Source organism: Pleurodeles waltl, chromosome 3_1 (genome assembly GCF_031143425.1).
Source record: "Pleurodeles waltl isolate 20211129_DDA chromosome 3_1, aPleWal1.hap1.20221129, whole genome shotgun sequence".
Classification (NCBI taxonomy): domain Eukaryota; kingdom Metazoa; phylum Chordata; class Amphibia; order Caudata; family Salamandridae; genus Pleurodeles; species Pleurodeles waltl.
Window position 1 is genome coordinate 1,272,288,549 of NC_090440.1, and position 144,179 is coordinate 1,272,432,727.

At 46.4% G+C, this 144,179-nt stretch overlaps 1 long non-coding RNA gene across 1 annotated transcript; it reads left to right on the forward strand.

Moving 5' to 3' along the window:
• The first annotated feature begins 4,603 nt into the window (after positions 1 to 4,603).
• Positions 4,604 to 102,253, forward strand: LOC138285084 (uncharacterized). The gene is made up of 2 exons (XR_011201516.1): positions 4,604 to 4,691; positions 99,161 to 102,253. It is a non-coding gene; the product is annotated as an uncharacterized lncRNA (long non-coding RNA).
• Positions 102,254 to 144,179: the final 41,926 nt, after the last annotated feature.

Consider the following 144,179-nt stretch of genomic DNA (forward strand, 5'->3'; position numbering starts at 1 on the left):
GTTTCCCTAGGTGGCGGCTGAGCTACAGGCCAAAATCTACAGGTAGGCACTTTGCAAAAAACACCTCTGTTTTCCTTCACCAATTTGGCTCTGTCCACGTTGCGCTTTGGGGCATTTCCTGTCACGGGCGCTAGGCCTACCCACACAAGTGAGGTATCATTTTTATCGGGAGACGTGGGGGAACGCTGGGTGGAAGGAAATTCGTGGCTCCTCTCAGATTCCAGAACTTTCTGCCACAGAAATGTGAGGAACATGTGTTTTTTTAGCCAAATTTTGAGGTTTGCAAAGGATTCTGGGTAACAGAACCTGGTCCGAGCCACACAAGTCACCCCATCTTGGATTCCCCTAGGTCTCTAGTTTTCAGAAATGCACAGGTTTGGTAGGTTTCCCTAGGTGGCGGCTGAGCTACAGGCCAAAATTTACAGGTAGGCACTTTGCAAAAAACACCTCTGTTTTCCTTCACCAATTTGGCTCTGTCCACGTTGCGCTTTGGGGCATTTCCTGTCACGGGCGCTAGGCCTACCCACACAAGTGAGGTATCATTTTTATCGGGAGACGTGGGGGAACGCTGGGTGGAAGGAAATTCGTGCCGCCTCTCAGATTCCAGAACTTTCTGCCACAAAAATGTGAGGAACATGTGTTTTTTTAGCCAAATTTTGAGGTTTGCAAAGGATTCTGGGTAACAGAACCTGGTCCGAGCCACACAAGTCACCCCATCTTGGATTCCCCTAGGTCTCTAGTTTTCAGAAATGCACAGGTTTGGTAGGTTTCCCTAGGTGGCGGCTGAGCTACAAGCCAAAATCTACAGGTAGGCACTTTGCAAAATTTCCTTCACAAATTTGGATGTGTCCACGTTGCGCTTTGGGGCGTTTTCTGTCGCGGGCGCTAGGCCTACCCACACAAGTGAGGTATCATTTTTATCGGGAGACGTGGGGGAACGCTGGGTGGAAGGAAATACGTGGCTCCTCCCAGATTCCAGAACTTTCTGCCACAGAAATGTGAGGAACATGTGTTTTTTTTGCCAAATTTTGAGGTTTGCAAAGGATTCTGGGTAACAGAACCTGGTCCGAGCCACACAAGTCACCCCATCTTGGATTCCCCTAGGTCTCTAGTTTTCAGAAATGCACAGGTTTGGTAGGTTTCCCTAGGTGGCGGCTGAGCTAGGGCCAAAATCTACAGGTAGGCACTTTGCTAAAAACAGCTCTGTTTTCTGTGATGTGTCCACGTTGTGTTTTGGGGCATATCCTGTCGCGGGCGCTAGGCCTACCCACACAAGTGAGGTATCATTTTTATCGGGAGACTTGGGGGAACATAGAATAGCAAAACAAGTGTTATTGCCCCTTGTCTTTCTCTAAATTTTTTCCTTCCAAATGTAAGACAGTGTGTAAAAAAGACATCTATTTGAGAAATGCCCTGTAATTCACATGCTAGTATGGGCACCCCGGAATTCAGAGATGTGCAAATAACCACTGCTTCTCAACACCTTATCTTTTTTGGCTAATTTCTTGGCCTCCTTCTGGGGAACCCACAAAGTCTGGGTACCTCTAGAATCCCTAGGATGTTGGAAAAAAAGGATGCAAATTTGGCGTGGGTAGCTTATGTGAACAAAAAGTTATGAGGGCCTAAGCGCGAACTGCTCCAAATAGCCAAAAAAAGGCTCGGCACAGGAGGGGGAAAAGGCCTGGCAGCGAAGGGGTTAAAGATGTGCAACTTTTGCTATCTTTAGAGCATGACAAGAACAACAACCTTGCACCTACACTTACAGACATTCTTTTTGAACTAGATATTGACCCTTTTGGACACGTTGATAGTGGTTTAAAACCTTCTTCTAAGTTGATGTCACCGATACCATCTGGGAATGTTATAGATATTTTCTATAATAAAATGACTCTGGACTTATATAGATTAGAGGACTTGTACAACAAAAAAAGTAAAATTTTGAAACGCAACTTTACTAAACTAGAATCTGAGGCGATTTGTACCTTAACTAAAACACAGGACATTGTTATCCAGGAGGGGGGGAACATTGTGCTCATGAACAGAGATGATTATGTGAAGGAGATGGACAGACAATTGAGCAACACTACTGCTTATTGTAAATTGACTTATAACCCAATAAAATAAATAAATTGCCTAATACATGAGAAATTGTGTGTGTGGAAAGAAAGGGGTTTACTAACGGACGGAGAATACAGGTATATCTATAATGCCAACCCTAAATTCCCTCATACATACATTCTCCCTAAAATACATAAAACTGGGAGCTTTCCACCGGGGATACCCATAATATCAGGAATTGGCTCACCAACCGAGAACCTATCAGAATTTATTGATGTGTTTCTACAACCATATGTACAGAATTTACCATCCTACATTAGAGATACTAAAGACTTGCTTTCCAAGGTTAATGATTATGATTGGACCAGTGGTCATATCTTGGTCACCTTGGATGTAGTTTCCTTACCAGTATTCCAAGAGACAAAGGCATCAAAGCTATACAATTTTTTTTTTGAATTAAGAGATGTTACTCTACTTGAACACACTAATTTGTTGATAGATCTACTTGAAACAGTATTGGATAATAATGTTTTTACACTCAATGGTGCTTGGCACCTTCAGACACGAGGCGTTGCCATGGTGACAAGATTTTCTCCATCTTTTGCCAACCTATACATGGGCTATTTTGAAAAACAGCATCTTTGGCACGATTGCCCGCTGGAACTCACTGAACACATCTTATATTGGGGGAGGTACATAGATGATGTCTTAATGTTTTGGTCAGGTGATGTCAGATCCCTTGATTTGTTTACTCAATATCTAAATCTTAATTATTTTAATATTCAATTCACTAGTACCCATAGTGAGAAAGAGATTGACTTTTTGGACATAACTCTTTCTGTTATGGGCAACAAGATCTGTTCTAAAATCTACAGGAAACCAACTGCATGTAATTCCATTTTACAAGCTTCAAGTTCCCATGCCAGATCACAGATCAATGCAGTAGCATATGGTGAAGCAATTAGGATCAGACGCAATTGCAGTCAAGATGAGGTCTTTTTCACGTCAACTAAATCTTATGGAACAATGACTATTAGCATGGGGGTAGCCCAAGAAATTGCTTAAAAATACAAAAGCGAGAATTAATCTAGTGAATAGGCTTAACTTACTCTCGAATACCAATCGCACCGCTTTGTGGACTGGCAACAAGCATAAGAAAAAGAACACAGGGAAGGAAAAAATGAAATTATCTTTGATTTTCCTGTTCAGTGCAATATGTCCTGAGATTTATAAGATATGCTGCAAAAACTGACCATTACTTTTATCAGACAATACCTTGAGTAAGGGAATTAATAATAGACCATGTATTGTATATTGTAGGGGACGCACCCTTAGGAACCAGATATGTCATAGTTATCTACCACCCTCTCCAGTGAAGAAGATGTGGCTGCCTAATTTACCCAATGGTTTTTATAAGTGTGGGCGATGCAGCATTTGTAATTATGTGAAAGATAAAATCTCTACTTTTAGTTACCATACTAACAGAACGTATAAGATTACCAAATTTATGAATTGTAACACTAAATTCATTATATATTGCCTAATTTGTGTTTGTAATCATGTATATGTTGGCAGAACATTTAGGACATTTAGGGAGAGGATCCAGGAACATATCAGGGCCATACGACATAATGACACTAATTATCCCTTCGCACAGCACTATAATTTGGCACATGGGCAGAGAAAGGTATTGGACATATCCGTGCATGGCATGGACACTATAGGCACCTGCCCTAGAGGTGGGGACAAAAATCTGATGTTAAGACAGCTGGAGAGTAAATGGATAATTAGGTTGAGAGCTGTTGAGGTAGGGTTGAACACAGAGAAAGACCTACATGTATTTTTGGAATAATATGCTGTGTATGCTTTTGATGCTTTTCTAATTTGATTTTCTCAAGACTGTATTCTTCATAATAATTCTGCATAAGGATATGTAATATGTATTATTACTAGTATATGTTGCTACTTGTTTTTCTGATGAGTACTAACTGTATGGTTTTATTTCAGCTATGTATCATGATTTTATTGTACAGGCCCCCTTGTTTTTGGGTAGGGGTGGCATATATGATTCTAGTCTAATGTTATCCATACTGTATGATTCTTCTGACCCTAGAAAACTTGGCAATTCCTATCATGTTGTGGTTATTATTATTTTCTTACAACTATGTTAGTATTACTTTGGCGTTTATTGCTGTAATACACATATGGGTCTCTTCACATCACTGTCCTTTCTGGGTATTGACTCTTTGTCTTGCTAACAGTTTAAATACCGTGGGGCATGCTCTATTAATGACAACTGAGGGTATTTTTCACCTTTAAACCTCGGTTGTTAGTATAGTTCATCTTCCTATTTTATTGCTAGGTTGACCATGGTTCAATTGCTGTTCCTTTAAATGTGTGGCAGATAGGCTGGTTCGTGTTTTTTACTTTAATTTGCTTTCATTCTAGAACATTTTGCGCGGTTGAAGATGGCGACCAGAGGTTATTGGTATTTTCTACACCTGTTTCGCTTATTTAGTCCTTTTTCTATTTTGATTACTATGAGGCTGGGGTCCAGCCTTAAAAATGGCTGACACACGAGAGCGGTAGCTCCGCATTTCTCGCATAGATGAGTGCTGCACAGGATGATGACGGTAAGTTTAGCACACCTTCGGTGTGGTGGGCATGATTATTATAACTGTGTGCCCTTTTATGCCTTTACTCAGCATTACGAGCCGGCACCTTTGGGTTTGTCGGACATTTTTGTTATAAATGTGTGCTCTTGGATCCCTAGACCCAATATTACGCGCCGGCAGTGGCTATAAAATCATGTGACTTTTGCCACGCGCAAACTTTGTATTTCTTCAACTATTTATAGTGGGGGCCTGTTCCATGCTAATTAGGACTGCTGGGTTGTTTAGTAGTATTTTTCCGCTTCCCTTTGGGAGTTTATTTAATGGGTAGGTTTTGGAGGGTGACAGCACGCTTCTCTTTGTTCTATTCGATACTTAAAATAGCCCTTCTTGTGTACGGACGTAGCTGTGGAGTTTGGAATATTTTAGTTCACTTTATCGTTGCTCGTATCTAACATAACTGGCTGACTTATTCCTTCATTTAGAGAGCTCTGTTGTTCGACTCGTTTGTTTATTTGGTGTCTCTGATAAGACAAACTTATTCTTGTCTACCTTTAGTGTCATGTTTACTACTGCCCCTTTTTTCCAGGCTTATCAGGGTCGTTTCATTATTACATTCTTATGCTTTGAAGTTGATGTATTGCTGACATTATAAGACATTTGGAGGACATTTGAATCCATCTTTATATCGTTCTGATTAGGCGCTTTCGTGGCATTTCGGGTAGGTTTAGTGGTGTTCGCTTGGTTTGTGATTGCTCACTTAGTTGTGTGTTCATACCATTAGTTCACTCGGTTGTTGTTTACTTTTAACATGATGTGCCACCATTTGTATGTGTTTTGTACAAACTACTTTGGGCTATAAGGTTGCCATATATGCACTTCATATGTTTTGTTTCCCTCACAGGGTCTCAATAAGCACATTGTTATTTTCTCTTTCGTCACATTCACATGAAGGAGACCCCTTTGTGTTTTGGTTTTCATTTTAAGTCCAAGTATATACCTGCATGGTCCTAAAAGTAGTATGTCTACTTTTTTTTTTTTTTAATTGGTACTCATGTCAGACAACAGTGTTGACAATATGATATGCAATTTTGCTTCATATGTTTTTGTTTTACAGCCTTGAAAAAGTATTTTTGACGAAACACGTGTTGGCTGTATTTTCATTTGAAGGATGTCTTGCGCACATGGAACTCTTGTGGTCTACACTGGAGATGTACAATTTAACCAATTAATTAAAAAATATTCTTGATGAAGTATACTGCATTGAGATATGATTCTTGCAAAGGACTGACTTATGGACTTTTCAGTGGTGTGCTGTGATACTTGATGTTAATAGATTGGGTTGTTTCTCAACCTGGATTTTGCACCTTAAGTGGCTGGGTGAGGTATTGCTTGGCACCCACGTGATATAGCGTGGTGGAGAAGGCAGAAGGCAACCAGCTGATCCAGGGGCGGGGACCTCCAGGCCCCTTTAACGTTCAAAGTGCGCCACTTCGCGGGACGCGCCCGGGTCGAAGCCCGGGCCAAGGGCGGGCCCGTCCTGCACCTGTCAGCGCCTGGAAGAGACTGGGCTGCGCCACACTTCTTTATTTTTGCTTTTCGCTGGTGACTAGTGATGCCCGAGGAGTCCTGGTTTATCTGCTGTGCTTTCCGAACACTGACTGACTTGTTCTGTGACTGACAGGGACCATTCGAGGTTGGACTGGGCTCCCCCTCTGGGCCCCAAGGTACGGTTTGGGGCATTTTGATACATTTGTGCTTACCTTCCTTTCTAAATTGCCCCCATATTGGTGCTGAGTTTTTTTATTTGTTCAGAATGGGAAAACGCAAGGTGAGACCTAGTCCCGACTTGGGCCCTGGTAAATCCAAAATTTCTAAACCCAACAGAGTCACGTAACCCCATACCAATTGCGTGTCTAGAGAAATCTATAATCTAATAGAAGAAGTGGAGCTAATTCTTAACAAAAAAGAGAGCAATGTTCGGAAGAGGCTGAAATCAGGAACCTTATTGCCGTTTTTAACAACTGGAACTAATTCTTCTATTGATGCCCAGCCCCCGAGAGTTCCATCTCAAGCTCTTGCTCCTATAAGCCTGTCCCGTATTGCTAATTCTCCATCATTTCTTGCACCCAAGTCTAATTTGGAAGTTATAGCCACTGATTCTATTCTTCATGGGATTTCCTGTTCAAACCGTTTCTCTGTTTTGGATCATCTAGATTCGGTTAGCGCCCAACAGACCCCTTCAATCCCTGTGCCTTCCAATCGCGATTCTCCTAGAGAAGATCTTTCAGCACTAGTTTCTAGTTTAAAGCGTGAAGTAGGAGATTTGAAGTGCTTAATGCTTGAAGTTCTCAAGCTTCTCAAGAAACCAGAACCACCTCCTCCGTGTGTTTTGGAGCCAGCGTCATTGCTACGCAACTATCCCTCGGTTCCTGCGTCTTTGCCAGCAGATCTGTCGATGAACTTGGAGTTTGCTCAGGGCCCCATTCACAGGTCTCATTATGGTAGAAATGCTGTACCATCTTTGGCAAAACCTATATCTTTTCCTTTTAATATTGACCGGAATCAGGACATTATATCAGCATCTGGCCAGTCCACTTATATGACCAATCGAAACTGCATTTATATGTGTAATGTTCCTCCACTTACAGTACAATCGAGGGAAGACAAATTTTCCTTAATCAACAAGGTTTCGCATTGGATACGTCATGTCAGAGACTGTGGCTCAATTATCCATGCCGATATTGTATCGGCCATACAGCTGAGTGGCCGTTCTGGTGGGCGGGATATCATTAAACTCAACCTTGCAAGTCCTGTTTTAGTCACGGACCTTTTGCAGATGGAAGCACGTCACCACACAAGGAAGGAACTTGATATATTTTTCAGTGACACTAGTTTCACTTTGTCAAGCATGAGTTTGTCCACTTGATCAAACATGACTAAGCCGGTACCATCCAATGTAACAGGCCATGTTGTTTCCTCTGGCCTGACATCCAGTCCAGTTGTGGAGCCTGATACTGGCTTTGTTTCCAAACGTATTAGTGCATGCGATTCTGCGCTCCAGGGGTTGTACCTCAGACAATGATTGACTATGTGCTCCCAGTCTTTGCAATTTTAGTATTGGATTTGACTCACAGACTTTACCACATTCAAAAACTTTGACAAGTTTGGGCGTTCATACTTTACGGGATCCTCAAATTGTTTCTACTGTGAACTCTAATCCCGCACCGTATGTTGATTTTTGTGAAGCTACCTGTAGTGCTGCATATGTTACAGGGAAGTTCTTGTCCTGGAACGTGGCAGGCATTAAAAGTAAACTAGTTGACTCCGAATGGGGGGCTTATATTGAACCCTTTTGCATTTGTATGTTTTAGGAAACGTGGGCTACAGAAAGTGTGTACAGGCAAGGGTGTTGTTCCTTTACAAAAAATGCTATGCAGACTCCCATGGGTAGGGCAATAGGGGGATTATGTACCTGGGTTAAGACGACTGAGGGAGGGCGAAGTAAAGTAGATCTCTGTAGATTCCCTTGATATTTTGGTATTAGCAATACTGCCAAATTCAGGCACTCCAGTCTTATGTATTAATATCTACAATAGACCAGGTCCTCCTAATAATCGGTCTGCTACTATAGATCTCCTGCATAATCTTATATCTGATTTTCGTTCTAAACATCGTATTATCATTGCAGGTGACCTTAATGCGCAAATTGAATTCAACTCGGCGTTTGCCGAGTCAACGCAGGCTGAAGATGAAGTGTGGAATATTCCCCCTCTCTTAACCCAACCAGTGTTATTCACTGCCTGTTGTAGGGCGTCACAGATAATAGATCTTACAGTAACACATGGTCTTCACTTTGGTAATGGTCGTTTCCAGCTGATACTCCTGCCAGACCAACTTTTTTTAGGGGCCTATATAGTAGTACAATGGATTATGTTGCCATTCCATAATAGATGTGAAAGTGGGCCCACGGCATACTAGTGATCACCCGCCTTTACAAATTGTATATGACAGAACTCTTTTTGCAGGAGCTCCGTCTCTCTTTGTTTCTAATGCTCATGAAGCCTTGAAGTTGTCTAGCAACAGGCGCGTTGTGAGATGGGTTTCGTTTCAGAAGTCCAACATGTTAATTGACAAACTGCGTGCCCTAGTCTCTAGACACCAGCTTTTTTATAATCATTTTGCATTAACCTCACTGGAAGTTATGTCTTCTCACGTAGTCCTTTTTGTGGCCCTTAAGGAGCTCTTTACCAAAACTGTTACGAATCAAAGGAATTCCTCCCTTCCATCTAGCAGCAAGTGGTTTGACAAGAGGTGTCGTGAGGCCAAAAGTCTCTTGACTAAAGCGTTAAAGTCAAAGGATCGGGAAGCCATTGTGAGAGCAAGAAGAACTTATGTGTCCACATGTAAGATGTGCAAACTCAAGCATGAGGAAAGATTATGCGGTGATCTGGCCGAGGCGGCTAGGACGCACAATGTTAAACTTTTCTGGCTTCTGGTTTCACGTAGAGACCCAAATCTTTCATCTGTCCCAAAATGCCATGTTGCTACTGATATCTGGTTTACTCACTTCAAGGAGTTGTATGGCTCCACTCTGGAATCCGTTGCCACCAGCCCCGGAGAGATATTGCCATGCTGCCCTGCTGTGATCTCTCTGCCTCCCTTTACTTTAAAAGAAACTGAGCTGGCAATTCTTGCCCAAAAATCAGGGAAGGCTTCTGGGCCAGATGGCATTCCTTCAGATTTGTATAAATCAGATTTTCCCAAATGTACCCGGTACATTAACAGGATAGCGAATATTGCCTTGTCCACCAGGTCTTACCCGGATTCCTGGAAGGAGGCAATAATTGTGCCCATTTACAAGAAAGGAGAGAAAAATCTCCCAGGGAACTACAGACCTATCAGTTTACTAGACAATCTGCAAAAAATATTCTGCTATCAGCTGTTAAGTAGGCTGAAGCATTGGATAGTGGAAAATCCGGTATTAAGTCATCTTCAGGCAGGGTTCAGAGACAAGGTCAGTACCATCGATCAGGTATTCCGCTTTACTACTATAAAGTGGAAGATCATAGATGTGGGTTCAGGCCACCTTTTTGTGGCATTTGTTGACTTGAAATCTGCTTTTGACCTTGTCCCATGTCCCAAACTGTGGGAAGTTATGAGTAAAGCTGGAGTCCCCGGCTCCATGCTTAATATAATTAAAGATCTTTACTCTTGCAATTGTGCCAAAGTTAGATGGGGCCCGGCAGGTGATCTGACTCCAGCATTTTCCCACTATTCATGGTGTGACACAGGGTTATGTTCTTGCACCCACCCTCTTTCTCCTATTTATCAATGCTTGCATTCCCTACCTTTTGGATTGTCCTGGTGATGCCCCTAGCATGGGAGGGCAGAAGCTCCCATGTCTTTTATTTGCTGATGACACTTTGCTACTCTCTTGAACAGCCATGGGCCTTTCAAGCTTGCTTGCAAGGTTCATGGAGTTCTGCAAAGATCATGGCTTGGAAATCAGTTCATAAAAAATGAAATACATGGTGTTTGGGGACAAAAAGCAGAAAATGAAGAGACCTGTTTATTTAAAAGGTGCTTCTTTGGAAAGAGTGGGCACTTTTGATTACTTAGGTGCAAAATTAGAAGATTCACACCACTGGCATGCCCATCTCCAGAAATCACTAATGTGACTGAAGCAAAGGGCGGGTGGCATTGTGAGATTTGTAACCAGATCCCCCAGTTTTGCTATGACTCCTGCTCTTGAAATATACAAATCACAAGACGGGGTGGGGGGGCTTTGTACGGTGCTGAATTATGGGGTCACTGCGATTTGGAGAATCTGGTTAGGGTGGAAAATCAGTTTTTGAAGATGTTGTTAAAAGTTCCTTCTAGCACCCCATCTTTGCCTATCTGAATGGATTTAAATCTCTTTCCAACTAACCAGATTGCTGCTTTAAGGCCTCTCCTGTTTTGGATTCGGCTATGGTCATCAGACACCCTCATTCCATTCAGATGTGGGCTGCCCAATCTGGTGGGCCCTAACCTTAACACTAAAATTAATTGGTGTGCCTATGATGAACGGTCCTTATTGCATCTCGTTCTGGGGTACTACTGGAAGGATCCCTCTTCTATTCCTAAAAATGCTGTCCAGACATTGAAGGACGCTTTTTGGTTCAAAGTTCAAACTGTTCAATTGGCTGTAGTTGTGTCCTTCTCTATGTCTGATAGCATTTTGCTATTCAAATGTCATTATGAGCTCGAGCCCTTTATGTATGCAGCACTTTCTCCATCTGCGCGTGCCCTTTTCATTAGATTTAGACTAGGGTCCCTCTCTCTGTGTTCTTTAACTTATAAATGGTCTAATTCCACCAATAAGTCTAAGTTATGCCCGATGGGATGTACAGGGAGTGCAGAATTATTAGGCAAATTAGTATTTTGACCACATCATCCTCTTCATGCATGTTGTCTTACTCCAAGCTGTATAGGCTCGAAAGCCTACTACCAATTAAGCATATTAGGTGATGTGCATCTCTGTAATGAGAAGGGGTGTGGTCTAATGACATCAACACCCTATATCAGGTGTGCATAATTATTAGGCAACTTCCTTTCCTTTGGCAAAATGGGTCAAAAGAAGGACTTGACAGGCTCAGAAAAGTCAAAAATAGTGAGATATCTTGCAGAGGGATGCAGCACTCTTAAAATTGCAAAGCTTCTGAAGCGTGATCATCGAACAATCAAGCGTTTCATTCAAAATAGTCAACCGGGTCGCAAGAAGTGTGTGGAAAAACCAAGGCGCAAAATAACTGCCCATGAACTGAGAAAAGTCAAGCGTGCAGCTGCCACGATGCCACTTGCCACCAGTGTGGCCATATTTCAGAGCTGCAACATCACTGGAGTGCCCAAAAGCACAAGGTGTGCAATACTCAGAGACATGGCCAAGGTAAGAAAGGCTGAAAGACGACCACCACTGAACAAGACACACAAGCTGAAACGTCAAGACTGGGCCAAGAAATATCTCAAGACTGATTTTTCTAAGGTTTTATGGACTGATGAAATGAGAGTGAGTCTTGATGGGCCAGATGGATGGGCCCGTGGCTGGATTGGTAAAGGGCAGAGAGCTCCAGTCCGACTCAGACGCCAGCAAGGTGGAGGTGGAGTACTGGTTTGGGCTGGTATCATCAAAGATGAGCTTGTGGGGCCTTTTCGGGTTGAGGATGGAGTCAAGCTCAACTCCCAGTCCTACTGCCAGTTCCTGGAAGACACCTTCTTCAAGCAGTGGTACAGGAAGAAGTCTGCATCCTTCAAGAAAAACATGATTTTCATGCAGGACAATGCTCCATCACACGCGTCCAAGTACTCCACAGCGTGGCTGGCAAGAAAGGGTATAAAAGAAGGAAATCTAATGACATGGCCTCCTTGTTCACCTGATCTGAACCCCATTGAGAACCTGTGGTCCATCATCAAATGTGAGATTTACAAGGAGGGAAAACAGTACACCTCTCTGAACAGTGTCTGGGAGGCTGTGGTTGCTGCTGCACGCAATGTTGATGGTGAACAGATCAAAACACTGACAGAATCCATGGATGGCAGGCTTTTGAGTGTCCTTGCAAAGAAAGGTGGCTATATTGGTCACTGATTTGTTTTTGTTTTGTTTTTGAATGTCAGAAATGTATATTTGTGAATGTTGAGATGTTATATTGGTTTCACTGGTAATAATAAATAATTGAAATGGGTATATATTTTTTTTTTTGTTAAGTTGCCTAATAATGATGCACAGTAATAGTCACCTGCACACACAGATATCCCCCTAACATAGCTAAAACTAAAAACAAACTAAAAACTACTTCCAAAAATATTCAGCTTTGATATTAATGAGTTTTTTGGGTTCATTGAGAACATGGTTGTTGTTCAATAATAAAATTAATCCTCAAAAATACAACTTGCCTAATAATTCTGCACTCCCTGTAAGAACGAAGAGTCTGTTCTACATGTCCTTTTTCAATGTTGCGCATATGACAAACAGAGTGCCTTTTGGATCAGTCCCCTATGCAAACAAATGGGTTTTAGGAATTGTTTATTAGCCAAGAGAATTTTTAAATCTGATTCATCTGTACAAATAGTCTATCCTGTGGCAAAATTTCTTGAATCAATATGGCGTTTTAGATTAGCGATCTTAAAGAATAAGACTAGGTAGTTGTTCCTAGATTTAGGTATTACAGTGTATATTTATTGTATTTCGGTGTATGTTATTAGCTTGACATTTTCCTGGACTGGATGTTTTTTAAGTATTATATGATTGGAGATTTTTTTCTTTTCATATGTCTGTTTTATCTTGGTTTTAATATCTCTCTTCTTAGTGTTTGTTATTTATTTTATTGTCATTTCTTTTATAATCTCCTTTTCGGATCGTTATGTATTGTACTTTTATGGTATGTTTTTTTACCGAAATGAAGTAAAGTGATGATGATGATATAGCATTATAACTATAGCAGCTTAGCTGTTATTTCAAGGAAGTGCAAAGTTTTTTGCGCAGCCACTGTCATTTGTTTGTCAATACTGCTGATATGCACCATTGCAGAGAATCCTGCCATCACCGTGGCCAAATCTTCCACCTGGAGAAAACAATGTAGCTGCACATGTGTTTCACCAAGGCAGACAATATCCTTGCCAGCATGAATGAGAACGTTGGTTGTAACATTCTTGCTGCCAAGCCCACTGTCACTTGGAAAGAACCAGTTGCCAAGAAATGGAGCACTGATAGCACTTGCACAAGAGGGGGGACCCCAGTGGGATGACGGATAGCTGAAATCAGGTCAGGCTCCATTTGGGCACACAGCTCTGTGATTGTAGCTCTGTCCAGTCTATAGGTGAGTATAATGTGCCTGTCCTCCAGTGTGGCCAAGTCCACCAGGGGTCTGTACACGGGGTTGTCTCCTCCTCCTATTCATCTGCAGCTGTAGGTATCTAAGGGACACAATTTGAACAATGGAACCATCACCTCAGTGTACATACAGCATCAATATGATGGGGCAGTGGGAATGGCAATGTATTTGCAAATCTAGGCAATGACGCAGTTATGTATAATCTGATTGTTGTTGCGGTGGTGGAAGGTGGTCTTACACCGCCATGCAATTCCTCATTGGCTCATATGGGGCTCTATGGAGTACAATGGACAAAGGGGATCTGTGCTGGCGGGGACGGTGTACACCGCAGCGGACGTGACTGCCATTTTCTATCTAAATCCTCACTTATTTCCTGACTTTCCACAGGACAAGAACTACACTGTGTGTGCTGCTGTGACTAGTGCCTGGAACCTACCATGGCCTGTGTGACCGGGGAAAGGCCCCTGCCTTCACTTCAGAGGAGTTTGAGCAACTGGTGGTTGGGGACATACCTCAGTATGGACTGCTGTATGGGCCTTCAGACCACATTGAATGTGGGAAGGATGCATGGAGATGTGTGTGCAAGCATCATGTCATCGGGGGAATGTTTGATGGTGGTGTACATGGTGGGCACCGGTTGATGAGTGTGCCAATGGAGATGGAAACGGGATTGGTGGGCCATATGAGTGATAGGCTGGATTGTATGTGTAATTGTGTCCTCCTGTCTGTATCACCTCTGCAGGTCAGCACCCATCAAAAGAAGGGATTGTGGTGTGCCATCATCAAGGACATGCGGACCCTGGGGGTCTACAGCAGGCGGAACACCCACTGTCGGAAATGGGGGGAGGATCTGAGATGCTGGGCACAGAAGACTGTGGAGGCCCAGCTGGGGATGGCCTCCCAAAGAGGAAGGGGTGCCCATTGGAACCTGAACCCCCTGATTGCCCGCATACAGGCGGTGGCCTACCCAGAGCTGGATGGGCACTTGAGGTCATCAGAGCAGCCACAAGAGGGTGAGTACAGTGGGTGTTACAAAAATAATTGGTAGTTGGCATGGGATCAGGTGGTGGGTGTGAGTTAGTCGGTGCCCCTTAATGCTAGGTCAGAAATTGAAGAGTGATCCAGCTCAAGGGTAATGGGTGTACATCAAATCCAGGTAACCTAGCTAGGTTGACTTCCATGTCAGACATGGCTTAGTGGGTCCCAGGATGTGTGCAGTTGTCGGCGGTTGGCCCTCATCTTTCTGTGGCATCTAGCCAATTGAATGCCAGTGCAATGCATAGTGCTCAATCTTGATCCCTGTGTATGCCAACTGTGGTATTGGTGCTGTAATTGACCCAGTGCTCACTTTCTCTCCCTCCTACCCCCTTTCTCCTTCTGCCATCCTGTTCATGTGTGCATTAGCATCATCTGGCGGAAGAGCAGGGGCACTGGTGACGGAGGGAGCTGCATCCCATAGAACCCAGGAGGCATAGTCCACCAACGCCGAGGGAACCAGTGGGACGGACGTTGAGGGGAGTACCACTGCAGAGACAGGTGGTGACAACACTGACTCGGATACCTCCTCCGATGGACACTTCCTGGTGGTGGTAAACACCTCTGTGACCACCCCAGCTGCCGGTACAGCTGCCACCCCTGTACTAGCACTGCTCTCCGAATAGCCCCTCAACGAGTTGCCTGTGCCCGCTCACCCAGGAGGGTGGGCATCTCCTTTGCCCCAGGCACCTCAGTCCCCGCCCCAGTGAGCCCTGCTGCCCTAAGTGAGGAGGCTATTGACCTCCTGATATCCATCTCTGTAGGGCAGTCAACCAGTGTGAATGCCATCCGGTGCTTGCATCCCAGATGCAGCAATGCAATGCATTCTTGGAGGGCATCCACGGTGGATTGGCGGACCAACAGAGATCAATTCAGGCTCTGGCCTCCTCTCTGATTGCAGCCATTGTCACTGTTCCTACCGTCCTCCCTCCAACAACCACTTCCCAGTTCCAGTCTCCTCTACTCCAGCCCATCCCATGCACACATACAGACGAGCATGCACACAAAACATCACACAAGAGTTGCACAGTCGAACACAGGCACCACACTTCAGTCCAGAAGCACTCACGCAAACACCAGACAGTTGCACACACAACCACATCCACAGCCCCTACTGTGTCCCCCTCCTTCACCTCCCTCACGGTCACGTCCACACTCACACCTGCATGTTTCAACATCTACCACGAGCATCACCACACCAAGCATCACACACACCTCACTTGCAGACACCTCCAAAGCGTCCATCCACGTGTCCCCTATGTCCTCTCCCACCCTGTCTGCCCCCCTCCTAAAGAACACAAACACAGGCACTCAGACACCCAACAGCCTTCCACTTCACATCAGCACACTGCCCATGCACCTGCACCCAAATCCAGCAGATGTACTCCTCCAACAACCACTCCATCAACCTCCACTCCCATCCCTCCTTCCTCATCCTCATCCCGCCCCACTGTCCCTAAGAAGCTTTTCCATGCCATCCCTCCCTCTTCTTCTCCCGTCCTGCCAGTAAGAGCAGGGTGCCAATGACCCAGCCCAGCAACTCAGCCAAACAGTCCAGGGGGACAGTGGAGGCACCCACTCCACCTGCCAGGAAGGGGAAGGATCCTACTCCACCAGCCAGTAACGTTAAGGCTCCCACTCCACCTGCCAGGAAGGGGAAGGATCCCACTCCACCAGCCTGGAAGGGGAAGGAGCCCTCACCTCCTGCCATGAAAAGGAAGAAGCCTTCACCTCCTGACTGGAAAGGGAAGAAGCCCTCGCCTCCTGCCATGAAAAGGAAGCAACCCTTACCTCCAGCTGAGACACAGTAGCCCTCGCCTACAACAGAGGCTGCCCAGTAGGCCCCTTCCCCTGCTAGGACACAGCAGCCTTCTCCTCCTGCAGAGGCTGTCAGGGTACCACCACCACCATTGGGCACTGGGCCCTCATCCCCTGCTGTGACACAACAGCCCTCGCCTCCAGCAGAGGCTGCCAAGGAGGCATAATCCCCAGCTGAGACACAGTAGCCTTCACCTCCTGCAGATGCTGCCCAGGAGACACCTTCCCCAGCTGAGACACTGTAGCCCTCACCTCCAGCAGAGTCTGGCAGGGTACCAACACCACCACCACCACCATTGGTCATGGAGCCCTCACCTCCAGGTGAGACAATGCAGCCCTCACCTCCATCAGAGGGAATGTCGGCCACCCTCCAGGGACTGCTGTACAAGGAGCCCCCTCCAGAACCAGTGGGCAAGTACCCCACCTGTGAGTCTGTGACCTTGGACTCCCCAGCAAAGGATAACGGGCATGTTTCCCCCTCCAGAACCAGTAGGCAAGTACCCCACCTGAGAGACTATGACCTTGCACTCCCCAGCAAAGGATAATGGGCATTGAGCCCCTTCCAGCACCAGTGGGCAAGTATCCCATCTGTGTGGCTGTGACCTTGCACTCCCGAGCAAAGGATAATGGGCATGGAGCCCCCTCAAGAACCAGTGGGCAAGTTCCCGACTTCAGCTGAGGTGGCCCCCACCCCACTTCCTCCTGAGGTGCCTGCCCACTTCCAAAATGATGCCCCTGCACAGTTCTTTGTGGATGTTGTCAGGAAAACAGTTGGGCCTTTGACTTTCCCTGTGGCCATGTGGGCCCTTTGTACTTTGGATTGGGCATTGGCCCTTTGTGGACAATTGTACATATCTCTTTGTTATCCAATTGGTTCATTTGGTGGCTGTTTCCATTCAATACATTCTCAGTACTACCTTACTGTAGTCCTTGCATTATTATGACATGTGTCTTGTGCCATTGTTTTTCCTCCACAACTGGCTGTGTGTATGGTGTGTGTGTGTTGTGCGTGTGTTAGTCACTCTTCTTTTCCTCCCTCCCTCCCTTGTGTGCTAGGTGGCTGTACTCACTGTTGTCATCTTCATCAGCATTGGTGTTCCAAGTGGAGCATGGCGTAGAAGAGCATCAGGAAGACTTGCAGTTCCGGTTCCATGGTGGCATTGTTCTTCTCTGTGTCTCTGATGGTGAGTGTTTCATTTTCTGTGCATTGTTTCCGCCAGGCTTTTGATGGTGTTGGTACCACCCCAGAAATCATGGCGGATTGCAGTGTCATGATATGGTGGGCGGTACCCTGTCTTCCTCCTGGCTGTTAGTGGCCACTGCAGTGGCGCGTGGTGTTAACGCCCTGGTGTGGTAGATTGGCTGTCTATAGGAATTCTCACCACCATGGTCTTAATTTGGCTGTAATTACCACCAGCCTGGTGGCAGTATTACCGCTACTTTAACTGTCCCTGCCAATGTCATGATGACCACCATAATGCTTAGAGAAAGATTAAACAGAACATTTTACAGTCTTGCCATAATACATTTTATTTTCTTCATAGTTGGGATATTTACTATGCATAGGGGAGGAATGAACTTTATATTTGTTCATGTAATTTCTATAAGCATTAAAATAGGCCTATTACAATGCTTTGTAAAGTCTAGTGCCTAGTGAGCAGCCATAATCTATGACCTCGTTTGCTCACTTAACCTCCTTAATCCATACACACTTTTTCAAAATTTTCCCTGTGACCTACTTCCAAAACATATCAACTGTGCACTCACATTATTTGCAACATGATCAAATCATAATTAATCAGTTCAGAACTTTTATGCCCAACCAGAGGTATGACCATGAATATTATTAGGCCCACCTCTGAGCTCATTCGAAGCAAGTTCTATGTACTGTTCCTATTCTACTGGAATTGCTTGCAGCCTGACTAAGGTCTATAAAATGAAGTGGCAGTCCCGTGTAATAGCTCCATATATGTGTGACAGTGTAGGCCTCCTTCCATTTTATCAAGTTCAGGGCAACAGCCTAGAGTCTATTCTGTAAGGGAAAGAACAACACCTCTCAAGAAACACTTGATATTTGGGGCTCTTCTGTTAGCTATTTAAACAACTGACTACAGGTTTGTTCAGCTTCCAGGTGTCAGTTGTATTTTCTGCAAATGGGACTCAAGATGGGTTCAGTCGTGTCAAGGAATACATTTTCTCATTACCTTTATAATTTCAATGTTTTAATAATTTCCTTCAACATAAAATGTTTGTGTTGTAGTACTCTTCAAAAGACTGTTTGTTGCTGCTTTAAAATCTTTTAAAATTAAAAAAGAAAGGGTTTGAATTAGAATTTGATGGCTGGGGAACCATCCCCACCTTACGTGCATCTCCAATGTCTCCACAAATAAGGATTGTCTGAGGTTTTGTCATTTGTCCACTCATCCAATTTAAAGTAGGCGAGAAATGGCAAGTTTTTGCTTTCACTTAACTCCATTGACAGTGTGGTGGTAAGTGAAAGTAAAACCTTTTAAATGACCCCAACTCATGAGAGAAAACATACATGGTGAGGGGCTCATTGTTTTTTCTTTCATTTTCAAAAACAAAATCCTGCTTAGGGGTTTTGTTTTTGAAAATATAATTCAGAAATTAGAAAAATGCCATGCGGTACCGTCATATGGATGGACCTGCAAAGCATGATTTTGATGCATTTTCATGAACTGCTGTGACAGCATTTCCTTTAAGTGCAAGAGATGTCTTCTGGGCAGGTGGACATCTCTACATTCTCAGCACAAATTCTCTCGGAGTGATGGAGCACATTACTTTGTCACCCTGATGGAGTGTGACCCTGTTGGAGGATGAATCCAATCCTCCAAATTCAAAATCAGGTCTAAAGTATTTTAGACATGATTTGCATACCTAGAAGTCAGCCTTGCTGTAGTCAAACTATCATTTAGTCCTTCTTGAATGTAAGCCATGTGTAATTTTAAAAAATCTGGAAGTTTGTGGTCCATCCACCTTGCCTTACGTTCCAAAAAGGGTACTTGCTAACAAAAAAACAAACATTGACTACAATTGCAATTGTTACGTTTTAGTGAGATTGTACATCATCAAAGTGGATCAGTCATGGGTGCATGGTCTGCCGAGATGGCGAAAAGGACATCAACTCCTAGAGCTCGGCCCTCCCCATTATTTATCCTTAGGCATCCCATGCTAAAAGGATCCTAGCAGCACTAACTGGCTGCTGGATGTGGCATGGAATAGCAGACCCTTGGGGTGACTGGGTGTGGAGGACATAGGCACCTAGGCAATCTGCTGTGAGGCTGAAATTCTTGGGCATATTGAGTATGGCCTGAGCATAGCCGGGATCTCCTGGACTTCTGCCACTTGGTGGAAGCCCCAGGAGATGGTTGCATTAGGGGGTGGCAGGGATAGCACTCAATCTCGAGTGGGAGGTGGGCCTTGGTCTGACTGCAGCTGAACTGGTCAGCACTGTGAAAGTGGTGCCACTATGAGGCTGCAGCAGGAGCTGCTCAGCGTGTATCCCAGAGTGGCTGCTCCCAGAGATAGGGAAGCTGTAGGACAGATCCCAGGACTGAGTGGGCTCTTGGATTACAGAGTGAAATCCTAGTGGAAGAGTCTACATGAAGCAGGGTCCATCTGCGGGGGACCAGAGGCCTTTCCTGGGGCTTAGAATCAGTGACCTGCTCTAGAGATTGACGCAGCATGAGGCACTTGTGAACAGGAAAGATTTGTGGGGCCAGGTGCAACTGTGCCTGTGTTCTGAGTAGACTGTAGCACCTGTGGGACATTTTCACTTGTCTGAATGCCCCCTACAGGGACATTTTAGCTGTACTGCATTGAATGCTGTCTGTGGGAGCCTATAGGATGATAAGCATTGGATCCCCCATAGGTAGCCCCAGGGGATGTAAGAGCTATATGAGAGCAGCACATATAAGGAAATTAGACTACAGCTGACCACTGTCCCCATCTATCTAGGGTTACCATGGGTTGGATGAGGGCTGTGAAGAGTGTTGGTGTCAGGTAAGCATCCAGGACAGATAGCACCCATTAGCACATGGAGGAAAACAACAATCGGACTAGGTGTCCCCTAATGGTAAACACAGCAACCGAATCCGTAATTTCTTTTTGCCAAATACTTGAAGCTGTAAATAAAACCTATGAGGATCTGAAGTACAATATTGACAAGGTTGATATTGGCGTGGGTGTCCTGTGGGACAATCATTGCAAGTTGGCCTCAAGGATGGCGCCAAATGAAGGCCTCCACAGGGAAGTTCAACCAGCAGCAGCGACATTGCAGGAACAGACTAAAGAACTCACATTTAGAGTGGAAACACAGGATAAAAGGGCAGAAAATGCAGAGGGACACAGTTGCAGAAAATATCAACCGAGTCGTGGAGCTACCTCAGAATGTAAAAGGCAATGATAAGGGGGCTTTGCTCAAAAAGTGGCTTATAGTGAGATAGTGCCAGATTGGTTGTCTCCCTTCTTTGCTTGAAGAGGGCAGTGCCTGCCAGGTATCCATCCATGGACGGTTGCGACAAAATTGTTCCGCTACCAGGGTAGAGATGTTATATTGAATGATCCTGCATGCTAGGCCCAATGCAGGTTTAGGATGCTATCCTTCCGGACTACACATTGGATTTACCCTGGAAGTCAAAAGCACACTAAGGGAGGCAAATGTGCAGCATGCACTTTTATCCCCACTTGGCTCAAAATCATGATGGATGGGCCACTCCATTTTTTGAGGCTTCCGAGGCTGGCGAAAATAACACAGGGGTGGCCAGGACTCTGCTGACTGGACAAGGTCTCGACCTCAAAGAAACATAGATGGCATCGTGGTGATGACACAAGCTGTCGGAAACCAACTTGGGATCAAGTGGACAGAAAAAAGTGAGGCACTGGCCATGGCAAATTCCTTGGAGGATTTTTTTTCAAAGAACCTCTAGTGGACAAAATGATACCAAATGGGCCAATCTATTGAACTTGTGGGTTATGGCTAGGTTCCAGATGGGCAAGGGTATTTCTGAAGCTTTTTGAGTGCACTGGGACACATGTTAGAGATGCCCACTCCCCCGTTGCTTTTCACACTGGCAGTGGAACGGTTTGATCCAGTGTGATCAGAATGGAATGGAATGGGTGGGTAGTGGGATCCTGCTGGGACCCCCAGAATCTGTCATTTTATCATATGGAGATGATATGTTCCTGTATCTTATAGCGATGCAGAGATGAAGATCCCCTAGAGTTTTGAGTTCCTGTGAGAATTAGGGCGCACAATGGAAGCCCTGGTAGAAAATGAAGCTCTACCCTAGACACAATTCCTGATATATGCATCATTGTGATAATCACTACTTCAGGTGTGCGAACACCACCCTTCAGAAAATGCACATGCATGTCTTACTACAGACCCTGCTCACTTTTGGTGGGGGCGCTAGATTCATTGTGTGACTCTACAAAACAACCTTACTCATGACATTGTCTGACCTCGTGGCATTGCAAGAATTGTGAGAGGGGCTTTTGAAGAGGGAACAGTCCCTGGAGCACATACATAAGGTTTCCCAGATCACCAAATATAAATGCACACAAGTAAATTATTTACACATAACATTTCTTAACCCTCATAGAGTGAACGTCACGAAGCAGACTGATCCTATGCGATACACCCACTACACTGTACTGGATGCTGACTTTGTACTTGTGGAATATAGTTGCCCGTATATAAAGTGTTTTGGAGTTAGGGTGGTGGAGGACATGGAACACACTTCAGAGACAAAACATACTCACTGTGGAAGTCTGCATGTTGGGACTGTGTCCCCCCAGATCAGAAAAGAAGGTGGGTAACATGTATCTGGACTGGGCTCTAGCTGGCTCACAGGGGCGTGGCACTGCACTGGCGATCGATGATGGCCTGCCTTGTAAACAGAGGAACAGAGAAGGTTCAGCAGGAAGCAATAGCACAGCTTTTGCTGGAAGTGTTGTTGGTCTTTGTAGACAAGCATACTGGCATAGGGACATGAACTTACCAGATTTGCACATAAAGGAGTTGGAGAGTGCACCTGGGCCCTCAACCATGGATAGCCTTTGTAACCTTTGCCTTCTGTATAATGTAGCATTGGTCACACCCTGGACTGTTAGATGTGACCTGGAGTTCTAAGGTGCCAGTTGCGGATGATATGTGTGATTAGCAAAAGCTGAGTCAAGAGAGGGTGGGAGAAATGGTTTGAAATAGTTGTTGGCTTTATAACTTAAACTGAGCAATCATGTGGTCTCATATCAGTAGCCTGATGTGGTATATGCCTAACATGAGCACATACCTACAACTCGTGATGTGATTATAAACTATACTAGGCCATATCTTCGGACATACCGTGTCATTCCTTGTAAAAGCTCAATAAAAATGGTCTAAAAAATAAATAATAATGTGTGAGCTAGGGTACCTATAGAAGGTCTGGTTTGGAGTTTTCACTACCACTGTTTTGTGTGCCACAATGGGTGGTGCAGGCCACTGCCTTTCTTTTAAATGTTCCAAACATGTGCATGGTCTTCTGCTTATCCTATGCACTTACAAGTAAAATATGGTAATACTAGGTTGTTTGAGTGTATAGCTGTTTGGAGGTTGACCATACGCACTTTACCAATACTTTGCATGTGAAAAGTGCACAGAATTCAACATTAAGGTTAATCTTTAAAAAAAAATGTTTTGCCAAAAACACACACAATAAATTGTCTGATACAATGTGTGTGAATATACGAAGTTTTCCTTGAAGGCCAGAAACTAGTAACTGTCACGATTCACCCTTGGCTTACCGTCTGGATCAAAGAGGGATGGTGTGCAGCCCCGGTTCCTGCAAGTCCTACTCTGCCCGAGGTAGGGGCGACCCCTTCCGGTAGACACAGTGCTGTTGACAATAGTACACCACCACAGTCTGTGCCCTCCAGAAGGAGCCCCAGAGGAAAAACCCCAAGGGGAAAAAACCTCCAACAGGAACTCCCGGGATCAGAAGGAGGACACAAAGAATTAGCACTCAGAAGCCTGGAAAGCAGAGGAAAAAACAGGAACAACTGGAGTCAAAGCGAAGACCAGCCGGAGCGTGACCACCACAGCAGAAGTGTTGCAACGCAATGAAGGAAGAATTGATTCCCCTTATATACCCCTAGGCAGGAAGTGATAGACAGGAAGAAGTAACACCACCATTTTGGATTGGGAAGGGGCTATAGCAACAGATAGGAACAGACACCATAACAAAAAGGGAACAGATGCATGCAGGGAAAAAGAGAGGTGCATGGTGTGCTGGGAAGGAGAAGGCATGGCTCCATTAATCAGAAGGAGGAAAAGAAGGCCCTGAAATGGGGCACCCGGTAAGTGTGTGATGTGAGGGGGGGCGCAGACACCCCACAACAACACCCACGCCGTGCACTGTGCGCGGCGAGGACCGATGCCCAATCCCGGGCCCCAGGCCTCACTGCAGCAAAAAGAACAGCACACAGCCGGAGAAAAGGGCCGCGGCGGGCCCTGCGACCCTTAACACGGGCCACAGCTCCCAGGAGAGGTGCATGAACCGAAGATGCGTCTTCCCAGGAGCATTCACTCCTAGGGTAGCCCTTCCAATGAATGAAGTATTGGCGACGACCTCGGAAGACTCGAGAGTCACAGATTTCCTGGACCTCGTATTCAGGCATGTTGTTAACCAGTTGAGGAGGAGGACAGGTGAATTGTCTGCGAAAAGGATCAGGGACATAGGGTTTAAGCTGAGATACATGGAACACAGGATGTATTTGTCAAGTCTGAGGCAAACGAAGACAAACAGAAACGGGATTGATCTTTTGAAGAATCAGAAATGGACTATAATACCGAGGTTTGAACTTATTTTGGGATAATCGGAGAGGTAAGAATTTAGAGGAAAGCCAGACTTTATAGTTGATCTGATAAGGCGGGCCTCACAACGTTTCTTGTCAGCCATTATTTTCATGCGTGTTTTTGTAGCTAAAAGATTCAAATGTATGACACGTTGGATACCCCGTAGTTGCCGGATATATGAGGTTGAGAGTCGATGTTTCTTTAAGAGGAATAGGAAAGGCTTTCGGATGGAATCCATAAGAACAATAAAAAGGAGAGACTTTTGAGGCACTGTGTACCGAATAGTTGTATGAGAATTCGGCAAGTGGTAGGTACGTAGACCAATTGCTTTGCGTAGCATTGCAAAAACTATGTAGGTATTGTTCAAGGCCTTGATTCAGACGTTCTGTCTGTCCATTAGTTTGGGGATGGAAACCAGATGATAGAGCTACCTCTATTTTTAGTGTCTTACAAAATTGTCTCAGAAAATGTGAGATGTATAGGGGACCCCGGTCTGAGATAATGACTTGCGGCTGGCCATGAAGCTGAAAGATCTCCCGAATCAAGATTGGACTTAGTTCTTTTGCCGTAGGTAGTTTCCTTAATGCCGTGAAATGGGCCATTTTCGTGAAGGAGTCAATCGTTAACATTATTACCTAATTCCCAACTGAAGGAGGCAAAAAGTGCATAAAATCAGTGGATATAGTGTGCCGCAGACCTGGTGGAACAGGTAAAAGAAGGAGTAATCCTGCTGGTTTATTACGAGGTGTTTTTGCTTGTGCACAGATGGGACAAGAAGTCACATAGTTTGCAGTGTCTGTTTTAAGTGTGGGCCACCAAAAAGAGCGAAGCAGGAGGTCTTAGGTAGCTTTCATACCACGATGACCTGCAATGGGGGAATCGTGGCACATTTGCAGGGCCTCTATTTGGACTATTTTAGTAGGTAGGAACAATGCCTTTTTATGATGGTAGTAATCCTGATCTTTACGGAGCTGTGGTCGTAAATTGTTCATCTCCGTTGTTTCAAGGTTGGAATACTCAGTTTTCACTTTGTCAAGGTACGATTGTACCAATCCAATGATCCTATTATTTTCAAATAGGTTTTGCACAGGAGAATCACTACACTCAGGATAGCGGCGTGACAGGGCATCTGCCAAAATATTTTGGGAACCAGGGATTTATGTGATGTAGAAGTCGTATTGACTAAAAAAGAAAGCCCATCGATCCTGCCGACTATTTTGTCATTGAAAGTTTCTCAAACACTGTAAATTCCGATGATCTGTCCGTGCCTCAAAAGGTTCTTTCGATCCCATTAGAAAGTGTCTCCATTCAGTGCAAGCTGTCTTCAAGGCGAGTAGCTCTCGTTCTAAAACCGAATAGTTAAGTTCGGAGTCAGATAGTATGTGTGAAAGGTAGAATACGGGGTGCTCTAACCCATCATCATCTTGTTTTTGCAGCAAGGCAGCCCGATTGCTCTTTCTGAGGCGTCTGTAACAACAATGAACTGTTTGGTGGTGTCTGGATGCCGTAGAATGGGAGCTTGAATTAAGGCATGTTTTAACTCTTGAAATGCGGATTCTGCATCTTTGGTCCAACAAAAACCCTTCCGTAGACTTTCCTTCTTAAGGGTTTGCATAATATAACTGGTTCGCTGGGCAAAGTCGGCTATAAACTGACTATAGAAATTGGCCAATCCTAGAAAACACTGAGTTTCCTTGAAGGAGGAGGGGGATGGCCAATCCAGAATGGCTTGGATCTTGTCTGAATCCATAGCAACACCTACTTGATTGATGCAATACCCAAAGTATTTTACTTCAGTCTGATCAAATTCGCATTTTTCTGGCTTGCAGAATAGATGATGTTGTCTAAGCCTTTCTAATACTTGGAGTACATGTTTAGTGTGTTGTTCTGGGTGAACAGAGAATATCAGAATGTCATCCAGGTAGACGACCACTGTATGGTGTAGGAGATCAGAAAAAATAGCGTCCATAAATCTCTGAAAGATGGAGGGAGCATTGGTTAGTCCAAAGGGCATTACCCGATACTCATAATGGTCGAAAGGTGTTCTGAAGGAGGTCTTCCATTCATCACCTTCTTTTATCCTTAAAAGACGGTATGCTCCCCTAAGATCTAACTTGGTGATTTTCTTAGCCCCTCTGACGGCTTCTAAAATATCCTTAATGAGAGGCAGAAGGTAGCGGTCCTTAGTAGTGATTTTATTCAATCCGCGAAAGTCTATGCAAGGACGTAAATCTTTCGTCTTTATTGGTACAAAAAAGAGGGGAGCCACTGCAGATGAAGAGGAAGGGGCAATCAGACCACTTTGTACGTTTTCCTCTAGGTATTCCTTGAGGATCTTTTTCTCAGGCTCGGTTAGAGAATACATTCGCCCAAAAGGAACCACGGCATCTGGTTCCAGAGGAATGGCACAATCATATTCTCTATGAGGTGGCATTACAGGCTTTTCTGGTTTCTGGAATACATCTGCATATTCCAGATAATGTCTGGGTACTCCTTGCAGAAAGTTGATAGAACATCCTACTTTGGGTGGTGTTAGTAACATATTCTTTGGGGACCAATAAGTTCCTGCCAAATAACAATGCTGTTGGCAAAAGTGGGAGGAAAGAGAAATGGTTCTAGTTTTCCAATTAATATAGGTATTATGCAGGGTTAGCCATGGAATACCCAGAATCATTACATGATGCAGTGAGGATATCAGGTCGAGGGAGATGTTTTCTTGATGTTTCCCAAAATGCAAACATAACGTAGGAGTGGTATGCCTAACAGGTCCCGAGGCTAGGAGGGAACCATCCACTGTGTGGACCTGCTCTGGTACGTCCTTGGGTATCTGAGGAATCTGTCTTTCCATAGCCCATGTTTCGTCTAGGTAGATACCACTGGCTTCACAATCCAACAAGGCCAGTGCTCTTTCTTCACAGCCATCTAATAGTTGTAAGGTGACGGGTAAAAGAAAAAGAGCGGTTATTTCTTCTCTGGATGAACAGATGGAAGGTATCTCAGAATATCCCATCCTCACCCTTCTCACAGAGGACGGGAGCTGACGTTTCCCATGGGCTTTGCTGGACGGATGGGACAGGTATGGAGTAGATGACCAGAAGCACCACAGTAAAGGCAAAGTCCTTTCCGTCGCCTGTTTTCACGCTCACTAGTTGATAATGGCCCACGTGCAATATCGATTTGCATAGCTTCCTCATCAGTAGGCCGTTTAGATTCAGAACGAGTCTCCTCGGAACGATGAAGAATGGCACAGGAGGTCACTGAGTGTGATGGTATACGATTCTTTTTCTTCTCCATCCTTCGCTCATTTAGACGATATTCTATAGAAAGTGAAAGTCCATCAAACCCTTGAGATCCTCCACTCTGGCGGAGTTCACTAGTACATCTTTGATTTCATCCCGAAGACCTCTTCGAAAAAGGGTCACCAAGGTACGCTCTACCCAAGAGGTTTCAGCTGCCAATTGTCTAAACCGTTTGATGTATTGTAGGACATCCTGACTTCCTTGTTGAATATCGCATAGAGCTTCTTCTGCCGAGGATTCAAGTCCAGGACCCTCAAACATTTGTTTAAAGGCAGAGATAAAGACTGAATAGTTAGACAGGCTGGAATCATTGCCTGTCACCAGGGGGGTCGCCCAGGCTAAGGCCGGACCAGACAGGGCACTGATCAAATATCCGACCTTATTTTATCTTGCATGAACTGTGAAGGAAGGAATGCAAAGTAGACTGTCAAGGCATCTAGGAATTCTCACAATTTGTTTGGATACCCAGAGAAGTGAAGTTTAGTTGCAGAAATAGTAGGGACATCAGTGGCCCTAGAGGCTAGGGCTTGTCAGAAGGCCGTATTTTCGGTTCGTAGCTGTTGGAGTTCTTGGGCTTGTTGTTGGTTCTGTACTCATCACGGGATTCTTCATGGTTCCGGACCACGACTGAAGTTTTGGGTGTTGCAATCTGTCACGATTCACCCTTGGCTTACCATCTGGATCAGAGAGGGATAGTGTGTGGCCCTGGTTCCTGCAAGTCCTACTCTGACCGAGATAGGGGCGACCCCTTCCGATAGCCACGGTGCTGTTGACAATAATACGCCACCACAGTCCGTGCCCTCCAGAAGGAGTCCCAGAGGAAAAACCCCAAGGGGAAAAAACCTCCAACAGGAACTCCCTGGAACAAAAGGAGGACACAAAGAATTAGCACTCAGAAGCCTGGAAATACTGGAAAGCAGAGGAAAAAACAGGAATAACTGGAGTCCAAGCGAAGACCAGCCGGAGCGTGACCACCACAGCAGAAGTGTTGCAATGCAATGAGAAGATGAATTGATTCCCCTTATATACCCCTAGACAGGAAGTAATAGACAGGAAGAAGTAACACCACCATTTTGGATTGGGAAGAGGCTATAGAAACAGATAGGAACAGACACCATAACAAAAAGGGAACAGATGCATGCAGGGAAAAAGAGAGGTGCATGGTGTGCTGGGAAGGAGAAGGCATGGCTCCAATAATCAGAAGGAGGAAAAGAAGGCCCTGAAATGGGGTACCCGGTAAGTGTGTGATGCGAGGAGGTAGGGGGGCAGACACCCCACGACAACACCCGAGCAACGCGCTGTGCGCGCCGAGGACCGACACCCAATCCTGGGCCCTAGGCCTTGCCGCGGCAAAAAGAACAGCGCGCGGCTGGAAAAAAGGGCCGCCGTGGGCCCCGCAACCCCTGACACGGACCGCGGCTCCCACTGCAGCCCGATCAGGAGACACCGCGGGTCGCCACGGCACGACAGTAACAGATATATATATATATATATATATATATATATATATGTTTAACATTCAGCCTCTTACGTCGCTACTGCATGCCTTTAAATGTTTGTGTAAAACACATTTGCATTTCCTATATTTTAGATGTAAATAAAGCATCTGATGCACACACATGTGTACTTTCAATTTTTCATAGTGTACATGGTCATGGTTAATGAAAAAACAAGTAAACAATGTTATCATGTTTAATATTGATATTGTTTTATTTATTAGCTTCAAAAACATCAAAGAAACAAACCTCAGGTGTCCAATCTGCTGAAGCAAGAAAATAGGAAGACTTCAGTGGGAGCACATCTTCTTGCCATGGTAAAGACCTGGAAGAGTAGCCATGCCCATCAGTTTATCAAGGCATCAACCTTTGTCAACCCATCCCACACTGTAGCAAATATCCAACCAACAACTCAAGTCGAGCCCCTATTGGACCCTGTTCTAACACCCATCCCGCCCTATGTCCCCACTATAACACCAACATAGCACTGGTTACCCCATCCTGGCACCAGTTTGTACTTTAACATTATCATCTGTGGTTCAGCCAGGGCAGATGATGCCTTTAGCCACACAAGGAAAGGTACACGGTCATGGAGAGGCCAATGGGGCTGATTCAGCTGCTGGGAAGGGGACTAAGAGAGTTCCAACACCACCTCATGCAATGGGATAAAGTCTGATGAGTGTGGCGGGCCTGCATTAGGAACAATTGAACCAGATATTAACCCTACTAAGGATCAAAAATAAACTTCTGAGGGTGCAAACCAAAACCAATTGCACCCAAAAAAGCATGAGAGAGCAATATTGGAGTATACCGATGTTACAACCTAGGATGGTGCAGGATGGTTTTATGAACCTAGTGGCAGCAGTGTCTTTTTTTAGCCAAATCATTTTGTGGGGGTGAAAGGATGGCTATTTTAGCTCCACCAAATTCTCCAGCAGCTTTTTCCACAGGAAGGGGGAACATTGTTGCCTAGGAAATCACCATCCGCAATATCCCCTGAGGCAACTCCGGCTGAGACAGTATCCCTAGGAGAGGTTGCTTTTCTGGTTGACTTGAGGAGAGCACTAAAAAAATGTAACAAATGTATATATCTTGTGAGTGTCAATTATTTACCTTTAGCTCCATTATGTTTCATTTTATCTCATGGAACCATGGTCATTTGTTTGCTACATGGGTTTCCTAATGATGCAGACACAAACATTCTGTTTCAATGACCATAACACTTACAGAATTGTCTGAAATGGTATTATTTTCTGTGATGTGTTTGTTTACAATAAAATCCCCAAAATCTTGGAATTTTTGTTGTTTATGACTATTAATGTTAACTCATTTATATCATGCTGAAGATTTTTAGACAAATGCATGCTTGCAATATAGTTTTTACTATTTAAAAGGTTGTTTTAAATACAAAGACACAAATATACTACTGTTCTAAAGATAAAAAACACTTACAATATAGTATCTTGCATATAACAAGGAGTATTTCTGGGAAGGCACTTGGGCCCCAAGGAGTCCCTGTTGGCACTCTGGCCTCCGCTTTTATCAAATGCATTTAAAACCACCATAATAGGCTGACTCCACAAGTCTTTGAGAAAAGCCATTTTTGTACCAATGTTTAAGAAGGAGGATAGAAGCCTGCCTATCTGTTACAACCCAATTTCCTAAATAGATTAAAGTGCTAAAATCATTGGAAGGGGTATTCTGTCATGGCTTGACACATGGGCAGAAGAACATAAGATTTCTTTGAAGTCCAGTTTGGTTTCCGTCACAGGATTGACACTATCTAAAATGTTTTAATGTGTACATCGTGGCAGGAAAATATGTGCTAGCAAAGAAGGGTGCACTCCAATTAGCATTCATTGACTTTTTGCGTGCTTTGGATTTTGGACAACTGGGAGTAGAAAAAGACTTGTTATTTTTAGTAAAATGTTTACTACTGACTCACCAGTCTCAATCTACCATGGGGTTGCAGGAAAGTTAATCTCTTCTGTTAGGGCTTAAAGAGGTGTCTGTCAAGGATGTATTTTGGCACCCTTCCGCTTTTGTCATTTATAAACTATGTAAATAAATATTTACCTGAAATGGGAATTGAAATGCCAACGTTGGGACATCATTTTATCCTAATTTTATTATATGCTTGCGATGCAGTGCTCATCTCAAAACAGCGAATGGCCTCCATGTGTTTTAAATTTCTTTTTGTATATTTTGAAAAGCCTAGACTTAAAAGTGAATTTCACCAATTCTTTTGCAATAACCTGTAGATCACAAAACATTTTTCACTGGGTTGGAAAGCCCTCGGGTTGGAGGACAGATCTTTCCAGGGAAATTTTAACTGTAAGGAGTGCCCTTGGGTTGGTACATCAATCAAGACCTCACAAGGGGATTGCATAATCATAAATTTTAGGAATCCATGGTTAGTTAATACTCTGTATCATTATCGTTTAACTCCAACGAAAGCTCTTGGATCTATTAGATTACCACATTTGATAGATTTCATTAGTACTTTTCCGCAGGTCCAGCCACCCAGTTTAATTGATTCAGTTAAACAGAAACATTGTTACCACTGCATGTCTAGGTCTCCGGATACCCTTTTGCTGCTATTTAATAGTTTTGAGCCTCTGAACCTTCTGGAGAAATTGGACTGACCATTAGTAACTGGATGCCCTCTAGGAGAAAATCCAAAGACAGACATACCACACTGTCTAATTGAAGCCTACTGGAGCACTTAATACATCTGATGTGGCAGCCCCAGGGATTATCTCTTGGAATGTGGCAGGATTAAAGTCCAAATTGGAGAATTCAGATTGGTTAAAATTAGTGACCCAAACCTCCTACATCTGCTGTCAAGAAACATGGTTCATAGACGCCCCATATATTAATGGTTATACTACTTCTAGCGCTCCTGCATTTAAATCTCTTGCGGGTAAGGCTAAGGGAGGCCTGGTCACCTTTATATTGGTATTGGTAAAGGGGGAGGATGTGCGTGTCATGGATGCAACCCCACACTATTTGGTCCTTTCTCTTAAATTAAATGAGCCGTATGATGTATTGTTGATCAACCATTATAATAATGTTTTTGATTCGTCAGACACTAGTGTGATTGATAAACTTGAGGATATAGTACATAAGGCTTTGAATGTGAACAAGAAATATCATAGAATAATTTGGGTTGGTGATTTTAACGCTCATCTTTGTGAACCAGAGCTTTTAGATTGCTGTGGGCCCCTTGATGAATATGATTGCCCCATGCAGCATTTTAAACATTCCCCTTATGGAAATGCGCTCAATCATATGATTGGTGCCAATTCTTTGTTCTTCCCAACACCAGTGGTTGAGGGGGTTCCTACGTTTAAAAGGGGAAACGCCCATACTACAATTGATTTTATTGTCTACTGTAGAGAATTCACCCCATTTGTTGGGAAGTTTAGGGTGATGCTAACTTGTATCAGCGATCATAACCCCTTAATCTTAGAAATAAGATTGGGTTTGGACAAGGATTCAAGGGTAGCGGAACAACAGCCTGTTATGAAGCTCTTTGCCCTGAAAGGTCTGACCATCAGGTGGGAAAAAATTGATAAGCATAGTTTTTTTTAGAGACTTAGGCCCTCATTACAACCCTGGCGTTAAAGGCCTCTGACCGCCGTGCTGACGGCTGTGCTGATGGCCGCAACATACCGTGGCCACGGCGGAAAACCGCTACAGGTATTATGACCCACATCTAGAAATCCGCCACAATACAGACACCCGCACAAGTCCGCCACACCAAAGGTCAGTGATAAACTGGCGATAGCAAAACCCACACCTTTACGCCAACAGGAATAAGCCCACACTATCACGACCCACGAATCAACGTGGCGGTCTTTCAACCGCAGTAATCCATTGGCGGTACACACCACCGCACTCATAATACATACACAATTACAAAACACATACACATTGGACAATTCAAAATACACACACCTGACACACATACACACCCCGCACCCACACACTCACAACACTATAAAAAACACACCCACCTCACCCACAACCCCTTGCAATGACATTTTTGGAAGAAGCAGAGAGAGAGAATAGCAAAGACAACACCAGCATCCAGAGGCACCCATACACCATCCACGCACCTCAAAGAACACACCCCAACACATCACCCCACACATCACATCAACCATCACCTCACACATCACCCACACCACATCATGGCACCTCACAGACACCCCAGGTTTTCTGTGGAGGAGCTCAGGGTCATGGTGGAGGAAATCATCCGGGTAGAGCCACAGCTATTTGGATCACAGGTGCAGCAGACATCCACTCTAAGGAAGATGGAGCTATCGTGGAGAATTGTCAACAGGTCAACGCAGTGGGACAGCATCCAAGAACACGGGATGACATCAGGAAGAGGTGGAATGACCTACGGGAAAGGTACATTCCGTTCTATCAAGACACCAGGTAGCCGTACAGAAGACTGGTGGTGGACCCCCACCTCCTCCCCCACAACTAACCACATGAGAGGAGCAAGTCTTGGCGATCATCCATCCTGAGGGCCTCGCAGGAATAGCAGGAGGACTGGACTCTGGAAAGTCAAATCTTTACTGCTTTATCCCCCACCCTACCTGCATGCCATCACAAACACCTACCCCTACCCTCACACCCATCACCCTAACGCCTCACAGATACCCCACTATCACAACCCACACATTCCAATACAAAGCCCTGCATGTGACAACAATGCATGGACACCCATCACAGACCTTCATGGACACCCATCACCAAAGCATGTCCAATAGAGAGACTCAGCCAGGGCACACAATCACCACTCACACAAGGGCCAAGTCGATAATGCTAGCACAGGAGTAGAGGGAAACTCACCCATTCCACAAGATTGCACACACTGATACAATAACTATGCATTTACACCCCAACAGGACCCCTACCCAATGTCACCGGACAGGAGGTGCCAGCCATATCCAGTCCCCCCACAGAAGAGGCCCACAGTGACAACAGCAGTTCTGCACGCCTGGATCAAGATGACCAGCCTGGCCCATCAGGGACATCTGGACAGTCGATTCCCCTGACACAGTCACAAACCACCACTGAACCTCCCCCCTCAGGAAACACCACCACAGCACCCACCCAGCGGACCCATGCCACTGTCCCCAGGACACATCAATCAGTAGTGTGTCCACCTCTACAGGGACCCCAGGCAACCCCACTAACCCAGGACAATCTGGTACCATGGGTCAGTGGGCACACAGTTCAGGGGACAGAGGCACAGGACAACAGGGAAGCTGGGAGGACTGCTGTGCGACAGGGGGAGGACAGGCCCAGGGAACCCACACTTCATGAGGCACTCTTCAACATCATGGGAGCATACCACCATTCCCAGGAGACCATGGGCACAGTACTGACCAAGTTACAGGAGACCCAGTGGCTGCTGGAGGAACAGTACCTGGGGATCAGGGAGGACTTGAAGTCCATTAACACCACCCTGGTCACCATATCAGGGTGCTAGCCGACATGGCCAACACCATGAGGGAGACAGTGGCAAATCACCAGGCCACTGACACCAACCAGAGAGATGAACAGCCCTCCATGTCCGCTGGAGCTAGTGGACAGGAGGTCCCGACAAAGGGCCAACAGGCCACCAGCACCCTACCCCCTGCAGAAGGAGAAGAACCCCGCAAACGGTCCCTGCGATCCAGGCACAAGACCGAGAACATTGCCAAGTTCCCCACCAGGAAATAAGACTCTCCTGATTGTCACCCTTCTGTCCCACTATGTCACCCTGACCACCTTGAACTGCCATGGTTCCACTTCCTATGACCCCTTGGACAATGCACCTGTGATACCAAGAGACTGGACTCTACCATGTATATTCCTCCACCATCACCCCAGCCCAGTGCACATCCCACTCCACTTATTAGCACTTAAATAAAAACCCTTGAATCACAAAACAATCTGGAGTCAGTCTGTACTTTCACAAATGTATTATTACAACCTCTTTGACAAATATCAATGTTATTGTTCATTTGCACATACCAAACTATGACAGTTGTTGGGCAGCAGTGAACATAGCAGAAGGCAGAATGTGGTACCCAGATCTGTGAAAAGGAAAGCCAAAGTGAACTGTCAGTGTCCATACACAGAGGTAAAAAGGCAGACTTATACAATGTCCTACATTAGTCTGATATAAGAGGAGCAGTGCCAGTCTCTTACCTGTGTCTCACTGGAAATACTGTATGATGATGTTGTTTCGGTTGTCAATATCTTCTTCTTCTGCCTCCTCTTCTTCACTGTCCACAGGCTCCACAGCTGCCACAAGACCAACATCAGGCCCATGCTCCTGCAGAAAAGGCACCTGGCGTCGCAAAACAAGGTTGTGCAACGTACAGCATGCCACGATTATCTGGCACACCTTCTTCGGTGAGTAGTATAGGGGGCCACCTGTTAAATAGAGTCACAGGAATCTGGCCTTCAGGAGGCCGAAAGTCTGCTCTATAATACACCTAGTTTGCCCATGTGCCTCATTGTAGCGTTCCTCTGCCCTTGCCCTGGGATTCCTCACTGGGGTCAGTAGCCATAACAGGTTTGGGTAACCAGAGTCACCTGCAAATGTACAGGGATAGCTGTTAGATATACACTAACCCTTAGGGACTATCCCATACCCAGACACCTATTCATACTGTGTGGGGACCTTGGCCCCACCTATTAGCCACACACAGTGCCTCTGGAGTTGGCCCAGAGCATAAGGGATGCTGCTATTCCTCAAAATGTAAGCGTCATGCACAGAGCCAGGATACTTTGCATTCACATGAGAGATGTACTGGTCTGCCATACACACCATACATACCATCTGCACATTCATTGAATGGCAGCTTTTATGATTTCTGTACACCTGTTCATTCCTGCGGGAGGGACAAATGCCACATGTGTACCATCAATGGCACCAAAGATGTTGGGGATATGTCCCAGGGCATAGAAGTCACCTTTCACTGTGGGCAAATCCTCCACCTTGGGGAAAACGATGTAGCAGTGCATGTGTTGCAGCAGGGCAGACACTCTGTCAACACGTTAGAGAACATTGGCTGTGACATTCCTGATGCCATGGCCACTGTTTTTTTAAAGGAACCACTGGCCAGGAAATGGAGCACTGACAGCTGACTCTGCGCGCTTTACGAGGTGTCTGGGTGGGGGATGTGGGCTGTGGGTTCACCTAGGCCAGGGCGAACTTGGTAGGGTAGGTCCCTTGTTAGGCAGGCTCTGTGCCACTCCAACCCCATTAGTGGTAGTGGCCATATACAACTAGTCAGGCTCCTGTGGGTTCCAGGTGTGCAGAAAATGGGGTAAGGCATAGTCCCCCATGGAGAGGTGATTTTTCTAAGTACTGTTAATTCATGGGCTAGTGCATAGGGCTGCTCCCTGTGTGTTGTGTCCACCAACGGTAGTGGTGTTGCTGGGATTAACCGTGTGTCTCCTCTGTCTTTCCCCCCTTTTTGTTTTGTCACCCTGTCCTTTTGTGCATTAGCATTATCTGGCGGAGGAGCAGTGGCACCAGAGCAGGAGGGAGCTGCAACCCACATGGCCCAGGAGGGTGAATGTATGGAGTCTGAAGCCACCAGTGGGACGGAGGGCGAGGGGAGCTCCACGACGGGGACAGGAGGGGACACCAGTGACAGGGACTCCTCCTCTAATGGGAGCTCCCTTGTGGTGGCGGGCACATCTGTGCCCAACGAAACAACAGGTACAGCCGCCACACCCCCTACCAGCAGCCCCTCAGTGTGTTTCCCGTGACAACTCACCCAGGAGGGTGGGCATCTCCTTCGCCCCAGGCATCTCAGGCCCTGCCCCAGTCAGCCCTGCTGCCCTCACTGAAGAGGCTATTGACCTCCTGAGATCCCTCACTGTTGGACAGTCAACCATTTTGAATGCCATCCAGGGTGTTGAGAGGCATTTGCAGCAAACAAATGCATACCTGGAGTGCATTCATTCTGGCGTGCCGGTCCAACAGAGAGCATTTCAGGCTCTGGCCTCAGCACTGATGGCAGCCATTGTCCCTGTGTCCAGCCTCCCCCTCCAACCTCCACTACCCAGACCCAATCCCCTCTACCTCAGCCTATCCCTAGCATACCATCAGACCAGCATGCACACACATCAACACATAAAAGTGGCTCAGGCAAACATAAGCACCACACATCCCACAGGCACTCACACAAGCACCATACCCATGCAGACACACCAACATCCACTGCCTCCACTGTGTCCCCCTCCTCCACGTCCTCCACCTCCCTCCCAGTCTTGTCTCCACTCACACCTGCATGCACTACATCCTCAGCCACTACCTCCATCACTAGCACGCCCATCACCACACATCGCTCATGTGCAATAACCACCCCCACTACCATGCACACGTCCCCTGTGTCCTCTCCCAGTGTGTCTGTGAGCCCTCCTCCCAAAGTACACAAATGGCGGCACACACCCACTCAACAGCCATCCACCTCATAACAGCCTCCAACCCATGCACCCTTACCCAAACTCAGCAGACATACACCTCCTACAACCACTACCTGTTCCTCCACTCCCAAACCCCCTCCACGTTCCCGTCCCAGTGTGTCTAAGAAACTTTTCCTGGCTAGCATTGACCCCTTCCCTACACCTTCCCCCCGTTCTTCCCCTAGGGCCAGGTTGTCTCAAGCCCTGACCAGCACCTCATCCACCAAATCCTCGTTCAGTGTGGTCCCTGGAAGTACCGCCCAGCGTATAACAACAGGCCTATCCATCACCTGTTCCGGGGCGGAATCAACACTATCAAAAGCACGGAGGAAACAGTACACAGAAGGGAAACCACTCACCTCTCGACACCCAACAAGGAAACAGGACGCCATGGAGCCCGAACTACAGGTCCTGCCCATGCTGGTCTTCCTCCTGCTCTATCAGGAGCAGGACAGATGCCATTGACGACCACGGTGAGTACGGCACCTACAACACAGGGGAGGGTGGGGGGAAAAGAGAATGACATACACACGCAACAGGCAATACCCCCACCCCACTCTCACCCACAACACCATACACACAAATACATGCAGCAACATTACATACACACAACTCCTTCCCCTGGAAGAACGCAAGGACAAAATTAAATGATTGTAACAATTGTAATCATGAACAATCTGATAGTGAAAGTTCAAAATTCAGTATATACAAATATTTACACTAACAACACAAGTCTGGATAGTGTACCAACAATGGTCCGTGGACCAGTGGTCCCAAAATGCATGGGCGAAGCCCACACAAGATACCGGACTCGAAATGGAGAGAACACTGCAGGGGAATCAAATCAAAAATAAACAGGCACCTCAGGGGGAAGGGAAGGGGGGGTTACCTCAGCAGGATGAACGCACAACGCCACTGCTGCACAAGGGGGCTCCATGCCCATTGCTGTATCCTGGGGAGTGCAAAGCTACAGTCTCTCAAGTCTTTCCAGTGGGTGGTTTGCCCACTGCTTTATCCTGGGGTGTGCAAAGTCACAGTCTCTCAAGTCTTTCCAGTGGGTGGTTTGCCCACTGATGTATCCTGGGGAGTGCAAAGCCACAGTCTCTCAAGTCTTTCCAGTGGGTGGTTTGCGCACTGCTGTATCCTGGGGAGTGCAAAGCCACAGTCTCTTAAGTCTTTCCAGTGGGTGGTTTGTCCACTGCTTTATCCTGGGGAGTGCAAAGGCACAGTCTCTCAAGTGGATAACAGTCTCCACTGGTTCTGGAGGGGGCCTTGTGCCCAGAGTGCTTCATCCTGCCAAGGACTGAGGTAGTGGATGTGATTCTCCACTGCTTCTGGAGGGGCCTTGTGCCCAGAGTGCTTCATCCTGCCAAGGACTGAGTCAGTGGATGTGATTCTCCACTGCTTCTGGAGGGGCCTTGTGCCCAGAGTGCTTCATCCTGCCAAGGACTGAGGTAGTGGATGTGAATTTCCACTGGTTCTGGAGGGGAATTGTGCCCAGAGTGCTTCATCCTGCCAAGGACTGAGGTAGTGGATGTGATTCTCCACTGGTTCTGGAGGGGGCATTGTGCCCAGATTGCTTCATTCTGCCAAGGACCGAGGTAGTGGATGTGATTCTCCACTGATTCTGGAGGGGGCATTGTGCCCAGAGTGTTCATCCTGCCAAGGACTGAGGTAGTGGATGCCTTTCTCCACTTGTTCTGGAGGGGGTCTTGTGCCCAGAGATTTGGTGGCTGAGGTGCTGGGCTGGGACCTGGAAAGCCTGGCCCTAGGGGGAAGATGGGGGGAGGTGAAGGGAAGAGGTAAAAGTTTGCCAGGAAAAGTTTTTGGGACACACTGGGACGGGAAGATGGAGGGAGTTTGGGAGTGGAGGAAGAGGTAATGGTTGTAGGAGGTGTACGTTTGCTGAATTTGGGTGAAGGTGCATGGGCCGGAGGCTGCTGTGAGGTGGATGGCTGTTGGGTAGGTGTGTGCCTGCCTCTGTGTACTTTGGGAGGAGGGCTCACAGACACACTGGGAGAGGGCACTGGGGATGTGTGCATGGTAGTGGGGGTGGTGATTGCACGTGAGTGGTGTGTGGTGATGGGTGTGCTGGTGATGGAGGTAGTGGCTGAGGATGTAGTGCATGCAGGTGTGAGTGGAGATGAGACAGGGAGGGAGAAGGAGGAAGTGGAGGAGGGGGACACAGTGGAGGCAGTGGATGTTGATGTGTCTTCATGGGAATGGTGCTTGTGTGAGTGCTTGTGGGATGTGTGGTGCTTATGTTTGCCATGTCCACTCTTGTGTGTTGATGAGTGTGCATGCTGGTCTGATGGTGTGCTTGAGATAGGCTGAGGTACAGGGGATTGGGTCTGGATGGAGGAAGTTGGGGGGGAGGCTGGACAACGGGTCAATGGCTGCCATCAGTGCTGAGGCCAGAGCCTGAAATGCTCTCTGTTGAGCCGTCTGCCTAGAATGAATGCCCTCCAGGTATGCATTTGTTTGTTGCAAATGCCTCTCAACACCCTGGATGGCATTCAAAATGGTAGATTACCCAACAGTGAGGGATCTCAGGAGGTCAATAGCCTCCTCACTGAGGGCAGCAGGGCTGACAGGGGCCGGGCCTGAGGTGCCTGGGGCGAAGTAGATGCCCACCCTCCTGGGTGAGCGGGCACGGGACACACGCTGAGGGGCTGCTGGGAGGGCGGTGCTGGCAGGGGGGGTGGGCGGCTGTACCTGTTGATGCAGTGGGCACAGAGGTGCCTGCCACCACAAGGGAGCTCCCATCAGAGGAGGAGTCCCTGTCACTGGTGTATGCTCCTGTCCCCGTCATGGAGCTCCCCTCGCCCTCCGTCCCACTGGTGGCTTCAGACTCCGTTGCTTCACCCTCCAGGGTCAAGTGGGTTGCAGCTCCCTCCTGCTCCGGTGCCACTGCTCCTCTGACAGATGATGCTATTGCACACAAGAACAGGGAGACAAAACAAAAAGGGGGGGGGGAGACAGAAGAAAAACATGTTCAGTGCATGCACCACCACTACAGTTGGCAGACACAACACACAGGGAGCAGCCCTCTGCACTAAGCCATGCACTAACAGTTCCTAGCAAATTCACATGCCCATGGGGGACGAGGCCTAAGCCCAATTGCTGCACACCTGGAAGTCACAGGAGCCTGACTAGGTGTAGATGGCTATTACCACTAGTGGGATTGGGGTGCCACAGAGCCTGCCTAACAAGGGACCTTGCCTACCAAGTTCGCCCTGGCCTAGGGGAACCCACATCCCCCACACTGACACCCTGTAATGCACGCAGAGTCAGTTGAATGAGAGTGTACTCAACCCCTTGTGGCTGCTGTGATGCTCTCAAGCGCCCATCTGACTCCAAATAGGCCACTGCCAGGATCCGGTACATCAGAGGGGTCATGGTGCGATGGGCACCCCTTCCACGTTGGGAGGCCATCCCCACCTGGGCCTCTGCAGTCTTCCTGCTCCATTAGCGCAGGTCCTTCCATCTTTAATGGCAGTGGGTGCTCATTCTATGGTAGACCCCCAAGGTCCGGACTTCCTTGGTGATGGCAAGCCAAATACCCTTCTTCTGGTGTTCGCTGACGTAGAGGAAAGGTACAGGAGGAAAGGAAATTACTCACCCGTCCGGACCGTCATACTCATTGCCCACAAGTTCCCACCCTTGTCCTGACGAACATACACTCACCATCCTCACATGCAGGCCTCAGCCCCCCCCACATGTATCTTCCATCCACACCACTCAAAACAGGCATTGCCCACGCAGCATGCTCACAGTGTACTCACCTGTTAGTCTGGAGGACCGTACAGTTGCGTGTACTGGGGAGGACCCCATCCACTAGTTTCTCCAACTCCTCTGAAGTGAGGCAGGGGCCCTTTCCCCAGACACTGTAGCCATCGTCGCTTCCAGACACAGGTCACAGCAGCACTTGCAGTGAAGTCCTTTCCTGTTGAAGGTCAGGTATCAAGTGAGTGAACAGTAAGAAAATGGCTGGCACGTCTGCAGCTGTGCGTACTGTCACAGCCGGTGTACATCATTGGCTCCTGGGACCCGTAGATCCCAATGTTAACCAATGCTGAATTGCGCTGCGGTCTTCGACCGCCCACCGCGATGGTGTACAATGCCAGCGCAGTTACCTCATTTCCCCTTGTCCCACCTTACAGGTCAGGCAGCCGCCATTTCAGGGGGCCACATGGGATGGATAAAAACTGCGTCTCACCTATCTAGGACGGGAATACAGACAGATACTGGCACATTGCGATTTACCGACGTTTCAGCAAATAACACATTGTGATACCTCAGTGTTGGATGACCCTCTGCTCGCTGTTCTCCTCCATAGGGCATGTATGCTGGGGCAGGTAATGAGATCGCGGCATCCTCTGGTGTACAAACCCATGGCGGACCTGTCGACAATGGAAGAGAGACACATCATAATCACATACAGACTTGATTGTGCAACAATCATGGAACTGTGTGCCCAGTTGGAGCCAGACCTGATTTCAGCTATCCGCCATCCCACAGGAATCCCCCCCTTTAGTGCAGGTTCTGTCTGTACTCAATTTCCTGGCCAGTGGGTCTTTAAAAACAACACTGGCCATGGCATTAGGGATGTCCCAGGCAATGTTCTCTAACGTGTTGTCCAGAGTGTTATCTGCTCTGCTGAAACACATGCGCAGCTACATCGTTTCCCTCAAGTGGAAGATTTGCCCACAGTGAAAGGTGACTTCTATGCCCTGGGACATATCCCCAACACCATTGGTGCCATTGATGGTACATATGTGGCATTTGTACCCCCCCACAGGAATGAACAGGTGTACAAAAACCGGAAAAGTTACCATTCGATGAATGTGCAGATGGTGTTTTTGGCAGACCAGTACATCTCTCATGTGAATGCCAAGTATCCTGGCTCAGTGCATGACGCTTACATTTTGAGGAATAGCAGCATCCCTTATGTGATGGGGCAACTGCTGAGGCACCCTGTGTGGCCAAGGTCCCAACTCAGTGGACATAGGTGTCTGGGTATGGGGTTGTCCCTAAAGGTTAGTGTGTGTCTAACAGTTGCCCCTCGACATTTGCAGGTGACTCTGGTTACCCCAACCTGTCATGGCTACTGACCCCAGTGAGGAATCCCAGGACAAGGGCAGAGGAGCACTACAGTGAGGCACATGGGCAAACTAGGAAGCTTATAGAACGCACCTTCGGCCTCCTGAAGGCCAGATTCTGGTGCCTCCATCTGACAGGTGGCTCCCTACACTACTCACCGAAGAAGGTGTGCCAGATAATCGTGGCCTGCTGTATGCTGCACAACCTGGCTTTGCGACACTAGGTGCCTTTTCTGCAGGAGGATGGGCCAGATGGTGGTCTTATGGCAGCTGTAGGGCCTGTGGACAGTGAAGAAGAGAAGGCAGAAGAAGAAGATGTCGACAACAAAAACAACATCATCATGCAATACTTCCAGTGAGACACAGGTAAGAAGATGTAACTGCTTCCCACATCTCATACTATTGTTGGAGCTAGCTTAAGTCTGTCATTTTCACTCAGTGTATGGACCCTGACTTGTTACTTTGCCTTTCCATTTCACAGATCTGGGTCCCACTGTGTGCCCTCTGCTATGTTTACTGCTGGACTACAGCTGTGTTATATTGGTATGTGAACAAGTACATTGACATTGCTATATTCCAGAGGTTTTGCAATTACAAATTTGTGAAAGCACAGACAGACTCCAGATTGTTTTGTGACTAAAGTGTGTTTATTTCTGTGCACATAAGTGGAGGGGGTTGTGAAATGGGCTGGAGTGATGGTGGAGGAATGGCAGAGTCCAGTCTATTTGTTTCACAGGTGCATTGTCCAATGGGGCATAGGAAGTGGAGCAATGGCAGTTTAAGGTGGACAGGGTGACACAGTGGGACAGAAGGGTGACATTCAGATGGGTTTTATTTCCTGGCGGGGTTCTTGGCAATGTTCTCTGTCTTGTCTTGTTTCTGGATCTCAGGGACCATTTGCGGGGTGGTTCTCATCTGCAGGGGGTGGGGTGCTGGTGGCCTTTTGTTCCTTTGGCGGTGCCTTCTGTCCACTAGACCTGGTGGAGGTGGAGGGCTATTCTTCATCCAGGCTAGTGTCAGGGGCACGTTGGTGTGCCACTGTGTCCCTCCTGGTGTTGAGAAGGTCTGCCAGCACCCCTGCAATGGTGACCAGGGTGGTGTTGATGGACTTCAAGTCCTCCCTGATCCCCAGGTAGTGTTCCTCCTGCAGGCGCTGGGTCTCCTGAAACTTGGCCAGTACCGTGCCCATGGTCTCCTGGGAATGGTGGTAAGCTCCCATGATTTTGGAGAGTGCCTCATAGAGAGTGGGTTCCCTGGCCTGTCCTCCCCCTGTCACACAACAGTCCTCCCAGCATCCCTGTTATCCTGTGCCTCTGTCCCCTGAACCGTGTGCCCACTGCCAGTGCCCCCTGGTCCCTGATCGTCCTGTGTTAGTGGGGTTGGCTGGTTTCCCTGTAGTGGTGGACACACTGCTGATTGACATGTCCTGGGGACAGAGGGATGGGCCCTCTGGGTCGGTGCTGTGGCGGTGTTTCCTGAGGGGGGAGGTTCAGTGGTGGTTTGTGATTGTGTCAGGGGAACCGACTGTCCCGAGGTCCCTGATGGGCCGGGCTGGTCATCTTGATACAGGCGTGCAGAGCTGCTGTTGTCACTGTGGGCCTCTTCTGTGGGGGGACTGGATACGTCTGGCACGCCTGTCTGGTGACGTTGGGTAGGGGTCCTGTTGGGGTGTAAATGAATAGTTATTGTATCTGTGTGTGCCATCTTGTGCAATCGGTGAGTGACCCTCTACTCCTGTTCTTGCATTATTGTCGTGGCTCTTGTGTGATTGGTGATTTTGGGGCATGAGTCAGTTTCTCTACTGGACATGCTTTGGTGATGGGTGTCCATGCATTGGTGTTCCATGCAGGGCTTGATTTCGGGATGTGTGGTTTGTGTTAGTGGGGTATCTGTAGGTTGTTGGGGTGATGTGTGTGAGGGTGGAGTATGTGATGGCATGCAGGTGGGGTGGGAGGGATAAAGTAGTAAAGATTTGCCTTACCAGAGTCCAGTCCTCCTGGTACTCCTGCGAGGCCCTCAGGATGCATGATTGCCAAGACTTGCTCCTCCCATGTTGTGTGGGAGGAGGTGGGGGTCCACCACCAGTCCTCTGTACAGCAATCTGGTGTCTGGATACCACGGAATGTACCTTCCCCCATAGGTCATTCCACCTCTTCCTGATGTCATCTCGTGTTCTTGGATGCTGTCCCACTGCATTGACCAATGTCGACAATTCTGCACCATAGCTCCATTTTCCTTGCAATGGATGTCTGCTGCACCTGTGATTCGAATAGCTGTGGCTCTACCCCGAGATTTCCTCCACCACGACTCTGAGCTCCTCCTCAGAGAACCTGGGGTGTCTTTGAGGTGCCATGATGTGGTGTGGGTGATATGTGAGGTGGTGTCTGTTGTGATGTGTGAGGGGATGTGTTTGTGTGTGTTGTTTGAGGTGCGTGGATGTTGTATGAGTGATGGTGTTGTGTGTCTGTGGATGCTGGTGTTGTGTTAGGTAGTCTCTCTCTCTGGCCTTCTTTCTGAATTTTGGTTGTAAGGGTTTGTGGGTGCTGTGGGTATGTGTTTTATATTGGATTGTGTGAGTGTGTGTGGTGTGTGTATGTGTATCAGGTGTGTGTATTTTGAATTGTCCAATGTGGTTGTGTTTTGTAAATGTGTGTGTATTTTTAGCGCAGCGGTGTGTACCACCAATGGAATACCACAGTTGAAAGATCGCCACGTTGATTCGTGGGTCGTGATAGTGTGGGCGTATTCTTGTTGGCGTGGGTTTTGGTATAGCCAGTTTATCACTGACCTTTGGTGTGGCGGACTTGTGTGGTTGTCTGTATTGTGGTGGATTCCGAGCTGTGAGTCGTAATACCTGTAACGGAATTCCGCTGCCGCAATGGTATGTTGGCGGTCTTCTGCATAGTGGAAAGCGGTATTTACCGCCAGGGTTGTAATGAGGTCCTTAATGTTGAATAAAAGGGGAGAGGTTATGACTGTTTTGGGGGAAGATATGCCTCCACACAAAATTATCAAGGCATTTTCAGCCCTGACAAGTTATGCGGCTGACAAATTGCAAGGCCCTAGTGCCAGCAAAGAAAGAGGACCTCGTTGGTGCAATCATGCATGTGCCTCATCCCTTAAAGACCTAAAGAAAAAAACCAATTTCTTCCCTCAAAATCGATATACTATTAAAAAGGCAAGAAGGACATATAAGGATGCACTTCCTCCTAGGATGATCGAACTGAGGGCGATTGCTTGGGACAAGATTATTGAAGTAAGTAAAAAAAAAAAAGATACAAAGGTTTTCTGGCAAGTGGTTAATTCTGCCCCCCTGAATGACGAGGATAAAATTACAATGAATAGTGTTATTCCAGCCCAAACATTGGTGGATCATTTTTCTAAAATTGTCTTACGGCAATAAGAAATGCCTTGGTAGGTGCAGCCTTCTGTAATCCATTGACGTAGCCGATGTAATACAGGCAATCCAAGACTGCCCCTCTGACAAAGCTTCTGGTCGGGTAGAATCCCAGCTGACCTATATAAAGCGTTTGCAGAATTCTGGGGACCATTGCTTACTAATGTTCTGAGATTTGCTATGATAGGCCCCTTAGTAGATAGTTGGAAAGAGTTGATTATTGTGCCTATCTTTAAGAAGGGGGATAGGGCTGATCCACAATGTTACCGCCCAATCTCCCTCTTAGATAGTTCAGTTAAGATACTAGGCTAGTGATTTTAAATAAGCTAGAAAACTGGGTAATGGAGACTAATTGTTTGTCAAAGGTGCAGTATGGGTTTCGCCCAGGGCTGGTCACAGTTGAACAAACTCTCAATCTGATCCTGATAGTACAAAAATACATTAAGGCAAAAAAAGGCTGTGTACATTTAGCCTTCATGGATCTATCCTGTGCATTTGAGACAGTTGACAGAGTGAAATTGTGGACTGTTATGCCAAATATGGGGGTGGATAAAGAGGTAATTGTCCTACTCAGTAGGCTCTATGATTGTACCTTGGCACAAGTTTGTTTTTCTCAGAAGGGTGATTTAATGGATATATTTGCTTCTTTGAAAAGGGTAAGACAGGGACGTGTGTTGACCCCTTTCCTTTTCCTCATCTACATAAATTGGGTTGGAATGCTTTTTATGTGCAGTGGGGAAGGACTTGCCACTTACTAATAATTCCCCAATTCCAGTTCTCCTTTATGCAGATGAGACTGTACTTATTTCAAGGACAGCAAATGATCTCCAAATGTTATTAAATGCTTTTAATACGTTTATAGGAAACCTTGATCTTAAAACTAATAGAACAAAGTCATTTGTGACGAAGAGCGGCCCAAAATTAGCAAAAAGTAAACATTTCTCTTGGAAGGTGCAGAAATACTTAAGGTTTTAAATTTTACTTCCTTGGGGGTTCCCATTGATGTAGATTTTAATTGGAAAGTTTTAGTAAGTGTTCGTGTAATGCAATCCCAAAAAGCCATAGATGCTCTTTTTAGAATTTCTAACAAGTTGGGGCAAAACCTGTCAGAGATTCTGACTGTTTTTAAAAATAAATGCTGTTCTATTGCAACATTTGGAACAGGAGTTTGGGGCCATGCTGATTGTTCAAGTCTTCAGGTAGTTGAAAACAAGTTTCTAAGAAGGTTATTAGCAGTGCCGCAATCTACCTCAGTAATGTTTTGTCATGAAGAAGTAGGCCTGAGGGGCATATCTGATTATATAAAACTGCAACCTGTATTGCTATGGCTAAAATTTGGTCAAATCCTGAAACCCACCTGTGTAGAACAGTGATCCAGGACTGTCTCTCATTATCACGGCCGATGGACATATCCTGGCTTAGATACATTCATTCTACTCTTCTTCGTGTTAGGGCAGGGGAGTCTTTTCTTGCCCCGACTTTTAGTGGGTGGGATATTAAAAGGATTAAGGAGCCATATTGGCATTTAATTCATGACCCAAAATTAAACATGGCCACAGCTAGGAATCAGAAGAGGATGCCGCTACAGCAACTACACCTTATGTTATACTTGGACATTATCAGCTCTGAGCGGCACAGGTTTTGACTTACCAGGCTACGCCTGACTATTATATATTAGCATTCCCTACCCGTGGCACTTGGTTTAAGAAACTTCCTCCATGCTGTTGTAATGGCAAAACAACTCAAAGCACTTTGGACGTTGTCCTTTTTTTGTACTCTCTATATTGTACCTAAAAGAAGGTTTTTACGCCCAATTTTTTTATCCAAGGGCATTAGGTCTAGCCACCTTGCTTTTTCTTACTTATACATCTGGGAAATGAAGAGGTAATACAGGCTGTGTTAAATTTTATATATGCTGCTTTTTGTATTCGAAATTCTTATTAACATTGTTATTTATCTATTGTATGCCTGAACATTTTGTATGTATATATTTGATGCCTTTTATGGTTTTTTATTTGAACCGAAAAAAGTATTTGATGATGATGACCTGTAGCTCATTTAAAACAAAAATTATGAACTATTAGCTGGATGGGACGAGGTTAGGAAAAAACTAACATTTTTAACTATTTAGGGATATTATTTAATTTCTCCCTGAAATGGTCACCCATGATAATACTCGGAAACCAACATTTTAACAAAACCAATGATGCAGTGTTTATATTTTTTTCATAAATTACACCAAAAAACTGTTAAAGAAACAATTGGCATCTATAAGAGCAAGTGCATGCCTGAGGGAAAATATGGAGCTGGAATTTGGGGCTATTAGAATTCAGACATTCTCCAACATACACAAAAGAAGCTTTCTTAGTAGACTATTGACCGTGCAAAGAAGTTCTTGATCCTTTACTGGGCATGAGGAAATAGAACTAATTTATATGGAGGATGCACTTAGCCTGGTTCCGCTGACTTTATGGATAAACTGTTGGACCAAACAGGAAGCTGGTCTGGTTAGCTCCTTTTTGACAGACTGTATGTTAGTAGACTATGTGCACCATATTCCATGGTTTGCATAAAATAAGGGGATGTTCCATCAATTAGGAGTGCCAGACATTTATGATAACCCCAGGTCAATTGTGATGAGCTGTAAAGAAAGAATGAAACAGTGCTTTTTAGAACGTCTTATGGCAGTAGGTAGGGAATGAGCGTCAACTATGTCAAGTATGCTAGAATTTTCCGCTACTTGCACATTCACCAGGTTAGAAGCTTACTTATCACTTGTGATGAGTTCTAGTCAGCATTTCCAAATAAACCCACTTCAGGTTCAGGTTGAATACAGTGCACTTTATCACAGTTTTTCCTATCCAGGGGACCTATTGTAGAATTCTGCCCCTCCATCCCCTCGATAGTGCTTCCAGTAAAGGCAAATGTCACCTTGTTTTCTTCACATTCTATCCAACCCCTTGTCACTCGTTCCCATTCTTCAACAAACTAACACTAGATCATACAAGTTAGCATTGATATGTCTCAAGAAACTAGACACACCAGCCATCTGTTTTGCTGTCTAAACCTTTTAAAGAGGGCTATTTTTTATTAGGAAACAATATGAATCATGATTGGGTATTTTACAAAGTTTCAACATGTGATTTAAAAATTTTAAACTTACTGCATGTTAGACCTGTCAGCCTTAGTGTGGCCTTCCCCCATATTTGTGCCTGGTGGCCTCACATTCGTGCTGAAACTTTTTGTTAGCCTCAGGACTCTGCACACTTTACCACTGCTGACCAGTGCTAAAGCACATGTGCTTCTCCTCTAAACATGGTAACATTGGTATATCCACAATTGACATCTTTAGTTTACTTATAAGTCCCTTTTAAATTGGTATACCCTTTACCCAGACCCTGTAAATGAAATGCTGCTAGTGGCCCGCAGCACTGATTGTGCTACCCACTTTAGTAGCCCTTTAATCATGTTTAAGGCTTGCCAAGGGAGAGCCTCTGTATGCAGTTTTACTGCCACTTCAACTTGGCATTTAAACCCACTTGAGAAGCCTTAAACTCCCCTTTTATTACATATGTCACCCCTAAGGTAGGCCCTAATGGTGCTACATAAGTAAAAGGCAGGGCATGTTCTTTTAAGTTCTATATGTCCTGGTAGTAAACACTCCCAAAGTCATTTTCACTATTGTGAGGTCTACTGCACAGATAAGCTAGCATTGAGAATGTCTTAATATCCTTTTAAGCTGTCATTCCTGATCAGAAAAAAGTAGCTGCATCATGTTTCATATAATGGCAATGGAAATGATAAATCCTCTTTAATGGTAAAGACGGATTTAGCATTAGTATTTTACAAATGCCACTTTTAGAAAGTTGGCATTTCTCTGCTCTTACTGCTCTGTGTGCCTTGCAGCATGTCCCAAATAAGCATCTGGGGTAGGTGACAGCTGCACTTTGTGCATTCCTTCTAGATAGCCACAAACATGGGAGGGTTAGGTGTGCCTGAACACTCATCTGAATTCATCTGCTTTCTGATGGGCCTTCCTCCGCATGAATGGTGGAGGAAAGCTGACATTTGCACTTGAATAGGGAAGTGCTTTTCCCCACACAAAGAGCTGATTACCCCCTACTGTCTGTCTTGAGTCAGGGCTATGAAGAAAGGATCTATGTGCACTTCAAAGACTCTTTGAATTCACCCCACCTCAAAAGCACATTTAGGTATAAGAACAGGGTATCTGACACCACAGAATCAGTACACTACTGGAAAGAACTCTGCCTGGAGTAAGACAGATGTGCTGCAAGAACTGCCACTCTGCTGGACGGTTTTCCAAGAAGGACTGCTCTCTGCCTTGATGTGTTACCCTGCTACCTGCTGATTTCTGCACAGCTGATCAAGGACTCGACCTGAGTGACTCTAAGGGTTTGCTGGCTTGCTTCCTGTTCTCTTGCAGGCTCAGGGGCATCAAAGCCTGCCTGCATCTATGCTTTGCTGCTGGACTTTGCCAGCTGTTAGTCCTACCTTTGCCTGAGGTGTCCATTCAGTCCTGGGCCTCAGAAGTGGGTTCTGCAGCCATTTTGTTATGAAACCGATGCATCATCACCTTTGCACATATTGAACCCGATACATCGTCCTTCGACACTGATGCAGAGGCTGCTTGACGACAGTGGTTCTCCAACGTGTACAGCCATACAACGACACTCTGTGTGGCTCAATTACGACGCATTGTCTTCACCTCAGCGGAGTTCGATTCTGACAAGGGACCCAACTGTGAAACTCAACACTGATTCATCAACCCAACTGTTTGGTTCAGAACTAATGCATTGCATTCGCATTGCTCCATGATATTGATGCTTTGCTCCATCCAAGGTAATCTTTCAGCAGGCTCTACATGACTCCTGTATCCAGCCTACCCTCCATCGCGGTTTACCTGAACTTTGAATTTACTCCAGTCTAGTGTAACCCCAAGTAATCTGCCAGAGGTATTGACTTCTAAGCACTATTTTTGGTTTATTCTTAAAAAAATAATATCTTGATTTCTACTGATTGGATTTTTGTAATTGTGGTCTCATTTTACTCTGATGAATATTCCCTATTTTTCTGAACATTTGTGGAGTCTTTGAGTGGTGTTTTCACTGTGTGTTGCACAATCAGTTTACACATTACCTCTTTAGATCAGCCTCACTACTCTGTGCCAAGCTACCAGAGGGTGAGCTTAGGCTATCTCAAAGTGTGTGCTTAGATTAACCCGACTAAATGTGATAGTTCCTGCTCGTTTAGGGCACAAACTCTCACTGCCGGAAACCCCAGTTCTAACACTATATTATTTATATTCTAATTTTTTATGACATATATTGTAAGAAAACTAGACTCTTTGCGGTTCCCCTCCCTCCCCCACTTTCTGCCCCCATTTTAACTCTTAGATGCTGTTTTTTTTTGCCTCTGGTGGTGCACTGGGACCTGCCAACTGGGCCCCTGTGTAGATGTTCTTTCCCTAAATTATTTGTTGGCATGGTACTTTCCTGATTGGCAAAGACTTGACCCCCTTGTAAGTCCCTTGTAAATGGTACACAGGGAAACCAGGGCATAGGTGGTAAAGGGGTCCCAGGGCTGCAGCACACGTTTTTGCCTCACCCTAGTGTTTTGCTTTCACTAATGACCAAGCTGACATTGCCCCCCCCACATGTATCTTCCATCCATACCACTCAAAACAGGCATTGCCCACGCAGCATGCTCACAGTGTACTCACCTGTTAGTCTGGAGGACCGTACAGTTGCGTGTACTGGGGAGGACCCCATCCACTAGTTTCTCCAACTCCTCTGAAGTGAGGCAGGGGCCCTTTCCCCAGACACTGTAGCCATCGTCGCTTCCAGACACAGGTCACAGCAGCACTTGCAGTGAAGTCCTTTCCTGTTGAAGGTCAGGTATCAAGTGAGTGAACAGTAAGAAAATGGCTGGCACGTCTGCAGCTGTGCGTACTGTCACAGCCGGTGTACATCATTGGCTCCTGGGACCCGTAGATCCCAATGTTAACCAATGCTGAATTGCGCTGCGGTCTTCGACCACCCACCGCGATGGTGTACAATGCCAGCGCAGTTACCTCATTTCCCCTTGTCCCACCTTACAGGTCAGGCAGCCGCCATTTCAGGGGGCCACATGGGATGGATAAAAACTGCGTCTCACCTATCTAGGACGGGAATACAGACAGATACTGGCACATTGCGATTTACCGACATTTCAGCAAATAACACATTGTGATACCTCAGTGTTGGATGACCCTCTGCTCGCTGTTCTCCTCCATAGGGCATGTATGCTGGGGTAGGTAATGAGATCGCGGCATCCTCTGGTGTACAAACCCATGGCGGACCTGTCGACAATGGAAGACAGACACATCATAATCACATACAGACTTGATTGTGCAACAATCATGGAACTGTGTGCCCAGTTGGAGCCAGACCTGATTTCAGCTATCCGCCATCCCACAGGAATCCCCCCTTTAGTGCAGGTTCTGTCTGTACTCAATTTCCTGGCCAGTGGGTCTTTAAAAACAACACTGGCCATGGCATTAGGGATGTCCCAGGCAATGTTCTCTAACGTGTTGTCCAGAGTGTTATCTGCCCTGCTGAAACACATGCGCAGCTACATCGTTTCCCTCAAGTGGAAGATTTGCCCACAGTGAAAGGTGACTTCTATGCCCTGGGACATATCCCCAACACCATTGGTGCCATTGATGGTACATATGTGGCATTTGTACCCCCCCACAGGAATGAACAGGTGTACAAAAACCGGAAAAGCTACCATTCGATGAATGTGCAGATGGTGTTTTTGGCAGACCAGTACATCTCTCATGTGAATGCCAAGTATCCTGGCTCAGTGCATGACGCTTACATTTTGAGGAATAGCAGCATCCCTTATGTGATGGGGCAACTGCTGAGGCACCCTGTGTGGCCAAGGTCCCAACTCAGTGGACATAGGTGTCTGGGTATGGGGTTGTCCCTAAAGGTGAGTGTGTGTCTAACAGTTGCCCCTCGACATTTGCAGGTGACTCTGGTTACCCCAACCTGTCATGGCTACTGACCCCAGTGAGGAATCCCAGGACAAGGGCAGAGGAGCGCTACAGTGAGGCACATGGGCAAACTAGGAAGCTTATAGAACGCACCTTCGGCCTCCTGAAGGCCAGATTCTGGTGCCTCCATCTGACAGGTGGCTCCCTACACTACTCACCGAAGAAGGTGTGCCAGATAATCGTGGCCTGCTGTATGCTGCACAACCTGGCTTTGCGACACTAGGTGCCTTTTCTGCAGGAGGATGGGCCAGATGGTGGTCTTATGGCAGCTGTAGGGCCTGTGGACAGTGAAGAAGAGAAGGCAGAAGAAGAAGATGTCGACAACAAAAACAACATCATCATGCAATACTTCCAGTGAGACACAGGTAAGAAGATGTAACTGCTTCCCACATCTCATACTATTGTTGGAGCTAGCATAAGTCTGTCATTTTCACTCAGTGTATGGACCCTGACTTGTTACTTTGCCTTTCCATTTCACAGATCTGGTACCCACTGTGTGCCCTCTGCTATGTTTACTGCTGGACTACAGCTGTGTTATATTGGTATGTGAACAAGTACATTGACATTGCTATATTCCAGAGGTTTTGCAATTACAAATTTGTGAAAGCACAGACAGACTCCAGATTGTTTTGTGACTAAAGTGTGTTTATTTCTGTGCACATAAGTGGAGGGGGTTGTGAAATGGGCTGGAGTGATGGTGGAGGAATGGCAGAGTCCAGTCTATTTGTTTCACAGGTGCATTGTCCAATGGGGCATAGGAAGTGGAGCAATGGCAGTTTAAGGTGGACAGGGTGACACAGTGGGACAGAAGGGTGACATTCAGATGGGTTTTATTTCCTGGCGGGGTTCTTGGCAATGTTCTCTGTCTTGTCTTGTTTCTGGATCTCAGGGACCATTTGCGGGGTGGTTCTCATCTGCAGGGGGTGGGGTGCTGGTGGCCTTTTGTTCCTTTGGCGGTGCCTTCTGTCCACTAGACCTGTTGGAGGTGGAGGGCTATTCTTCATCCAGGCTAGTGTCAGGGGCACGTTGGTGTGCCACTGTGTCCCTCCTGGTGTTGAGAAGGTCTGCCAGCACCCCTGCAATGGTGACCAGGGTGGTGTTGATGGACTTCAAGTCCTCCCTGATCCCCAGGTAGTGTTCCTCCTGCAGGCGCTGGGTCTCCTGAAACTTGGCCAGTACCGTGCCCATGGTCTCCTGGGAATGGTGGTAAGCTCCCATGATTTTGGAGAGTGCCTCATGGAGAGTGGGTTCCCTGGCCTGTCCTCCCCCTGTCACACAACAGTCCTCCCAGCTTCCCTGTTATCCTGTGCCTCTGTCCCCTGAACCGTGTGCCCACTGCCGGTGCCCCCTGGTCCCTGATCGTCCTGTGTTAGTGGGGTTGGCTGGTTTCCCTGTAGTGGTGGACACACTGCTGATTGACATGTCCTGGGGACAGAGGGATGGGCCCTCTGGGTCGGTGCTGTGGTGGTGTTTCCTGAGGGGGGAGGTTCAGTGGTGGTTTGTGATTGTGTCAGGGGAACCGACTGTCCCGAGGTCCCTGATGGGCCGGGCTGGTCATCTTGATACAGGCGTGCAGAGCTGCTGTTGTCACTGTGGGCCTCTTCTGTGGGGGGACTGGATAGGTCTGGCAAGCCTGTCTGGTGACGTTGGGTAGGGGTCCTGTTGGGGTGTAAATGAATAGTTATTGTATCTGTGTGTGCCATCTTGTGCAGTCGGTGAGTGACCCTCTACTACTGTTCTAGCATTATTGTCGTGGCTCTTGTGTGATTGGTGATTTTGGGGCATGAGTCAGTTTCTCTACTGGACATGCTTTGGTGATGGGTGTCCATGCATTGGTGTTCCATGCAGGGCTTGATTTCGGGATGTGTGGTTTGTGTTAGTGGGGTATCTGTAGGTTGTTGGGGTGATATGTGTGAGGGTGGAGTATGTGATGGCATGCAGGTGGGGTGGGAGGGATAAAGTAGTAAAGATTTGCCTTACCAGAGTCCAGTCCTCCTGGTACTCCTGCGAGGCCCTCCGGATGCATGATTGCCAAGACTTGCTCCTCCCATGTTGTGTGGGAGGAGGTGGGGGTCCACCACCAGTCCTCTGTACAGCAATCTGGTGTCTGGATACCACGGAATGTACCTTCCCCCATAGGTCATTCCACCTCTTCCTGATGTCATCTCGTGTTCTTGGATGCTGTCCCACTGCATTGACCAATGTCGACAATTCTGCACCATAGCTCCATTTTCCTTGCAATGGATGTCTGCTGCACCTGTGATCCGAATAGCTGTGGCTCTACCCCGAGATTTCCTCCACCACGACTCTGAGCTCCTCCTCAGAGAACCTGGGGTGTCTTTGAGGTGCCATGATGTGGTGTGGGTGATATGTGAGGTGGTGTCTGTTGTGATGTGTGAGGGGATGTGTTTGTGTGTGTTGTTTGAGGTGCGTGGATGTTGTATGAGTGATGGTGTTGTGTGTCTGTGGATGCTGGTGTTGTGTTAGGTAGTCTCTCTCTCTGGCCTTCTTTCTGAATTTTGGTTGTAAGGGTTTGTGGGTGCTTTGGGTGTGTGTTTTATATTGGATTGTGTGAGTGGGTGTGGTGTGTGTGTATGTGTATCAGGTGTGTGTATTTTGAATTGTCCAATGTGGTTGTGTTTTGTAAATGTGTGTGTATTTTTAGCGCAGCGGTGTGTACCACCAATGGAATACCACAGTTGAAAGATCGCCACGTTGATTCGTGGGTCGTGATAGTGTGGGCGTATTCTTGTTGGCGTGGGTTTTGGTATAGCCAGTTTATCACTGACCTTTGGTGTGGCGGACTTGTGTGGTTGTCTGTATTGTGGTGGATTCCGAGCTGTGAGTCGTAATACCTGTAACGGAATTCCGCTGCCGCAATGGTATGTTGGCGGTCTTCTGCATAGTGGAAAGCGGGATTTACCGCCAGGGTTGTAATGAGGGCCTTAATGTTGAATAAAAGGGGAGAGGTTATGACTGTTTTGGGGGAAGATATGCCTCCACACAAAATTATCAAGGCATTTTCAGCCCTGACAAGTTATGCGGCTGACAAATTGCAAGGCCCTAGTGCCAGCAAAGAAAGAGGACCTCGTTGGTGCAATCATGCATGTGCCTCATCCCTTAAAGACCTAAAGAAAAAAACCAATTTCTTCCCTCAAAATCGATATACTATTAAAAAGGCAAGAAGGACATATAAGGATGCACTTCCTCCTAGGATGATCGAACTGAGGGCGATTGCTTGGGACAAGATTATTGAAGTAAGTAAAAAAAAAAAAAAGATACAAAGGTTTTCTGGCAAGTGGTTAATTCTGCCCCCCTGAATGACGAGGATAAAATTACAATGAATAGTGTTATTCCAGCCCAAACATTGGTGGATCATTTTTCTAAAATTGTCTTACGGCAATAAGAAATGCCTTGGTAGGTGCAGCCTTCTGTAATCCATTGACGTAGCCGATGTAATACAGGCAATCCAAGACTGCCCCTCTGACAAAGCTCCTGGTCGGGTAGAATCCCAGCTGACCTATATAAAGCGTTTGCAGAATTCTGGGGACCATTGCTTACTAATGTTCTGAGATTTGCTATGATAGGCCCCTTAGTAGATAGTTGGAAAGAGTTGATTATTGTGCCTATCTTTAAGAAGGGGGATAGGGCTGATCCACAATGTTACCGCCCAATCTCCCTCTTAGATAGTTCAGTTAAGATACTAGGCTAGTGATTTTAAATAAGCTAGAAAACTGGGTAATGGAGACTAATTGTTTGTCAAAGGTGCAGTATGGGTTTCGCCCAGGGCTGGTCACAGTTGAACAAACTCTCAATCTGATCCTGATAGTACAAAAATACATTAAGGCAAAAAAAGGCTGTGTACATTTAGCCTTCATGGATCTATCCTGTGCATTTGAGACAGTTGACAGAGTGAAATTGTGGACTGTTATGCCAAATATGGGGGTGGATAAAGAGGTAATTGTCCTACTCAGTAGGCTCTATGATTGTACCTTGGCACAAGTTTGTTTTTCTCAGAAGGGTGATTTAATGGATATATTTGCTTCTTTTGAAAAGGGTAAGACAGGGACGTGTGTTGACCCCTTTCCTTTTCCTCATCTACATAAATTGGGTTGGAATGCTTTTTATATGCAGTGGGGAAGGACTTGCCACTTACTAATAATTCCCCAATTCCAGTTCTCCTTTATGCAGATGAGACTGTACTTATTTCAAGGACAGCAAATGATCTCCAAATGTTATTAAATGCTTTTAATACGTTTATAGGAAACCTTGATCTTAAAACTAATAGAACAAAGACATTTGTGACGAAGAGCGGCCCAAAATTAGCAAAAAGTAAACATTTCTCTTGGAAGGTGCAGAAATACTTAAGGTTTTAAATTTTACTTCCTTGGGGGTTCCCATTGATGTAGATTTTAATTGGAAAGTTTTAGTAAGTGTTCGTGTAATGCAATCCCAAAAAGCCATAGATGCTCTTTTTAGAATTTCTAACAAGTTGGGGCAAAACCTGTCAGAGATTCTGACTGTTTTTAAAAATAAATGCTGTTCTATTGCAGCATTTGGAACAGGAGTTTGGGGCCATGCTGATTGTTCAAGTCTTCAGGTAGTTGAAAACAAGTTTCTAAGAAGGTTATTAGCAGTGCCGCAATCTACCTCAGTAATGTTTTGTCATGAAGAAGTAGGCCTGAGGGGCATATCTGATTATATAAAACTGCAACCTGTATTGCTATGGCTAAAAATTTGGTCAAATCCTGAAACCCACCTGTGTAGAACAGTGATCCAGGACTGTCTCTCATTATCACGGCCGATGGACATATCCTGGCTTAGATACATTCATTCTACTCTTCTTCGTGTTAGGGCAGGGGAGTCTTTTCTTGCCCCGACTTTTAGTGGGTGGGATATTAAAAGGATTAAGGAGCCATATTGGCATTTAATTCATGACCCAAAATTAAACATGGCCACAGCTAGGAATCAGAAGAGGATGCCGCTACAGCAACTACACCTTATGTTATACTTGGACATTATCAGCTCTGAGCGGCACAGGTTTTGACTTACCAGGCTACGCCTGACTATTATATATTAGCATTCCCTACCCGTGGCACTTGGTTTAAGAAACTTCCGCCATGCTGTTGTAATAGCAAAACAACTCAAAGCACTTTGGACTTTGTCCTTTTTTTGTACTCTCTATATTGTACCTAAAAGAAGGTTTTTACGCCCAATTTTTTTATCCAAGGGCATTAGGTCTAGCCACCTTGCTTTTTCTTACTTATACATCTGGGAAATGAAGAGATAATACAGGCTGTGTTAAATTTTATATATGCTGCTTTTTGTATTCGAAATTCTTATTAACATTGTTATTTATCTATTGTATGCCTGAACATTTTGTATGTATATATTTGATGCCTTTTATGGTTTTTTATTTGAACCGAAAAAAGTATTTGATGATGATGACCTGTAGCTCAGTTAAAACAAAAATTATGAACTATTAGCTGGATGGGACGAGGTTAGGAAAAAACTAACATTTTTAACTATTTAGGGATATTATTTAATTTCTCCCTGAAATGGTCACCCATGATAATGCTCGGAAACCAACATTTTAACAAAACCAATGATGCAGTGTTTATATTTTTTTCATAAATTACACCAAAAAACTGTTAAAGAAACAATTGGCATCTATAAGAGCAAGTGCATGCCTGAGGGAAAATATGGAGCTGGAATTTGGGGCTATTACAATTCAGACATTCTCCAACATACACAAAAGAAGCTTTCTTAGTAGACTATTGACGTGCAAAGAAGTTCTTGATCCTTTACTGGGCATGAGGAAATAGAACTAATTTATATGGAGGATGCACTTAGCCTGGTTCCGCTGACTTTATGGATAAACTGTTGGACCAAACAGGAAGCTGGTCTGGTTAGCTCCTTTTTGACAGACTGTATGTTAGTAGACTATGTGCACCATATTCCATGGTTTGCATAAAATAAGGGGATGTTCCATCAATTAGGAGTGCCAGACATTTATGATAACCCCAGGTCAATTGTGATGAGCTGTAAAGAAAGAATGAAACAGTGCTTTTTAGAACGTCTTATGGCAGTAGGTAGGGAATGAGCGTCAACTATGTCAAGTATGCTAGAATTTTCCGCTACTTGCACATTCACCAGGTTAGAAGCTTACTTATCACTTGTGATGAGTTCTAGTCAGCATTTCCAAATAAACCCACTTCAGGTTGAATACAGTGCACTTTATCACAGTTTTTCCTATCCAGGGGACCTATTGTAGAATTCTGCCCCTCCATCCCCTCAATAGTGCTTCCAGTAAAGGCAAATGTCACCTTATGTTTTCTTCACATTCTATCCAACCCCTTGTCACTCGTTCCCATTCTTCAACAAACTAACACTAGATCATACAAGTTAGCATTGATATGTCTCAAGAAACTAGACACACCAGCCATCTGTTTTGCTGTCTAAACCTTTTAAAGAGGGCTATTTTTTATTAGGAAACAATATGAATCATGATTGGGTATTTTACAAAGTTTTAACATGTGATTTTAAAATTTTAAACTTACTGCATGTTAGACCTGTCAGCCTTAGTGTGGCCTTCCCCCATATTTGTGCCTGGTGGCCTCACATTCGTGCTGAAACTTTTTGTTAGCCTCAGGACTCTGCACACTTTACCACTGCTGACCAGTGCTAAAGCACATGTGCTTCTCCTCTAAATATGGTAACATTGGTATATCCACAATTGACATCTTTAGTTTACTTATAAGTCCCTTTTAAATTGGTATACCCTTTACCCAGACCCTGTAAATGAAATGCTGCTAGTGGCCCGCAGCACTGATTGTGCTACCCACTTTAGTAGCCCTTTAATCATGTTTAAGGCTTGCCAATGGAGAGCCTCTGTATGCAGTTTTACTGCCACTTCAACTTAGCATTTAAACCCCCTTGAGAAGCCTTAAACTCCCCTTTTATTACATATGTCACCCCTAAGGTAGGCCCTAATGGTGCTACATAAGTAAAAGGCAGGGCATGTTCTTTTAAGTTCTATATGTCCTGGTAGTAACCACTCCCAAAGTCATTTTCACTATTGTGAAGTCTACTGCACAGATAAGCTAGCATTGAGAATGTCTTAATATCCTTTTAAGCTGTCATTCCTGATCAGAAAAAAGTAGCTGCATCATGTTTCATATAATGGCAATGGAAATGATAAATCCTCTTTAATGGTAAAGACGGATTTAGCATTAGTATTTTACAAATGCCACTTTTAGAAAGTTGGCATTTCTCTGCTCTTACTGCTCTGTGTGCCTTGCAGCATGTCCCAAATAAGCATCTGGGGTAGGTGACAGCTGCACTTTGTGCATTCCTTCTAGATAGCCACAAACATGGGAAGGTTAGGTGTGCCTGAACACTCATCTGAATTCATCTGCTTTCTGATGGGCCTTCCTCCGCATGAATGGTGGAGGAAAGCTGACATTTGCACTTGAATAGGGAAGTGCTTTTCCCCACACAAAGAGCTGATTACCCCCTACTGGCTGTCTTGAGCCAGGGCTATGAAGAAAGGATCTATGTGCACTTCAAAGACTCTTTGAATTCACCCCACCTCAAAAGCACATTTAGGTATAAGAACAGGGCATCTGACACCACAGAATCAGTACACTACTGGAAAGAACTCTGCCTGGAGTAAGGACAGATGTGCTGCAAGAACTGCCACTCTGCTGGACTGTTTTCCAAGAAGGACTGCTCTCTGCCTTGATGTGTTACCCTGCTACCTGCTGATTTCTGCACAGCTGATCAAGGACTCGACCTGAGTGACTCTAAGGGTTTGCTGGCTTGCTTCCTGTTCTCTTGCAGGCTCAGGGGCATCAAAGCCTGCCTGCATCTATGCTTTGCTGCTGGACTTTGCCAGCTGTTAGTCCTACCTTTGCCTGAGGTGTCCATTCAGTCCTGGGCCTCAGAAGTGGGTTCTGCAGCCATTTTGTTATGAAACCGATGCATCATCACCTTTGCACATATTGAACCCGATACATCGTCCTTCGACACTGATGCAGAGGCTGCTTGACGACAGTGGTTCTCCAACGTGTACAGCCATACAACGACACTCTGTGTGGCTCAATTACGACGCATTGTCTTCACCTCAGCGGAGTTCGATTCTGACAAGGGACCCAACTGTGAAACTCAACACTGATTCATCAACCCAACTGTTTGGTACAGAACTAATGCATTGCATTCGCATTGCTCCATGATATTGATGCTTTGCTCCATCCAAGGTAATCTTTCAGCAGGCTCTACATGACTCCTGTATCCAGCCTACCCTCCATCGCGGTTTACCTGAACTTTGAATTTACTCCAGTCTAGTGTAACCCCAAGTAATCTGCCAGAGGTATTGACTTCTAAGCACTATTTTTGGTTTATTCTTAAAAAAATAATATCTTGATTTCTACTGATTGGATTTTTGTAATTGTGGTCTCATTTTACTCTGATGAATATTCCCTATTTTTCTGAACATTTGTGGAGTCTTTGAGTGGTGTTTTCACTGTGTGTTGCACAATCAGTTTACACATTACCTCTTTAGATAAGCCTCACTACTCTGTGCCAAGCTACCAGAGGGTGAGCTTAGGCTATCTCAAAGTGTGTGTCTAGATTAACCCGACTAAATGTGATAGTTCCTGCTCGTTTAGGGCACAAACTCTCACTGCCAGAAACCCCAGTTCTAACACTATATTATTTATATTCTAATTTTTTATGACATATATTGTAAGAAAACTAGACTCTTTGCGGTTCCCCTCCCTCCCCCACTTTCTGCCCCCATTTTAACTCTTAGATGCTGTTTTTTTTGCCTCTGGTGGTGCACTGGGACCTGCCAACTGGGCCCCTGTGTAGATGTTCTTTCCCTAAATTATTTGTTGGCATGGTACTTTCCTGATTGGCAAAGACTTGACCCCCTTGTAAGTCCCTTGTAAATGGTACACAGGGAAACCAGGGTTGAGGTGGTAAAGGGGTCCCAGGGCTGCAGCACACGTTTTTGCCTCACCCTAGTGTTTTGCTTTCACTAATGACCAAGCTGACAGAAATCTCTGGAATGCACCTCTTAGTTCAAAGAAGACATTTGTTATAATTTCACCACAAGGTTCCTAAAAAGGAGGTTAGCATGTTGAAAGCAAACGTTAAAAAATAGTCACAGCAATGAAAGGAAAATATACCAAAATGATTCTCAACTGCAATGTACACAGCAAATATATGTAGTTATGTTATATTATGCAAAACAAATAATGAAGTAAAAATTCATCACTGTAGGGCCTGCCAAGCTCTTCATCTTTCTCATGCCCGCAAGACGATGACCCCTTTTGACTGCAAAAGACAAAGAGATAACCACCCTCATGGGACAGATATCAGGCATCCGACATCAAGAATCCTGATTGAGGCCACTCCACTCTCTCGCTGTCACACTGGGTCTTTTATACTTTGAAAGAACCAAAAGGAGCGTTCCGGAAAAAAACCCTCATTTAGCAATTCAAAACATGCTGGCTAGTTTAGGTCTGCTTTGAAAATAACACGTTGTAATTTGGCCACAATCCCAAGATGCTCAATAAAAACAAGGCCGTTCCCTGCCATCCTTATCATGCTGACTGACTAACTCCCTCATAATATGTCCTAGCTCTTTGGTGACAAAGAGCACGAAAACAAGCACAGTTTACAATGTGGAAAAATAAGACATTTAACATGGCAGTGTATAACAATAAAGTCAATAGGCAGCTAAACTGAATACAAAATGTAGTCTGCAACTGGTGAACACTGGACAACTAATCCAGGTACAAGGTGGTGCAACACAAATTCAGTGGTCAAAAACACATATTTCATTACACCTAGGTGACCGATGCAAACTCCTGATGGCAGGCTTGTGATTGCAGACTGCCAGAGCGGAGTACACTATTCAAGTTTAACTGTGCTCTCATCAGGAATTGCAAAGTCTCATGCACTGCCATGTATGTATGTCAGACACCCTTAAGGTAGGTCTCTGCAGCCCAGGAGGCAGAGTGGGCAGGGTGTATTTGCAGGATCATAAGCACAAGCGTCTATGTCTCTATATCATCCTTTCCATTAAGGTGCACTATGAGTGCTGGTCAGTTCATAGGATAACATTGGACTTAAGCCCCGGTTGACCAGGGCTGCTAGCTCCATTATGGTACCACCTAGATATGTCTAGTTTGGTGTCAAACAAAGTACATTCTCTTCCCCAACACAATTCTTGTGTCGAGGAACAGCTGGCATGCATTCAGTTGTCCCACTAGTGGTGGTCCACCTGTTTTCACCTTTCTTTGTACTCTGTCTGAGCAGCCCCCATGCTTTCCCGCATTTGCTGCCACCAAGACAGGTTTCTGACCTCCTGTCAGTTAGCCTGGGTGCTTTCAGAGGTCATAAACAAAAATCTGATGCAGGAAGGAGGTCATACCTCCCACCTCCGCCAGGCTTGTGAATAAAGCCATCAGGGCAATGAGCTTCAAAGGCTTCACCGCCCCTGACAGCCATCAGCGCTATTCTCCAGTGAGGAAATAGCCCTCCCCCCACCCCCAGGCACATTTGCTAGTGGACAAGCAGGAAATTACGTATGAAGGACTGTGTACACCCCTAGCAGGCTGACTACACCTCTAAGGTGAGCAGCACAATCTTTGCATTTGCATTCAATTTTGATTTCTGTCATCTTAGGACCGGCAGTATAGAGGGTTCTCAGTATCTAAAGGTGACCTGTTTCACTGGCCACTAGTCTCCACATCCCTAACTTCCCTAAATGCAGGATTTAAGGGACACTCCTGACACCAGAACCTCAGATCTGATCAACGAACTTCAAAGAAGGACCAAAAGAAGTTCTACACCACTAAAAACCGGATTCTGCCCACTGCTCCAAAACAAAAGACGAAAACTCTGTCCCTGAGGCAACCGACTGGAAACTGAGTGAACGACCTTTTCCCTTGGCTGAAACTGGTTACTCCTTTAGAGAGGGAAGCCTATGGATGACAGAAGCACCTTCAGCCTCCCTTGGACTAGTGGCACTAGTCCCCTGCCAAATGCAGGTAAAAGCAACTAAAGATTCCAAATCTTTACCATTCTTCGGGCCTGCTGTGGATTCATAAAAAAAACAGGTGGTTCAGTGTTTTCTGGGAGTTGTAGTCTAGCCTGCCTCCAAGTTTCCAATCTCAAAGGAATCCTGCACCATTACCGCTGCCTAGGCTTGTTGGTTGCCAGTCTGGTAACTCACCCACACACTCTACGCTGCAGGTGCAAGGCACAGCGGGCACCCTGCAGCCGACACCTGCATCCCAGCTGAGATTTTACATCCCTTTGTCAGTGACATTGTTCAAGTGGTAAAGTCAACACCAACAAGAGTCCTGTTCAGCACCACGGATAGCCAGGACAACTTTGAAGGTAGACCCCATGGATCAGGGCAAAGCAAACTGACTGCTGTGACCCCCACCCCAGGACCTTCACAACCTTAACCCTGCAAGAATTCCCCGCAGCATGACCGTCAAGTGGTAGAAGTTCACCAGTATCTCTGTGCCATTGACTTCAAGGGGGGGGGGGGGTGGTGTTGGCACCACGGACAGCCAGGCAACTTTGCCTCCGAACACCACGGACCAGGTAAAACTGTACTGACTGCCCTGATCTGGTCCTAGGGACTGCACAACCTTAACCCCAAAAGGGTTCCACAAAACTCGCTTTCCAAGTGTGTTATTGTAACTAATAACATTTTTACCATAGACTTCGAAGTAACGGTTAGATGCAGCTCTGCTGTGATTTATTAGTGCTTCTAAAATCTCTATACCTTTGGTTAAAGTTCTTCAATTCTGTTCATTTTGGTGAGTACATTTAAATAAAAATAAGCTCTATTGTGATAAAATGGTGTCGGATGTCTTTCGAGTTGTGTCAATTACTTATCATCCAAGTTGGTGTTCCGAAATGTTTAACACATGTTTCTGTAAGTAAAGCATGACTGCTCTTTGCCACACTACCAAGATTGAGCTAAAGATTTACTAGTGTGAATCCAAGGGTCATCTTTGGGGTATTGTGAGAATATTACACGTTGAGGACTAATCCCCCACAATATATAATGCTCCCCTTTCCTACATACATCTTACTTTTTATCTATTGGAATTAGTTTTTGCTGTGTTTTTGTTCTGTTTGTGCTTTTTATGGCTGTTTAATAGTTAAATAAAGATTGATTGACCTGACCCGATTACAGGAAATTGTAGATTTTGCATTACTTTTAACATTACAGCAGTATTAAAGATGTTAACTTATCAAATGTGTACTGTCACGGTTCACCTTGGGCTTACCGTCGAGGTTGATGAGAGGTGGGGAACGACCCCGGTTCCTGCAGGTCCTGCTTTGGCAGAGGTAGGGGCGACCCCTTCCGGTAGCCACGGTGCTGTTTGACAATAGCAAGCCACTACAGTCCGTGCCCTCCAGAAGGAGTCCCAGAGGAAAAACCCCAAAAGAGTAAAAAACCTCCAACAGGAACTCCCTGAAACAGAAGGAGGACACAAGGACGTTAAGACTGAAGATTCTGGAGTTCAGGAATACTGGAGACAGAAGACAGGTCAAGAATAACTGGCTCCACAAGAGGAAACCAGCCGGAGCTTGATTACCACCACAGGAGTGCTGCAACGCAATGAGAAAGAAGCTAGATTCCCCTTATATACCCATAGACAGGAAGTGAAAAAAAGGAAGTAGTAATACCACCATCTTGGATTGGGGAAAAGGTCCTGACTAATAATAGAGAACATGCGTCTGGAAAAGAGAAACACAGCATGCAGGGAAAAGAGGAAGTGAACAGCATGCTGGGAAAGGGAAAAGCATGCATAAAAGCTAAACATGTGCAAGCATTGGCTTTTTGCTGTGTAACAGGTGAGTGAAGTCAATGAGGGTTCCCCGGGAAATCCCAGACATGTGTGGGTTAGGAATGTGTTATGCGCGCTGAACGCGCTACGCGCGGCAAGGTTTGAGACCCGACTCGGTGTCTCCTCCCTTGCCGCGCCTGTCCTGGAACCGGAGGTCTGAAAAAGGGGGCGCGGTGAGTGCCGCGACCCCTGACTCGAGCCACGTCTTCCCCCGCGGCCTGCCCGCGGGCCGCCGCGTTTCCTGAGTGCCGCGCCGCGGCGGCCAGTGCTCGTGGCCGCGGCGCGTCTTGTACAATATCAAGACCTGTCAGTTTGACATTCACTGACCTGGAGCTTCCTGGTGCTTCACCAGATGACAGGATTTGTTTGTTGAAACATTCACCACCCACAACCTTTCTTTTAAATATTCAAGTTGCTGTTTGTAAAGTGGCCTCATTGCAAATTCACACTGGAATTGTAGTCTGTTTGCATATCCCTGTTTCTGTTGGCCATGAAACTATGGGCACTTGACTCCTGCTAGCCAGTAGAAAACCGTGTGTGACCCCATTTTAACATCTTGTTGCTGTTATATAACTGATTGTCTTCTTGACCTAACATATATTTCTATATTCCAATACTATATTGTTAGAAATGGGGTCTTTGGTTGGCAGTCAGGTTACCCCCTGTCCAACCAAGGACCCTCATTCTAGTCAGGGAAATGGAGAATCACCCTCAGTTAATCCCCGCTCACCCCTTGGTGGCATGGCACAAGCAGGCAGACTTAACTTCAGAGTTCTAGGTGTAAAGTATTTGTGCCAACACACACAGTAACTTAATGAAAACACACAAAATACCCCACCACAGCTTTTTAAAAAACAGGGAATATTTATCTAAACAAAACAAGACCAAAATAACATAAATCCAACATTCACAAGTCAAGTTATTATTTTGAAAGCAAAAGAGTCATAAATCCTTTTGTAAACAGGTAAAACACTGCTGGGTTGAAAAGTACCTGGGTAGCGTCAAAATAACACAGACGGGCGAGTGTGCATTGATTTCTCACCTGCAAGCAAGATCGTGCATCATTTCTCCTTCTCTGGTCGGGTCGTTGTGAGTCATTTTTCCTCCCCGCAGGAGAGCGATGCGTCGATCCGGGCAGCACTTGGGTCCAGGCAGGCGTTGCGTCATTTTTCCACACCCAAGGTTTGCATCCAAAGTCCTGCTGCACTGTGTTAGCTAAACCACGCTGTGTGGGTTGCATTGTTACCAACCTCTGCTAGCGATGTGGCGCATCGTTACTCCAGCTGCGTGCGTCGATCTTCCAGCTGCGCTGCAGGCAGCGCGTCGATTTCAGCTGTGGAGCTGGCAGTGCCTCATTTCTTAAGCTCAGAGGTTGCGTCGGAAATTGCCCTGCACGCCAGTCTGTGCGTGGATTTTCAATCTTGGTCTGCCAGCTTCACCTATCAAGGAACTGGATAGGGCACCACTTGGCAGCGCAGGAGTCTCAGCAAAGAGTCCAGGTGCTGGCAGGGGAAGTCTTTGATGGCCCTGAGACTTCAACAACAGGAGGCAAGCTCAGGACAAACCCTTGGAGATTTCTTCACAAGCAGGAATGCACAACAAAGTCCAGTCTTTGTTCCCTTTCACCAGGCAGAAGCAGCAACTGCAGGATAGCTCCACAAAGCACAGGCAAGGCAGCATTTCTCCTCAGCTTTTCAGCTCTTGTCCAGGCAGAGGTTCCTCTTGATGTCCAGAAGTGATCTAGATCTGTGGTTTTGGGTGCCCTTCATATACCCATTTTGGCCTTTGAAGTGGGCTTACTTTAAAGGAAAGTCTCTCTTGTTTGTGAAATCCTGCCTTGCCCAGGCCAGGCCCCAGACACTCACCGGGGGGTTGGAGACTGCATTGTGTGAGGACAGGCACAGCCCTTTCAGGTGTGAGTGACTACTCCTCCCCTCCCTCCTAGCACAGATGGCTCATCAGGACATGCAGGCTACACCCCAGCTCCCTTTCTGTCACTGTCTAGAGAGAGGTGAAAACAGCCCAACTGTCAAACTGACCCAGACAGGGAATCCACAGACCGGCAGAGTCACAGAATGGTTTAAGCAAAAAAATGCTCACTTTCTAAAAGTGCCATTTTTAAACACACAATCTTAAAATCAACTTTACTAAAGGATGTACTTTTAAATTGTGCGCTCAGAGACCCCAAACTCTATCCGCTCCCAAAGGGAATCTACACTTTAATCATATTCAAAGGCAGCCCCTATGTTAACCTGTGAAAGGGATAGGCCTTGCAACAGTGAAAAACAAATTTGGCACTATTTCACTGTTAGGACGTATAAAACACATTAGCATATGTCCTACCTTAAACATACACTGCACCCTGCCAATGGGGCTACCTAGGGCCTACTTTAGGGGTATCTTACATGTAAGAAAAGGGAAGGTTTAGGCATGGCAAATAGGTACACTTGCCAAGTCGAATTGGCAGTTTAAAACTGCACACACAGGCATTGTAGTGGCAGGACTGAGTCATGTTTACAGAGCTACTATTGTGGGTGGCACAGCCAGTGCTGCAGGCCCACTAGAAGCATTTGATTAACAGGCCCTGGGCACCTCTAGTGCACTGTACTAGGGACTTACAAGTAAATCAAATATGCCAATCATGGATAAACCAATTACATACACATTTTGTATAAGAACACTTGCACTTTAGCACTGGATAGCAGTGGTAAAGTGCCCAAAGTAACAAAAACAGCATAAACAGAGTCCAGCACACATCAACAATCTGGGAAACAGAGGAAAAAAGTTAGGGGAGACCACGCCAAGGATGCCAAGTCTAACATACACGTTAATGAGTAAAGCTCAGTTCAGACTCCTCATGTTCTGCACTAACCATTGCACCACTCTCCGCAGTGACCCTGAAAACACAACCCCATGCCTAACTTTGTAGACTAAGGCCCTCATTATGACATTGGCGGAAAAATCCCACTTACTGCTACGCTGACTGCCGCCACCATACTGCCGCGGTGGCGGATATTCGTTCACTATATTATGACACAAACACACCAGTCCGTCACTATTCAGCCATATGCACAGTTCCACCACATCAAAAGTCAGTGATAAATTGGCAATATCAAAACCCACACCGTTACACCAACAGAACAACACCCACCACAATATGACCTACAAATCACCATGGCAGACATTTAATGGAGGTAAACCATTGGCGGTACATACCGCTGCGCTCAAAATACACTCACACATACAAAACACCACCACATTGGACAATTCAAACTATACACACCTGACACACATAAACACACCACACCCATACCACTATAAAAAAACCATCCACATTACCCACAAATCTTTGCCATTACAAACAATTACTACGAGATAGACACCATGACCACAGACAAGATCACATCCACACACTATTCATACCTATATACCACCCACGCACCTTACAATACACACCCCACCACATCACCCTACACACCCTCACCCATACTACTCACACAACACCCATGGCACCACAAAGACACCCCCGATTCTCTGTGAAGGAGCCAAGGGTCATGGTGGAGGAAATCATCTGGGTAGAGCCACAGATATTTGGAGTACAGGTGCAGCAGATATCCCTTGCTAGGAAGATGGAGCTATGGCAAAGGATCGTGGACAGGGTCAACGCCATGGGATAGCACCCAAGAACAAGGGATGACATTAGGAAGCGGTGGAACAACCTAAGGGGGAAGGTACGTTCCATTACATCAACACACCAACTTGTTGTACAGAGGACTGGCGGTGGACCCCCACCTACACCCCCACAATTAACAACATGGGAGGAGCAAGTCTTGGCAATCATGCATCCTGAGGGCCTGGCCAGAGTAGGAGAAGGGCTGGACTCTGGTAAGTCAACTCTTTACTACTATCATCCCCCACCTGAATGCCATCACATACCCCCACCCTCACCCTCACTCCCATCACTCCAACACCTCCTCCACCCCCACCATCACATCTCACTCATCCCAGTGCCAAGACCTGCATTCCATACCAATGCATGGACATCACTCACAGCCCTGTATGGACACTTACCACTAAAGCATGCACACTAGAAAGAATCAGCTAGCCCACCACATACCAACTTACACAAGTGGAAGCTGCCAGGGCAAATACAACCAAAGAGGGCAAGCCACAGATGCACAATATGTCACACACAGAAACAATAACACATTATTTATATCCAAACATGTATCCCAGCCAATGTCACTGGAGAGGAGGTGCCACCAATATCCAGTTCCCCAACAGAAGAGGTCCACAGTGATGACAGCAACTCTGGTGGCCTGGATCTGGATGACCAACCTGGCCCATCAGGGACCTCTGAACAGTTGGTTAACCAGGCCCAGTCACACACCACCACAGAGCCTCCCCCATCAGGAAACACCACCACAGCACCCACCCAGGGTACAAACACCTCTGTCCCCAGGACACGTCAATCAGCAGTGTGTCCACCTTTACAGGGACCCCAGGCCACACCTCAAACCCATGACAATCAGGGACCTGGGGTCAGTGGCAGTGGGCACACGGTCAGGGGACAGAGCTACAGGACAACAGGGAAACTGGGAGGACTGCTGTGCGCCAGAGGGAGGACATGCCCAGGGAACAGACTCTCCAGGAGGGACTTGCAAAGATCCTGGGAGCATACCAACATTCCCAGGACATGACGGGACTGATCCTGGACAACGTTCAGGAGAACAGGTGGCTGCAGGGGGGACAGTATTCTGGGATCAGGGAGGATTTGCAGGCCATTAACACCACCCTGGTCTCCATAGCAGGGGTGCTGTCAGATATGGCCAATATTATGAGGGAAGCAGTCTCACACCAGCAGGCCCCTGCCACTAGCCTGACATCTGAACTGCCTTCCACCTCTGTTGCTGCTAGTGGACAGGAGGCCCCACCACCAGCCTCATAGGACACAAGCACCCCTCCCCCTGCAGAGGGAGAATCACCCCGCAAACATTCCCTGCGATTGAGGCAGAAGCCAGAGACTATTGCCAAGACCCCGCTAGGAAATTAGCCTCTCCTCATTGTCACCCTTGTGTCCCACTCAATCACCCCGTCCACCTTGAACTGCCATTGGTCCCCTTTCTATGTTCCCAAGGACAAGGACAATGCACCGGTGCTATAGGCTGGAACTATACCATGGAATTTCCTCCATCATCACCCCATCCCATTGCACTTGCCCCTCAATATCTTAGCACTTCAATAAACACCCTAGGAAAAAATAGAAGTATGGAGTATGTCAATATTTTACAGTATTCATACATTTATCCATGTGCAAACATTGCAATTCAACTGTACAGTTAATGAACACATATGAAAGACCTGTAGCTGGCTGCAGTGATCACACCAGGAGCTACTGTGAGGCACCAACATCTGAAAAATTAATTGCCAAAGGGTAGAGTAAGTGGGCATAGAAGGGGGAAATAACAGCATGCCAGTGCCAATGAATCACAAACTAATGACAATTAAATGTGAAGTGTGTCATTGGAAATAACTGTGTGTCATTGGAAATATTGTCTGATCACTGCTGTTCTGTTGTCCTCATCCTCATCCTCTACCTCCTCATCCTCACTGGCCAGAGGGTCTACTGATGCACACGGCCATCTCCGCCTCCTCCTCCTCCTGTGGAAAAGGTACATGGTGTCTCAGGGCAAGGTTGTGCAACATGCAGCATGCCACTATTATCTGGCAGACCTTCTTGGGTGAGTAGCACAGGGATCCACCTGTTAGATGGAGGAACCGAAACCTGGCCTTCGGGAGGGCCCTTCTGGTTCGCCCATGTGCCTCATTGTAACATTCTTCTGCCCTTGTTCTGGCATTCCTCACAGGGGTCAGTAGCCATGATAGCCACAAACTATCTCATATGGCCCACAACATACCCATACACCAACATCTAGTGGGTGGGGACCAGGGCTCACATATTAGGCACAACCTGTGCCTCTGTAGTTGGGCCATCACATTTGGGATGTTGCTATTCCTCAGGACAAAGGCATCATGCACCGACCCAGGATACCTAGAATTGACATGGGAGATGTACTGGTCCGCCAAGCACACCATCTGTACATCCATTGAGTGGAAACTCTTACGATTTCTGTACACCTGTTCATTTTGACGGGAGGGGACAAAAGTAATATGTGTTTCATCATTTGCCCCAATTATGTTGGGGATATGTCCCATTGCATAGAAGTCAGCCTTCACTGTGGTCAAATCTTCCACCTGGGGAAATACCATGTAGCTGCACATGTGTTTAATCAGGACAAACAACACTCTGGTCAGCACTATTGAGATCATTGGCTGTGACATTCCTGCTGCCAAGCCCACTGTCACTTAGAAAGAGCCAGTTGCCAGGAAATGGAGCACTGATAGAACTTGCACAAGAGGGGGGATCCCAGTGGGATGATGGATATAAGATATCAAGTCAGGCTCCAATTGGGTACACAGCTCAGTGAGTGTTGACCTGTCAAGTCTATAGGTGAGGATGATGTGCCTGTCCTCCATTATTGTCAAGTTCACCAGCGGTCTGCACACAAGGGTATGTCTCCATCTCCTATTCATCTGCAGCAGTGGCAATCTAAGGGACAGAAGAGTGAGGAGCCAGTCACAAAGTAAACAATGGGGCAACAACAATACGATGCAAGCTGACTAATTGTAATGGGTTAGTGAGAATTGTCCTGTATGTCCAAATTTAAACAGTGACGCAGTAATTATCCTTGGCCTGCCTCCCCTCCCGGAAATGGCATCCATCTGTCCTGCATGGAGGGAAAGGTGGAAGTGAGGCAATTTTGCTGACGTTGTGCGCCGTTGCAGGAGGTGGTCCGGAACAGCAGTGCAACTCCTCTTTGGATAACATTGGGCCCTATGTGTTACAGTGGCCAATGGTGATGTACGCTGACGGTGACGGTATGCACCACCGTGGAAGTGACGGTCATTGTATATCAGATTCCTCACTTGGTACCTGATCTTCAACAGAAGAGGACCTACACTGCATGCACTGCTGTGACTTGTGTCTGAAACCTACCATGGCCCATGTGACTGGGGAAAGGGACCCTGACTTCACTTCGGCAGAGTTGGAGAGAATGGTGGATGGAGTCCTGCCCCAGTACGGGCTGCCGTACGGACCTCCAGACCAACAGGTGAGTACACTGTGGGCACAATGCATGTGGCATGAATGCATGGAATGGTTTGTGAAGGCCTCTTGTAAGGGGGGTGGGTGGATGTCCCCTGGGTGGCTTACAGGTTGTATGCTGGGTCATGTGTGTGTAAATGGTGATGTTAAGGGGTATGGTGGGCCATAAGTGTAACAGGCAGGACTGTTTGACTAATTCAATTTTCCTGTGTGTATTGCCCTGCAGGTCAGCGCCCATCAAAAGAAGGGATTATGCCCAGCCATCGCCAAGGACGTGCGGACCCTGGATGTCTACGCCAGGCAGAGAAGCATCTGTCGGAAACGTTGAGAGGACCTGAGACGGTGGGCACCGAGGATGGCGGAGGCCCACCTGGGGATAGCCTCCCAATGAGGAAGGGGTGCCCGTCGAACCCTGACCCCCCCGATGGCCCACATACTGGCAGTGGCCTATCCTGGCCTGGATGGGCGCTTGAGAGCATCACAGCAGCCACACGGGGGTGAGTACAGTGCCCATCATTACAACCTACCTATGCATGGTCAGCTGGTATCCACGTTGGGGATGTGTGTCAGTGGGTGCCCCTAGGCCAGGCCTGACATTGCAACATAGGTCCCCTGGTGGCAAGGGTCCAGAAGGGATAATCCTGCTACCTAGCTCGTAGGCATCCACTAATGGTCAAGGAGTGAGTTCCAGGTATCCTGGATTTGCCAGTGTGCGCCCCTCCCCATGCCTTGGTGGCTAGCAATATCACTGGTAGTGCAATGCATAGTGCGTAGGCCTTTACCCTGTGTGTGAGTGTGCTGTGTATGGCAACAGTGGTGTTGGTGCAGCCATTGACCAAGTGTATCCTTCCCCCCCTTTTTGTTTTGTCACCCTGTCCTTTTGTGCATTAGTATTACCTGGTGGAGGAGCGGAGGCACTGGCAACGGAAGAAGCTGAATCCCACATAACCCGGGAGGCAGAGTCCACTGATGGTGAGGGCACCAGTGGGACGGAGGGCGAGGGGAGCACCATGGCCCAGACTGGAGGGGACATCTCTGAAACAGATAGCTCCTCCGATGGAAGATCCCTGGTGGTTGCGGACACCTCTATGACCACTACAGCTACAGCTGCCACCCCCATACCGGCACCACCATCCCAGCTGCCCCTCATCGAGTTGCCCATGCCCGCTCACCCAGGATGGTGGGCATCTCCTATGCCCCAGGCGCCTTAGGCCCTGCCCCTGTGAGCCTTGCTGCCCTGAGTGAGGAGGCTATTGGCCTCCTGAGATCCATCTCAGTAGGGCAGTCCACCATTGTGAATACCATCCAGGGGCTGGCAGCCCAGATGCAACAGACTAATGCATTCCTGGAGGGCATTCACACTGGCTTTGCAGCCCAACTGAGATTGATCCAGGCTCTGGCCTCCTCTCTGATGGCAGCCATTGTCCCTGTTTCCACCCACCCCTTCCAATTTCCTCTTTCCAAACCCATTCCCCTCAACCCCAAACTATCCCAAGCACACAGGCAGATGAGTATGCACACAAGACAACACACAACAGTGGCACAGGCAAACACAAGCACCACACTTCATCCCACAGGCACTCACACAAACACCATCCAGATGCAGCTATACCTACATCCACAATTTTCCACTGTGTCCTGCTCCTCAGCCTCCACCTCCCTCCCAGTTCCGTCAACACTCACACCTGCATGCACAACACCATCATCCACTACTAGCATCACCACCACACCTAGCAGTACACACACCTCACTAGCAGACACCTCCACAACAGCCATGCACACGTCCCCTATGTCCCCTCCCACTGTGTCTGCCCCCCCCCCTCCTAAAGTACACAAACGCAAGCACTCAGGCACCCAATAGCCATCCACCTCACAACAGCATCCAGCCCATAAACCTGCATCCAAAATCAGCAGACAGACACCTCCTATGACCCCTCCCTCTTCCTCCACTCCAAAACCTTCTCCCTCTTCCTGCCCCAATGTCCCTAAAAAGCTTTTCCTATCCACCATTGACCTCTTCACTACCCTTCCCCCCACGTCCTGCATGTCTGGCCAGGGTGGAAAAAACCCAGCCAAGCACCTAAGCCACCCAGTCTATGGGCCCAGTAGTCACCACACCCACTTGTGGTGGGATAGGATCCAGGGCACATGTCCTGAGGGTGCAGGAGCCTGCACCAGGCAGCCTCAAGGGTAAGGAGCCTGAACCAGCTGCTGCCAGGAAGACAAAGGAGCCAGCAGGCTGGAAGGGCAAGGGGTCTGGGGCAGGAACTCAGACGGAACCCCCACCACCAACCATGGTTGTGCAGCCTTCCGAGGCTGCAGAGGATTGGCGGGAGCTTCCCCCACACCAGCAACAGCAGCACAACTACCACCAGTGGGCAGCCATCTGAGGCATCATGGGATGGGCTGGGGCCTCCCCCCACCAGCAGCAGCAGTACCACCACCACCACCAGTGGGCAGCCATCCGAAGCTGCAGAGGATGGGTGGAGCCTCCCCTCACCAGCAGCAGCACCACCACCACCAGAGGGCAGCCATCTGAGGCTGCAGGGGATGGGCTGGAACCTCCCCCCACCAGCAGCAGCAGCACAAACACCACCAATGTGCATCCATCTGAGGCTGCAGGGGATGGGCTAGGGCCTCCCCCCACTAGCAGCTGCAGCACAACCACTACCATCACCGAGCAGCCGTCACCGCCGGTGGACACTATGTAGTCCTGCCTCCATGGTCTGCTGTGCGGCCTGCCCCCTACAAATCCAGTGGGTATGACACCCACCTGAGAGACTGTGACCTTGCACTCCCCAGGATCAAGAGCACAGGGCATGATGCCCCATCCAGAACCAGTGTGTAAGATACCCATCAACCCCAGCCTACCCAGGATCAAGAGCACAGGGCACGATGCCCCCTCCAGAACCAGTGAATAAGACACCCACCATCCCATGTCTCTCCAGGATCAAGAGCACAGGGCACGATGCCCCCTCCAGAATCAATGGGTAAGGCACCCACCATCACCAGGATCAAGAGCACAGGGCACAATGCCCCCTCCAGAACCAGTGGGCAAGTCACCCACTTTAGAGACTGTGGCCTTGCACTGCCCAGGACCAAGCACAGGGCACGTTGCCCTGTCTAGATCAAGTGGGCAAGTCACCCACCTGAGAGACTGTGACCCTTGCACTCCCCAGGACAGAGCAATTAGCTTGTTGCCCACTCCAGAGCCAGTGGGCAAGTCACCCACCTGAGAGACTGTGGCCTTGCACGCCCCAGGAAGAGCAATGGGGATGTTGCCCCCTCCAGAGCCAGTGGGCAAGTCACCCACTTGAGAGACTGTGGCCTTGCACTCCTAGGACCAAGCACAGGGCATGTAGCCCCCTCCAGGACCAGTGGTCTTGTTTCTTCTCCTGGCTGAGGTGCCCCCAATTCCCCGTCCTCCTGAGGAGCCTGCCTATTTACCAACTGATGCCCCTGCAGTGTTCTTTCTGTGTTGAGGCAGGTGAAAAGTGGGGCCTTGGACTTTGGCCTGTGGCCCACTCAAACTGAGGACTGGGCAGTGTCCCTTAAACTGTACAATTGTAAATATCTGTTACATTGCATAATTCTTATTTATACTGTGTTGATCTTTTTACTCTCACTTTAGTAAATTCATTTTGTCTTTGCATTATTTGGCTGAATTAGGGGAAATAACTTGTTATCTTTGACATCTGGTTGTGTGTATGGTGTGTGTATGTCAGGTGTGTATGTGTGTCACTCTCTTTTTCCTACCCCCTTCCCTTGTGTGCTAGGCGGCTGTACTCACCGTCTTAGTCTTCACCATCGTTGGTGTTCATGGTGGAGCACCACGTAGAAGAGCATGGGGAAGACATGCAGCTCAGGCTCCATGGTGACATGGTTGTTGCCTGTGTCTCCAATGATGAGTCCTTTCCCTTCTGAGCTCAGTTTCCACCAGGGTTTTGATGTCGTTGGTACCGCCCCAGAAAAGGTGGCGGTTTCCAGGGTCTTAATATGGGGGCGGAACATTGACTTCCACCTAGATGTAGACGGAGACCGCTGTGATGCCTGTTGTTTGCAACCTGGCGGTCGCTGCTGTAAAGTGGCTGTCTATCTAAGTTCTATCAGCCATGGTCATAATTTGCCAGTAATTACCGCCAGCCTGTAGTGGTATTACCACCACTTTTAAACCAACCGCCATCTGGTCATCTGGTCGCACCTCGACTGGGGCAAAGTCAAAGTTAAAGGCCAACCGTGATGGAACCCTGCTCAGGTACAGCAAGCTGGGAGCCTCTGTCAAAGGTTTAGCTTTGGACTTAGTTGTTTTCTTGAAGATTTTCTTCAGCGGGATGAAGTTGCCAGCCCGATATGACCTTCCTGGAGCCCTTGCTCGGATGCACATCTCAGGAGACTTCCGTGAAGATTTGTATGTTCAGACTTAGATGATTTCTCGAGATTAAAATCTTTCAACCAGACCAAACCTGAATCTTGATCTGACGTCCCTGGAGCCCACTTTGGATACACCGCACTGGAGGTCCCTGTCAACTTTCTCCGTTCGGATTTAGTTGTTTTTTTTTCTAACATTTTCATCAGTGGGATGAACCTGCAAGTCAGACTGGGTCGAGGATGAGGCAAGCCAGTTAGAATCACTGTGGTGGGTCGGTCCCACTATGGAGCTTTTTTCCAAAAACTTCTCCAATCTTCTCCAAACTTCTGGCTCTTCTGCCAGAAGGTCTTTTAAGGTCCTTTAGGAGTCCAGAGCTCACCCCAAGGTTCTAGAAGCTCTGAGTTTCTCCTTGTGGGTGCAAACTACAACTCCCAGAATGTACCTGGCTCAAACTCCAAAATGGCCACTGGACAGTGGTCAGCTGGTCAGTTTCTTTAAGATCTGAGACAGGGGACTCTGGTTATCAATTCTTCACTTGTAGCAAACAGGGTGTACTTCCTTACACCAGTTGAAGCCAGGCAAAGTCCTTCTTGTGGTGAAGCCCAAGTGTGCAGCTGGTGCAGTCCTTCAGAGTGCAGTGTCCAGGTGCAGGTCAGGGGTCTAGCAGGGCAGTCCTTCTTCTCCTGATGTTCTTCCTTGTAGAAATCTGGAAGGGTTCTGAGGTGTGAGTGCAGCTCTGCCATATTTCAGTTCATTTAGCTTTATTTCGGTTAAAAAAAAAAAATACCATCAAAGGACATAAACAAATACATAAATACATCAAGGAAAAAAAAAAGAAAAAAAATGATAAAGCCTTTAGCTAATAGTAGCAAACAATAAATACATCAATTCTTCCGCAGAAAAAAACGAATTTAAAAATACAATACAATGTGATAAAAACATTTAAAAATAGGAAGAGACAGTATTAAGAATTATAACTACAGAGTCACAACACGTCACATATTCTTAGATAAAAAATGATTCTCATAGGTCCTCACTAGAATATTGGCTTTCAATTTACAGTTGCTGACTCATAATAAAAACAGTGCTATATATCATGTTTGGCACTTCAAAGATTTACGTCTGATGGGCCAAATTGCCTCCAAAAATGTTGTCAATGCACATGCCACATTGCTATAAGCATTTGATTTAAAAATCCTAAGGGCTAGTAGCCCACTCCTAAATCCCATGGATCTTCAGAGTGGTATAAGCCAACGTGCTCTCTGCTTAGAAGAAGCAGGGCAACAAAATAAATCATGGGCTATATGTTCACCAACTCCGCATCCCATCGGACATAAGTCATTGTCAGTGACAGAGTTAGGGCAGATATTCTCCCCCAGGCACATCCTTTGTTTTCAGCCCTGGCCACTTTACACCTCATCAAGGCAGCCTGTCAATCAGAGAAGAGCACTACAGAGCTGATGTTGGCAACTTTTCAGGTAGAGTTTAAAACGCTTTATCTGAACTAGTTATATTAAATCCAACAATTGTAAGTTGAGGGAATTATTATAACAATTAATTTGATACCAAACTCGAGGGATCTGACACTTTCTTCCTTAATCTTTTTTTTAATTTCAACATATATTACTGGTCACAATTACATAACTGGATAAGTCACACCGCATTCCAGCAATAAGGAACAAAAATAAAATATGATTTGGTCTCTTAGGCAAGCATTAGATCAATCATTTGGTTCTGAGCAACGCTGATATGGAATAACATCTTGTTCTCACTACAATGCCGTACAATGAAAGCTCTATTACAATGCCTTCATTACACATTCTCCAGTTTCCCACCATTGTGTCCAATAGCACAATGCAGGTCTAGCACAAAGCACAGCAACCCACACATGTGTAACCTTGCCCTCCATTCTATACCCGGAATGGCCCAATGAATTACTATCCCATGAATATACTGTTGGGTGATAGTCTAGTCATTATGGCATTCCATTACTGACGTTACTCCACTAAGAATGTGTATCTATTAGGAAACTATTTGTCATTGGTTCGATCCAGCAAACAAAGAAAGGCTAATACCTTTACGAGTCCTCTGTTCACCCATTCAGGAATCACAGGGGGTCATTTTTTTTTTACTCTGACCAGCCCGCAGTGCCGGCTAACGTCAATCCTTAAATAAGGCGCCCATATGGCGCATAGGAATGGCGTTAGCCGGCAGTAAAAAAAATTACGCAAACCAGCGCCGGCACTGGTTAGCCTAAAAAAGTATAAATATGGGTCTAAGTTCCTCAAGCCTTAAAGACTCATCAAGTGCTGCCTCGTTACTGGCCGATAACTTTGCAAGTGGTGTCTCAGATAAAAATGTTGTTCTAGCTTCTGTTTGTCAGATATCTTCCACCCAATAACATTCCGTGTAATAATCCCTGAAGGCGTTGTTAATGGCCTCCTGTGTGGAAACCGTTGTCCCATTTGCCAAGCGGATGGCCCCTATGGGGGTATGCTGCTGCTCCTCTCGGAGCAACCACTCAAAAAGCTGCCCCAAACGGTCGCCCTCCGCATGCAATCACATTCAGTGATAATTATAATCATGTCGGCGGAGTTGTTGATCCGCTTCTCCATATAACTGTTATTTATCGCAGAGGAGTGCAAAGGGTGTCCTGTGTTGTGCAACTGCTATTTCCAGCATGCGTACAGCCTTTTCTAGTGTGATTACTTCCTGTTGTAGTGAACGACGCGCTTCCCATGAGGCCGAGAGACAGTGACCACTCATCACGACTTTGTGTGCATTCCTTTCTATAGCCCTCCATGCAGTGGACTCAGTGTACAGTTCCCAGTACTGTTTAATACAAGTAGCCAGTTCCTCTCTGAATGGAGCGTCCAGTAACGCCTCGCTCTGTAGGCGCCAAGTGGGTATAGTGGAACGCATTCATCCCCATCTGATGGTTAGCAGTAGTGGAGAGTGATTAGAGATCGTCCTTGCAAGATAATTTGAAAAAGTTGTCATAGCGCACACTGCTCGGGTTCCCTAAATCAAATCTATCCTGGTATGTATGTCATGCACTGGGGAGTAGAATAAGTACTCCCTATGCTGCGGATGACCCATACGCCACACATCGTGTATCCCATTATCCCTGGCCCATGCCGCCAAGAGTTTGGAATTCCCCCTGCTGTTCGCTCCCTCTGCGGGTAGGGACCAGCGGTCCAGTAACACATTGGGGACACAATAAAAATCCCCTCCCCAGATAGTGGACGCCATGGGATATGACAGGGAATAGTGCAGGGGGGAGTGTCTGGAAGAAGTCCCCCTCTGCGCATTTGGAAGAGTACACCCCCACTATAGTGACTGATTGCCAATCCAACTTTCCTTCAAAGACAAAATGTCGACTCCCAGTGTCTGCTCTCTGTCTACAGTGTACGAAGGGCACCCCAGACGACACACAAACCCCTTGTGCATACGCAGATGAAGCTGTGCCGTATTTCTGATCCCTCCATTGTTTTTTTAGTGACTGTAAGTCATTATCCAGTAGGTGCGTTTCTTGTAATATAACAAGGTGTATCCTCTGTCGTTTAAGGAAAGTCTAAATGTGATGTCATTTGGCAGGCATAGCCATCCCACGAAAGTTCCACGTTACAATGTTATCATCTTGGAAAGTTTGCAATTTACGTGAACCCATGATGCAAAAAGTAGTACAGTGTCATGTGCCATGTTGTGTGCCCGGTCACAACAAGGAACGTATGCCTGCGAAGTCAGGGAATATATGTGCTTGACCATTACACTGAAATGTGGTGTGACCCATTGAAACATGCTGAAAAATCCCCCCACCCCGCTTCATAATCAAAAAACCCTAAATCTGGGGGCCATGAGGCGCACCTGTGAGCCCCCGTAATAATAACAATATAACATATATAGAGCAGTCACAGGTGAGGGCTGTCCCTGTGGAAACCAACCAGGGGGACTTGGTAGCTATCCTGGGGAAACTATGAAGCAGCCCTAAAGCAAAAATGATGACTGGTAGCCATAACAACGCCATCCACAGCCACATCTGTGATAGAAAACAATTATTAATGTGACATAAGAAACACTCTATTTATGGCTGAACTAAGCATTAAGGCATTAAGGGGGTCATTCCAACCCTGGCGGTCGGTGTTAAAGCGGCGGCCAACCCGCCAACAGGCAGGTGGTCAAAAAAATGGAATTCTGACCCTGGCGGGAACCGCCAACACAGTCCGCCACTTTAACACTCAGACCGCCACGGCGGGACAGACAAACAGCGCGGCGGTCACCGCCAACAGGCAGGCGGCAGACAATGTACCGCCCACCCTATCACAACTCACCAATCCGCCACCTTTTCCGGGGCGGGAGCCCCGCCGATAAAAACATGGCGGAAACAGACTACGAACGGGAAAACACTCACCTCTACACACTCCACGAGGAATCTGGACAGCATGGAACCCGAATTAAACATCCTACCAGCTATTGTCTACCTGCTCATCTACCAGGAGTACGAACGCCGGCGCAGACGACAACGGTGAGTACTGCACCTACGACACAGGGGAGGGGGAAGGAGGAAAGCTTACGGGCACACACATACGCCCTACACCCCAATGCAGAGCAACAAGTCAGAGTGACACCCCCCAAACACACCAGAATAATGCAAAGACACAATTAAAATGATCTTTAAAATATATGTATAATATAGCTCCATTGAAGTTATGGGAAATATGCAATATGAAAGGTACAAAATAAGGAATGAACATAGTTAAAAATATATACATAGGCAATAAGTCCTGCCCATTCTGTCAAAGTTCCATAGTCCGTGGGCCAATGTGCACAAACACATGGGCAAAGCCCACACAGGAGACCAGATACCATTGGAGAGAACACTGCTGGGGCATCAGATGATAAAACTACAGGCACCTCAGGGGGAAGGGAAGGGGGGGGCACCTCAGCCACATGAGTCCACGACGCCAGATCCACGAGGGGCCTCCATGCCCACTGTCCCATCCTGGGGAGTGCAAAGCCACAGTCTCACAAGTCTCTACAGTGGGTGGCTTGCCCACTGTGCCATCCTGAGGAGTGCAAAGCCACAGTCTCACAAGCCTCTACAGTGGGTGGCTTGCCCACTGTGCCATCCTGGGGAGTGCAAAGCCACAGTCTCTCAAGTCTCTACAGTGGGTGGCTTGCCCACTGTTCCATCCTGGGAAGTGGCAAGCCACAGTCCATCAGATGGATTACCGACTCCACTGTTAATGGAGGAGGCATGGTGCCCAGAGTGCTTCGTGAAGCCCTGCTCGACACAGAACCGGCACTGTCAATGGGCCAGCGGTGCTTGAGACGGCGTTGCCCAGCGGAGCTGTGCTTGACAGGAAGGGCCCAGCGGAGCGGTGCTTGACAGGAAGGGCCCAGCGGAGCGGTGCTTGGGATGAAGGGCCCAGCGGAGCGGTGCTTGAGACGGCGGTGGCCAGCGGAGCGGTGCTTGAGATGAAGGGCCCAGCGGAGCGGTGCTTGAGATGAAAGGCCCAGCGTAGTGGTGCTTGAGACGGCGGTGGCCAGCGGAGCGGTGCTTGAGATGTAGGACCCAGCGGAGCGGTGCTTGAGACGGCGGTGGCCAGAGGAGCAGTGCTTGACGGGAAGGGCCAAGCGGAGCGGTGCTTGACGGGAAGGGCCAGCGGAGCGGTGCTTGAGATGAAGGGCCCAGCGGAGCGGTGCTTGAGATGAAGGGCCCAGCGTAGCGGTGCTTGAGACGGCGGTGGCCAGCGGAGCGGAGCTTGAGATGAAGGGCCCAGCGGAGCGGTGCTTGACGGGAAGGGCCCAGCGGAGCGGTGCTTGACGGGAAGGGCCCAGCGGAGCGGTGCTTGACGGGAAGGGCCCAGCGGAGCGGTGCTTGACGGGAAGGGCCCAGCGGAGCGGTGCTTGACGGGAAGGGCCCAGCGGAGCGGTGCTTGACGGGAAGGGCCCAGCGGAGCGGTGCTTGACGGGAAGGGCCCAGCGGAGCGGTGCTTGACGGGAAGGGCCCAGCGGAGCGGTGCTTGACGGGAAGGGCCCAGCGGAGCGGTGCTTGACGGGAAGGGCCCAGCGGAGCGGTGCTTGACAGGAAGGGCACAGCGGAGCGGTTCTTGTCACGGCGGGCCCTGTTCAGCGGTTCTCGTCACGGCGGGGCCCTGTTCAGCGGTTCTCGTCACGGCGGGGCCCTGTTCAGCGGTGCTTCTCACGGCGGGGCCCTGTTCAGCGGTGCTTCTCACGGCGGGGCCCTGTTCAGCGGTGCTTCTCACGGCGGGGCCCTGTTCAGCGGTGCTTCTCACGGCGGGGCCCTGTTCAGCGGTGCTTCTCACGGCGGGGCCCTGTTCAGCGGTGCTTCTCACGGCGGGGCCCTGTTCAGCGGTTCTTGTCACGGGGGGCCCTGTTCAGCGGTTCTTGTCACGGCGGGGCCCTGTTCAGCGGTTCTTGTCACGGCGGGGCCCTGTTCAGCGGTTCTTGTCACGGCGGGGCCCTGTTCAGCGGTTCTTGTCACGGCGGGGCCCTGTTCAGCGGTTCTTGTCACGGCGGGGCCCTGTTCAGCGGTTCTTGTCACGGCGGGGCCCTGTTTAGCGGTTCTTGTCACGGCGGGGCCCTGTTCAGCGGTGCTTGTCCTGTGTTTCTAGGGAGCCAGACCTGGCCAAGACTTCCCGCTCAGTCGCCATCCGACCTTGCGGCTGCGGGGCCCTCCTGTGATGGAGTCCTGGGCCGTGGGTGTCGTCAGTCACAACCGGAATGGGGCTGGTGGGGCCCTCCTGGGCAGCTCACCTGCTGCCTGACTTCTTCGCCCTGCTGCCCTTGCCCTCCTTCGCTGAAGCTCTGTGGCCCTTGCCTCCCTTTGATGATGTGGCAGGTGACGGGGCAAGGCTACTGTCCTTGGTGGCAGCCGTCTCAGGCTTGTCGCGCCGGCCTTTAGGGGGTTATTCTAACTTTGGAGGAGGTGTTAATCCGTCCCAAAAGTGACGGAAAAGTGACGGATTTACCACCAGTCGTATTACGAGTCCATTATATCCTATGGAACTCGTAATACGGCTGGTGGTATATCCGTCACTTTACCGTCACTTTTGGGACGGATTAACACTCCTCCAAAGTTAGAATAACCCCCTTAGTTTTTTTGTCCTCTTCCCAGGGGGTGGGCTGGCTGTCCCCTTGCTGCTGGCCGATGTTCCTGCCCTAGGAGCTGGTGGACTCCAATAGCCCTGCACTATGGTCACAGTAGATGCAGGGCTGGTGGTGGCTGAGGTGCTTTTTTGACTCTTACCAGATGGAGGGGGTAGGTCAGTGGTTGGAACGAGGTCAAGGTTGGAAAGGAAAAGCACTTTGGAAGGACAGGGACGGTTAGGTGTAGTGGGTATGGGAGTGGAGGAAGAGGATGTGGTTGTAGGAGAGTCAAGTGTGCTGTCTTTGTGTGCAGGTGCTTGTGACGGAGGCTGTCGTGAGGTGGATGGCTGTTGGGTGGGTGGCTGCCTGCGTTTGTGTGGTTTGGAAGAGGGGGTGACAGACACAGTGGGAGAGGACACGGGACGTGTAAATGGCAGTGGGGGTGGTGACTGCACGTGTGCGGACTGTAATGGGGGGTGTGCTGGTGATGGAAGTACTGGCTGATGGTGGTGTGCATGCAGGTGTGAGTGGAGACGTCACAGGGAGGGAGGAGGGAGATGAGGAGGTGGGGGACACAGAGGTGGTAGTGACTGTTGGCATGTCTGCATCTGGATGTTGCTTGGGTGAATGCTTGTGGGATCTGTGGTGCTTATGTCTGGATGAGGTGCCCTTGGGTGTAGAGATGTGTGCAGGCTGGTCTGATGGTGTGGATGGGATAGGCAGAGGAACAGGAGACTGGGACTGGGTGGAGGGAGTCAGAAGAGGGAGGCTGGAGACAGGGACAATGGCTGCCGTCAGTGCTGAGGCCAGAGCGTTGAACGATCGGTGATGGGCAGCCTGACCCGAATGAATGCCCTCCAGATATGCATTGCTCCGATGCACCTCCCTTTCTACACCCTGGATGGCATTCAAAAGGGTAGACTGCCCAACAATGAGCATTCTGAGGAGGTCAATGACCTCCTCACTGAGGGCAGCAGGGGTAACTGGGGCAGGGCCTGAGGTGCCTGGGGCGAAGGAGATGCCCGCCTTCCTGGGCGAGCGGGCACAGAGCGAAGGCTGAGGGGCTGCTGGGAGGGCGGGGCTGGTGCGCTGGGTGGCGGCTGTACCTGTTGTGGCGGTGGGGGCGGATGTTGCCGCCACCGCAAGGGAGCTCCCTTCCGAGGACGTGTCGGTGTCGCTGACGTCTCCACGGGTCCCCGTTGTGGAGCTCCACTCGCCCTCCGTCTCACTGGTGTACTCGGAGTCTGTTGCATGGCCCTTCGGGGCCATGTGAGATGCAGCTCCCTCGTGCGACGATGCCACTTCTCCTCCGCCTGATGATGCTAATGCACACATGAACAGGAAGACAAAGAAAATGGGGGGGGGGGGGGAGGAGAAATGAAGACGGGTTGAGTGCATGCATTGGCAACACCGTTGTCGGAGAGGACAGACACAGAAGCCCCCTGCACTAGGCCGCGCAATCGGGGTACACTACTCAGTTATTGTGACTAGGCCTACAGGTCTATGGACGACAAATGCACACATGGGTGAGGCCGGACCATGGATAGCTGTACTTGGCACCCTACAGAGGTGGGGGGCGGGGGCACAGGGCCATGCCTAACGGAGGGGCCTAGCCTACAGAATGCGCCCTGGCCTAGACATAGCCACAGCCCTCCTCCCCCACCCAGACACCTTCACTGCGCGCAAAGATAGCAGAATGTGCTGATACTCCCCCCCTTGTGTCTGCTGTGATGTCCTCACGCGCCCATCTAAATCGGGGTAGGCCACCGCCAGGATCCGGGACATCAGGGGGGTCAATTGGCGGCTGGCACCCCTCCTACGTTGGGAGGCCATCCCCAGCAGAGACTCAGCGGTCTTTCTGGTCCCGCGGCGGATGTCCTCCCACCTCTTTCGGCAGTGGATGCCCCATCTGTTGTGGACCCCCAGGGCCCGGACGTCCTTGGCGATGGCACGCCAAATGTCGATCTTCTGATGGGCGCTGACCTATGTGACATGTACAGGGTGGTAAAGGAAATCTCATCACTTTTCTGCCTGGTCAATGTGAGTTGCCCCCCCCCCCCCCCAACCTTGCCATGTGGCACATGCTCTCATCTTTCGTGCGTTGCACTCCTCATTCGCTCCCCTCCCCACCATCTTACATACACCCCACTCAACACAGGCATAGCCCATTCAACGTGCACCCTGTGTACTAACCTGTTGGTCTGGAGGACCGTAGAGTAGCGCATTCTGGGGAAGGACCCCATCAACAAGTTTCTCCAATTCTTCAGAGGTGAAGGCAGGGGCCCTTTCCCCAGTCGCAGCAGCCATTGTATCTCCCAGACCGAGGTCACAGCAGCACTTGCAGTATCGGTCCTCTCCTGTAGATGATCAGGTCTCGAGTGATTAATCAGATAGAAAATGGCGGTCACGCCCGCGGCGGTGCGTACAGCCACGGTGCGTACCGCGACCGCAGGCGCCCATCCTCATGGCTACTGAAACCCATAGGGTGCAATGTTAACCAATGCGGCTTAGCACCGCGGTCTTCGACCGCCTACCGCCACGGTGTGCCACGCCAGCGCATTGACCTCACATCCCACTGTCACACTTCACAGGTCAGGCAGCCGCCATTTCAAGGGCCCAAATGGCATAATTTCTACTGCGTCACACAGGCCTAGGCCTTGCATTGCCACTCATACAAGCCTTTCAATGCATAGCGATTCGTGTACTGTGCAAGCTGTGTGAACGAATCTGTGGGTTGCTTGACTCTGTGCTCCATGTTGTCCTTCCTAGGCACCGTCCGCTGGGACTTGCGAGGAGAAGGATGAATCCTCCCGTGTACTGACCGCTGGTGGACCTGTCGACAATGGAAGAATGACATATCATACTTACATACAGGCTTGACAGAGCAACTATACATGAACTATGTGCCCAGCTGGAGCCAGACCTGATGTCCCCCATTCGCCAACCCTTTGGGATTCCCCCTCTGGTGCAGGTTCTGTCAGTACTCCATTTTTTGGCAAGTGGGTCTTTTCAGACAACAGTGGCCATATCATCTGGGATGTCTCAGCCTATGTTTTCTAAGGTTTTGTCCAGAGTGTTGTATGCCCTGATGAAATACATGCGGAGCTACATTATTTTCCCTGAGGTGGGCGATTTGGCTACAGTGAAGGGTGGTTTCTATGCCCTTGGACATATTCCCAACATCATTGGTGCCATTGATGGGACCCATGTGGCTTTGGTTCCCCCCAAAGAAAGTGAGCAGGTGTACAGAAACAGAAAAAGTTATCATTCGATGAATGTCCAGGTGGTCTGTTTGGCTGACCAGTACATCTCCCATGTAAATGCCAAGTTCCATGGGTCAGTGCATGACGCGTATGTCATGCGAAATAGCAGCATCCCTTATGTGATGGAACAGCTACAGAGACACCGTGTGTGGCTAATTGATGACTCTGGTTACCCCAACCTGTCGTGGCTACTGACCCCAGTGAGGAATCCCTGGACCAGGGCAAAGGAACGGTACAATGAGGCAGGGCGAACTAGGAGGATCATAGAAAGGACCTTTGGGGTCCTGAAGGCCAGGTTTAGGTGCCTGCATATGACAGGGGGATCCCTAATGTACTCACCAAAGAAGGTGTGCCATATCATCGTGGCCTGCTGTATGCTTCACAATCTTGCTTTGCGACGCCAGGTGCCTTTTCTGCAGGAGGATGGTCCAGATGGTGGTGTTGTAGCAGCTGTGGAGCCTGTGGAGAGTGAAGAGGAGGAGGACGACCGGGATGACACGGACAACAGGGATACAGTCATACAACAATATTTTCAGTAGCACACAGGTAAGAATCACCCACGCCATTTTACATTTACTTAAGGCCTCATGCGTCTCTACTGTCTGTGTTTCCCCCCAGTTCCTGTTAACTGATTTGTGACTTTCCCTTCCCTTTTCAGAGCTGTATGACCCACTGCGTGACTTCTGCTTTGTTTGCCCATGGACTAAAGCTTATTGAAATTGGTATGTTGTCATCACATAGTAACTGGACATTATTGCACCGTTATGTGTAATACATTTGTTAAGAATACAAGCAGACTCCTGTTATTTTAAGTGCAATAAGTGATTTATTTTAAGTGCTACATATAGGTACATGATTGTAAAACAGTGATGGGTGGGGGTGGAGTAATGTCCATGGCAGAGTCCAGTTCTCAGTCTCACTGGTGCATTGTCCATATGCCTGGGGAAGGATGGAGCAGGGGCAGTTAAAGGTTGGACAGGGTGACAATGTGGGGCAGTGGGATGACATCAGGGGGTATCTTATGCTGGCGGGGGTCTTGCAATCCTACTCTGTCTTCTTGTGAGATCTCAGGTTCCGCTTGCGGGGTGGTTCTTCTTCTGCCGGAGGTGGGGTTCTGGTGGCCTGTCGTTGTGTGGGGGCCTCCTGTCCACTAGTGCCGGCGGAGGTGGTAGGCTGTTCCTGGCCTGGGCTAGTGACAGGGGCCCTTTGGGGTGCCACATGGTCCCGCAATGTGGTCACTATCTGGTTAAGGGCCACGACGATGGTCCCCATTGCGGAACCGATGTTCCTCAGTTCCTCTCTGAACCCCATGTACCGTTCCTCCTGCAGTGCCTGGATCTCCTGGAACCTGGCCAGTACCGTCGCCATCGTCTCCTGGGAGTGGTGGTAAGCTCCCATGATGGAGGAGAGGGCCTCTTGGAGAGTGGGTTCCCTGGGCCTGTCCCCCCACTGTCGCACAGCAGCCCTCCCAGTTCCCCTGTGTTCCTGGGCCTCTGTCCCCTGAATGGTGTGTCCACTACCACTGCCCCCAGGTCCCTGTTGTTGTTTGGGTGGTGGGTCAACCTGGGTGCCCTGTAGTGGTGGACACACCGCTGATTGACGTGTCCTGGAGACAGAGGCATGGGCCCACTGGGTGGGAGCTGTGCTGGTGTTCCCAGAGGGGGTTGGTCTGGTGTAGCCTGTGGCTGTCTGTGGGGAACCGACTGTCCAGAGGTCCCCGATGGGCCGGGCTGGTCATCTGCGTCCAGGGAGACAGAGCTGCTGTCATCGCTGGGGGCCTCTTCTGGGGGTAAAATGGACATCTCTGTACCCTCTGTGGCGGTGTGGTGGCGTTCAGGTCCTGCAGGGGTATAAAGGTATGGTTATTGCTTCTGTGTGTGGCATTTCGTGTGATGGGTGGGTGTCCGTGTACCCAAGTGCAGGCATTCCTTGTGGGGGCTTTTGTGAGGGTGGCTTGTGGGGGTGATGTGTGTGTGCAGTGGGCATGCTTTGGTGATGGGTGTCCATGCTTTGGGGTCGCATGCAGGGCTTGGTGTTGGGATGGGTGGGTTGTGATGGTGAGCCATTTGCAAGGAGTTGGTGTGATGGGGTGGGGGTGAGGGTGGGGGTATGTGCTGGCATGCAGGTGGGGTGGGGGTGGGAAGCAGTAGTGAAGATTTGACTTACCAGAGTCCATTCCTCCGCCTACTCCTGCGAGGCCCTCAGGATGCAGGATGTGCAAGACTTCCTCCTCCCATGCTGTAAATTCTAGGGGAGTAGGTGGGGGTCCGCCGCCAGTCTTCTGCACTGCAATGTTGTGCCTTGATACCATGGAACGCACCTTCCCCTGTAGGTCGTTCCAGCGCTTCCATATGTCATCCCGATTGCGTGGATGCTGTCCCACCGCGTTGACCCTGTCCACTATCCTTTGCCATAGCTCCATCTTCCTGGCAATTGTGGTGTGCTGCACCTGTGCCCCGAAGAGCTGGAGCTCTACACGGACTATTTCCTCCACCATGACCCTGAGTTCTGCGTCAGTGAACCTGGGGTGTCTTTGGGGTGCCATGGGGTGGTGTGGATGAGGTGTGGGGTGGCGTTTGTGGTGATGAGTGTGGTGCGTGTGGTGGTGTGTGGTGTTTGGTGCGTGGATTCTGTGTGGGTGATGGTGTTGTGTGCCTCTGTGTTGTGGGATTGTCTATTCTGTGCTCTCTCTCTAGCCTTCGTCAATAATTTCGGGTCGTAGGGGTTTGTGGGTGATGTGGGTGTGTGTTTTATATTGTGTTGGGTGTGTGGGAGTGGTGTTAGTATGTGTATCAGGTGTGTGTGTTTCAAAATGACCAATGTGGCTGAGTTTTCTATGTGTGTGTGTATTTTGACCGCGGCGGTGTGTACCGCCAATGGAATACCGCGTTTGAAAGACCGCCGCGTGGATTCGTGTGTCGTGATAGTGTGGGCGTATTTCTGTTGGCGTGACGGTGGAGGTTTGGTCATCGTCATTTTTTGGCTGACCTTTGGTGTGGCGGACTTTTGTGGATGTCGGGTTTTTGGCGGTTTGCAAGTTGCGGGTCATAATGACCGTGGCGGTTTACTGCGGCCGCAGCGGTGTTATGGCGGTCTTCTGACCGGCGGTAAGCGCCTTTTACCGCCGAGGTCAGAATGACCCCCTAAGTCATTTCTTGCAGGTCTCGACCAAAGGGACCCATTGTTTACCGGTGCCAGGCAGCTCACTAGTCCCACGTTGTCCACGGTATACTCCTGACGACAATAGAAGTAGTAGATGCGATATCCCAGATTCCCATGCACCTGGGAGGTATACGCCTGTTTGCTAGAGATCATTTACTGTCTGGGGAGTGACATACGGGCGCCTAAGCACGTCTTTGACTGTCGATTCAGTACTGCCCGAATCCGAGTCCATGTGCATCATCGTGTTACTTTGGAGCAGCGTGGAGGAGTTCTGTGTGTGAATTGACGTGTCTTTCAACACTTTTGCTCATTCTGCAGCCACCTGCGTTCTCGTGGGTTGTGCCTTCAACTTCCTCCGAGGCTTCTGATGAGCAGTCGATGTGAGCCACTCCACAGCCTCACCGTCCTTCTCCGCCATACGGGCGATTCCCTTTGCATGCATCCATGTCCAGGCATCAGCAGGTGTAGAGAAGATAGGAGTGCGGTCGTCCATAATCACCAGAAGTTTAGCCGGAAACATCAAGGCATATTTAATGTTGTGCTCTCTGAGGCGTTGCTTGATCTTCACACAGGAGTATCGTTGGCGCTGGACCTCCGCCGTAAAGTCTGGGTAGGTGGTTATTGAGGCACCTTCACAGCGTTCTGGGCCATTTTTCTGGAAGTATTGAAGGATCATGTCTCGGTCCCTGTAATTAAGAAAGCGTGCTATGAGGAGGCAAGGTGACACTCTAGGAGCTGGCAACTTGCCTGCTATCCAGGGAGCCTGCTCCACAGAGAAAAACTTCGGAACTGCCCCTTTCAGCACCTCTCTTATTAGCCAATGCTCCAAAAACAATTCTGCGCTATGGCCCTCCACGTTTTCCGGGAATCCTATGAACCTTACATTATTGCGGCGGGATCTACCCTCTGCATCCTCTGCGCGCTGCTGGAGCACTTTCACTTTCTAGATCCAGTTTATGCACGTGTTTTTGCAGATCCAGTACAGCAGGGTCCATGGCTCGCAAGCCGGTCTCCATCTCCGTCACCCTGTCTGCCAGCCTGTGGTGATTGGCCCTGAGCAAATTAAGATCCTGAGAGACAGTGTCAATTCTGGTGTCAAGTGATTGCTTAGTGTCCATGATGGGCTGCAATACCATCTCAAATTGATCCGAATGGGCTTGAAGGGTAGACTCCAAGGTTTGCAGATTGAAAGGTCCTAGCGACGTTTCAGAAGGATCCGTTGTTTCGCACTGCAACACTGATTTGGCGACTTTAGTTTTCCCCATCATTCTATTTGTGCAAGCCAATTGCTCGGGGTAGTTCGCTTCTCCCAGGTTATGCCACTTACTGAGTCTTCATTCAAGATGGCTATTTGGATGACTTGTCATGCAGGCAGGGTACAAAAAAGGGGCGAGGATCCCTTCCCTACAGCATCCCACGTTCACACTCCCAAGCCCCGATGGTCCCAAAGCTGCCGGTGGCTCACCTCAATCCACACAGTAGGACCCAGATCCTCACACAAGGAGGGGAAGCAATAGGGCCACAGTCGCACCTCAAGACATTAGCAGGACCCAGTGTCCTCTAAGATCCCCAGTGAAGATGATGCACCATGAGGCTGTTGTAAGTCAGTAGCGATTAGATTAAGCATTAGCAGAAGACATCTTGTATTTAGCAACTATTGTGAACATTTCGTGTAATCCATTTTGTATTCATGGCAGCCATTTTCTCTGCCATGTGCTCGCCATGTGCTCTGTCCTACCTTCTTGTTAACTACTCTTGAAAATCTGTCTAGTGACAAGTTATATTTAGCATCTCCCACTTTTGCACATGCCCAGTAAGATCTGCAGCTGTTAGTAATTAGTAACAGACAGTAATGTGTCAACTAGTCCTTGAAAACTGTTAGCCCCTCCTACCTGTTGACTGTGCATTTCCATATGACCTTATATGTACACAAGTCTTGCTTCTATAATTGTACCACCTTCTTTTAGCCCCTGCTTGGGTATAAAAGGACCATGCTCTCTTAGTTCAGTGTGCTACTTCAAACATTAACGAAGGGTGCTGTTTGAACTGTAGTACCACCTCATGAGGTTTAATAAACTTTGTCTTTTATTTCAGTTTCTGTGGCAACTTCTTCCTATATGGTCTGAGGACTTTGTGCAGAGAAGGGCGAACCCCTTGCACTAGTAGGCCTTGCTGAGGCTTACTTCGACAAATTGGCACCCGAACAGGGACTCATTGGCGACTCTGACGCCCAACAGATTGGTCGCGACAAAGGATTGGGATCTCGCTGCGGACGAGCAATGCCTGAGGAGACCCGAGTCTTGTCAACCACAGCGTTTTTCCCATCTTTCTGATTTGACCATCCAGGTGGCGCCAGTCCACAACTGAGATCCTTTTTGTTTATTCGTCATGCAGTGACCATTTGGACGATTTTAGAACTTGGCAGTTAAAACCTAGACGCCCTGTGATTGGTAAGAGCCATTTTACGGCACTTGCTGTGGGTTTTGATACCTTAGTTTCACCACTTACTGTGGCTCTGGTGTTTTGGGTGAGTAGTCAATTTGTGTCCTTTGAATTGATATATAAATTGCAATTTATATAGGCAGGTAATGAGGAGAATTTTCTCCAATTTAATTTTGATTTGCACGGCACCTTAAGTGCTACTTTGATTATAATACTGCATATTCTGCACTATTTTTGGCATGCCTGTTTTTAGCGCACTTCGTAGGATGTGTTGCTTTTGTAATGGTACCAATTTGAGACTGGAAGAATCGCAACCGGCACCCCCAGAGGGGACGCCCAATAGAGATATGTATGTTAAACATGGTCTTTCTTCTATAATGTACAGCACATTATGGAATAAATACACTTGTGCAGATCCTGAGTTACGTTGGCCTATGCATGGGTCATTTGATTTGCGAAAGATTGAGTATGTGGAACAATGTATGTGTAAGCGAAGGTCTAGGCAAGATATGTTTGACTGTGTACGAATGTGGGAGAAAGAAGTGCGTGGACGAGTGAAGTGTGAGCAAGCTTTGCTTGAGAAAGAGCAGCGGAAAAATGTATATGTGAAAGCATTGGAAATGAGAAAGAAAGAAATAAATGACTTAAGGAGATTGAAGAGAAAGAACGTAAATTACAGGTAACTGGCCAATACACTGTTCGGCAACCTCTCTATCCTATCCTTAATAACCAGCACGATGATTTTTTGTTACTAGATCGCCCTCCACCTCCGTATGTCGTTCCTTCTGCCCCTCATAAGTTAGCTGAGGTCTCCGGTTCAGAGCACCAGAAGATATGAGACAGTCGCTCTATGTTGCCTGCTGACTGTGCGTCTGAGCTTAGATCTATTGCTTGTAAAGGAATTCGTAGCGTTTTCTCTGCTTCTGAACTTTTAGACAACATGAAAGGATGGACGGAAAAGGAGCAGCTATATTTTACTGATGCATTTGGCTCAGAAGTTATTGAACTATTTCAGAAATATTCTGATGAGTTAGAGCCCGATGATGTAGCAGCTGATCATAAGCAAATGCGTGATGGTCTTTTTGTTTTTTCCCAGGTGGCTGATGCAATCAGGCGTTTGGTGAAATTATGTGTTGCAGCAGTCCATTTGCAAGAGGAGAAAAGGGCCGTGTACGTAGTTGCACGGACATCTCAGACCGGCAGGGTGCAAGCTTCCATCTTCAGAACAGATAAGACTATAATAGTTCACGCGAAACCAATGCGGGAGGCCTCGCCTTTGTATGTTCCTCCTAAAGGATTGGGTACAAGTGATGATAAAACTTCTGTTGATGCTAAGGGTTATTTTATTTATAATTGGGTGTACACTCCTTAGAATAGGGCAGATGTAATGGCACTTAAAATAGCATTACCTGACCCGCGCAAAAATCCAGCCGCCTTTTATGAGGAAGTTGAGGGAGCAATTAGTTCTTGTACTATGACTTTGGCTGACATTGATTTATTTTTCAGATTTATATTACCGCCAGATATGTGGAGAACTGTTCGTAAAGTTGATGATCGTGTCGTTTTTGGGGCGTCATGGAAAGAATTAGAACAGATGGACGGGGATAGGAATCCTGCGAAAAAGCCATATCAGTTGATTCTAGATCGTCCCGCAGCCATATTAGTTAAGTTAAAAACGATTATTTCCCCTAAAAAGATAGATTGGACTGCTTTAGCATCTTGTAAACAAAAGGCAGATGAATCGGTCTCTGATTTCTTTACACGCTTTGAAGAAGCATTTCATGATTTTAGCGGCCAGTTATTGTCAGATGATACGGGCAGACATTTGTTTGTCGATAAATGTGTCGCAAATCTGTTACCAGGAATAGCTAGTTGTCTAAAAGCTAGTAAAAGTTAATGGACTACCTCTACTCCGGTTTCTCTTTTGACTATGGCTCAGTATTATGAATGTCAGGAATTAGAAGCAAAAGGTAGCGAGGATAAAAAGATTAAAGAATCAAAGATGAAGGTTATGTTGGCTCAAGCTTATGGTCCGCCTTTTAGAGGTAGTTTTAGAGGTGGACGTGGATCTTATGATTCTTCTTACACTCGTTCGAATTTGTCTGTTGATCACTGTGCGTATTGTAAGAAATTTGGGCATTGGGCTGCCGATTCTCCAGCACTACGTGTTCAGCAGTGTTCACGTGGTCGGGGACAAATGAGAAATCGCTCAGGATATTCAGGGCCTAGAAGAAGCACAAATGATCATGCTAGACTTGATGCTAATGTACGAAGGCAGGATGGGCTTAACACTTTTGATAGATGGAACGAATACCAGATGTCTAACTATGTGCAGCCTGATTTCCAAGATTCTGCTTATGCATCGGATTGCCTAGGATGGGGTAAGGAATCAGTTGCAGTTCCAGTAGATCAGAGGGGTCCCTATGTTACAGCACATGTTTTGGGTTCTACTGATCAGTTTCTGGTTGATACAGGAGCTACTCGTAGTGCCTTGTCTAAACAATTGATTCCAAGGGCTCCCCGTCTGGCTTAACCATTACATCGATAGGTTTTCGATGGAACACCTTCCGCTAGCCCATTGTCACAACCCCTTGCATTCCATGTTGATAAATTTACTGCTCCCTGTCCGTTTTTGCTTTCTCCAAAAACACCAGACAATATTGTGGGTCTTGATATTCTCAAGTATTTCAGAGCTACAATACGATGCTCTCCTGAAGGGGTGCGTGTTATTTTGAATGATAATCATCCTGTGATGGAAAGAGTTTGTCTTGTTAAAGAGGATATTGCACTAGCTTCACTCCCTAGTACTTTGCGGGCTACTTCAGTTACTGATGTGGGACAAATGATTATTCCACCGGTACATATTCGTGTCAAGGATGGAGCTGTATTGCCACGTTTGCCTCAATACAAAATTTCACAGGAGGGCGAAGAAGCACTCACACAAATTGTGCATGATCTTATTGCAGTTGGAGTTGTTGAGGAAGTTCCGTATAATGTTTGTAACAGTCCGATTCTTCCTATTCTGAAAAAGGATACTGATACTAGGATTTACTGATTCATTATTGATTTACGAGAAGTGCATAAGATTGGGGTACCACAATATCCTGTAGTATCTGACATCACAACACTTCTTACTTTGGTTCCCCCAACAGCAACTACGTTCTCTGTGATAGACTTGAAGAATGCTTTCTTTTCGATCCCTATTCGTACTGACAGCCGATATTTGTTTGGTTTTACTTTGAATTAACGATCTTATAGATTTTGCAGAGTTCCTCAAGGCTATACTGAGAGTCCTAGTATTTATAGTCAAGCGTTAAAAGGACAACTTGATTCTTTTGTTTTGCCTGAAGGTGTGGCTCTCACACAATATGTCGATGATATTTTGTTGGCAGCTGATACCCCTGAGCAATGTGAAAAGTGCACATTGTCCTTACTTTCTTTTCTTGCTTCACACCATCATAAAGTGTCACGAAAGAAATTGCAGTATTGTAGACCAAAGGTAACCTATTTAAGTCACCTTTTGTCTAAGGAGGGCTGTGCACTTACATCAGATCATATTCAAGCAATTTTAAAAAACACACGTCTACCCTCTACTCAGAAAGATGTTCATGCATTCCTTGGTCTTACTTCTTTTTGTAGGCAATGGATATTAGGGTTTTCACACATTGTCAAACCTTTGCTAGCACTTTTGACTAAAGATACTCCAATGCCCCTCCCATGGACAGATGAATGTGAGACTGCTTTCCGGCAGCTACGACAAGCCCTTTGTTCAGCACCAGTGTTAGGTACTCCAGATTACACAAAGCCTTTTGCACTTTACGTACATGAGAAAGATGGAAGTGCATTGTCAGTTTTAGTACAGACACATGGTGATAAGCAGCGTCCCTGTGCATATTTTTCAGCAGTACTTGATCCTGTCGCTCGAGCGTTGCCTGGGTGTTTTCGTTCAGTTGCTCAACAGCTGTGTCAATACGTCAGAGTGAAGGGATAGTTTTGTCACATAAGCTGTTGGTGTTAGTCCCACGTGCGGTTGATGCTCTTTTAAATCAAACAAAGACGCAACATTTCACTATCTCTCGCCTGACAGGATATGAATTGACATTGCTGGCTCCTCACATTACACTGAAGAGATGTGCAACACTAAATCCAGCCACTTTGTTGCCATATCCGGTGACTCAGCCTCAGTCACAAGAAACACATGATTGTATATTCCTTACCGAAGAACAGACAAGGGTCGTATTGATTTACAAGATACGCCCCTTCCAGATGTAGACGGGGAATTGTGGGTTGATGGGTCTTGTTTGAAGTTGCCAGATGGTACGACCTCAGCTGCATATGCAATCACCACAATATACACAGTAGTGGAGACAGTTAGTATACCACAGAAGTCAGCTCAAGCAGCTGAACTAATAGCTTTGACACGAGCATGTGAGCTTAGTACTGACTTATGTGTGAACATTTATACAGGCAGCCGCTATGCTTTTGGAGTGGCTCATGATTTTGGTTTGCTTTGGAAGGAGAGAGGCTTTCTCACATCCCACGGGATGAAGATAATGCACAGAGAATTAGTGCATAACCTCTTGACTGCATTGACATATCCAAAGAAACTAGCTATTGTGAAATGTAGTGCACACAAGAAAGTGACCCATAATTTAGGGCAAGGTAATGCCCTTGCGGACCGCGTAGCACGTGAGACTGCGATGCAGCGAAGTACTACTTCTATGTATGTAGTGAAGTCACAAGCTGAACGTTGGCATAATGCTAGACAAGATGTATTAGATATACTGAAATTTGCTTCTGTGAAAGAACGTGACCAATGGTCTGAAGAAGGAGAATTGGATGATGAGGGCTGTTGGCAGAATAAGCAGATAGATAAATGGAAATTGGCTACAGCTTTTGTACAACATATGGTTCAGATGGCACATTGGCTGGCACATGTTGGAGCTTCAACAATAACGAAGTTGCTTACGCAAGTTTGGGAGCATCCAGAAATTTCCAGTACAGCTGAGAGTAGTACAGTCTTGTTTGATCTGTTTACAATACAATCCTGGAAAAGGGCAACAAACTCCTGCGGGAGGGTTTGCTACACCAACTGCACCATTTGAAGTTCTACAAATTGATTCTATTCAGCTTGAACGCTGCAACAATTTAAAGTATGTCTTGGTGGTGGTATGTGCCTTTAGTAAATGGATAGAGGCAAACCCCACAAAGGATAATACTGCCATTACCACAGCGAAGGTGCTTTTGAAATAATTTTTCCCTAGGTTTGGTGTTTGCAGACTTTTATGGAATGATAACGGACCTCATTTTGTTGGGGAAGTTATTAAGTATGTCCTAAAAGGATTAGGGATCAAACAGAAGTTCCATGTGGTTTTCCACCCACAATCAGCAGGGTTGGTGGAAAGGTATAATGCTACTTTGAAGCTGAAATTAGCGAAGATACAGGCTTCCACATCCTTAACTTGGCCGGGTGCATTACCATTGGCATTATTGTCTATTAGGTCAGTGCCACAGTCTCGAATAGGCCTTACCCCCTATGAAATAGTATTTGGAAGGCCAATGAACATTTGGGGAGTTCCTAAGCCAAATTCTGTATATGATGTACCTTGTGTCCTGATGAATGATTATTTGGCACAGTTAACCGACAATTTGGTTTCTATTCATCAACAGGTTTGAGAAGTACTTCCTGACAGATCTACAGGTGAAGGCCATGAACTCCGACCTGGTGACCAGGTGATGATCAAGTACTTTGAAAGATCAAGCAGCTTGGAAACAAGGTGGCGAGGCCAAGAGCAGGTGCTCCTTGCGACAAGGAAAGCAGTTCGAGTGACGAACCGAAAGAATTGGGTCCATAGTACTCACTGCAAGAGAGTGGTACCTACCTTGGTGGAACCTGCTGTGCTGACCGATCATCAAGAGATTTTGACTACGGAGAAAGGCCGTGCTATTTCACCTGACAAATCTGTTCTTTCCGTACAGTACCATCCGATTTCTGCGATATAGTTGGAGACCGAGGAAAGAATCTGCGGTGCCGGAGAAAACTGGTTGAGCTACCGCCCTGGGTTAGTGAAACGGAGAGCCAATGTGGTAAGGGGGGGGATTAGCCATGCATTAGAGTAGTGACACTCATCTTGGCCCGTGGTGAAGAAATCAGCAGCTGCCTAGGGATAAGAGCTCCTGCGATTGTTTTTAATTAATTTCTGGAAGGGTCGATTATCACTGTTGCTAAAATGAATAACAAAATGGTCATTAGCAATATGGGGTTTGGTGTTGTTTTGGTTGTTATGGCAATAATCACCTGGTTTGTTGAAAAGAAGGCTCCTGCTCGTGAGTTTTTTGTTGCCACTACTCCAGTACCAGAGGATCACTATTACTTTACGCTTCCCTATCAGGAGCAGAAGCACCGTCAATCGTACTTCAATAATACTTTCATTCAGATGTTGCATCATACTCATAATGCTACAAATACTACTAACTGTTGGGTATGTGGAATGATACCTGCGCATCAAAAGAAAGGAGGAACACCTTTCATTCCTCTGCCTTTTTCACACAATGGTTCTTGTCAAGCTTGTTACGCTTTTGTTTGCATCTGGAAAACGTGCAGAGGGCGGACCACTTTTTCGCCTTAATAAAGTATGCGACCAAGACAAAGATGGGTATCACCAAGCCAAAGGAACTAAATGGGAATGGGAAGAGTATCAACCGGACAATGTTTCAATACATATGTCTTTACAAATATAAGAAACTCTGACAAGAAAGAACAATTTGTGATTTCTGTTACAAAAACTAAAGCAGATTTATGTATACGTAGCATTGGGTGAATTCCAGTGGGGATAAGTGATTGTACCTTGATTTTAACTATTGAGGGTGTAAATAATAGTAGTTTTACAGCTTCACATGATACATATTTTGTTTGTGGTAGCTATGGATATTACCAACTACCTGTTGGGTGGTCAGGTGTGTGTTAAGTATCTTTTCTATTACCCCCTGTGTTTTTGGCACCTGCATCATATCACCAAGATTTTAAACTGTTCAATGACCTCATTAAAAATAGATATAAAAGGACAATAAGTACAAACGAGGTAGACCAAACGGACACTAGCCTGCAACAATATGTTGATTTTAATTTAGGGTTGTTCTCCTTTGTGGGTGCTGCGTTAAACAGTAGGAAAGTGAGACGATTGACTAGGGTTGTGGAAGCTGTTACCAATCCGGCAGCTCTGGCACTTGGGAATATTACAGAGGAGCTCCAAATTGCGAGGATTGTAGCGCTCCAAAATTGTATGGTACTAGATGTGATATTAGCTGATCGAGGTGGTGCATGTCACATCATCAGTAGTAGTTGCTGCGTTTTCATTCCAGATCACTCACCTTCAGTATATCATGCAATATCTAAATTGCATAAAATTGCTGCAGAAATCCACACAGAGACTGGTACTTGGACTTTTTCTGGATGGTTTTGGGCTCTTGTTTCCACTAGGGGCTGGAAACTACTGACTATCCTGTGTGTAATGATTGCAATATTTTTCACATGCCGTATCTGTATTCAGTGTGGTCCAATGTTCTGCTCCATGTGTATTACTGCTTGTATGCCTACCAAAAGAAATATTACAGAAGTGAAAGCACTACACATGTTAGATAAGGAAATAGCTGAAATGATGAGCATAAATATACAAGATGAATATTTAGATTATCCCAGAAAGACGAATGTCTTCAGCTAATGCTGAAAGGGTTTTCTGTTGTAAGTCAGTAGCGATTAGATTAAGCATTAGCAGAAGACATCTTGTATTTAGCAACTATTGTAAACATTTCGCGGAATCCATTTTGTATTCATGGTAGCCATTTTCTCTGCCATGTGCTCGCCATGTGCTCTGTCCTACCTTCTTGTTAACTATTCTCTAAAATCTGTCTAGTGACAAGTTATATTTAGCATCTCCCACTTTTGCACATGCCCAGTAAGATCTGCAGCTGTTAGTAATTAGTAACAGACAGTAATGTGTCAACTAGTCCTTGAAAACTGTTAGCCCCTCCTACCTCTTGACTGTGCATTTCCATATGACCTTATATGTATACAAGTCTAGCTTCTATAATTGTACCACCTTCTTTTAGCCCCTGCATGGGTTGAAAAGGACCATGCTCTCTTAGTTCAGTGTGCTACTTCAATCATTACCGAAGGGTGCTGTTTGAACTGTAGTACCACCTCATGAGGTTTAATAAACTTTGGGCCTGATTACAACTTTGGAGGATGTGTTAATCCGTCCCAAAAGTGACGGTAAAGTGACGGATATACCACCAGCCGTATTGCGAGTCCATAATATCCTATGGAACTCGTAATACGGCTGGTGGTATATCCGTCACATTTGGGACGGATTGACACCTCCTCCAAAGTTGTAATCAGGCCCTTTGTCTTTTATTTCAGTTTCTGTGGCAACTTCTTCCTATATGGTCTGAGGACTTTGTGCAGAGAAGGGCGAACCCCTTGCACTAGTAGGCCTTGCTGAGGCTTAATTCGACAAGGCGACGCAACCATTTATGTGCAGGGCCATTATCAGTGCTTAACTTGTGTTTGTTGTTCCCGCCTGTTTGTGCGTGTTCTTCTGCCTCAAACATTTTAATGCGAGCAAAAGAGACTTATGGGAAAGACGGAGGAAGAGAAAAACAAAAAACGCCACAATGGGAGAAAGCAGAAAACTGCAAGAGTGAGCTGAAGGGGCAGGGAGTGGGTTTATATGGATTAAAGATGCCGAGATGGCTTCAGGATTACGCTGCCTCAGTACTCCGTGTCCTCACATTTCTTTGCAGCAGCAGCGTGTTGAAGTGGAGGGCTTTGAGCACTGGCATGTTTTTATTTACGAATTAAGCACTGGCCCTGATTTTCAGTTCCCAGGATAGCCCGTCACTATGGCACCTTTATCAGGCAGTGGCATCCCGAGTAAGCAGGAGCACACCACTACTACAGGCTGCAGTGCAGGAGGCCAGAGCGCGGCGTGTAGATTAGTTTATTCCAGCAGTAGAGCCACTGCTCCGTGGCACCTCACGCCGTGAAACGCCACTCCTGCGATGCATCTGCTAGGAGTCTCTATTTGCCGGCCACGCGCCCCAGTATACGCTCGCTACATCACTCACCTCGGGCCCTCTTCCGTGCTGGGCCCCAAGACATCCACCGCTCCAGCTTGCACGTTGCTCTCGTCGGGTAGCCGCGAGCTGAATGGCAAGGGCTCGGTGGCTCCACAGGTCGCACCTCCGCCCGGTCAGTCGGTGGCTCCTGGCACCAAATTCCAGCTTCGGACGACGTAGGGCACTTCTCCAATTGCCCCTGTCACTTGCAGTAGCGAGTGGCTGAGGCAATGGCGATGCCTGGCGGGATTACTTCTTGGGCCCGAAACAGAGCTGTCTTCCACACGTCAGTCTTGGCCTCCATCTTGCCCACGCCCTCGAGATATCTGACATTTAACGAGAGTTTGTTAATTAAAATAAGGTCTGCCCATTTTGGCCTATGGAGGCCATTCACTACAGAGGGGGAAAACAAATCTGGCTATTTTTCCTCACCAGGGCTTATAAATCTATGTTTATAAGGTTGCTCCTCTTAGTTACATGCACCCAACTCTAGAGGCACATAGGGCACACCTCAGGGATGACTTATATGTAAAATTAAGGTAGTTTAAGACTTTGGAAGTACTTTTAATTCCAAAGTCAAATTTGCATAAAACTTTATTTTAAAAGTAGCTAGCAAGGCATGCTTGCCTTTAAAATGACACTGGGCAACTCAGCAGTGCACCTATGGGTGCACTACCTATGCTGGGGTCCCTAAACCTACATGCCCTACCATATACTAGAAACTTATAGGTACGTTGACATAGCCAATTATAATTAGCCTAATTTTCATATTAATTTTACACAAAGCACAGGCCCTAGGACTGGTTAGCAGTACCCATGGTACCATCAGAGTAAGGGAAACACCACCAAAAAGTGAAAAATGGGGGCAAAAGTTAGGGGGCCTCTGCAATCAGCCCTGTTTTCTCACAATGTGGCACTTCTATAATGTTTTTAATGGTCTGTCAGACCGATCGTCTCATGGACCAGCAGATGAACTATGATAAAACTCATTTTACCTCTTACTTTAGATGCACCTTGATTTTAGCAAAATAGGTGGTTGTTTTATTTGGTCAATGGGATACTCCATCACTTATTAGACACTTGGGCCCATATTTATATCTTTTCAGCACCGCATTTGTGTCCTTTTTTGATGCAAAAGCGGCAGAAATGTGCAAATATAATTATATTTTTAAGTTTGTGTCACTTTTGTGTAAAAAATGACACAAATGAGGTGCTAAAAAAGTATAAATATGGCCCTTATTCTGTCTACAGCATTCCAGTTTTCATCACATAGAATTTCCTTGGAATAAGATTGCGAGAATAGGAGTATCACATCCACTACGCTATGAATCAGTTCCAAAGAGACACTTATGAACAATTAGGCCAAACCTAAAGAAAGATTCTTATCACAACCAACTTTTATAGCTTATGTTGTACAATATATATTTCCACATCAATACAGGCTGACAAGATTTATGTGCGTTTACTTGTAAAAGAAAAGAGTCAATCAAGGAATGGAAAAATAATTGTTGACATAGACAACTTAACAAAATCCTATATATAAAACATGTATGTAACAATATATATCCATTGAAATTTTATTCCTATGTCTTCAAAAAAATGAATGACATTGTGATTCATTGACAATAGAAAAATAAGAAGGCAGTTATCTGAAATAAAATAATACCAATTGAGAATGTGCAGTTTATATTTCAGACAACTTTTTGCCTTATTCCCTAAATACCCGAAACAATTATATAATAATTCTAGTAAAAATCATTATTAAACACGTTGTTTGAACTTTAGAAGCATGTGAAGGAGACTGCAGCCAATAATCTGGGGGACAATCAGAACAGTTGCTGGGTATCCGAACATAAAATCATAGAGACAAAAGGACCCAGGAGCATAAAGGGTGGGGGGGCTTGCTAGGAGGAAAGCACTAAATCTGACTCAGAGGACTCTAACACGACCAGCCCTTTGTAATGACTTAGAAGGACATTAGTGAACAATTTGCAAAACCAATGTCTGCCACCACTGACATACCCACCCTCAGTCCTGTATCCCCAGTAGATATGCCACACCTAGCATGTAGACATACCAGGGTCTCCTTTTTCCCAGATCCTGCTCTGCTTGTACCCAAGCCAGAGATACTGGTGTCAGAGGCACTTGATACTTTAAGATGCCTCTCAATTGGTCAGACTACAGTACTAAATGCTATTCAGGGTGTCGATCAAAACTTAAAGGCCTGATTACGAGTTTGACAGGATTGGGACAGTCGTGCTTTTTGGCGGTTTCTCTGCCCACTTGCTTGGTGCTCCGACTGCCCAATTACAATGAGAGTGGCAACACGATAAGAAGAATTATGCATTCCAGCCGACTCCGGCGATACTTCTACCCCCATGGCAGGACAACCAGATGCTTCTCATGGATAGATTGTCACCAGGCTTTCTGCCGTGTAAATAATGATCTGCCTTTTTGCTGAGCTTTCCTTAGTAGGGACACCACCATGCATGAGTCGGTGAAAAGGCAGTGAATGATAAATAGTGAGCACCAATTCATCTGAAACCTTGTTGCACATTTAGTAGCAGTATGTCTTATACTGTGTGGTCTGCAAGTTAAACAGTTTTGACTCACATGTTTCCAGTGCGTTTTGTCAAAGGCTGGGCCCTTGTGGCATTCACCAAAACCAAAACAACAATGTTGACCCTGCCCTGGTGTTCACTGACCAAGTCCTATAGGATGCAGCATCACAGTTCCAATACTTTTTTTTTTATTTTATTGCATCTCAAGCACTGCTTCAGGCTCCTGCGAAACATACCACCGTCATGAATCTGCCACTGTGAAATCGCCAGCCCTGGGGGAGATTCCTAATATGACAGGCGGGGAGGCCAGCGACTCGGCAGAGTATTCAGTCCCGCTGTCGTGAGGGGTTGTCTGTAAAACAGACAATCTCATAATCTGGCTCTAAGACAAGTAATCAACACCCTGGCCCCACTGTCTACACTGCCACACTGATTGACACACACGCACAAACAGAAATGACACCAATCACAACACACACATAGCCAATACCTAAAACAAAATGCAAACTAATTGCACACAAGCATAAACACATATAAAAATCAAATATTCACATATCCACCAAGGCTTCAAGAGAAACAAGCACACATGGCACCTCACCTTCCCTTTCCCCAAAACCATCAACAGATCTTAAACCTACCATTACCCTTACACCCTTCCCCTTCCTGCTTCCTAGCCTATCCCTAAACCCTCCACAATCGTAAACCTACCCTTATCTCTAAACCCACCACCCAACCTGCTTTTTCTCATATCCCAAAATCCTTCCCTCATCTTAACCTACACTTACCTCTAAACCCACCACTCATCTTGCTCTATCCTATACCCTGAAACCCTTCCATGTCCCTAAATTTACCCATAACCCTAAAACCACTGTCCTTCCTGCTCCTTGAACCATGAGATTTTGTGACCGAAAGCCCTCAACATTAACCTCTACACATTTACATTCTGAAGGTGAGCCTTATGTTCTTGGAGCTATGGAACCCATAAATGAACAATGGGATGGCCCCTTGGATGTTCGGTTTCATCATAGCAGTGCAATCAATTAAATAGTGGTTGCAGTAGTAGTGTTACCTTACTTCAACAACCTGGGATTGTTTTGGGATAATCAGAGTACATACACATGTTTATAGTACATATCAAGTGCTCAACTGGTTGCATGGCACAATATGGGAACAAAAATATTGCAATATCAAAAAAAATCTTGGTTTTAAACTTTGTATGTAAACAAAAATATATACATATAAATATATTGGAGACACAAATACAACCAACACACATAAATGCATCTACTATGCCATATATAGCATTATATTTAGTCAACTTTAGCGATTAAAGCTTGAAATAATAATATCATTACCAAAAAATAGATATTATATTAACATTATATATTAAAATGAATTGAAAAATAAAAATGTATACTGTAAAAATCTATTTAAACTTTAAACCATAAATACTAATAAATTATATTATGTTTAAATTACAATAACAAATAATACTCATATAAAAATGACAAATTATATAAAAAAGAAATGAATGAAAGAATATTTCAAAAAAGTAGAATCTAAAAAATATTGCAACTTTAAAATGTATGTGAAGTGAATTATTCTTGATTGCACTGGTTTAGATCATCGCCTGATCCTCTGAAATTATTGCATTTTATATATGACTTTAAAAATAATGAAAACAATATTACATTTTTAAAAATTATTCCCATGCTTAATCAACTAGTGCTAGGCAAAACATCAGACTTTGGAGAGGTCAGATTTATAATTACAGCTCCATGTACACTAAAGTAGGGAATGTATGGGGCTTTGGAGTGGTAGCTTTTACTATTCCTACTTGAATTTTAAGAATGAAAGGGATAGTGTTGGAATTTGGAGGGGGTAGATTAACTAGTCCCACTTCAATCTGAGCAAAAGTAAATGAAACAGACTTATGAGGAGTCAGATTTATTATTCCCAGTCCTAACATTTGTTCAAATAAATCATTTAAATATAGACAAACAAGTTAAAAATTTAAATTATATGTGAAATAATTAATTTATCATTAAATATACAGCACATTACATTTAATATTAAGAACTATCAATTTTGTGTTAAAAACACAAAACTTTAAACAGTTTACCAATATTTTCAGCTAAACCAATCATCTGGAAACAATTACAATTAATGCAAAAAAATAAAACATTGAATAATAGTTAATATTACATTATTTATTAAATCAAACAACTAATATTAATGCAATTAAATAAATATAAAAGTATGTAACAAAATGATGTATGTAATAAACTAACAATGAATTAAACATCAACAAATAGAATAGCAACTGATGTATTTAAAAAAATAAATTTCATATAAAATTCACTAACTATTCTAAAACAAATCAAACACAAATATTACCACAATAACGAGAACATATAAAATAACTAAAATCTATTTAACTTATTAAAACATGACAATCTATAAAACCTTATTTAAAAAACATCATTATATGCAATTATATTAAAAAACAATAATGAACACCTAAAAAGGATATTCTTACCTTCAATATTAAGTTCTACAATTATTCTGGCCATGATATTTGTGGCTCACAATACTTTTTTCACCAATATTGCATTCAAACACCAATCGACAAGCATTAGGTACTGCAAAGGTGCTTTCTTACCCACTAGCCAAGGAGCCATTGGATTTTACGTCCATGGAAGGGGGAAAGGACAGTGCCAGTGTTCAGCTTGCATTGTAATCCACGCACAGGATGTCCAATTTGCATTTTTAAGTGGCATCGCTTCAACTGTGATGGTGTTCAGAAATTCTCCATTTGCAAAATTAGAATGAGTTCTCACTTCTACTAGTTAGTTCCACTAATTAGATGATTTCTGTTGAGAGTCAGGCAAAATGTGCTTTCACGTGGATGTGCATAATGCTTATTGGAGCTGGTAAGGTCATTGGATCCATGTCCTGGCCCATCAAACAGTTTCTTACATTTTCTTTGACCATTCCAAGGAACCAGATTCATTCTTTCTGGTTTGCTTTGAATTAGATCATCTGCTCACCGGTTCTTTAATTGTGGACTTCAATGATAAGTCCATCTGCACATCTGACTGTAATTTAGGAGAAGGAGAAGGGGCTGCAGCACTTAAACAGTGCTCTATGGTGCCAGGCAAGTTTGGGGGCTGTGTGTGGCCAAAGACCAGACCAAGACTGGCCTGTCTGCACCCGTCTGCAGATGAACAATGCAGGGACACCTCTTTTTCATCTGCCCCAGGACATTGTGTTGCGATCGGGAAACATAAGTTAATCTTGTCTAAACTGTTAATTGTCCAAAAACTGGCAGTGGTTCTAGATCTACTATCATGTCTATTTAGATAATCGCAGTGGGGGATCTGAGTGAGAAAATCACCACAGTAGAAAAGGTATTGGGGTTGCATGCTTTGGGGCTGGATATGTAAGTGTGTGGGAGCGACTGTTGTTTCAATCCCCTACTAATATGTTCTTCTATGTCAGTGACTTACAACCTCATAACAAGTTTAGTGATCCCAATGCAGGACTGCCTAACTTGCGGGGAAGATGCCACAACTATGGCGGTGACATCCCCCCACCCTATTACAATGTTCCCACCAGTCTGACTGGTAGAAACATTGTAATAGAGAGTTCCCATTGGTCACAGTGCTAAGAGATAGCACTCGGCTCCCTTTAAGAAGCTGAGTGCTATCTCGTAGCACAGAGAGGGGCTGACCAGCATCCTCACATTCCGAAGCTGTTGGGCAGGGGTAATCCTGTACTGCCCATGCCATTGCATAAGCAGTGCAGGGGGGCCCCCTGTAGCCCCCAGCACACCATCACCACCGGCCTTTCTATGCTAGTGAAACCGCCATGGAAAGGCTGGTGGTGAGGGGAGTTATAATGAGCCAGGGGGTGCTGAGTTCAGCACTGCCCTGGCTGAGTACAACTCAGACCACCATCACCACACCCAGAACAATGTTCCTGGCTGGGATTGTGGTCCCCTGGTAGGTCCACCTGCCATGGTTGTAATTGGGCGGTCGGACTACACAGAGTGCGGCGGTCTGACCCTCAGTGCTAGTGTGGCAGTCCTCGGACCGCCACAATTATAATGAGGCCCTAAATCTTGTCTCAATGCAACACTAGCTAAGCCCATTGATTGCTTTGGCCAAAGTGCACCATGCCACTAATGATGTTATTTCTGATACCTTGGATCATTCAGTGGATCTTTTCCCCTGTGGCTGGTAGGAAGAAAAGGAAAGAATCTGCACTCTCACCGTCATCATATAATAAGTCCTCACTCAGTACCTCAAAATCCTCCTAGGGAAAACAACGCAGTACAGCTGTGGCTATTTCTGAACATTCGTTAGACAATATATACTCCAGAGTCGAGGTTTTAGTGAGAAGTTAATTAATGAAAGTTTAAAAAGAATAGGGGTTGTTGATAAGGTGCAGCATGATTTGGTCTCCAGGTTTGAGAAGCACCCTGTGGTACTGGGCAATTTTGAGAGTACACACAATCAGGCAGAGCATATTTACCTGAGGTAAATTGGTATTACTTACACCATGTCAACAGGCCATAGTAGGCAAAATGGCAGGGGAGGGGATTGTCCTATTTATCCAGCCACAGGGCCAGGCTAAGCCCTCAGATGGCAGTTTGATTTCCTATGATGTTCCTACAAACCAGGCTTCCCCAGGAGTTTCTTGAGAGGACAAGTTGCATCACAGTGACTGTTCTTGCCAAAGCCCCTGCAAAAGTAACCATCAACCTCCCACCTGAGGTTCTGCCATGTGTGGTGGTTTTGAGTAACTCCCCCCACTACAAGAAAGGTTGTGGGGGGATTATAGCCAGCTAAAAATAAAGAGCAACAGCAGCAGCTTTCACCACAACAACAGGGACCCCAAAGGCAACGCCGAAGGCAGGAGAGGATATTCCTGGACCAAGACAACCCTTCAGGGCCTCAGGGAACATGACATCATTCAGAGGTACAGACTAAACTGGCAAGCCATACAGCAACTGCTGCGCACAATTAAGCCACAGTTGGCACCCAGCTTGCAGACACCCCACATCATTCCACCAGAGACCAAGCTTCTAGCTGTCCTACGCATGTTGGCAAGTGGCTCTTTTCAAACCACTGGTGCCCTGGTTGTCGGGATCTCACAGCCCTCATTCTCTGCTTTCCTTCCCAAGGTACTGGATTCCATCTTCTCCCTCACACCTGCCACATCAGCTTCCCAAACACACAGCAGAAGCAGCAGGAGACCAAATAGGGCTTCTATCAAATCAATGGCTTCCTACACATGAATGGTGCCATTGACTGCACATATGAACAATTGTGCCACCTGCTACAAAGGAGCATCGATACCGCAACAGGAAGCACACACACTCCATCAATGTGCAGGCCATTGTGGATCACCGGGGATTGATCACCAACATTGTGGCAAAGTATCCTGGGAGTGTACATGATTCATTCATCTTCCGCCACAGCACCATCAATCAACACTTCCAGGATGGATGATATGTAAATGGCCTACTTGTTGGTAAGTACAGAAACCTAGTTTTATACACACTGCACAGCAACCCTGTAGGACACACAAATCAAACACCACAACAGCAACATGTGGCCAGGGAGACACTGAGGTTGTGACACTGCTAGTCATGTTTGATATCCTGACCAAAGGGATACACATCTATGGACAAATGACAGATGAAAGCAACAACAGATGCCACTCCAAAGACACAAGGGACCAATTTAAAACCACACGGAGACAATGAGATGGCCTTAACTGGCAGTACAACTTGGAAGATGAATCTTCCAATATCATATCAATAACACACAATCACACACCCTTCTAAGCAATACGTACTGTGTAAGGGGTGTGTAATGTGTTTTGTTACAGGTCAAACACCATGAGACACATAGCATGATGATGCTTACTCTAATGAAGGTGACATGGAATCATTGAGGCAGTACCAACATCTCACATCACTCCTGGAGTGACATTGCCCGCTAGCAATAAGGAAGTGGACTGTGCTATGAACACATATTGATGTGACAATAATGCAAAGTGCACATTTCTACACATACGGATAGAGACAATTACACATATACATTACAGATGTACAGGCACACGGACCTTCTGACACTTAAACCTTCACCCCCACAACCAAGTTAGCCAGGTTACCTGGAGCAGGTTCAGTAGTGTAGGTTGACGTTTACACATGAGCCAACTCGGTGAGAACGCAAAAATAGATTTGCCTAGAACATGTCACACATGGGATATTTGTGCATTGTCAATTGTGAACACTTCAGTGCTGCCAACTTATGGAGATGTGTTGTAGGTTGTCACCTAGCCAAATCAAAGGGCCACACTGTTGTTTTTCACGTGCTATTACATATGTTGAATTGGATGGGATGTTCAGGCCATATAGTGCAACCGTGTCACCACCACAGTGGAATCGATTGTGTGTGTGGAAGTATCATGTCACCTCCAGTGAAGGCACATGGACACTTCTTTCACATGACATAATCCATGGGAGATACACAATGAACTGCAAGTTTACAAATATACCGCTGATATCAGGTCAATCATCCAAACTGCAGTTTTGATAATTAAACAACCCAATGCAGAAAGAACATCCTAGAAGCCTAGGATCCCACACAATAACACAAACAAAGATAAGACACAGATGACACAACATAACAACTGCCATGCAAAGAGATAATGAAGGTGCAAGCAACATCCAAATATTTACACTCATTCTCTCTTTCAGCTCATCAGGGTTACGGGATCCAGCCATGGATCATGACCCCATTTGCCAACCCAAGCACAGCCTCAGAGCGTGCCTATAATGATGCACATCGGAGGACACGCACCATAGTAGAGAGGACTTTTGGCATCCTGAAGTCCAGATTCCGGTGCCTCAACATCACCGGAGGAAGCAACCTATATACACCTGAAATGGTCTGCAAGATCATTTTGACCTGTGCCATCCTGCACAACATTTGTGTAGAGAGGAACATTCCCCTCTATGAACAAGACCCACAAATGCCTGAAGAGGAGGAAGAGGAGGATGCTGTTTGTGAAAATGATGGGGACCATCCAAACACTGCAGCAGGATTGCGTTGGAGACAACACATTGTACAAAACTTCTTCTAACTATAGTCACCATCACCACTTTGATATCATATGTCATTAAACACCTACCTTCATCACTCACTCATGCTCTGGGTAATTTCTATGCATCACATGATCTCTAGGAATCATAATCAGAGTTTAGCCTCATGGAGCATTGCAGAAATACTGATTAGGATACTGAAAAAGCCACACCCAGAACAATGTTCCTGGCTGGGATTGTGGTCCCCTGGGAGGTCCACCTGCCATGGTTGTAATTGGGCGGTCGGACTACACAGAGTGCGGCGGTCTGACCGTCAGCGCTAGTGTGGCAGTCCTCGGACCGCCACAATTATAATGAGGCCCTAAATCTTGTCTCAATGCAACACTACCTAAGCCCATTGATTGCTTTGGCCAAAGTGCACCATGCCACTAATGATGTTATTTCTGATACCTTGGATCATTCAGTGGATCTTTTCCCCTGTGGCTAGTAGGAAGAAAAGGAAAGAATCTGCACTCTCACCGTCATCATATAATAAGTCCTCACTCAGTACCTCAAAATCCTCCTAGGGAAAACAACGCAGTACAGCTGTGGCTATTTCTGAACATTCGTTAGACAATATATACTCCAGAGTCGAGGTTTTAGTGAGAAGTTAATTAATGAAAGTTTAAAAAGAATAGGGGTTGTTGATAAGGTGCAGCATGATTTGGTCTCCAGGTTTGAGAAGCACCCTGTGGTAGTGGGCAATTTTGAGAGTACACACAATCAGGCAGAGCATATTTACCTGAGGTAAATTGGTATTACTTACACCATGTCAACAGGCCATAGTAGGCAAAATGGCAGGGGAGGGGATTGTCCTATTTATCCAGCCACAGGGCCAGGCTAAGCCCTCAGATGGCAGTTTGATTTCCTATGATGTTCCTACAAACCAGGCTTCCCCAGGAGTTTCTTGAGAGGACAAGTTGCATCACAGTGACTGTGTTCTTGCCAAAGCCCCTGCAAAAGTAACCATCAACCTCCCACCTGAGGTTCTGCCATGTGTGGTGGTTTTGAGTAACTCCCCCCACTACAAGAAAGGTTGTGGGAGGATTATAGCCAGCTAAAAATAAGGAGCAGCAGCTTTCACCACAACAACAGGGACCCCAAAGGCAACGCCGAAGGCAGGAGAGGATATTCCTGGACCAAGACAACCCTTCAGGGCCTCAGGGAACATGACATCATTCAGAGGTACAGACTAAACTGGCAAGCCATACAGCAGCTGCTGCGCACAATTAAGCCACAGTTGGCACCCAGCTTGCAGACACCCCACATCATTCCACCAGAGACCAAGCTTCTAGCTGTCCTGCACATGTTGGCAAGTGGCTCTTTTCAAACCACTGGTGCCCTGGTTGTCGGGATCTCGCAGCCCTCATTCTCTGCTTTCCTTCCCAAGGTACTGGATTCCATCCTCTCCCTCACACCTGCCACACCAGCTTCCCAAACACACAGCAGAAGCAGCAGGAGACCAAATAGGGCTTCTATCAAATCAATGGCTTCCCACACATGAATGGTGCCATTGACTGCACATATGAACAATTGTGCCACCTGCTACAAAGGAGCATCGATACCGCAACAGGAAGCACACACACTCCATCAATGTGCAGGCCATTGTGGATCACCGGGGATTGATCACCAACATTGTGGCAAAGTATCCTGGGAGTGTACATGATTTATTCATCTTCCGCCCCAGCACCATCAATCAACACTTCCAGGATGGATGATATGTAAATGGCCTACTTGTTGGTAAGTACAGAAACCTAGTTTTTTATACACACTGCACAGCAACCCTGTAGGACACACAAATCATACACCACAACAGCAACATGTGGCCAGGGAGACACTGAGGTTGTGACACTGCTAGTCATGTTTGATATCCTGACCCAATGGGATACATGTCTATGGACAAATGACAGATGAAAGCAACAACAGATACCACTCCAAAGACACAAGGGACCAATTTAAAACCACACAGTGACAATGAGATGGCCTTAACTGGCAGTACTACTTGGAAGATGAATCTTCCACTATCATATCAATAACACTCAATCACACACCCTTCCAAGCAATACGTACTGTGTAAGGGGTGTGTAATGTGTTTTGCTACAGGTCAAACACCATAAGACACATAGCATGATGATGCTTACTCTAATGAAGGTGACATGGAATCATTGAGGCAGTACCACCATTTCACATCACTCCTGGAGTGACATTGCCCGCTAGCAATAAGGAAGTGGACTGTGCTATGAACACATATTGATGTGACAATAATGCAAAGTGCACATTTCTACACATACGGATTGAGACAATTACACATATACATTACAGATGTACAGGCACACGGACCTTCTGACACTTAAACCTTCACCCCCACAACCAAGTTAGCCAGCTTACCTGGAGGATGTTCAGTAGTGTAGGTTCACATTTACACATGAGCCAACTCGGTGAGGACGCAAAAATAGATTTGCCTAGAACTTGTCACACATGGGTTATTTGTGCATTGTCAATTGTGAACACTTCAGTGCTGCCAACTTATGCAGATGTGTTGTAGGTTGTCACCTAGCCAAATCAAAGGGCCACACTGTTGTTTTTCACGTGCTATTACATATGTTGAATTGGATGGGATGTTCAGGCCATATAGTGCAACCGTGTCACCACCACAGTGGAATCGATTGTGTGTGTGGAAGTATCATTTCACCTCCAGTGAAGGCACGTGGACACTTCTTTCACATGACATAATCCATGGGAGATACACAATGAACTGCAAGTTTACAAATATACCGCTGATATCAGGTCAATCATCCAAACTGCAGTTTTGATAATTAAACAACCCAATGCAGAAAGAACATCCTAGAAGCCTAGGATCCCACACAATAACACAAACAAAGATAAGACACAGATGACACAACATAACAACTGCCATGCAAAGAGATAATGAAGGTGCAAGCAACATCCAAATATTTACACTCATTCTCTCTTTCAGCTCATCAGGGTTACGGGATCCAGCCATGGATCATGACCCCATTTGCCATCCCAAGCACAGCCTCAGAGCGTGCCTATAATGATGCACATTGGAGGACACGCACCATAGTAGAGAGGACTTTTGGCATCCTGAAGTCCAGATTCCGGTGCCTCAACATCACCGGAGGAAGCAACCTATATACACCTGAAATGGTCTGCAAGATCATTTTGACCTGTGCCATCCTGCACAACATTTGTGTAGGGAGGAACATTCCCCTCTATTAACAAGACCCACAAATGCCTGAAGAGGAGGAAGAGGAGGATGCTGTTTGTGAAAATGAGGGGGACCATCCAAACACTGCAGCAGGATTGCGTTGGAGACAACACATTGTACAAAACTTCTTCTAACTATAGTCGCCATCACCACTTTGATATCATATGTCATTAAACACCTACCTTCATCACTCACTCATGCTCTGGGTAATTTCTATGCATCACATGATCCCTAGGAATCATAATCAGAGTTTAGCCTCATGGAGCATTGCAGAAATACTGATTAGGATACTGAAAAAGCCACATCACATTTGATGGGTATGAATGAACACTCAACATCACACACAGTGTAAATGACATATATCCTGTCTATTTCACATGTGAAGGGCAATATCAGAGGACCACAGCTATGACACACATCCACGTTGCCAACATGGTCCATTGCAACACATGACACACAACTAAGACACCATCAATCATAAGGAAAATAGGTGTCTCATAAATGCGGCACTGGATGTGCTATTGCATTGCTGACAGGAATATATGACCAGACCCTTGACAGCAGTAAGTGTGACACCAGCTATCTTGGCAAGGAGCATGTGTGACAAAGAGTCCATCTGAGCAGAAAATGGATAGCAGGAGTGCCCCACATATGACAAGCATTGCTCACAAGACATGCCCTGCGTAGTCTGTCCAGGTAATCAAATCTGCCACTGCCATATTTTCAGTCTCTGGGCACCCTTCTCTAGGGGGCCCTGTAAATGGACTATCTGTATCTTGAAAATCTTCATCTACACACACCCAGACTCCCATTCTGACACTTGTGTGCTTCCCTCTTCAGTATGGCATTCCATAGTCATAGTTCATCAGTCTGGATGGACTTCAGGTCTGATAATGCACTACCTGGTAGTCGGTAGGACCTGTAATCAGGTGTCCATTGCTTCCAATGTGAAAGGTCCAGTTGGTCCTTTGGACTTGATTTTAAAATCCAGGGCTTATGAGAGACTGAAGCTGCACACACCTGTGAGCACTTCCATGCAGACCAGCCAAACTGAACCTGCCCTGCCACTGCTGCTGCCTGGAACTGCTTAGAAGCTACACTTTTTTGAATCTCCTTGTTGTGCATATGTGTACAAATCACTTGTGTAACAGAGCCCTTGGGGGAGATTGTGTAACGTTCCCACAGTATTGTTCCAGCTTTTCCCAGTCAGAGTCTGCTCACTGTTCATGTTAGTTCCTGACAGAGCCTGCATCCTGTTAGCCTGACTGGTTCCTGTCTTTGCTTTAACCATAGAGGTTCCCTGTGGCTACATTTGTCTCATAGTTGCTTTCCATGCCCTCTCTTTCCTCTTGAGGTATTGTGTCTGGTAGGTCTACGATGAATCCCCAAATATATAGTATTGTTTAATCAGTTTCCTTATCGTATTCTGCTCTGGGACATGTGTTCAAATTGCCTAATCCAGCCCCCATCCCTTGTCTGGTGTTGCATGTATTTGTTAGTGCCAAACAGTGACCGTGTGCTATGGCTGTATGCATGGATTTGGTATGGTGCCTCCAGCACAACAAACAAGGGTTGCCAATATGTATGTAAGGACAAAACATGTTTGTGCCTGACGGTCCACACACAGATTCACTTCTGCTGCCACCTTTTGATGGTGCTTGCATGGTGACTAGCTGTGAGATTAATCAGCACAGAGGCACTGATGTTCCCTGTTGCAGTGGGAATTTTAGAGGCCACCCTGTGTACAAATGTTGTGATGAAAGCTGCCTGTTTCCTATTCCTATTACTGATCCATAAAGTCTTTAAGCACACCAAGGTTGCCCTGTAGTCAGCCGTATTAGAGTTCTGCAGTGCCATAGCTGGACTATCCCAATGTGTGTGGTTAGTTGTTCTTTGGCTTTAGTTCGAATCTGCTTTGGAGGATACTCTTAATTCAGGGAATGGCTCCACAGACTCATGACTAGACTTACATGTAACTGAGACAACATGGAGGCCAATACTGACACAGGATACACATGGCCACACCCTTGAAATGGACACCTTTGTGCACTGAACCACTGGAAATATGTGAACACATGCAGAATGGTTTTCTGGTCCTCCACAGCGACAGAAGAAACATAGGTCATTTGCATGACTCAAACTGTGGTGTACCATAACTTTTTTGGAGTGGATTTGGGACACTGTACCTACCTTGCATGTACAAAGGATGGACTCATGGGTAGTAGACACACAAGTGACCATGAAGTGGTATCCAACATTTCATTACATGTGATAGCTTACATTTGTAACATTGCCATTATCAACTGTCCTCCATCTATCCTGTGTATAGTTTGTCATGGGAGATGATTTGTCCCCAAAATCAGGGAAGTTCACACAGCATAAGACGCAACAGGTATGACAAACACATATCATGACTGATGTACCTAAATGAATGGCATCTAATAGTTATCCACAATAACAACACATGCATACAAGCACATTATGCAAAGCACGTCTTGTGACGTTCACACAGAGGCCCAACAACAATTGAAATAGCCAATTCACAGACATAAACACACAGGCCATGAGTGAATCATTTAAGTTGTGTAGGCTTGCTATCCTCTATTGATGCACCACCTGTTCAAACTAGGGAATGCCAATTTTAATTCCAAATGTTTGGGCTGCTGTTGCGTCACTTAAGAGTGCTACTCCGGCACAACAACATGAGTATTATGGTCCGCAGTAGTGTGGTCTGCCACATGTGCTCAAACACTAGAACACACACAGCAGGCCCTAGCAGCCTAACTTTGTGTAGTTATAGCCTTCATGTATGTTCAAAATGTGAAAAATTACTGACACAAACACAGTTAACGACAGATTTATTTACGCAAAAGCATCAAAAAAGACACATATGCGTCAAAATATGCCGCATATGCATTAAAAAATGACACTCCCAGCCATTATACATCCATTGGTCCATCCATATGCGTCAAGAAATATTGACGCAAAGCCCGTAAGCGTCATAAAATTACATGCATCATAATAAAAACGCACCGCATTTGAGCCAGGAAGTCATGTAATAGGATATCCCGTTTACAGAAATGATACAGAGTGTGTACTTTCACTTTCACTTTGCAGTCTGTGATTCTTCTAGACTGAGTGGCTGTGTAGAGAGTTATGTCTTTAAAAATTGTGCTTTTGTCTCCTGTGTGCCATTTCAATTGTCATCTGTTGTGTTTGTAATTGTCTCTGTAAATCAGTGTAAGTGTGTGTTTGTCATTTTTTGTGTCTTATTTTGTATTTGTACTGTTGGGAGTGTGTAGTGGGTATTGTTAGTTGAGGTATTGTTGGACTGTTTGTGGGTTCTTTAATTTTCATTTTCATACCTCCTTTCCCTGTATTTCCCTCTTTTCCCTTTCGTATCCCTATTATTTTTGTGATGTTGGGAAGGCCACGTCTGGGGAGAATGGGTGAGGAGGAGCTGGGGGCTTTCATTTGCCTGGTGTGCCACTTCCTCCCCCTGATGTTAGAGGCTAGTGGCAAGGTGATACAGGGGTGTCACACTGAGGCGAGGAGGCTCAGGTGATCCAAGGTGTTGTTCTACTTAAAGAGAGTGTTCAACAGCCAGCACAACGACCACCAACTCAAACATCGCTGGGTTGACCTTGTGGCCAGAGATCAAGACCTGCTGGACAACCTGGGTGTGGTGATTGGCGGCCCTGTTGGCGAGTACAAATCGGACTAATGTGTACAGTAAAATGCCCTGTAGTGACAGTAGCGGATTTGGTGACATCCTGCATGCAATGTTTGTGGACATGTGGAATGCAAGTTGAACATACATATACAATATTTGCTACGCATTACCATCATTTGTTGATGCAAAAGCTGCACAAACTTACAAAAGACAACTTGATCTTGTAAATTAGTGCTGCTTTGAGTCAATAGATGATGGTAATGCGGCACAAACAAATGTATTATTCATGGCCTGTGAGTGTACCAGGAATGAGATGTATTTCACATGCTAATGCAAGGAATTAATGTAGTCCCCAATTATTTTGAATACATGTCTGAACTCTATTCATGGCCATACGTAAAAAGACCTTCCTAACCTATCTAAGGCTGATATTTTGACTTGGTTTGTGCAGCATTTAAATTCATTATGGATGACAAAGTAATGCACACTTGATAATATCTAAATATTTGCTGCTACTTTCCATAGCTGTAGCGTAAAAACCTGAAGCAAATGCTACACATAAAAAAAGAAAAAAAAGATGTGGCCCTATGTTCATTGTTCCTGTGTGTTTTATTTTGCCTTGGGCACAATTGCTGGTACAGAGCTGAGGCGTTTGCCATCTCTGTCACTTTATACCCAAGCAATTTTCATAAGTTAATGGGTCATCATGGGATCCCTGAGCTTTGTGAATGCATGGTCACAAATTATTTATTTGCATGTTGTTGTGCAAGGGACCCTTGACTGCTTCCAACATACAATTAAAGTGACAAAATAGTTTACTAATTTACGTTTGGTACACCCCTGCTGATCTAGTGCAGCATATGTACAATTGTTAACTTCTCAGTATGAAGGCTATCATAGACATGGGTGTATGCTAAGATCAGCAGAACGGCATTCCTGTGACTGCTGCCATTCCCAAGGTGCATACAAATTGAGACCTACCTCATCAAGATTGCCACAGTAGGACATTTGCTAAACCATGTTTCAATTAGGGAACAGTGTCAGTTTGTTGTATAACCACTGATCACCCAACTTGGTAAATGTAAGATAATGAATGTGGCTAACTGCGATCTACAATACCTGATATGGGTACACAGGGCCCTGAGTAACACATTTCAGGTGCAATGACTACACCTGTGCCCATGCATTCTGTCACGAATGATCAAATTAGACACTGTCAGCATATATTTCTTTGTTGTTTTGATTTAGATAAATGGCCAATCCATGTTTAGCATAACATTGTCATCAAGTAACACACAGGATTCCTGCCATCATGGTGTCATAGGGGTCATATACGGCTCTAGGTACACTGCCAATGTGGCATATGTAACCTACATACAACACAGGCACACATATAATGGACCATAGAAAGCACAATAATTCCTGAACTAAACTCAACCCACATGAGCATCACACAGTAACTCATTGTCCCTTGATGCACAAGCACTATACCTGAGTGACTGGTATTGCAGTGCACCAGGAATGTGTCTTTACATGTCTCTCATAACAACAAATTAAGAAATGGAGTACCCTCTAGAAATAATTCTGCACAAAATTGAGTAAACATGTTTGGCACCACATGGTTGTAACGGTCAGTGCAAGTGTGCATATGTGTGTCTATCACTCACTGGAGTGACAGGGTCAATACATGTTTGCAGCAGTATGTTTTTTGGGGTGTGTACATGCCTGAGGTGCTGCTCTAGCATATAAAATGTCGCACACAGTGATTTTTTGTTCCAAGTTTTGTACAGTAAGCAGACATTGAGCACATTTCACCCTTCCATGTTTTACAGGTGGACCAGCCCCCTACACAATTGAAGAAGTGGCTTGATTTGCAGACCCAGGCATACCCAGTAAGTGTTGATATGTTAGTTCTGTGTTGTGTTTGCAGCTGTTGTGTGATTGACTGTTGTGTGTTGGACACATTGCAAGGTATGATGTGCTGGCACATGATCTGAAATGTGACTTCCCTGAAGTTTGACATTTTGTTCCATGTTTGAGTTGGACAATCAGTGGCGGAGAGTGATATTTTGGGATTCTAGTGCTGCGCTATAGGCATGGGCAGGTGAACAGGGTGATATTTGTTGCTAAATTTATGCCAATGATAAATTTGGAGGTGGCCATTTTCATGATTTAGTCAGCAAGTCATACCCTGATTCACACAGACCAGTGATGACGAAGTATTACCCACAGACTTGAGCCTCCCTGTTAAGTAATGAACATGTAGGACTGTATATTTGACTTCCTAGCAGCATCTAGCTGCACATGTCGTGCTATGTTTATGTGGCACTTAAACAGAATGTCGTAGGTGTGCATGCAGCTCAAGCTCAGATGGGTGATTGCATCTATGTGATTGTTTTTGGAAAGGTATTAGTGAGATCAAATGATGTTGACAATTGTCCGCAATTAGGAACATACGTGTGGATGTGATTGTCAAATGTTTGAGACAATCCTAGTTGGCAGCCTTCCTTACCTGTGGTGGACTGACTAAACCCATGGACAGCTGTCCAAAGCTTCCTGGCTGTCCTTGATGTTTGAAAGTATGTGTTGCATGTCCATCACCCCCTGAGGCACAGGGTTAGGGTTATGAAATATGTGTACCTAGGTGTGAGGATCCCAGTGTAGAAGACAGACATGTAATTCCAACATCCATTTGTTCCAACCTAGGATACCCCCTCATGATGAGCAACTGCATACAGTCCAGGAAATTCCATTTAGAAATCACAGATCTTGTGGTCCTTGATTGTCATCCAGAAGATAGTCATTAGTTGGCCTGTCACATGTGGAGTACTACAGCATTTGTTATGTGACTAATGGCAGTACAATGATGCACTGATCATTGAAGTAGGTACACACCTTTTTGAGCATTGCAGTGCTGTTAGATAGTAGATGTGTAGGCTGCATTGGCCTGTCATTCATCAGGGACATTCTATGATCTGTACTGTGATTTGGACTGTTTAAGCTAATGTTGAAGAAGTGTTAGAATATCATCTGTAGATATATCACACAATGATGTCACTAATGTTTGGCTTTCTCTATTTTTTCAGCTGCCAACATGAATGCCCATGAGATCAGGGAATTCCAGAGGCAGGCGATGCATTACCGCCATACTAGATGTGGAGCCTGGGTTCCACAATATGGCACAGCGTTATCACCATGAGAGAGCCACAGGGGTCTGGAGGGCATTTGCCCAAGGGGGGCCATCCTTGCCCACAACAGCCACCACCACCAGTACAACTGCTCAGACCACAGTCCAACAAAGGATGACAGCCACTGTTGCAGGTCCTTCGACGTCATCAGCCCCAGGCCCACAGACAGCAACTCCTGCACCTCCCCCTCCAATCATGGCACCAGCACCAGCACCAGCAGTACTATCCACTAGTGGCCCACAGACAAGCCCAGCTGCAGTGATAGACAATGCTGAATTCCAAGCTATGAAAACGTGACATGCAACGGATGTTGTGCAGGATGGACAGGTTGCAGCAGGAGGTGCCCCGCAATAGCAGGAGACTGCGGAGTATAAAGAACATCCTGCGGAGGGAAAATTTGTGACTTCTGGACTCTCAGCCATGATTCCCTCCCCTCACTCCTCTTTCCTGGTTCTTATCTTTAGTGGGTTAAGGAGGCTTAGTTTTAGGTTAGAGTAGGCTGTTAGTTTAGTTAGTATAAGTGGGTTGAGGGGTGGATGGGGTTATATTATTACATGTGTTTTTTGTAGGTGGTTGGGTGGGTGGGGGATAATGTTGGAGTTTATGTGTATATATATATATATATATATATATATATATATATAAATACCAAAAAAAAAATATTTGTTTAGGATAAGATAGTATGTTTTTAGGTTAGTATATGTTGTCCTACATGTGTCCTATCATATAAGGGGGGGTGGGGGGTTGATGTTTAGAGTGTTTAGTTAGATGTGATAGGTAAGTTTAGATTAGGGTAGTTAGGGCCAGTTGTGGGTAATGTGTAATTAGGATAGGTTTGGTTAGTTAAAGTGTTTCTCCTAGTTTTATCATCCTTTTTTACTGTTGAATAAATATGTAGGTACTCCTTTAGAGTAGGTGTCATATGCTTGCGGATCAGGGCCTTGGCATGGGTGAACAGTATCAATTTAGTATTTGAAGTTGAGTACCATCCTGCATCTGAATCTCATTATTAACATGGTTATTCACAATTCCTAATGTGCAGTCACATTGGCAGCTACACCAAAGCTACTTCTCTATGCATCTGCCATCCATTGCACCCACCACTCAAGTTTACTATGGTTCCCAATGTGTTGTGAAGTTTGGATGTGTGTTTTAAATTTGTCATCGTCTGAGACCTGATTTGGAATCTTGGGCACTGTGGTACGTCTGCCTGCAGCCTGATGTTCATGTGAATCCTGACATGATGAATGATGTTGTAATCTTATGTAGCATTGTATACATAAATCACACCTATCATTTCTTACATTGTACTCCCAGGTTACATAATTGTCCATACGCTCGTACACATCCATTCCTGCTATATGGTGTGTGTGTGTGATGAAAGTTTATTATCAGATGAAAGATTGTCTTGAAGAGAATTGTGGACACATTGATTTTCAGCTTAAACATACCTTGAAGCATACTTTTTCAGTCCAAAACAGCATTATACTGTTTCAACACAGTTGTATTTACATTCTACAGTTGATGTGTCACATTGCACAGAGACAAAGTGGTTGTGTAAGTTCTATTTATTTGAAAGTGATGTAGTGCAATATTTACATAGTCCAGGATTGTGAGTCCATTAGTTTGACACCTTCTATTGTGATGCTACACAAGAGCAATGGGACATGTCATTGGACATGCTGGGATCAAGTGTCATACAGTGCACAGGAGCATGAATTGCCAATGGGGTAGTGAGAGAAAATCACAGAACATAGTGTCAAGGTAAACAGTGTGCTGGAGAACAGTGCATGTGACCAGCTGTTGCAAGACTGGCATTTTAACAAGCACAGGACCTAGGATATCAGTGCCCATGTGCCATGGACTTGTACTACTGTGTACTCCTACGGGTGAAGGTGATCTGTTCAACGTCATTATCTTCTGATGTGTGTGTCGTCTCCTCTGCCCTTGGTGGTTGTGGATTTGAAGGGGCAACACACACTTCAGTGTTTGAAGACGTGGAGTCAGAAATCCCAGTAGCTGCCAACTGTGGGGCTATTAAGAGCATTACTGCAGCAAGGAAGAGCTGCTGGTTCTTGAGTATAGCAGCTACATCACTCAGGTAGGCAGCCAGGTCGGCCCTGAGGGGGTCATGATTGCATTTGTACACGCAGTAAAAGGTTTGGGGTGCCAGGTGTTGTGGCAACTCCCTTACTGCAGTGGTGAATTCCCTTACACTTTGTTGTAGTCCTTGCAGGATGGATGTTAGCGCTTGCATGGCTGCTGCCTGTTCTGCAGATGACATCATGCATGAACGCATCCCCTCTAGGCTGGCTGCCATATTTTGCACCCCCACCCGCACCTCCATGGCCAGCTCCCTCTGTACTCCAACTACAGTCCTCTCAAAGGTGGTACCAGTGTCCTCAGAGTCCTCAGCAGGGTTGGAGCTGGCAGGTCGTAATATTGGGGTGGTGGGTGGGTCCTCTGTGATGGCTGCTACTTCTGTGCTCCTCCTTGCGACTGAAGGTGGGGTCTGGAGGGTTCCAAGGACATCTTGGAGGGTCTGCTAGCTAATGTTTGTCAGCTCGTCATCCATGTCATCAGGGAAGTCCAGGACAGGCATATCCACAGGAGAGCCATCGTCCTCTGCAATGAGATATTGTACAATTAGTGTGTCTGTGTTGTGGCATTTGTAATGTGACATTCCTGACTTACTATTAGTTGCACATTGTGATCTTGGTTCCTGTTCATTGTTCCTGTCATTAAGATTAGCATGTTGGGAAATGTGTGCTACATTGAATTGCCCGGATGGTCCTAGCAGTGTTCCATTTCCTCTGTGCAGGTGTGTTTCACTAGCTAGACACATATGTCCTCCCCCTCAATGCTATTGTCTTAGCACTATGACACTTGAGATGTTACATGGTGGCATTGCAGCTATTGTAACACAGGCACAGGGTAGACCCTGAAATGTGCAGAATGGGTATGACATTACTGCTGTGTACCTCATAATGTTACTAACAATACCTGATGTTTATAGTGCCTATAGACATGAGCATTTGACAGGATTTGCACATTGTTAGTAATTACAGGGGATTGATAGCGTTGTCATCCTGAACCCTCTATTTTGGGTGTGTTTGATCCATGGGCACATAACTGACATTGGCTACTTGACCTGCACACACAGCACAGGTGGTAGTGGCAACTGTTGTCAATGGTAAATACCACTTGCGGATATGGCCTGACACTGGAAATTGAGCCCTAGTTCATGTAGCAACAATATCAGCTGTCGTGTGACAGCAGGCCAGTTTTACATTGTACCCTACCCTCCTGGACTTGCTTTGCCTTTCCAACAGCTTTGGCAAGGCAGAGTACCCCCATGCAAAGGTTGTTGGTATAATGTTGTGTTGTGCCTCAGGTTTCCCCTGCACAGCCCATGCACCTGTGTCGTGCCCCTTTACCCTTTCCACTACCTTATTATCACGGCTGACATGCATTGTGTAGTAGGTATGCCCCCCCATTTACAGTTAACATTTAGGCATTTTTGTCCCCCATGCAACTTACCCTGCATCTGTGTTGTTTCCTGGTAGCCTGCGTTGTCCTGTCCTTGAATCCCTGTGACGATCTCCTCTGGGATGACAGCTGCCACCGTCTCCTCCATGTGGTCCAGGGCCTCCTGCAGTGCTGGACTCCCACCTCCAGTCTGCAGTGCTGCCTTCCTGTTGCTTGCCATCTTTTCCTTGGTCCTGCGCTTGCGGTCATGCCAGCGTTTCGTGCACTCAGTGACTGTTCTCTGAACTTCTGCCACACTGTTGATCTTATCGCCAATTTGTTGCCAAATTGCCTCTCTCCTCCCAATTGGCAATTTAGAGGTGACAAAAAGTTGATGCTGGTGTTCCGTCACCACTTTCACCAGTAATTCCTGCTCCTCTGCACTGAACCGGCACTTCATTTTCTTCTTCTCCCTCTCCTGGGTCTTGTCTGGGTCCTCCTGGCTGGTTCCTGGTCAGCTGTAGTCTTCCTGGGGTCTCTCATGGCTTCTGGAATCCATTTTGGGTCTCCTTTGCACATTTTGCTGTGTTTTCGCCGATTTTTGACGCTATTGCAGCAAAAAAAGGCACGTATTCAGTTTGCGACATCGTAAATCGGATTAAAGTAATTTTCGATGTGTTAACGTCATTTTTCTTTACGATGTGGCGCAATGGTTTGAGTAAAAAAAAATGACTCTAACCTGTGGTTTGCACCACAGAGCGCAAAAATATAAATTTGGCGCCCGGGTGAGGCTAAGAGATGGCGTTAGCTGGCGCTGAACTTTTCGACGCAAAACTGCATTGGCGCAGTTTTGCGTCAAAAAGTATAAATATGGCCCTAGGTATGTTGATACTGGAGCTCAGTTAGTCCAACATATCATCATAACAAGGAGGGTAGGATGACCTGATCGAAATTCTTTTGATGGTGTTTGCGTGTTGGTAAATTTTATACTGAGTAATTTTCATTCATGTGTGGGTACTTTGCCTGACCATAATATAACTTGAACGTGTTCCTTGAACACCAGAGGATTCTAGATGGAACATATAAAAGGAATAAATGTTTAATTTCCTAAACCATTAATTTGGCTTTTTTTCCTTAAGAGGCTCTAATTAATTAATTAGGGGTCCAACTTTATACATTCTACTATTATAGGACATGGTTGTGCCAGAGTGTTTCTTCATCCTTGTATAGACTTCTCTCCGGCCTATTGTAAAAAAAAGTCAATAGTGATGTAGTCTCTGTAGACAAGCAAAATAAACTACAATGGGCTACAAGCTAAATTAGCCTAGGAGGACTTTTTTGGCTAAGTTGTTTAGTATTTGTGGTTCTGATCATGCTGTTTACTTAGTAGATGACTCAAAAGGCATATTTATTTTAAAAGCCATTGATCATATAGCTATAAAGATGCCAGCTTGGCAAAACAACTATTGATAGACAGACACACAGATGGTTTGTTAATCTATGCTCTAGTGCCCATAGAAGCATGCAGGAGGAGCTTCTAAAGTCTTCACCAGCATAAACAGTGCTGCTAACACCCTACAGCTTTTATTTTAAAAAAGTGGTTAAAATCTATAAAAACTACTTGAGAAAGATGGCATGAGGTCAGCTAATTGATGCCAGCTGTGTAGCTAAGAGCAGTCATTTGTCTTTTGTTCTCCCAATTTGACAGAGGAGCTATTTGATCTCATGTTACACCTCACAGGTGTGTGAGACACTTTTCAGAGAAATATAGTCATACTTTTTCTCAAAGGACCTTATGAGAGAATCAAACTTAGAGCCTGATTATGAGCATGGCAGTCCATAGGACCTACCTACCTGCTGTGGTGGTCCGAACGTTGCATCCTTGTCATTTTGACCGCCATATTAGAATGCTGGCCGTCGGGGTGTCACCGCCATAAAAAGGCTGGCACAAAGGCAGAGTTAGGGCCACACATGGCTGCTGTGCTGCCCACGACTGTGTTGTGGGCCAGGCAGGGCCCACCCTGTCAGCACACTTGCAATGGGCACTGTCTGCCATGGCAGACATTGTGCATTCCGAGTGTGCTGCATGCTGTTGCACTGTTTCCGTCAGCCAGTCCAGCAGAAATATAATAATACAGTGGGGGGGAGGCAGCCATCTTGGCGGCGGCCTCCCCATGACCATATTGGAGGTCTGGCCATCTGATCCTCAGTCATTTTGTTATTGGAAGTTAAAACTGGCATCCTAGAGCTATGGAAAACTAAAGTCCCAGGCCCAGATGGGATCGCTCCTGATAGTTTTTAAATTTGCCAGAAATATGGGGCACCTGACTTACTCCAGACTTATTCAAACACCTGGGGACTAATTTAGATGTTGGTGTAGGGGTTACTCCATGACAAACATGACCGATATCCCATCTGCTGTATTAAGATCACAATATATCCTATGGGGATTGTAATACGGCGGGTGGGATAGCCGTCACATTTGTGATGGAGTATTCAATCTGACAACAACTGTATCAGGCCCTTAATGTGGAGATTAAGAAAGGCACCCCCCTCCTGGTAGACATGGATTATTATCCTGTTTTTTAGAAAAGAAACTAAGGATGATTTAAAGTGCTACTTTCCCATTTCCTTAATTGACTCTGTAGTCAAGGTGATTGTGCGCCTGGTATGAAACATGCTAGCAAATTGGGTTGAGGAGATTCATATTATCCCATATTTGCAATATGAATTCAGGCCTGACCTGAGCACCACTTACCAAACAGACAGTATGTACATGCCCTTTATGGACCTAACACAAGCATTTGACAGAGTCAACAGGTGCAAATTGTGAAACTTGCCCTTGTCCTTGGGGTTGACCCTGTATAATAATGATGGCTCTTGTTCAGAGCCTTGTAGGGTTCTGAATGGGATACACCAACAGGGTATCCTAGCCCCGTTCTTGCTCACTTAATATATAGATGGTTTGAAATACTTCCTAATAGATAATTGGCAAGGTTTTCCCATTTTGCCCCTTCCCGCATTACTGCACACAGATAATGTAGTTCTATTAGCCAGAACAGTGGCGGGATTGCAGAAGCTGGTGAATTCATTGCAGCTATTTTGGGTGCATTAGATCTAGTAGAAATTTACAAGAAGTAGTTCGTGATAGTGGTGGGGTCCAGATAAACCAGAGCTAAACTCTTTAATGCACAGGGGCATTAGTTGGCTAAAGTTAATTATTTTTCTTACCTAGAAGTGCACATTGATTCAGTTTGGACATGGATCTCCTTGGTTAACACTAAGAGTAACCTGTTTTTAAGGGATACGTTCTCAGTTTTTGATTTTGCCTGAAGACTGTGTAAGGCTAATAGAGAAGGTCATTTCTTCTAAGGAATCGTATTTTGCTTGGGTCACCAATTGTAATCATAGTTTTCTTTTGGCACAGTTTTGGTTCAAAACAAATAATCAAAAAGGTCTGGGGCCACTAAAACAATCCTTCCTAGCCTAAAAAAAGACTGGTGTCCACAACCAAAGCACCTAATGTACTCAGATGGGCTCAACCTCCACACAAATGGAGCAAGCACTTCGAAAGATAGATATCCTACTTTGAATCTGTGATACTCTTAAAATACCCATAACTACCTTTCGGAGACAAAGACCCTCATTACAACCCTGGCGGACGGTGTTAAAGCAGCGATAGTACCGCCAACAGGCTGGCGAAAAAAAAAATGGAATCACAACCATGGCGGAAACGGCCAACACAGACAGCGACTTTAACACTCCGACCGTCACGGCGGTAGAAACAAACACTGCAGTGGTAACCGCCAACAGACAGGTGGAGGACAAAGTATCTCCCAGTGTATTTCAACACGCCTATCTGCCCCCTTTTCCGGGGCGGAACCAACGCTATCAAAAGCATGGTGGAAACAGTACACAGAAGGGAAACCACTCACCTCTCAACACCCAACGAGGAACCAGGACGCCATGGAGCCCGAGTTCCACACACTGCCCATGCTGGTCTTCCTCTTGCTGTATCAGGAGCAGGACAGACGCCGTCGACGACCACGGTGAGTACTGCAGCTACAACACAGGGGGGAGGACAAAGAGAGTGACAGACACACACAACACGCAATACCCCCACCCTCACCCACAACACCATACACACAAATACATGCAGCAACATTACATATACACCCCCTCACCCCCTGGAAGAATGCAAGGACTAAATTAAATGATTGTAACGATTGTAATCATAAAAAAATCTGATAGGGAAAGTTCAGAAATCAATATATTCAAATATGTACACCAACTACACAAGTCTGGATAGTGCACCAATCATTGTCCGTGGACCAGTGGTCCCAAAATGCATGGGCGAAGCCCACACAAGATACCTGACTTAAAATGGAAAGAACACTGCAGGGGCATCAGATCGAAAATAAACAGGCACCTCAGGGGCAAGGGGAAAGGGGGCACCTCAGTCGCATTAATGCACAGCACCACTGCTCCTCGAGGGGGCTCCATGCCCATTGCTGTATCCTGGGGAGTGCAAAGCCACAGTCTCTCAAGTCTTTCCAGTGGGTGGTTTGCCCACTGCTTTATCCTTGGGAGTGCAAAGCCACAGTCTCTCAAGTCTTTCCAGCGGGTGGTTTACCCACTGCTTTATCCTGGGGAGTGCAAAGCCACAGTCTCTCAAGTCTTTCCACTGGGTGGTTTGCCCACTGCTTTATCCTGGGGAGTGCAAAGCCACAGTCTCTCAAGTGGAGTACAGTCTCCACTGGTTCTGGAGGGGTCTTGGTGGCCAGAGTGTTTCATCCTGCCAAGGACTGAGGTAGTGGATGTGATTCTCCACTGGTTCTGGAGGGGGCCTTGTGCCCAGAGTGCTTCATCCTGCCTATGACTGAGGTAGTGGGTGCGATTCTCCACTGGTTCTGGAGGGGGACTTGTGCCCAGAGTACTTCATCCTGCCAATGACTGAGGTAGTGGATGTGATTCTCCACTGGTTCTGGAGGGGGCTTGGTGCCCAGAGTGCTCCACATGCAGTGTGCCAGGACCCATTCCCTCACCTGGATGTGTGTGCCATGAGATTACCTAGGAACAGGTAGCATGATACGCCATGGAGACAGAGACATATCCCACCCTGCTGCAGCTTCGCCTTCCACCTGCAGGTGCAAACAGTGAGGAGAGTCATGCCTCATGGAAGCTGGGCAGGGCCCAGGAAGTCTCCTCCAGCCTCGGACAGCTGCCCACTGGGGATGGTAGCCATGTCAGCTGTGGTGCCATTGTCCGAGCACATTGCAGGGCTGGTGGCAGTGCTTGCGGCGGTGTCTGTGGCGGTGGTGCTGGCGGGATGGCAGTGATGCATGTGTTAGCACTTGTTGAGGGACACAGCAGGAGTCTCCTGCAGCCTCGGACGGCTGCCCACTGGGGAAGATGCTGGGGCCTGTTGCTGAGGCTGCAGACATGCAGGTGGCAAGGAAGGTGGCTGTGCAGGTGGCGGTGCTGGGGGCGGTGCAGGTGGCCAGTGCTGGTGGCAGTGCAGATTGCGGTGTTCTCCACCGTACAGGTTGGTGTAGTCGTTGACAGAAGGGGTGACACTAGTCCCTCAGTCGGTGCCTCCATGACCTGTCCTGACCTGCTCTTCTGCTTTTGTCCTTTCCCTACCTTTGATGGTGCCTGCAGGTGTCTTGCCACTGTCCCCTTTTGTTTTGGAGGAGCCCTTGGTGGCTGGTAGGTGCGGCTTCTCCCTCTGGGATGTGGGCACCTTCTTCACCTTGGCAGGTGGCGGAATGTTCTTGGCCTCGCAAGGTGGCACACTGGTAGCCCTGATGGGTGTCGCACTCAACGACCCTGAAGTTGCTGGCACCACTGTGCCTGGGGATTTGGTGGCTGAGGTGCTGGCCTGGGACCTGGAAAGCCTGGCCCTAGGGGAAGGACGGAGGAGGTGTAGGGAAGAGTTCAATGTTAGCCAGGAAAAGCTTCTTAGGCACACTGGGACGGGAAGATGGAGGGGGTTTGGGAGTGGAGGAAGAGGTAGTGGTTGTAGGAGGTGTACGTTTGCTAAATTTGGGTGAAGGTGCATGGGCAGGAGGCTGTTGTGAGGTGGATGGCTGTTGGGTGGGTATGTGCCTACGTTTGTGTACTTTAGGAGGAGGGCTCACAGACACACTGGGAGAGGACACTGGGGATGTGTGCATGGTAGTGGGGGTGGTGATTGCACGTGAGCGGTGTGTAGTGATGGGCATGCTGGTGATGGAGGTAGTGACTGAGGATGTGGTGCATGCAGGTGTGAGTGGAGAAGAGACTGTAAGGGAGGAGGAGGACGTAGAGGAGGGGGACACAGTGGAGGCAGTGGATGTTGCTGTGTCTGCATGGGGATGGTGCTTGTGTGAGTTCTTGTGGGATGTGTGGTGCTAATGTTTGCCATGTCCACTTTTGTGTGTTGATGAGTGTGCATGCTGGTCTGATGGTGTGCTTGTGATAGGGTGAGGTACAGGGGATTGGGTCTGGGTGGAGGAAGTTGGATGGGGGGAGGCTAGACACAGGGACATTGGCTGCCATTAGTGCTGAGGCCAGAGCCTGAAATGCTCTCTGTTGGGCCACCTGCCCAGAATGAATGCCCTCCAGGTATGCATTTGTTTGTTGCAAATGCCTCTCAACACCCTGGCTGGCATTCAAAGTGGTATATTGCCCAACAGTGAGGGATCTCAGGAGGTCAATAGCCTCCTCACTGAGGGCAGCAGGGTTAACTGGGGCAGGGCCTGAGGAGCCTGGGGCGAAGGAGATGCCCACCCTCTTGGGTGGACGGGCACGGGACACATGCTGAGGGGCTGCTGGGAGGGCGGTGCTGGTAGGAGGGTGGTGGCTGTACCTGTTGATGCGGTGGGCACAGAGGTGCCCGCCACCGCAAGGGAGCTCCCATCAGAGGAGGAGTCGCTGTTGCTGGTGTATGCTCCTGTCCCCGTCGTGGAGCTCCCCTCGCCCTCTGTCCCTCTGGTGGCTTCAGACTCAGTTGCTTCACCCTCCAGGGCCAAGTGGGTTGCAGCTCCCTGCTGCTCCGGTGCCACTGCTCCTCCGCCAGATGATGCTATTGCACGCAAGAACAGGGAGACAAAACAAAAAGGGTGGAAATACAGAAGAAAGACATGTTTCAAGGCAGCTCTTGAAAAAAGGAAATCAGAAATTAGGTCCAAGGCTTGGGATGAACTTCTGGCTACCTCTGAGCTGAAGGACACTTCTAAATTCTGGAAAGTGGTAAATCACCCATATTTTACAGATAATAACACCAAGGCTGATGATTGTCTTATTGCAGAGGATATATCGGTGACTCATTTTAGGAAAGTATTTTGCCCAGAAAATGATGACAACGAGAACATGTATAAGGATGATAACTTTACTGCACACCCAATTTCAGACTCCAATGTTAAGGCCCTAGATATTAATTTTGACCTTCATGAGGTCCTAGATGCCATTAACTGGTTAAGACAGGGAAAGGCTCCTGGCCCTGATGGGGTTCCTGTTGATCTTTTTAAATCTGAAATTGATCTTTGGGGCCCTTTAGTTACTAATGTGTTGAGAAGTGTTGTAAATAGTAACGTACCTACTTCATGGAAATCAGCTACTATCATTCCCATCTTCAAGAAAGGAAACAGACAAGATCCTCTCTGTTACAGAGCAATTTCTCTTATTGATTCAACGGCTAAGATTTTGGGAAGTGTGATCTTATCCCGTTTAGAAGATTGGGTGACCGAGGCACAGATTTTATCCCCAATTCAATTTGGTTTTAGATCTGGTTTAGGCACAGTTGAGCAAGTTTTACATTTTAATTTGATACCTAGTAAATATGTGATTGCCAAAAAGGAGTCCATTCACATGGCATTTATTGATTTAACTAGTGCTTTTGATTTGGTCAATAGGTCGAAGTTATGGCAAATTTTGGGAGACTTAGGTTGCGATATGACCCTTTTGGAGCTTATTAAACACCTACATACAGATTTAGGGGGTCATTCTGACCCCGGCGGTAAAAACCACCGGGGCCGGGGTCGGCAGAAGCACCGCCAACAGGCTGGCGGTGCTCCGCCGGGCATTCTGACCGCGGCGGTACAGCCGCGGCCAGAAGCGGAAAGCCGGCGATGTACCGCCGACTTTCCGCTGGCCATGGGAATCCGCCATGGCGGGGCAGCTTGCTGCGCCGCCATGGGCATTCCAACCCCCTCACCGCCATCCTGTTCCTGGCGGTTCCGCCCGCCAGGAACAGGATGGCGGTGAGGGGTGTCGTGGGGCCCCCGTAAGAGGGCCCCACTTTGTATTTCAGTGTCTGCTTTGCAGACACTGAAATACGCGACGGGTGCCACTGCACCCGTCGCACATCCTCCACTCCGCCGGCTCCATTCGGAGCCGGCATCCTCATGGAGGGGTGTTTCCCACTGGGCTGGCGGGCGGCCTTTTGGCGGTCGCCCGCCAGCCCAGTGGGAAACCCAGAATGACCGCTGCGGTCTTTTGACCGCGGTACGGTCTTCTGGCGGTTCCCTCCAGGCGGGCGGCTCCCGCCGCCCGCCGGGGTCAGAATGACCCCCTTAATGTTTTCAGTTCAGGTTGACTCATCTGGCCCGAGAACTTCTCCCATTCCGTCTACAAGGGGCGTAAGACAGGGATGTATCCTAGCGCCTTTTCATTTTCTGATATATATAAATGGGCTTTATGATTTATTGGTAAAACATGGCAAGGATGTTCCAAAGATGGGCCAGAGACTGCTCCCTGTTTTATTATATGCTGATGATGCCTTTTTAATTGCTCGTACTGCAAATGGTTTTCAGGGTTTATTGGACCTTTTTTATACATTTTTGTTGGATCTTGATTTGAAAGTAAATTATTCCAAGACTTTTGTTATGACATGCGGCCCACGTAATACAAGGTCCAAACAATTTACCATGGGTGGACATATTTTAAATAAGGTAAAGAATTTTTGCTATTTAGGTATATATATGAGTTCCTCTTTGTCTTGGAGGACTCACCTTAATTTTAAGTTCCAACAAATGACAAGGAATAATGAAGCGATTTTTTGCTTTACTCGCAAATTATGTCACAGACCTCTTGTTCAGATGAAAACACTTTATAACTTCAAGTGCGCTGCCGCAGTCTTATATGGGGCAGGTGTTTGGGGCTATAACAAAATACCCTCCCTCCAAAGTGCTGAAAATAAATTCCTGCGTAGACTACTGATGGTACCAAAGTGCATAGCAAACATCATCAGTCATGAGGAAATTGGTCAATGTTTTCTGGAGGACAGGGTTTCCATTGCCCCATTATTGCTCTGGATTAAATGTTGGCTGAATCCAGCGGCAAAACTTGTTCAAGACTGTATTTCTGACTGTTTACAGTTGGACAACTCAAATAGGATTCCCTGGCTTGCGTTTTTGCGAAAATCTTTTGAGAAGTTAGGGCTCAGGTATATGTTTGAAGAACCCCAACTGTTAACTATAAATTCTAGGTCTGTCTTGAAATCAACTTATTTTGGGCATAGATCAGATTTGAGATTTTATAGCTCCCTGAAATTGAAATCTTTTTATTCTTTTATTCGGATTGCTAGGGCTCCATGTCTGGAACCTTATCTGATCTGGTTTTCATGTTCTAAAATTAGCTCTCTTTCAACCTTTTTTAGATTGAATCTGATTCATTTTAAGGTAGCCTTTCCTAAACAATGTATTTGGCAAAAGGATTTACCACCCTGCCCTTGTGATTATAAATCAAAGCAGAGTACTTCCCATTTTTTTCTTTTCTGTTCTTTATATGCTATTCCCAGAAAGGCCTTTATTTTACCCATTTTATGTCATCTAAGACCCATTCATAATCAGGATGCTTTATTACACTTCCAGAGATTGACAGATATTCAAACCTGTCATCATGTATTAAATTTTGTTAAAGCTTCTTTATATATTAGGAAAAGGATTACTACGATCTAATCCCTATACGTTTGTGAGAGATTTTTTGCATAACATTATAAGGTAGTTGTTAATAGTTTCTGAGTAGCTGTTCTGAGATAACATCAGCAAATTCTGTATTCTTTGTGATCTCAAAATTGTGTCCAGTACATTTATTCACCATCTGTCAAGGGGTTTCTGGATTGGTCATTTATATGTTGTTTTTAGATAATGTTTTTATGGTATTTAAATGTGTTTTTTTTTTTTTTTTTTTGTCCTCATTTCGCCACCCTTGCTTTGGTTAAAAGGAAAAGGCAAAAGCCGAGGCACTTATGATATGAGTCCAGATGTGCGGTCCACATCGTTGCCGGGCCGCCCCACCTGTTCTAGATATTGCACTTTTCCCAATCGACTGCCATCGACCAAGTCTTATTATTTTCTTCAAAACCTGATCATAACCAAAGCAACACCCAATAAGGTGAGGGGAGATCTAATCATTGGACTGAAATTTCAAGAGGAGGCGATCAAACAAAGAAACCACAAAGCATAAGTTATATGACTGAAAACTACTCAACATTTGTAAGCTACTGATACACATTTTGCCAATTCACCCAAAAATTATCTCTTCTAGTCAGAGGACCACATTGTTCCATTTTACACAATCGATTCGCTGATGATTGCCAGTCTTTAACAAGGGGGGGCAGTGGATCAACCCATTTACGACATATTTCTCGTCTAGCCAAAAGCATTAATACAAACAACAAGTTCTCCTGTTGTGCTGATAATTTCAGGTAATTTGTACCCGGGTCACGAACCCCAAACACCACCACAAGAAGGTTTATTCTTACGTTTACATCAAAAATGACCCTCAGAATATTTCCTATATCCTCCCAATACTTATTCAACATTGCACATTGCCAAAACATGTGAACATCGTCTGCATTGTCTTCCCCACATCGCGGACAATATTTCTTAATTTTCCCAATAGCTGTTAATCTAGCAGGTGTCCAATAAACCCTATGTAGTGTAAACAAATGGTTTTTCTTCAATCCCGCAGGTTTAGTAGTAAACCAAAGTTCTGAACAAGACTTCTGCCATAGAGCTGCGACTTCTAGGGTTGGAAAAATCTTTCCCCATTTCAACCCAGGAAGGGAAGGGGCATCGTCTACTGATTCCAACAAAGCATGATACCAAAAGGCAACTTCTTTTTTAATTGTAGTCAAGTTTAATTTCTCTTCCCATATGCTCCTCCCTAATTCTCCCAATCGTCGAGAATTAACCCAGCTAGATAATTGAAGATACTTGAATTTAGAACTTGTCCCCCTAGTACACTCCTGAAATGCAGACCAGGTTAGCAAATCAGAACCTTCAATAATCTGACCCCATCTTACCACCCCGCTAGTTCTCAAAGGGATTGATAGTTTATCGGTAAGACATTCAGGAGTACCGGGAGAGTCCCAAATAGGAGCAGAACTGCAATAATAAGGTATCCCTAGCACTTTCCGAAGATGGATCCAAACATTACAAGCCTGTTTGGGGAGCTTCAAACGCACCTTCTTAAAATACTTTGGGTGACCAAATTTATATAGGAAATAGTCCGCACCTCCCTCAAGGTGTGCCGTCAAAGCTCTCCAAACCAATGAATACTCTGACTTCCTATTCCATAACATTCTGGTGTTTTTTAATTGAAAGGCCAGATAGTATCTAAAAAAATCTGGAGATGCAATACCACCCCACTTTACTTTTCTACTCATCTTTTTCCAAGAGATCCTCACTCCCTTGGAAGCCCAAACAAACGAGGATAAATCTCCCTGCAATTTTTTAAACCAACTTAAAGAAAGACACAAGAGATTTTTTCTATTTAAATCGAGGAACAGCAAGCTTAGGCTATGTCTGGGACGCCTATAAGGCATATTAGAGGGAGGCTTGTGAGTCTAGCAATATATAAGCGTCGCAAGGAAAGGAAGCAGGTGGGGGGCATGGAAGCATCCTTAAATACTTTTCAAGCTCTAATCCATAAAGCACGAAGAGAAGGGAAGGAAGAATTACTTGAGGAGTTGATACGCCAAGAGGATAAAGTTCGGATCGACCTAGATTGTTTTTTGGAGAAGCGTAACAGGTTGAAATGGGAAAGTAGTCAATATGCACATTTTGAATATGGAGAAGGTTGTAGTAAATTGTTAGCTTGGAAGGTTAAGTCAGATCTCTCTAAAAGGCATATTTTATCGGTTAAAACAGATTTTACGAATCAGATTTGTACGGAGCAAGATGAGATTGAGGGGGCATTTGTGTCTTTTTTTCAGGAAATGTATTCAGAAAGTTTGGTAAGCTCAGAGGAGTCGGTTAGGACTTTTTTGGAAGAAGTGCATCTTCCAGCTCTAGATGATTCAGCAAAGTTGGTGTTGAATTCCGAGATAAGTAGGGCTGAGCTTGTCGATGCCATAAAAGCTTTGAAGAAAGGGAAAGCAGTTGGTCCAGATAATTTACCGAATGAGTTATACAAGGTACTGGGGGAAGATCTTATTTCGATTTTATTGGAGTTATTCAACTCCATGCTTGTAGAAGGGGCACAGATACCTAATTCTTGGAGAGAAGCTATAATTTGTTTATTGTTAAAATCGGGTAAGGACTCAATGTCTTGTTCATCATACAGACCAATTTCATTGTTGAATTCGGATTATAAACTGTATACAGGGATCTTATCTAGGAGACTGGGGAAGGTTATGGGTAACGTGATACATCTGGATCAAAAGGGATTTATGAAGGGTAGACAACTCCACGAGTTAACTCATGAGTTATTTGCTGCAGTAGATCTAGCTGAACAAAAAAAGGCTCCATTAGCGATTCTGACTTTTGATGCGGAGAAAGCTTTTGACCGTGTGAACTGGTCTTTCTTGGGGGTCGTGCTGGAAAAAGTGGGATTGGGTTCTCCTTTTATTAGGGCTGTTAGAGAATTGTATAGATGCCCTTTGGCGAGAATCTTGGTTAATGGTCAGTTATCACAGGAATTTAGGATTTTTCGGGGTACTCGACAGGGGTGTCCTTTATCTCCCTTGCTCTTTAATCTATACATTGAACCTTTGGCAACTTTATTACGGGTTTGTAAGGACATCCCACCGTTTCGGATTGGGGACTGGGAAAAGAAAGTAGCATTGTATGCGGACAATCTTATGCTATACACTAGTGATGTGATGACTACTTTACCTATTGTCAAGACATTGATGGAGCAATTTGGTAGATTTTCAGGTTATAGTATAAATACAGAAAAAACGGAAATCATGTGTTGGAACTTGGTTTATGCTTCTCCTTTAGTTAAACAAGAGATTAAATACTTGGGAATTCGGGTCACAAACGATCTAAATGATGTAGCTAAGTTAAATTTTGATACAACCTATAGGGATACTAAAAAGCTGTTAAAGGCATGGGCTGTTCTTCCACTTTCTATAATAGGAAGATCTAATATTTTGAAGATGTGTATACTCCCAAAGTTTACCTTTTTATTTAACACAATCCCAGTAGAGTTTAAGAGGAGTTGGTATTTAAATGTGTTTTATACTATTTATAGATTTGTAATTTGTGTCTTTGTATGTACTTTTATGGCAACCGCCGAATAAAGTTCTTTGATTGACTGACTGACACATGTTCAGTGCACGCAACACCACTACAGTTGGCGGACACAACACACAGGGAGCAGCCCTCTGCACTAAGCCATACACTAATACTTCCTAGCAAATTCACATGCTCATGGGGGACGAGGTCTAAGCCCAATTGCTGCACACCTGGAAGTCACAAGAGCCTGACTAGGTGTAGATGGCTATTACCAGTAGTGGGGATGGGGCGCCACAGAGCCTGCCTAACAAGGGACCAAGCCTACCAAGTTTGCCCTGGCCTAGGGGAACCCACAGCTCACTTGGACCACCCAGACACCTCGGAAAGCGCACAGAGTCAGCTGACTTAGAGTGTACTCACCCCCTTGTGGCTCCTGTGATGCCCTCAAGCACCCATCCAACTCTGGATAGGCCACCGCCAGGATCCGGTACATCATGGGGGTCATGGTGCGACGGGCACCCCTTCCACATTGGGAGGCCATCCCCAGCTGGGCCTCTGCCTTCTTCTTGCTCCAGCGGCGCGGGTCCTCCCATCTTTTATGGCAGTGGGTGCTCTGTCTATGGTAGACCCCCAAGGTCCGGACGTCCTTGGCGATGGCACGCCAAATACCCTTCTTCTGGTGGGCGCTGAACTAGAGGAAAGGTGAAGTAAAAATGGATGTTTCTAGCCCATAAATGTAATCTCACGCATTGTCAAACACCTCCCACCCTGGCCCAGCCATACATACACACACAATCCTGACATGCTGGCCTGTCCTCCCCACCCTCTTCCATCCACGACACTCCATACACTCAGGTTCCATCCACCATGCTCACAGTGTACTCACCTGTTTTTCTGGAGGGCCATACAGTTGCGTGTACTGGGGCAGGACCCTATCCACCAGTTTCTCCATCTCCTCCAAAGAGAAGGCAGGGGCCCTTTTCCCAGACACTGTAGCCATCGTTGCTTCCAGACACAGGTCACAGAAGCACTTGCAGTGTAGGTCCTCTCCTGTTGAAGGTCAGGTATCAAGTGAGGGAACTGATAGATTGTCCCTAAGGGTTAGTGTCTGTCTAACAGTTGTCCCTCTACATTTGCAGGTGACTCTGGTTACCCCAACCTGTCATAGCTACTGACCCTAGTGAGGAATCCCAGTACAAGGGCAGAGGAACGCTACAATGAGGCACATGGGCGAACTAGAAGGATTATAGAATGCACCTTCGGCCTCCTGAAGGCCAGATTCTGGTGTCTCCATCTTACAGGTGGCTCCCTACACTACTCACCGAAGAAGGTGTGCCAGATAATCGAGGCCTGCTGTATGCTGCACAACCTGGCTTTGCAACGCCAGGTGCCTTTTCTGCAGGAGGATGGGCCAGATGGCGGTCTTGTGGCAGCTGTGGAGCCTGTGGCCAGTGAAAAAGAGGAGGCAGAAAAAGAAGATGCCGACAACCGAAACATCATCATGCAATACTTCCAGTGAGACACAGGTAAGAAGATGGAACTGCTTCCCACATCTCCTACTATTGTTGGAGCTAGCACAAGTCTGTCATTTTCACTCAGTGTATGGACCCTGACTTGCTACTTTGCCTTTCCATTTCACGGATCTGGGTCCCACTTTGTGCCCTCTGCTATGTTTACTGCTGGCCTACAGCTTTGTTACATTGGTATGTGAACAAGTACATTGACATTGCTATATTCCAGACATTTTGCAATTACACATTAGTGAAAGCACAGACAGACTCCAGATTGTTTTGTGATTCAAGTGTGTTTTTTTCTGTGCAAATAAGTGGAGGGGGTGTGAAATGGGCTGGGGTGATGGTGGAGGAATGTCCATGGCAGAGTCCAGTCTATTTGTTTCACAGGTGCATTGTCCAATGCGGCATAAGAAGTGGAGCAATGGCAGTTTAAGGTGGACAGGGTGACAAAGTGGGACAGAAGGGTGACATTCAGTGGGGTCTTATTTCCTGGCGGGGGTCTTGGCAATGTTCTCTGTCTTGTTCCTGGATCTTAGGGACCGTTTGCAGGGTGGTTCTCCTTCTGCAGAGGTGGGGTGCTGGTGGCCTGTTGTTCCTGTGGCGGTGCCTCCTGTCCACTAGCACCGGCGGAGGTGGAGAGCTGTTCATCATCCAGACTAGTGTCAGGGGCCCGTTGGTATGCCACTGTGTCCCTCCTGGTGTTGACAAGGTCTGCCAGCACCCCTGCAATGGTGACCAGGGTGGTGTTGATGGACTTCTGCAGCCGCTGGGTCTCCTGAAACTTGGCCAGTACCGTGCCCATGGTCTCCTGGGAATGGTGGTAAGCTCCCATGATGTTGGAGAGTACCTCGTGGAGAGTGGGTTCCTGGGCCTGTCCTCCCCCTGTCGCACAGCAGTCCTCCCAGCTTCCCTGTTATCCTGTGCCTCTGTCCCCTATACCCTGTGCCCACGGCCACTGCCCCCAGCTCCCTGATTGTCCTGTGTTAATGGGGTTGCCTGGGTTCCCTGTAGTGGTGGACACACTGCTGATTGACATGCCCTGGGGACAGAGGGATGGGCCCGCTGGGTGGTTGCTGTGGTGGTGTTTCCTGAGGGGGGAGGTTCAGTGGTGGTTTGTGACTGTGTCAGGGGAACCGACTGTCCCGAGGTCCCTAATGGGCCGGGCTGGTCATCTTGATCCAGGCGTGCAGAGCTGCTGTCATCACTGTGGGCCTCTTCTGTGGGGGGACGGGATATGTCTGGCACCTCCTGTCCGGTGACATTGGGTAGGGGTCCTGTTGGGGTGTGAATGCATAATGTTAGTATCTTTGTGTGCCATCTTGTGCAATGGGTGAGTTAACCTCTACTCCTGTGCTTGCATTATTGCCGTGGCCCTTGTGCGATTGGTGATTTTGGGGCATGAGTGAGTCTCTCTACTGGACATGCTTTGGTGATGGATGTCCATGCATTGGTGTTACATGGAGGGCTTTATTTTGGGATGTGGGGGTTGTGTTAGTGGGGTATCTGTGGGTTGTTGGGGTGATGAGGGTGAGGGTGGGAGTATGTGATGGCATGCAGGTGGGGTGGGGGGGATAAAGTAGTAAAGATTTGCCTTACCAGAGTCTAGTCCTCCTGCTACTCCTGCGAGGCCCTCAGGATGCATTATTGCCATGCAATATTGCCAAGACTTGCTCCTCCCATGTTGTTAGTTGTAGGGGAGGAGGGGGGTCCACCGCCAGCAATCTGGTGTCTGGATACCACAGAACGTACCTTCCCCCATAGGCCGTTCCACCTCTTCCTGATGTCATCCTGTGTTCTTGGATGCTGTCCCACTGCGTTGACCCTGTCGACAATTCTCTGCCATACCTCCATCTTCCTTGCAATGGACATCTGCTGCACCTGTGATCCGAATAGCTGTGGCTTTACCCTGATGATTTCCTCCACCATGACCCTGAGCTCCTCCTCAGAGAACCTGGGGTGTCTTTGGGGTGCCGTGATGTGGTGTGGGTGATGTGTGAGGTGCTGTCTGTTGTGATGTGTGAGGGGATGTGTTGGTGTGTGCTGTTTGAGGTGCATGGATGTTGTATAAGTGATGGTGTTGTGTGTCTGTGGATGCTGGTGTTGTGTTAGGTAGTCTCTCTCTCTGGCCTTCTTTCTGAATTTTGGTTGTAAGGGTTTGTGGGTGCTGCGGGTGTGTGTTTTATATTGGATTGGGTGAGTGGGTGTGGTGTGTGTATGTGTATCAGGTGTGTGTATTTTGAATTGTCCAATGTGGTTGCGTTTTGTAAATGTGTGTGTATTTTGAGCGCAGCGGTGTGTACTGCCAATGGAATACCGCGGTTGAAAGACCGCCACGTTGATTCGTGGGTCGTGATAGTGTGGGCGTATTCTTGTTGGCGTGGGTTTTGGTATAGCCAGTTTATCACTGACCTTCGGTGTGGCGGACTTGTGTGGGTGTCTGTATTGTGGCGGATTCCGAGCTGTGAGTCGTAATACCTGTAGCCGAATTCCGCTGCTGCAAAAGAATGTTGACTGTCTTCTGCACGGCGGAAAGCGGGATTTACAGCCAGGGTTGTAATGAGCGCCAAAACCTTTAATACTAAGAAGGTACCATGGTAAGGTTAATACAAAGGTGATACTGAAAGGTGCAAAGCTATGACATTCCAAGCAAATAACAGTGTGTAGTCAACATGTTTCAGCCATTTCATTCCTTGCTGGGTCTGTTGGCTTTCACCAGGACCAGAGGAATTTTAGGGATCTTGTAATTCACTATGCTACACTGGAATGTGGCAACAAGCCAGTGCAGTAGTTGGGTAATTCTAAAGCCATTTGCTCTTGTGAGTTGCCACCCCTCCCACACCTTCTCATGGGTGAGTAACACCCCATCCTCATAAAGGTCACCCGTGACTGGAGCTGCCATTGTTCCAGTCTCTAAAATGGTGATCTAGCAAATCTAGTGGAAAATGTGGGTTGTGTACTATGTGAGTGAATGGTGAAGGATATGTTGTGGAACCCATTTTGCACTAATAATCTAGGAGGGTATGTGTTATAGGATGAAGGGGTGAGGCCCCTGAGAAAACTCTTTGGAAGAGCCAGAGAAAACGGTGTAGTGGTAGGCTAGAGAAGTGCTGCTCTACAAGCACCTTGCCCCTGCAATGGAGGCTGTGGTGCCCATCCAGAACAGAGCAGAATTCACCCATCTGTACATGCTCCTCTATGTTAGGGAACCCCGGGCCTCCTTCCATCGTCCTAGCCTGCCTCAGTGATAATGCTTCATAACAAAAGTGAGGACTTGTTTTGGATCTTTTGAAGAATGGGCTTTGAGAAGCATAACAGGAGAGTCTTTGCCACGTTGT